This window comes from Leucopleurus acutus, assembly GCF_964270905.1.
Source record: "Leucopleurus acutus genome assembly, chromosome: 6".
Lineage (NCBI taxonomy): Eukaryota > Metazoa > Chordata > Mammalia > Artiodactyla > Delphinidae > Leucopleurus > Leucopleurus acutus.
Genome location: NC_139149.1, coordinates 117,952,222 through 118,088,102, shown reverse-complemented (window position 1 = coordinate 118,088,102; position 135,881 = coordinate 117,952,222). Strand labels below are relative to the sequence as shown.

General features: G+C 61.4%; 5 protein-coding genes across 22 annotated transcripts in view; 1 reads left to right on the top strand and 4 right to left on the bottom strand.

The window, feature by feature from the left end:
* KIF1A (kinesin family member 1A) overlaps positions 1-46,730 on the top strand; it is a gene marked incomplete at both ends in the record, with an annotated part of 65,083 nt that extends 18,353 nt beyond the window's left edge. For 2 of the 18 annotated variants that reach the window (XM_082841434.1, XM_082841431.1), the window contains 35 exons: positions 790-923; positions 1,817-1,896; positions 2,140-2,215; positions 4,403-4,482; positions 4,762-4,868; positions 5,761-5,844; positions 7,581-7,761; positions 7,844-7,916; positions 8,097-8,190; positions 8,925-9,073; positions 9,420-9,598; positions 11,052-11,189; positions 18,539-18,657; positions 20,879-20,964; positions 21,662-21,800; positions 21,992-22,160; positions 22,293-22,383; positions 23,721-23,839; positions 24,795-24,850; positions 26,291-26,399; positions 26,519-26,585; positions 26,678-26,762; positions 29,366-29,471; positions 37,154-37,177; positions 38,517-38,631; positions 39,567-39,700; positions 40,716-40,777; positions 41,098-41,243; positions 42,088-42,282; positions 42,779-42,856; positions 43,673-43,797; positions 44,672-44,824; positions 45,117-45,309; positions 46,208-46,326; positions 46,688-46,730. In XM_082841434.1, coding sequence (XP_082697560.1) covers positions 790-923; positions 1,817-1,896; positions 2,140-2,215; positions 4,403-4,482; positions 4,762-4,868; positions 5,761-5,844; positions 7,581-7,761; positions 7,844-7,916; positions 8,097-8,190; positions 8,925-9,073; positions 9,420-9,598; positions 11,052-11,189; positions 18,539-18,657; positions 20,879-20,964; positions 21,662-21,800; positions 21,992-22,160; positions 22,293-22,383; positions 23,721-23,839; positions 24,795-24,850; positions 26,291-26,399; positions 26,519-26,585; positions 26,678-26,762; positions 29,366-29,471; positions 37,154-37,177; positions 38,517-38,631; positions 39,567-39,700; positions 40,716-40,777; positions 41,098-41,243; positions 42,088-42,282; positions 42,779-42,856; positions 43,673-43,797; positions 44,672-44,824; positions 45,117-45,309; positions 46,208-46,326; positions 46,688-46,730 — 3,908 coding nt within the window. Of the gene's footprint in view, positions 1-711; positions 924-1,816; positions 1,897-2,139; positions 2,216-4,402; positions 4,483-4,761; positions 4,869-5,760; positions 5,845-7,580; positions 7,762-7,843; positions 7,917-8,096; positions 8,191-8,924; positions 9,074-9,419; positions 9,599-11,051; positions 11,190-11,885; positions 12,126-18,538; positions 18,658-20,878; positions 20,965-21,661; positions 21,801-21,991; positions 22,161-22,292; positions 22,384-23,720; positions 23,840-24,794; positions 24,851-26,290; positions 26,400-26,518; positions 26,586-26,677; positions 26,763-29,365; positions 29,472-31,851; positions 31,879-37,153; positions 37,178-38,516; positions 38,632-39,566; positions 39,701-40,715; positions 40,778-41,097; positions 41,244-42,087; positions 42,283-42,778; positions 42,857-43,672; positions 43,798-44,671; positions 44,825-45,116; positions 45,310-46,207; positions 46,327-46,687 lie in introns of all 18 variants that reach the window. The other 16 variants (XM_082841432.1, XM_082841430.1, XM_082841441.1 and 13 more) reach the window with 11 other exon arrangements.
* Positions 46,731-60,984: 14,254 nt separating this feature from the next.
* Positions 60,985-83,568, bottom strand: GPR35 (G protein-coupled receptor 35). Its single transcript, XM_082841693.1, has 2 exons — positions 83,472-83,568; positions 60,985-62,212 (listed from the first exon to the last, which is right to left on the bottom strand). The coding sequence occupies exon 2, from the start codon at positions 62,200-62,202 to the stop codon at positions 61,285-61,287; it is 918 nt and encodes a 305-aa protein (XP_082697819.1). The 5' UTR covers positions 62,203-62,212; positions 83,472-83,568; the 3' UTR covers positions 60,985-61,284.
* Positions 83,569-87,197: 3,629 nt separating this feature from the next.
* Positions 87,198-98,552, bottom strand: CAPN10 (calpain 10; the record flags this gene model as incomplete). The annotated part of the gene is made up of 12 exons (XM_082840968.1): positions 87,198-87,577; positions 87,858-87,903; positions 88,162-88,361; positions 89,930-90,185; positions 90,271-90,473; positions 91,258-91,478; positions 91,736-91,902; positions 92,390-92,531; positions 94,144-94,361; positions 95,152-95,348; positions 95,723-95,854; positions 98,427-98,552. 12 exons carry the CDS (start codon positions 98,550-98,552, stop codon positions 87,548-87,550), a joined length of 1,938 nt encoding a protein of 645 aa, XP_082697094.1. The 3' UTR covers positions 87,198-87,547.
* A 7,271-nt stretch (positions 98,553-105,823) lies between these two features.
* Positions 105,824-115,850, bottom strand: RNPEPL1 (arginyl aminopeptidase like 1). Its single transcript, XM_082840723.1, has 11 exons — positions 115,240-115,850; positions 111,716-111,856; positions 111,038-111,189; positions 110,397-110,513; positions 109,984-110,219; positions 109,646-109,759; positions 109,152-109,264; positions 108,641-108,749; positions 107,471-107,701; positions 107,256-107,398; positions 105,824-106,780 (listed from the first exon to the last, which is right to left on the bottom strand). Exons 1-11 carry the CDS (start codon positions 115,765-115,767, stop codon positions 106,493-106,495), a joined length of 2,172 nt encoding a protein of 723 aa, XP_082696849.1. The 5' UTR covers positions 115,768-115,850; the 3' UTR covers positions 105,824-106,492.
* Positions 115,851-119,864: 4,014 nt separating this feature from the next.
* DUSP28 (dual specificity phosphatase 28) lies at positions 119,865-121,521 on the bottom strand. The gene is made up of 2 exons (XM_082841762.1): positions 121,079-121,521; positions 119,865-120,865 (listed from the first exon to the last, which is right to left on the bottom strand). Exons 1-2 carry the CDS (start codon positions 121,469-121,471, stop codon positions 120,740-120,742), a joined length of 519 nt encoding a protein of 172 aa, XP_082697888.1. The 5' UTR covers positions 121,472-121,521; the 3' UTR covers positions 119,865-120,739.
* Positions 121,522-135,881: the final 14,360 nt, after the last annotated feature.

Below are 135,881 nucleotides of genomic sequence, written 5' to 3'. Positions count from 1 at the left end.
CCCGCCGGCTGTGGGCCCGGCTCCCTGGGCAGGGGCACGTGCTGGGGCCTCCCCACCCCAGGGGCCACAGGGCGCCCTCAGTTTCCGCAGTGCCCGTGCTGTCCTATGTCTGCCGCTGCTCTGCTGTGTGTCTGCTTCTGCCAGGAGGGGCCTGGGCACCTCCCGCCCCAGGGGCTGCGTCAGCCCCAACTCCCGGGCCTTGGGGGGCAGGGAGGCCGGGGCGGCGGGGGGCCCAGAGCAGCTTCTTAGGGTGGAGGAGCGTGGGCTCCCTCGGAGGTCCCACAGTCCACGGCTCGGCCAGGCCGCTCGGTGGGGCGGACGGCACCGCCCGCGCCCGCAGCTCGGGGTGCGTGGCGGGCTGGTGGGTGGCGGGCTCGAGGGGCGGAGAGGATGAGGATGGGAGTCGGGGCCTGGGTGCAGGGGGGCCGCTGGGCAGTGGCAGCAAAGGGCGGTGGGCAGGGCTCAGGAGGGCAGGGACGCCGGTGGCCCGCAGGCTCGGCATGCGCGCGGGGGGGAGCGGAGGCCCTGGCGGGGATGCCGAGGGACCTGGTGGCGCAGCCGCACCGTGGCAGGGGCAGCATTGCATGTGCTCGTGCGGGCGCCCAGCTCCTGGTCCCCGCTTGCTGCCTTCCCTCCACCTGCCTCTTGCTTTTTCCCAACTTCGTCTTTCTTTTCTCTCCTCCCGTCTGTCTTCCCCGCTTCCTCCCGTAGACGTGTCCGACCTTGAGAACAGTAACTGTAACCGTGGCGGGGTGGAGCTGAGTGCAGTCCCTGACAATCTCTCCACAGTGACCAACGCCCTGGTGGGTGTGAGCCCGTCGTCCTCGCTCTCGGCCCTGTCCAGCCGTGCCGCTTCTGTGTCCAGCCTGCACGAGCGCATCTTGTTTGCCCCGGGCAGTGAAGAGGCCATAGAAAGGCTGAAGGTGAGGCAGGGCCGGGCTCGGACCTGGTGGGCACTAGGCCAAGACCCCTCCTCTTGGATGGTCGCAGGCGGAGGGGCTTGGTCAGAGGCGAAGTGAGCCATGCAGGGGGGCGCGGGGTGCGTCTCGGCCCCCGACCCAAGCACCCCGTCCAGGGGGTCGGTGCACCCTGTCCAGGACCGTGGGGCCCGTCTGCTGATTGGGGCGGGGGTCCTAGGGCCTCTGCGCCCTCCCTCCCGGGTTTCCGTGCTTACACCTGCTCTTGCATGGCCTTCACCCTCCCGGCCTGGCCACGGCGGCCTGCATTCAGGGTTAGGGTTACTGGCTTCCTTCAGCGAGTGTGTACAAAGTGCCGGGTGTGAGCGGCGGATGGCGAGCCCAGACGGAGGGGACAGCGGCACAGGCGCCAGACCCGGGCTGATGAGGGGGTGGGCTGTGCGGCCACCCTGGGGCGTAGGGCCCACCAGAGGTGCGGGAGGCGTCCACCCGGGACGGACCTGGGGTACAGAGGCCCACTGGAATGTGGGGGCTGGGAAGGAAACGGGGAGGCGGTGCTGATGTGGGAAGTGTCGTCCGTCTCACCCGTGGTCCAGGGGCACGCGAGCCTCAGAACCGGTGTCAGCGTCTCCCTGCGTGTTTGTTTCTCCCTCTGGGTTTATTCTGCCTTTCTCTCTGTTCTCTGTGTGTGTCCACAGCAAAGACACGCGTCCTTTGCACGTCTTAGCCCTCAGCCCTTCACCTTGACCTTTCAGACTTCGAGCAGTCTGGATGGACCTGGGAATTGGGGTGCTGGGCCCTGCAGGCCCGGCTACTCGTCTCTCCTTTGCCTGGCACGCAGGCCTCTGTCCACTGCCTGCCCCCCGCGCTGACCTCGCTCTGCTCTGTCTGCTCCCCAGGAGACGGAGAAGATCATCGCTGAGCTCAATGAGACCTGGGAGGAGAAGCTGCGGCGGACGGAAGCCATCCGGATGGAGAGGTGGGCGGTGCGGGCTGGGGGCCGGCAGCAGCCCTGTGCTCAGCTCTCGGCTCCTGTACCCAGGGGTGGCCGCGCCCAGTGCAGGACACACCCGTCCCCTCTCATCCAGTGACACGCCCCCGCTGTCACCAATGGCCCCATTGAGCCGATCCCCAGTCAGGGGACCAGTCCCTCAAGTGGACACCTGAACTCACTGACCAGATGAAAGGTTGTGCGGGTGCTGACCCCCGCTCTATCCCCCAGGGAAGCGCTGCTGGCCGAGATGGGCGTGGCCATGAGGGAGGACGGCGGCACCCTGGGGGTGTTCTCTCCCAAAAAGGTAGGAGCCGGCCACTCTCTGGGCTGCCCCGATGTGGACAGGGCGGGGGGACCTGCGGCCCTTGACAGGGTGTCGGCTCCTGGAAGGTCAGCAGGGTCCTCCTGGGAGCAGGGAGAGCGGCTCCAGGCACGCGGCCAGGCTCACCCGCAGCCCTCCCTTCCCTGTGTGGAGCCTAGACCCTGCCTCCTCAAGGTGGGATGTCCCTATGGCCTTAGGACGTCAGAGAGGTCACTTAGCTGCCTGAGGGGTGGACGGGGTCCTGAAACAGGTGGGGCCTGGACCCCCCAGGAGCCTGTACCCCTCATGGGCAGGGCCTGGCTGGACACGAGCTGGGAGCCAGCTGCCCTCTCGGAGATTAGCTCAAGCAGGGTCTGGCTGTCCCAGCAGGGACCCCTCTTCTCCCACCCAGGCCAGCTTGCCCATGGCCCCGGCCCTCAAGTGGAGCAGAGCACCACCCCCTGTTCAGTAGCTCCAATGGGGCGAAGCATGAACATCAGGGGAAAAGTCTCTGCGTGATTCTAGGACCCAGACCCCCACCCCCATGCCCCCACCCCCAAGATTGCCAGACCCTCAGAGCCCTTAGGAGCTTAGCTTCAAGCCCAGAAGCCTGCCTGGAAGGCAGTGGCGTCTGTTCTGACGCCAGCACGGGACTCCGCAGGCCCTGCCCCTGCTGCCTGGCTGACCTTTCACCCCAGCAAAGGGTTCCTTCGTTCGCCAGCCTGCGAAGCTGGCAGCACGTGGAGCCCCACGGAGCCATTGGGGCCCCAAGGGAAAGGAGCACGGGGCGCTGGTAGGATGGGCACATCCGCTAGGGTGGCTGCTCCCTGGGGACAGGACCGGGCTCCTCAGGCTTCTCCTGCACCCACGCACTCCGGCCCAGGGAGCAGCTGAGGCCCAGAAGCAGGGAGGAGGGGTGCCGGGAGGCCCTCGGCAGGGCAGGGAGCAGGTGCGCCCTGGCGGGGTCCCGCCTCAGTGCCTGTCGGATGGGCCTTTGGTTTCCGTTTGGAATGCTTTGCTCTTGAGCTGTTGCGTTGTCCGTGGGTGCAGTGCCCCGGGGCGGGCAGGCAAAGCTGGGGTACAGGTGCCCTCGGGACACTGGCTGTGCAGGCCTTTGGCTTCATTGGTGGCAGAGGGATCTGCTGGTGGCCCCGGGTCTGGACACTGTCCAGGAGTGGGAGGGCAGCCCTCGGGACCACCAGGGACACTTCCTCTGGAGGACAGTGGGGTCCCCACTGGCCCCGTGGAGGGAGCACAGGCCCTTCCTGGCTGGACGCCTTCTGTGCTCAGGGGAAGGGGCCGCTGTGGATGGTCTGATGACCAGGTGTCCACAGCCCTGTGCAGGGGTGTCAGAGGGGTTTGTAGCTCAGGGTGGGGGCAGCTTGGCTCAAGGTGCCAGGTGGGGAACAGACAGGAAGCTCTCCCAGCCTCCGCCATGTTGCAGGATCCTTGCCCGGGACCGGGTGTGAGGTCAGGAAGTGTCGGGGCCCAGAGACCCCGGGTGAGAGCAGTGGAGAAAGTGAAGAGAGGGGGTGCTGGTCCAAGGCGCAGTGGACAGAGCCTGCAGTGGCTGCCCTGGGCACGGGCTGGGGTGGGGAGCCAAGGGCAGCGCTCAGACGGGGCAGCTTGCGGGAAGCGGTCACCTTGGCCTTGGGGCATGCTTTGGTAGAGCCGTGGTCAGGACAGGTGTGGGCGTCTGACCTGCGTGGCTCGGGGGACTTTTTTCACAGCCTCTCTGCTCCCTGGCGTCCAGGGCCTGACCCCTCCCTGCCCAGCGTCCTAATCCCAGGGCCCTCAGCTCCTGGCTGCCCCGGTTGGAATGGGGACCTGCAGCCCCGTTTTAGGATGGAGGACCAGGCCCAGGCCCCATGAGACCCAGCCTTGCCCTGCACATCCAAGGGCCTACCACAGCCTCCAAGCACTCCCTGGGCACTCACGTGCTCAGAGCTGGGGTCCCAGCCCCTCCCGAAGCCCAGCCCCCCACGTGCCGCCTGGCAGCTGTCCTCCCAAGACTCTGGGGTCCCCATCAAAGTCTTCTCCTCTCTGCCAGGCTGGGAGGATACTGTGTCCCCCGAGAGGCCAGGCCTAGGGCGGGTGGCAATCTGGTCCTGGGGAGAGAGAGGGCAGCAGGCAGCCTGGGCCGGGCTCCCCCCTGCCCCCCGAAGAGAGGTGACCCTTCTATCTCCGCAGACGCCGCATCTCGTCAACCTGAATGAGGACCCGCTCATGTCCGAGTGCCTTCTCTACTACATCAAGGATGGGATCACCAGGTGGGGGTCGACGGGGCGAGGGGAGGACTGGGCTCCCCCACTGAGGGGTCACTGAGCCCGGGCATCTGCTGGCAGGGGTGCTGTGGGCCCCTCTGGGCAGTGTGGCTCCCCCAGGCCAGGCCGCTTTGGGGGCTGTCCCCTGGACCCCCGCTTGTGCTCTCCAGGCATTTCCCGTAAGAGCTGGGCATCCTGGGGGCTGCAGGGGGACCAGGCGGGCCAGTGGGTGGCGTCGTGGTGCCCTGGGTCCAGCCGGCGCTGACGACCGCACCACACACACAGAGTGGGCCGGGAAGGCGCAGAGAAGCGGCAGGACATAGTCCTGAGCGGACACTTCATCAAGGAGAAGCACTGCGTCTTCCGGAGCGACTCCCGAGGGGGCGGTGAAGGTATGGCCTCCCCCAGCCCCGCCCCTACCCGGCGCTGCTGGTGTCGGCCCTCCTGGCTCCCCACTCAGTCCCGGGAGCCCCCCTGCCCCACCCCGAAAGGTGCTCTGAAGGCTGGGCTGGGGACACGCAGCTCCGTCCCTGCACAGGGGGCTGGTTGGGGTGCTCACGGGCAGGAGGGCACTGAGCCTGGATCGAAGGGACGGCTATTCTTAGGCCACGCCTTCCCGTGGGCTGGGAGCGGCCATCTGTCCCTCTCCTTGGCCGGCCTGCCCTCGGGCCTCCGTCCCCACTGCCGGCTCTGGGCATGACCCTTCCTTCTCAAGAAGGCACCTGCTGGGCTGTCCCAGTGCCCACGGCCTCCGAGATCAGGGCAGGTGTCTGGACAGCCTCTGGGATGCAGACCAGTGACCAAAGCCCCCTCTGTGACCAGGCCACTTCAGGGTGGCCTTAAACAGTGTTGCGGATGTTGGTTCTCCCAGAATTCCGTCCCCAAAGCTCTCTCTCCCCTCGGTGGGTGGGCACAAAGGCAGGAGGGGCTCTGGGACTCCTGGGGACATGCGAGCCACTGTTTCCCATCCCACCTGGAGACCCTGCGGGGCGGGGCGGTCACCCAGCACGGCCTCCCCGCCTCTGACTTGGGCCCGTGAGCCTCCCAACTGGGCATCACTTTCCTCATCTGTGAGGGGCTGAGAGGCCCCTCTGGCTTCTCGAGGCCCAAGCCAGGTGCCACAGCGGGGAGAGGGGCCTGGCGGGGGCCGCGCCTGGGTGGCAGGTGGCCAGGTGGGTCGAGCCCCCTGCCCCGACCCTGAGCGGGGCTTGCTGGGCTCAGACGGGGACGCGGCCAGGAGGACAGCCCCTCACGGTCCTCTCCGTGCCCCCATCTGTCCTATAGCCGTGGTGACCCTGGAGCCCTGTGAAGGGGCAGACACCTACGTCAATGGCAAGAAAGTCACGGAGCCCAGTGTCCTGCGGTCAGGTACAGTGGAGGCAGGGGTGGCCCCTGTGCCGCCCGCCCTGCACGCGCGCCCCTCCTGCTCGTGCGGCACCCCAATCCGCCCCCCACCAGCCGGGCAGCGCACGGGCTGGGGCGGGTGGGGGGAGAAGGCCGCTCCAGGGGCGCCGAGGTGGGATTCCGGGCGGGGGTGCCTGTCCCAGAGCCCCGGTGGGGCTGGCGCGTGGTGGAGCAGAGGGACAGCCAGCGGGGTGTGCGCTGCACCGGCCTCCGGACGCCGGCCCCCTGGCTTCGTGTCCTCGTGTTCTAAAACACACCTGGAGATATGTACGTCTGTCTATCTATCTGTCTGTTCACCTATCAAGAGATTTATTTAATGGAATTGGCTCAGGACGTGGTGAGGGCTGGACAGGCACGTCTGAAATCCACAGGCGGGACCTTTCTCCTCAGGGCAGCCTCAGTTTAGCTCCTGAGGCCTTTCACCCGGTGGGGGGAGGCCCGCCTGCGCAACGGTGGGTGGGCTCCTTCCCGAGGTCACGTGACTGTAGGTGCGCCGTTGGGCTCCCCAGCCCAGCCAAACTGACACAACACTGACCATCATGTCAACTTTGGCTGGGGTGACTTTTTGCTAAGAATGAGGGGGACCCTCCCCTTCCCCAACTGGGGGTGCAGAGGGGATGCGAGTCCTAGAAGGTGACGCCTGGCAGCCTGACGTGCAGACCTCTCCGGCCACCCTGAAGGGCCTTGTTTTTAGCTTCCAGGACCCAGGGTCCTGCCTTTGGGGTCCCGAGGGATGCTTTGAGGGAGGGACACACCGTGCATCCTGGGTTCATGGGCCTCGCCTGGCCGCCAGTGGCTGGTGTCCTCGCCTGGCCGCCAGCGTGGGGAGATGGGGCAGTTGAGCTGGGCCAGGGCAGGTCCAGAGTTCCCTTCTCCCCCCTGTTGTTTCAGGATGGGGCCCGGTGCTTGCGGGCTCGGGGCAGGGCCCGGGCTGGGAGGGGCGGCCGAGCTCGGGAGCTGGGGGAGGGGCTGAGGGAGGCCTGGGGAGGACCAGCCTGCAGGCCCGGGTTCTCCTGTGGGGAGAGGGGCTGAACCAGCTCTGCAGGCCGCAAGGCAGAGCCGAGGTTCCTGGAGAAAAAGCTGGAGAGAAACTAGGCCATCCAAAGAGACCCCCACCGGCAGGACTGTCCAGAGACAGCAGGCCCTGCCCTCGTGGGACAGGTGCACCCTGGAGGGTCCTGCAGACAGGGTGGACCCTGCCCCGGAAACACACAGACCCCTGCCCTGCTTCCGCCGGTGGGACAGATGGGAAGGGAAGCTCCCTGCAGGAGGGGGCCAAGCCCAGCCCTCGGGTAGGGGAGTGCCAAGGCCCAGGGCACGGGAGCAGGAGGCCAGGCTGGCCCCGGGGGGTGGCACCCGTGGGGCCCTGGAGGGGATGGGGCAGTGGAGGAACCCCAGGCTGTGTTTTGCCACCATCGCTGCTGCTGAAAGGGGAGGTGCCGAGGGGAGGAACCGGGGAGAGTGGGGAGGCCCGCTCGGGTCCTGGTGGGGGAGGTGGCCCCCTGGCGGGGGCAAGGGTGACCCCGGGCACAGGACCCAGGGGACCGACTCCTGGCGGCTGGAGGCCCTCCCAGGGGTGGGTGGCGCTAGGCTGCAGCCCCGGCTGCATTTGTCCTCTCTCCCTCCTCCTCCCCCCTCTCACCCCCGAGACCAGCCGAGGCCAAATGTCCACCAACGCTGGCCTCGCCTCCATCCCCCAGGAAACCGCATCATCATGGGAAAGAGCCACGTGTTCCGGTTCAACCACCCTGAGCAGGCAAGGCAGGAGCGTGAGCGCACGCCCTGCGCGGAGACGCCCGCCGAGCCCGTGGACTGGGCTTTCGCCCAGCGCGAGCTGCTGGAGAAGCAGGGCATCGACATGAAGCAGGAGATGGAGCAGAGGTGAGGCCCCAGGGGCTGCCGCCCGGGCGCCCCCCGCACCCGCCGCCGCCCCGCCCGCCCTCACCCCCGCACGCTCTCGCAGGCTGCAGGAGCTGGAGGACCAGTACCGCCGGGAGCGCGAGGAGGCCACCTACCTCCTGGAGCAGCAGAGGCTGGTGAGGGCGGCGGGCGCTCGAGGCCAAAAGAGGAGGGGCCAAGGGGTGGAACCGGGGAGGGTGGGGAGGCCCGCTGTGCTGGGGCTGCGTCCGGGCGCCCTGGGCCCGGGCCCCGGGCGGGAGGGCTGGGGACGACGGGCGGGTGTCCACGTGGAGCTACCAGCCTCGCTTCTGCGCCAGGACTACGAGAGCAAGCTGGAGGCCTTGCAGAAGCAGATGGGCTCCCGGGGCTACCCGGAGGCGAATGAGGAGGAGGAGGGGCCGGAGGACGAAGGTGAGGGGCCCTGTCCCGCGTGGAGGTGGGCTGCGGAGGGGGCTCAGGAAAGAGGCGGCCCCGGGCTGCCTCCTGCAGGTCAGCTGCTTGGCACCTTTGCCCTGGGGTCCCCGGGCTGCAGGCAGGATGCGGGAGGCTGTGCTGCAGCAGCACACACCCGTGTGTGCACCCACCCGCTGGTTCTGGCGGGGGCGGCCTGGAGCGTGAGGAGGGCGGGGCGGGGTGGGTGCTCCCAGGCGGGTGCCCTGCGTCCACTCACCCCTGTCCTGCCCGAGGGAGGCTGCTGCTCCTCCCGGGACAAGGTCTCTGCTCCACACCTCAGGACCCGCTTTGGGAGCATTTGCTTGGGCGGCCCACTGGCTGACCTCTCGCTGCTGGGGGCCCGAGGGCAGCTCAAGGGCAGGTGTTCACGTCCAGCTCGGCCTCCAGTCAGCTGGTCGGGACCTTTGTGCTGATGTGACCAGGTCTCCCCCGGCTGGACTCGTCCACCCGAGAGGGTGTGTGGGACAAGCCCCGGTCTGCCCCCTGCCCCCGTCCCACTGCTGCCCCCCAGGTCCTTGCTGAGCTCCAGCCTGACTCTCAGGACCCTGGCGCTCACACTGGGGGAGCCGGCGGCCTCTTTGGGGCACGAGGGTCGTCCCCTGCGGCAGAGCTTCCTGCCAGTTAGCGTGCAACTGGGGACCTGCGCACCGAGTGCCCAGCCCCGTGATGACCCCGTGCGCCTCTCCCCGCAGTCCAGTGGACGGAGAGGGAGTGTGAACTGGCGCTGTGGGCCTTCCGGAAGTGGAAGTGGTACCAGTTCACGTCCCTGCGGGACCTGCTGTGGGGCAACGCCATCTTCCTCAAGGAGGCCAACGCCATCAGCGTCGAGCTCAAGAAGAAGGTGGGCCCCTGCCGCTGCGCCTGCCCCTGCTGTCTGTGCCTCGGAGGGCGGGCGTCACCCGTCCTGCTTCCCTCCGGGCCTCGGTGCCAGGCTGCGCCGCCTCCCGGCGGGGGGCAGACCCCCTGACCTGCAGCCCCCGGGAGGAGGGGGGCGGTTGGAGGGGGGGCCCCAGACAGACAGAGCGGGACGCGTAGGCCGGCCGGTGGGCAGGTGGAGCCTCCTCTCCAGGTGGAATCGGCGGGAAGGTTCCGAGGACGGTTGAGGGACAGGCAGCGGGAAGGAGGCCCTTCCAGGGCCGGGCTCCACCCTCCCCGGGGCTGACGGGTGTCCTCCTCACCGGTCACAGGTCCAGTTCCAGTTTGTCCTCCTTACGGACACACTGTACTCCCCACTGCCGCCTGACCTGCTGCCCCCAGAGGCCGCCAAAGACCGAGAGACTCGCCCCTTCCCCCGAACCATCGTGGCCGTGGAGGTCCAGGACCAGAAGAACGGGGCCACCCACTACTGGACGCTGGAGAAGCTCAGGTGCAGTGGGTGGGCCGTGCGGTGGGCAGTGGGGCGGGGCTGCTCCCCGGGCCTGGGCCGAGGCCGCTGAGACAGAGGCGGGCGTGGGATGCAAGGCTCCCTGGGCCTGGGCCGAGGCCGCTGAGACAGAGGCAGGCGTGGGATGCAAGGGGCGCACGCGTCCAGGCAGCGATTTCTCCTGTTTCAATTTCTTTTAAAATCAGAAGAAAAGATGTAAGTAGGATCCAGCCTCATCATAGAATCCATGTTCTCCTCGACCAGAGCAGCGGCACAGTTTGGAGGAAGGGGCGGGTGAGGCGCTGCAGGAAGCTGGGGGCTCCTCCACCTGGGGGGGGTGGAGGAGGGCCGGGTGGGGACCCCAGGGAGGACGGCCAGGTGTCCTGGGAGGTGTCTGCCCTACGGCTCTACCTCAGGTCCCGCACGCTCACCGTGACGTGCGCCTGGCTCTTCCTGGGTGAAGGTGACAGGACGGCTCTTTGCCACTGAAGACAATTTTAATGTTGCTCAAGTCCCCCTAGAAACGAGAGGCGCGTGGGCACAGGGCCGTCCGGGGGCCAAGGAGGGAGAGGAGGGCCTTGCCACGGCTCTGCGAGGTTTTCACGGGCAAAGCAGGGCAGGGTGAACAGTGAGGACTGGCTGGTCAGCATGACGCCTGCGGGCTTCGGGCCCGGGCTGTGCCCGGGTGATCTAGGGCTGGGGAGCCGGCTGGCGTGCAAGTCGGCTAAGGGGCGGGTGGTGGCCTGTGTGGAGGTGGGCTCACCCACAGGCTGTTCACTGTCGGGGCAGGCCCCAGAGATGTGGAAACGTCATGAGATGCAGAGAACGGAAAACGTGGTCACGACGCGCTCACGCACACAGACACGTTTATACACGCTCCATTCCGCTCACACACCCTCACACGCAGACGCTTTCCCTTCTTATGAGGTCCCCGCCCCCGGCACACGCACTGACCCACGCGCATTCACAGACACGTGCCTGCCTCTGCCCCGTCCTCCTGGGCTGCCGTCTGCTCTTAGAGGGCGGATGTCCCCCACCACCCCACGTCCCTCCCGTTGCGCCTGAGCCCCCGAGGGAGACGTCTGCGTCTCTCCCACCACCTGCCGGTTTTCCGGGGGATAGCCTCTAAAATGCCTTGTTTCCTGTGTCTTCTCACAACTTGCCCTTTGCCCCCCGAACTTCCGGGGCTCCGTGCCCCAACTCCCTGTCCTGAGCGGGGCTGGTCCCCGACCCCACCCGGCTGACGTGCCGCGGCCATCACGGGGGCCGAGAGGAACGTGTGGCGAACTGCAAGCCCCTTGGCCACGGTCGGCTGACTCCGAGGACCCCAGAGGGTCCTCCTGTCAAGCCAGCTTGAGCCGTGGGTGACCCTGAGCAGGATGCTGTGGCCTGAGCCGTGCTGGGCCTGAGACCCCAGGATGCTCCGCCGGGGCCCACGCTGACCTCTGCCCTGCAGGCAGCGGCTGGACCTGATGCGGGAGATGTACGACCGGGCGGCCGAGGTGCCCTCCAGCGTCATCGAGGACTGTGACAACGTGGTGACTGGTGGAGACCCCTTCTACGACCGCTTCCCCTGGTTCCGGCTCGTGGGCAGGTAGGCGCCTCCTCCCCCCGGGCTGAGAGATTGAGAGAAGGTGGGGGGCAGCGCGGGGTTGGGCCCTGGCCCTGACACGAGGAGTGGGCCGGCCAGATGCCTTTCTCCATCCCGACTCCCCGGCCCTGGTCCTTCCTGGTCTGAGCCCCCTGGCCAGTCCTCTCCACACATCGGTGGGCCCTGGCCAGGGAGCGGGGTCTCAGCATCGCCACCCACCCCCGCTCCGGGACCATGGCCGTCAGGTGACACCTGTCCGTGTGTGTGAACGTGAGGCTTGGTCAGGCTTTCAGGTGGGGTGTGAGCGGGAGGCGGAGCCGTGTCCTCCCAGAGCTCAGAGTCCACGCCTAATGTCCCCAGCCTCCTGGTCCGGGGGCTGCACCCGGCCCCTGCCCCCCACGGGGCAAGGTTCCTGAGGCCTCAGTGCGGCCAGGCTCCCGAGGCCCTCACCGGCCTCAGCCGCACCTGGTCGGGACCATACCTGCCGGTGCCCTCCGGAACCTTCTGGAGCTCTACACTGACCCCCGTGCGGTGTCTTCCCCGCCTGGGGACCGGGCACTTTGGCTCTCTTGCCTGTCGAGGCAGCATCCTCGACGGTCGTGTGTTTGGTTTGGGTTCTCCTCGGAAGCCCCCGCCCCGCCCCGTCCGCCCGCGAGGAGCTGGCGTTAACTTCTCTCTGTCTTGTCGCACTAACCCCAGTTCAGTCACCTCTGGCTGCAACAGCTACCCTCTTCTCAACACATGCATGAGCGAGCGCATGGCTGCTCTCACCCCCTCCCCCGCCTCCTCGAGCCCCGACTCCGACGCTGCCGAGCCTGCTGAGGAGCAGAGCGTGGGGGAGGAGGAGGACCTGGAGGACGACGTCTTTCCGGAGCGCATGCCGTGCGACGGCCGGGACCCGTTTTACGACCGGCCCCCCCTGTTCAGTGTAGTAGGAAGGTTGGTGAGGTCGAGGACAGCATGCTGGGAAGGAACCAGCTCTTTTGCACAGGAGCACTGCTGCGGGCACGATTTGACCGCCGTCAGGGCGCGGCCCCCGGCGAGCGGGGCCTCCCCAGGACAGGGCGTGAGGGGGCGCGGGGGTTCCTGGCCTTCCTGGAGGGGCCCCAGTGATGGAGGAGGGCAGGGTGCCCCGGGGCACGGGCTCCTCACTGGTGGGCCTGTTTCCGCAGAGAGGCCTCCGGGACTTGGGAAGAGCAACGCCCCTGCCCGTTCAGGGCCCGCGGGGGCATTCGGAAAGGCAGAGCCGTGCATCTTTGCGGCCCCCCCGCCCCGCCCCGGCCAGCGTGGCTTTCCCTCCCTCCACTGTTTTCCAGAAGAGATGGAGGGTCCTGGTCTGCTCCCAGTGCCCCTACCCTCTCTGTGGGGAGAGGGGCAGAAGCTGGAGCCGGCCGTGCCGGGGGGGCAGGGAAGGAAGGGCAGGTGCCCGGGCAGTGGAAGGGCCTCCTTCTGAGGCCCTGGGTCCCGGGCAGCCCGGCCTCTCTCTGAGCCAGTCTCTGTCCCTCCTCACCCCCAGTGCCGGAGACGGTGCCGGTGGCCGCGTGCCCTCATGGGAAAGTGCCCTTTGCAGAGGAGCCCATGATTCAGTTTCCTGGACAGAGGAGAGAGGCCAAGTTCAGGGGGGAGCGGGGGCCCCCCGCCCTGCAGGCAGGTAGGGCGTACCCAGTCCATCCTTATGTCTATGACCATGGAATGGAATGCAAGCAGGAAGGTGAAGGAAAGGCCGAGAAACCTAGCTGCAGTAGTAGGAAATTCAGCTCATGAAAACTGAATTTACGTATACGCAAAGGTGTAAGATAGCTTTAACAGCACTCTTTAGGAGTTTCAGATTGCTTCCTTGGGCGAGATTGATGGAAGTGTTTGGAAGTCTTGACCTTGCAGCACCAGTACTGAAAGCTGAAGGCCGAGGCTGGTCCCCAGATAGCGGGGTTTGCGCTGGGAGCCCTTAGGTGCGGGTGGTGGAGTGAAGGCCCCACTGGTTCCTCCCGGAAGGAAGCAGGTTCTCAGCTGGCGCGTCATGGATTTATTCTGATTACTCTTCCCTGAGTGTGAGATGCTGGCCCACTGGACAAAACCGCGTGGCTCTCTCCGAGACGCCCCGGCTGGGTTCCTGCTCTGCTGAGCCCGAGGAGGAGGTGCGGCCCCAGGGCCAGCTGCACGCGGGCCTCTCAGAACGCCCGGCCGCTAGGGCCAGGGTGGCCGGGTGCCAGGCAGGCGTGGGGTCGGGGCACACGGGGGCGAGGACACCGGGAGAAACGGGGGTGGGCTCTCGCAGTCTCAGCCGGAAAGAGCTGGGTCCTTCCGACATTCCCCCCTCTGTGGATCTGGGATGTGACAAAACCACCAAGCCAAACCAAAGCCACGAGTGAGAGGCCAGCTCCCCACGGCGGCCGTCTGTGAGGGGTTCATCTGGAAACGTCCTGATCTTTTTGGTTGGCGAGAATTGGCTTTTCCCGCGCAGCAGCTGTGCCGGCCCAGGCCCTGAGAAGGGCCCGCCCTTGGTCTCCTTCTCTCCCTCTGGTAGCCGCTGGCTCTCTCTCCAAGGCTTGAGCGAAATGGGGGCGCCCACTCTTGTCTCCCTTGGACAGGCTTCCCGGGCCCCAGCATGCGTCTGCACCTCACCAATCTCGTGGTTAGCGCTGCCCCACACTCAGCCCCGGCTCTGCCACCTCCTCTCTCTCCGGCGGGTCTCAGCCTGCTTCAAGGTGCCCTCACCTCTGTGAACAGGGCCCCCGGCAGGGGCCTCCCCCGTCCTCACCCGGGGCTCCTCACCCAAGTCCAGGGTCAGCCCCCCGGGGGGTCTCCCTCTGGCGGTCTGGGTGCCAGTGAACTGGGAGGTGAGATGGGCCAACCCAGGTGGAGGAAGTGGGCCTGGGGGCTCCGTTTTGCCCCATGATCCTCCCTGCTCAGACCGTGGCTTTCAGAAGGCGGGTGGGCTGCAGAGAGAGGAAGGCGAGGGGGTGACTGTCTGGGATGGAGGGTCCCGGGGAAGGGGGACTGGCGACCGCCCAAGGGACGTGTTCAAGACTGGGTGGGAAAGCACTGACCCGCCGTGTCTGCTCTGCCGTCTGGGCTGGCGAGGCTGGGCCCTGGGCTCCCAGCTGGGTGCGCTCTGTGTGCCGAGCCGCTCAGCCCGAATCGGCCCCCGCGAGGCTCCAAGCCACCCCGCGTGCGGGTAGGTGCGCCGTGGCCGGCAGGGTTCTCTGGACAGGGCTGGGTTGTTCTGGCCCAGGGTGGCGGGTGCTGACATCAGGTTGTTTCCGGCACCTGGTGGGCAGTGAGGGGGAGGCCCAGCCTCTGCACCGTGGCCCCATCCCCTCAAGTTCTGGGGCTGCCGGGCGGGGTGGGCCTGGGGTCTTCCAGCCCCCGCCCCCTGCCCTCGAGGCTGGTTCTGCCAGCAGGGGCCGTGGCTGCTGGGCCCCCCAGAGGTCCCTTGTGGCTGAGTGCACCCGTCACTATCACCAGTCAGACAGGGACCGGGGCAGCAGGAAGGAGAGTATCCAGCGTGGCTTCTTTCTCTGCCTCTGGGAGCGCCGGCCCCAGAGCCGCAGCTGGATCTGCACGCGAACCCACCTGGGCACCCGTGAGCGTGAGAGCAGGCCGTGGATTCCAGGCGTGTTTTTCATTGTAAAACCCTGACCTCCAGCCAAGGGCTCCCTCGAGGCCCCCGGCCCTGCCGTTTTTTCAGTGCCAGAAGTACCTGGGCTTTCTTTCCCCTCTGACGTGAGGAAATCCTGAAAGATCAAGAAAGGCTGGATTTACTTAGTTAATGAGCTGCATTAATTAAGCCGGTGGGGGGTGGAGCGTGGTGTCCGCACGGTTGGGAGCTGACGGGAGCCGGCCTGTGGGGTCTCATGCCAGCTGGGGCTCTGCTGCCAGCAACTTCCTTAATGTCCTTGAGCTCCGTCTTCACCTGTGAAATGGGGCAGGAATGGCGTATTTCACCAGCTCTACACAGCGTCTTAGCTCTCCGGCACCGTATTTGTGCCCCTAAGAAAGAAAGACGCAGCCAGTCCAGCTAAGATGCGCCGTTGGTGAGGGGGCCCTGGTCTCCGTGCTGGGATGTAAACGGAGGAGACGCGGGCGCACCTGCTGCCCGGGGTGCTGGGGGCTCCAGTGCCTCCCCCGTGAGCTCGGAGGGACAGGCACATATGGTTTCTTCACTGGAGTTTTCAGTCTCGTGGGCTGCCAGTGGGATTGTTTGAGCCTCAGGACACGAGGGGCGCAGCCCCCTCTGATGTGTGGGACCCTGGCGTCTGTGCCCACGGGTGGGCCACGTGGTAGAAAGCGCCCCCTGGGAGACCACGGTAGGTTTGTGGAGCGGTGAGGCCCTGGGGGGGGGGAGCCAGGAGGGGGCCCGCCTGCCATGGCCTTCGCCTATGACCTGGGCTGCATCCGGCGCCTGCCTCAGTTTACTTCTCTGTGCAGTGCCTCAGACTCCCTTTGGCCTGGCCTTTGCGGACTCAAAAAGGGGGAGGGGTAGCTCCTGCCCCTCAGGGGCGGTCCTGGGTCGCCTCCAAGGTTCTGTAAGTGGCCTTCTGGGAGCTTGAAGTCCCTGTGGAATTGCCCCCTGGCCCTTTCAGGAAGGCAGCCCTGGGCGGGCCGGGGGCTTTGAGGCGGCCCTGAGCCTGGCTTCCCCTCCTGGCCAGGTGGCCCTGGACAGCCCTTAAACTCTCCCTCGGGCAAGCTGTGCTGATTAGGCACCCCTGTGCCTGGCACCATGCCCTCACCTAGCCCACAACCAGAGGTGTCCCCGCCTTCCCCGAGGGTCCTCCTGTGGGTTCCCTGCAGGCTGCAGGTGGTGGGCAGGCCGCGGCCCCTCCCTCTGGCTGTGCCTGGGGCTCCTGGGAGCCTCCCCACACCCGGCTTTCTGCAGCGGGCAGTGCCCCGGGGAAGGGGTCCTGCCCTGGGGAAGAGGCCTTCCACCTGCTGGAGGGTGGGTGCTGACTTGGCCCTGCAGCTTGGGGCTGTCCTACCCAGTTCCCTAAGCTCTCTCAGGCAGGGTGGGGTGGCCGGGCGGTGCCCCAACCCAGGGGACAGGCCTCCAGGTGCAGGGGCAGAGCAGGGTCTGCACCTCCTCCCACAGCCTGAGTCCTGGGCCCCCTCCGTTTCCCCTTCTGGACCTCATGACTTTGCTCGTTTCATGGTAGCCCCCACTCCCAATGTCAATCAAAGGCCCTTGGCCAGGAGCCCGGGTGTCCGGTGAGGGAAGGCCGCCACTGTCCCGTCCCGAGGTGGGTGCTGGATGAGGCCAGCAGCCCACCCCGGCCGTCCCCTGCCTGCTGGTGCCCTCTGCTGCTGTGGCCTCAATGTCCTCTTGGGACCAGGGCCGGGGCTCACCTTAGTGGGTGGTCGGGGCAATGGAGCCCCAGGCCCCCACCAACCCCGCGATGGGCAGATGCACCCCCACCATCTGTCTACACCGTGCCCCCCGAAGAGTTCGTGGAAGGAAGGGGCACTGTGCTGGGGAAGAGGGGCTTCTTCTAGCCCCAGGAGGGTGGCCCAGGTGGCAGCACACCCTCCCCTGACGGGGGCCTGCCTTGGCCTGTGGGTGTCCAGAAAGCGAAAAGCAGTCAACAGAGATGGGCCACGAGTGAATTCAGACAGACAGGGAGAGCCGCGCAGAAGGCAGCCTGGACGCGGAGATGGGAGCCGCTGGGGGCAGTGGCAGGCGCAGGGAGATGGGCGCCGGGGGCCTGAGCGGGGCGGGTGGGGCTGCCGCAGGGGCTGAGGTGCCTCTTGGATGCAAAGAGCTTGGGGGCCACGGCGGGTGCGGGTCTGCTCGCGCCTCAAGTCCCCTCTGGCGGCTGTGGAGGCCGTGAAGGAAGCGGGTGGGAGGCCAGGCGTGATGGGCTGGGTGGCGGATTTCAGAGAGAGTTTTGAGGTAGAGCTGATGCATCTGAGATAAAAGCCAGGACGGTGCTCAGATTTCCAACCTCCTGCGGGGGGAGGGTGGCGGGAAGACGCGGAGCCCACCTGAGAGGGGACACCAGGGCCTGGAATCAGGGCCCCTGGGGAAGAGCCCCTCCCCGTGCCTCTCACCACAGGGGGTCCAGAGTGGGGACCCTGGAGCTCTCAGTGTGGGGCGACATCAGTGGCTCAGCCTGGGCGAGGGGCAGGGTGCCTGGGATGACACGCCTCTCCCCCTGTCCTCCCAGCTCCGCCCCCCCCCACTGGCCATGCACCAGGTGCCAGCGCCCACCTGGCCAGCAGACTCCCACCTCCCCTCCACTGTCCTCCCTGCTGCTCTCACCTCTGTTCCCACCTTCCCCCATCCCTGGCCGAGGCCCTGGGCCTCCCTCACCCCTCCTTCTGCACTTCCTCCCCAGCGCCTCCCACCCTCTTCTGTCCAAATCCTGCCCAAGCCATGCCCCTCCCCCGGGACCACCACCCCGGACCCCCAGCCCAGCGAGCTCAGGGCTGCCGAGGTCTGCTCCTCGGGGCTGGGGGGGAGGGCAGAGCAGGGTGGGAGGCAAGGGTGACCCCCGAAAGGAGGGTGCCCCGAATGGTGAGGAGTTGTGCTCACAGCAGCCGGCCCACCCGGCGGGGCAGCACAGGCTCTTCCAGGGACCCCCCCTGGCCTCCTGGCTGCCCGTGTGACTCCCACTCGTTGGCCGGCTCAGGGAGAGGGGCACCGCCGGGGTGACGTGGTCTCTGTCCCGCCTGTGCTGGCACTAGCTGGGTGCACAGCTGAGCTGCACAGGAGAGGGTGGCTCTGGGCACCCTGGGAGCTGGTGGGGCTGTGCCAGGCAGTGCCACGGTTTCTGGGGTGTCCCTCAGGGTTCAGCCGGACCCCTGGGCCCCGGTGAGGGGGGGGTGCCCTGGCTTTACTGACATCATGGAGCTCCCACCCGCCGTGTTCCTGGAGGGGCTCAGAGGGAATCGTGAGGCGTATTCCGTCGTGGGGTCCGTGAACAAGCGTCAGGGGCCACTGGGAAACGGGCGGGGAGACAGGGGTGGGGGGGGACATCAGCAGCAGCGTGAGGGTCGTAGGTCAGCGAGGCGGGTCCCAGGTCCTCCTCCTTGAAGCAGGCTGAAACCTCCCTCCTCGGCTGTTCTCTGCTCAGGCCGCGGGCTTCGCCCCGGCCCACCCCCTCACCACAGCCTCTGCTCCCGCCGGCGCCCGTGCCCCCCGTCCCTGCGCCTCCTCCCGTCTCCTCTGCGGCCGAGGACCCCTCCCCTCCCCGCCCAGCGCAGTGCCCCGCCTGCCCGCCCGCCCTGCTGCTTGCCGCCCTGGCTGCCCGCTTCGCTCTGCTTTGCAGTGTTGTGTCGTGAGCCCGGGCCGTGCAGCCGCTGCCGCCTGTCACAGCGCACAGCGGGCTGGTCCTGACCGTGGCCCCTACCTCCCCCAGGGCCTTCGTGTACCTGAGCAACCTGCTGTACCCTGTGCCCCTGGTGCACCGTGTGGCCATCGTCAGCGAGAAGGGCGAGGTGAAGGGCTTTCTCCGCGTGGCCGTCCAGGCCATCTCAGGTGCGTGCGGGGCGGCCTGGGCTGGCTCTGTCCCTTCACCGATGGGGCCCCTGGGTGGGGAGACCTCTGCGGGCCTCGCATGGTGGTCCGCGTGCATCCACCCCACCCAGGCCCCCGGCCTCCTCTGTTTCTCCCTGTGGGAGAAGCCCCCGCTGCCCGGCTCCCGGCTCTAGCTTCCTGGACTCTTCCTGGTCGGCTGGGGCCTCCGGGGCTGTGCAGGCCGAGCCCAGGGCTGTCTGAGCCCACTCCGGCTCGGGCCTGCCACCAGGCAGCCCCAGGTGGACCCACGGAGCCAGCCTGGCGCAGAGGTGCCCCCCGCCACACCCCCTCCACCGCCATCTCTGCCCCAGGGCAGGCGCACAGACTTGCAGCCCTTAGCTCCGGCCCTGCCCACTGCAGCCCCCAAGCCTTTCCTGACTCCCCAGCATTGCCCCCTTTGGACCCCTTGACCTCTCATGTGCTGGCCTGTGTCCTCAGAGGCCATGAACACCCCCTCCACCGTGGGCCTGGCGATACAGCCCCTCTCACTGCAGAGGCAGACACCCTCGCCCTGCCTAGTCACCTTCCCAGCACCCCCTCCTGGCCTGGGCAGCCACACAGGCCTTTGAGCCTGGGTTTGCTGCCTTGAGAATGGCGTCCGCTTTGAAGCTTCCTAGAGGCAGGAGTGCGGAGAGGTCACTGGAGAACACAGACGTGGGCGCGCTCGGCCAGAGGGCCTGGTGCTCGCACCGTAACAGCCGTTCCTCCCTTCTCTGCCCTCGGGCCCCCGGGGCCTCCACAGGACCCTCTTTCCTCTACACGTCTCAGCAGCCCAGGCACCTTGGGGCCAGAACGGGGCAGGACAGACAGAGTGTGTGGCAGCGGAGTGTCTCCAGGCTGAGACAGGGAGGCTCGGAGTGTGAGCAACCTGGGTGGCCTGTGCTCCCACTGGACAGCTCACGCAACCCCACTCTGGATGTCGGGTCCCCCCTCGCCAAATTCTCACTACCCCATCATTCCAGGTGCTCTTTCCACACCTCCCAGTCATGTCACCATGGTGCCAAGGCCCCTGGGGACCCAGCTGAGAAGGGGGAGCCTGGGCTCGGGGGGAGGGTGGCTCTAGGTGACAGGGATGCTGGGAGCACCTAGTGCCACCTCATGCCCCGGGGCACGCTGCCCCCGCAGCCCCCGGGGGCCTGTCCTCCCTGGGCTCTCCCTTGGCCCTTCCTGACCCGCTCAGCCCTGGTGAGTGGGTCCCACCGAGCCGGCTGCTTTATGGGTCGACGCTGTCTGTGCTCGGGTCACACCTGGCGTCCCCTGTCTAGTGGCTGTGGTGGAGGAGAGGGAACGTTACAAAGCCACAGGGTGTTGTTTCACGGTCTCAGAAGCCACACCTGCCCCTGCCCTCGACCATGGCAGGGGTCGACTGATCCAGCCTCCCAGCACGGAGCCCGGCTGTGCACAGGCCCTGGGCCGGCCCTGGGTGATGGTGGGCCAGAGCCACGGCCCCTCGGGCAGCCAGGGTGGAGAGCACGGTGGTGTTAACACCCCGACAAGGCCGCGGAACAGAGGGTTGGAGCCCCCTGGGGTCTGTGAAGTCTGCTGGGGTGGCATCTAGCCAGAGTGGCTGGACTTGGGGGCCAGGGAGTCTGTGGGAAGTCAGATCTGGGGTCCTTTAGGCAGCAGGAGGAGGGTGAGGGTTTTGTCCCAAGCACAGCGGGGAACCCCAAACGCTGTGAAGGACGGGGTGTGAGAGCGTGTGGGGCACTGAGTGTCCAGATGGGTGACGGTGGCGGCAGAGGGACAGGTGCGATTCCCAGAGGAAGCCAGGAGGACCTGGTGGGGCAGGCCCTGCTGAGGGGGAGGTAGGGTCCGGAGGACCCCTGGGTTCTGCTGGAGCATCTGAGTCTGGGCCTGGGCAGGTGGGGGCAGGCGGGCGGGGCCGAGGGGGAGAGGGGCAGGGGTTGAAGATTTTGTTCTGAAAATGTGGAGTTCGCGGGCCCGTCAGAGCAGGCCGTGCTGAGGACGTGGCTGCCTCTGGGCCCCGGGCTAGCACAGGCTGGGGGTCAGTGTGCCCAGGACGGCGCCCTCATTCTTCCAGAGCCAGTTGACGGTGTCGGGGTTCCCCCCAAAGTGGGTCAGAGCCCGTCCTGGTTCCCGTGCCCTCCCCGCACCGGGCAGCTCTGCCACTCCCACCGGCGGGCCAGCTGGGCCCTGACCACCTGCTCCGTTCCCGTTTCAGCCGACGAAGAGGCCCCTGATTACGGCTCCGGCGTCCGCCAGTCGGGAACCGCCAAAATCTCCTTTGACGACCAGCATTTTGAGAAGGTAGCGTGCAGGGGTGGTGCAGCCATGGGCGCCACTGGACAGGCCTCCGGCCCGCCCTCAGCACCCCGGGCCTCACTCGGAGGAAGGGCAGACGGTGTCTCCCTCCCAGGGCTCCCATCTGTGCTCCCAGGCGAGAGGGCGGAGGAGGGGGTCCCGCTCGGTGCCCCCCGGGGCGGGCAGCTCCTCCTCTCTCCTCTAGGCCCCTTCCTAACCTGACGCCACCCAGCCACCCACCGCCCCACCCTGAACCGCAGTGCTTCTGAGGCCTTGGGCCCAGAGCCCCCCAGCGGTCCCTCTCGGAGGGGTCGCCAGTGCTGGGGACGCACAGGAGGGGCAGAGGGCATCAGGCAGAGAGTGCGCGGGCACGGACGAGGCAGCAGAGGCTGTGGGGGGACCTGGCCAGGGCCCTGAAAGCCAATGGGAGAGTCTCACTGCATCCTGCCCACAGTGGGGAGGAGCTGCGGGAGGGGTACTGGCTGGGGAGAGGGGACAGAACTTAAGGCCAGAGACCGTTTCCCACCTTCCTTTCCCACTTGGTAGGCTAATATAGGCCGTGACAGCATGAGAGACAGGCCTGGGGAGGTGGGTGCCCGCCCACAGCAGGGTAGTCCTGGAACGAGGCTCCCAGGGTCCTCGACGCCGCTCTAGTGGCCGCACCCAGGCTGGCTCTGTCTGACTGTGTCCCCTGCCCACACAGTTCCAGTCCGAGTCCTGCCCCGTGGTGGGGATGTCCCGCTCGGGGACCTCCCAGGAGGAGCTGCGGATCGTGGAGGGCCAGGGCCAGGGTGCTGACGCGGGGCCCTCGGCCGATGAGGTCAACAACAACACCTGCTCAGGTGGGTCCCCGCGGCTGCTGGGACAGGCTCTGGGACACGGCCCAACCCCGCGAGGGCCTGGAGCTCCTCCTCGCCCCCCTCGCACCCCCTCCCCGCCTCTTAGCCGGCACAGGCGGTGAGGCCCAGCCCTTGAGCCCGGGCTCTAGCCCCTTCGGGTCCCGCCATGCCCCTCTGCCCTTGGCTCCCAGCAGCAGTGACCCCGGAGGGCCTCCTGGACAGCCCCGAGAAAGCCGCCCTGGACGGGCCCCTGGACGCCGCCCTGGACCACCTCGGCCTGGGCAGCACCTTCACCTTCCGCGTGACCGTCCTGCAGGCGTCTAGCATCTCCGCCGAGTACGCCGACATCTTCTGCCAGTTCAAGTGAGTCTCGTTGGGGCCGGGCTGTGCGGGTGGGTCTCGGTAAGGCGCGGGGGGCACCTGGTGACCCCCGGGAGGCTGTGGGTCCCCGTGTCCAGGCCCCACACCCGCCGAACGTCTCCTCCCCATTCACAGCTTCATCCATCGCCATGACGAGGCCTTCTCTACGGAGCCCCTGAAGAACACGGGGAGGGGGCCCCCACTCGGCTTCTACCACGTCCAGAACGTACGTCCCTAGAGCCCCTTCTCCCCCCCATGGCCGGCCCCTCCTGGGCCCGGGGCCTCGTGCAGCCTCCCCAAGCTTCATTCATTCTCTCTGACACTGCTTCTCCCTCCTCTGAGCACCAGCCCTGTCCTGGGCACCAGGGGCCTTGGTGGGTTTAAGACTGGGGGTGGGGGCAGATCAGAGCCCCCGAGGGCTCCCTGCAGCGAGCCTTGGGCAGATGTGGACGTGCAGTGTCTGGGGTGCCCGGCGAGGCCACCCTGGCCTGGCGCTGGGGCTGAGGCCGGGGCAGGGCACGCGGAGAGCTGCAGGGTGCCCAGGCAGACGCCCGAGAGGCCAGGAGAGCTCCGGGCCGGGGAGTGTCTCCAAGCCAGGCTGTCAGGAGAGCAGGGACTTGCTGCTGTGAGGCAGGAAAATGGGGCCATGACGGAAACTGTCGGGTGGCGAGGCCTCAGGGGCCCGGCCAGGGAATGCGAGTTTGACCCTGGCCGCCCGGCTGTGGGTGTGTAGCCTAAGCAGGCACAGGGGCCTTGCTCAGAAGGGCCTTGCGAGCTATGGCCTGTCCTGACCCTCGGAAGAGGGGCTCCTGTGGTTTCTAAGGCAGGGAAATGGGCCAGGGCTGAAGGTGTGCTTGGTGGACTCCTTTCCTGGCTGCTCCAGCAGAGCCCCACGCCCTGGGGCTTCAACAACAAAGACTTAGCAGCTCTCGGCCCTGGAGGCTGGAAGCCCGAGGCCCAGGTGGGCAGGGCTGTCCCTCTGAGGCTGTGATGGAGGATCCGTCCTTGGCTCCTAGACGGCTGTCTTCTCCCTGTGTCCTCACGTCATCTCCGGCCGTGCCTGTGCCCCAATGTCCCCTTCTTACAAGGACACCAGTCATGTTGGATTGGGGCTCCATTCTAACTTGATCACCTCTGTGAAGACCCTGTCTCTAAACATACGTGCGGGGGGCGGTTAGGACTTCAGCCTATGAATCAGGGGGGACACAGTTCAACCCACAACTCTTGGTGAGTGGGCGAGGGCCCGAGGAGGGTCAGACCGGATCACAGAGGCCCCTCCTCCAGCCCTGTGCTCTGAAGGAGCAGCTGAGCCTAGTGGCCCCCAGCCCCATCTGTCCCGGGGAGCGAGCCCTAGGGCCGCTGCCCGGTGGCCTGTCCACTGGGAGTGTGACAGTAGGAGAGGTGGGCTGGACAGACCTAGGCAAGGAGCACTGCCCCCGTCGTGGGCACAGGTCAGCCCGGCTGGGGGTCTCCAATGTGGGCCTGGAGTGCCGAGTCCTTTGTGGGGGCTGAGCGCTCACCTCTGTGCCTCTCCCTCCCCACCTCGACCACACCTCCCTCCAGATCGCAGTGGAGGTGACCAGGTCCTTCATCGAGTACATCAAGAGCCAGCCCATCGTGTTCGAGGTCTTCGGTCATTACCAGCAGCACCCGTTCCCGCCCCTCTGCAAGGACGTGCTCAGGTCAGCGGCCCCGGGCCGGGGGGTCAGGGCCTCTCCACCCCCTGGCCAGCAGGGTCAGCCCGTGCCCCGGACAAGCCTGGTGTGGCGGCCGCAGAGCCGTGTGCCTCCCACCGCCTATCTCCCGCCTACGGCGGCCAGTTTCCCAGGTCGCAGGACCCAGAGCGGGTCAGAGATGACCCCTGAGGACCGAGGAGGGGTTTCTTAAAGACCGTCGCTGTCAGAACCTCAGCCTAGGCTGGGCATGGACCGCGTACTGGGGCCGAGGGGAGCCGGGTGCTGGGCTGGAGGAGGCCGGGCTGGCCCACGGGGAGACGGCTTCTGTGGCCCCCGAGAACTCCGCCGAAGGGCCCCTGAGTCCTCAGCTCCGCAGCCTGAACGGGGCCCTTCGTCTGCTCCCTCATTGCTGCAACCTGCCGGGGGCTCACTCGATGGGGGGCGAGTGCCCTCTGGGCCACCCCACCCAGAGCGTGGGGGGAACAGCCAACGGGCGTCAGGGGTGGTGGGACCCCCTGTTGCCACCTCCATCTCCCCTCAGCTGACACGAGGGACCCAGAGCAAAGCATCTGGGGTGTCGAGGAAAGAGAGGGCCCAGGGAGGAGCTGCTTTCGGGGCACCTGGCCCCAGGAGCCTTGTCGGTCCTTGGGAGTGCCAAGGGGGCCCTGTCCCGGGAGCCCCTGGCCCTTGCCCCGGTCCTCGGGGCCTCGTGGGGCCTCGCAGGTGGGCTCTAGGGTCCTGAGGGGCCCCCCTCTCGCTCCGAGCTGGTGGAGGGCCTGAGACCGGGCCTTCCCCGGGCCCTGTGGGAGGGAGGGAGGGAGGGAAGGAGGGAGACCCGGGCTTGGCGCCGGCAGCCTGCTAGCCTCCCCGGCCAGCCCCTGCCCTCGGCTGCCCGCTCCACCTTGGGGGCCTGCAGACACCAGCCTCTGGTCACCTCACACGGGTGCTTCTGTCCCCACAGCCCCCTGAGGCCCTCGCGCCGCCATTTCCCACGGGTCATGCCACTGTCCAAGCCAGGTAGGCGGGGCCCTGCTGGGTGCATGCCTGGGCGAGTGGGTGCCCGTGTAGGCGGCCCCTCCAAGGCCGAGCGCAGTCCTGGTGACGGGTCGGTGCTCTTCCGGCCTCCTGGGGCCACCCTGCCCCTGCTGGGCCTCATGGGGGCCCCATGGAGTAAGGGGCTCACACCGGAGCGGGGGGCACAGGGCGAAGGTACAGGGACGTCCTTTACCCCTCGGCACGCACAGGGCAGCAGGGCAATGGTCAGGGGGTGCCTGCCCAGAGTCCCGTGAGGCTGCCCGGAGCCGACAGTGGGGGGCAGGGGCTTCAGCGGGGCAGGGACATCTGAGCTGAACCTCGCAGGATGGACGAGGTTTGGGGTGGAAGGCAGACCCGGAAGCTGGTCCACAGGAGGCTGAGGCTGGTGGTGGCCAGGCCAGTGGGGTCCCTGGGCGGTCCGCACCCTTGCCTGGCGCCCAGAGCCCCTCCCCGGGAGCAGGTGGGCAGAGCAAGAGCTCTTGAGATCGGTTGGGTTTTAGTTAAAAGGGGTTATAGGGCTTTTTCCTGCCCTCACGACAAGAGCTGAAGTCCAGGGACACAGTCTCTAGAAGGCTGGAGCGTCAGCACGGGGGCGGGCGGTGCAGCTGAGGCCCTCACCGTCCAGGAACCCGCCTGGAGGTCGGGGGGCGTTGGCCCCGGCGTGGGTGCCCGAGAGGGGCCGTGCAGGAGGTGCGTCTGCTGCTTCCTGGGCCACGTCCGCGGTGACCCTTGCGTACCCGCCCCCGAGCCCCCGTAAGATGGTGGTCTTCAGACTGAGGGCGCCGCAGGGGGACGCACGCCAGCCCCTCCAGGCCTGCAGACCACTTGTGGACATTATTCTTGGCCTCTCCGTGGGTCTTAGGTTGGCCCCTTGTGTTTCCTGGGCTGTTCAGCCTTCCCTGCAGCCTCCAGGGGGACACCCAGATGCACATTTGTGGTGGAGCGGTGGGGCTCAGGTGGGACTTGATGGGCAAGGGGCTGTGGAGGGCAGTGGGAGCCGAGGGCCGGGGCCCCTTGAGCTGGAGGCAGGTGCTCGGGCTGGTGCGGCGGCTGAGGGTGAGGGTGGTGTAGCAGAGGGTCCTGGGCGGGTTGTGTGGCCTCCGAGCAGGCAGGGCTCCTCCGTCCTGCTGCTTCTGTGTGGCTCAAGTACTGCCCTCTGCAGAGCCCGTGCCAGGTGCGCGTGGCTGAGCACTCCTCCCGCAGGGCACAGAGAGGCCCACGGTCACGTCTGTCCCCAGGCCCATCGGTACCCAGAGCGGGGCGTACCCTGGGCCCTGGGGAGGGGTCTGCTGGCTTTATCTTGGAGGGCAACGACCTCACTGCTCCTGAGGCGTCCCCTCCCCGGCCTCCCCTCTGAGCGCACCCTCGGCACGTGGCTTCTCAGTTTCCCACCAGTGTGTGCTTCTCCCCTGTCGCCCCCAGTGCCCGCCACCAAGCTCAGCACGCTGACGCGGCCCTGCCCCGGGCCCTGCCACTGCAAGTACGACCTGCTGGTCTACTTCGAGATCTGCGAGCTGGAGGCCAACGGCGAGTAAGTCCCAAGGCGGGTGCAGCCCACGCTGGGGACGGGCTGGGGTCCGCTGGGGGCCGGGTGTGTGTGCTGGGGGGGGGGGAGGGGCGCGGCCCTCAGCTCTCACGTCTCTCTCGCAGTTACATCCCTGCAGTGGTGGACCACCGCGGCGGGATGCCGTGCATGGGGACCTTCCTGCTTCACCAGGTGCGAAGCGCTTGCTGCCCCCGCCGGCCTCCAGCGCCCCCCCCCCAGGGACCCCAGGCCATCTGACTGTCTTCTCTCCTGGTGCCTCGCAGGGCATCCAGAGACGGATAACCGTGACCCTGCTGCACGAGACAGGCAGCCACATTCACTGGAAGGAAGTGCGAGAGCTGGTCGTGGGTGAGTGGTGCGGGGGGGGGGGGGGGGGGCCTCGGGGGAAGAGCACAGACCACGCCCTCACCCCAGGCCCTGGCCGGACGCCTGGGTTCTAACCGCAGCTCTGCCCCTGTTGCCGTGTGCCTCAGCCCCTCACCTGAAGAGAAGGGCTTGGCCTCAGGTGACGAGTCCAGATTTCTATTTAATCGCTGTACTAACTTGCTAGGGCTGCCGTAACAAAGTACCAAAAACTAGTGGCTTAAAACCACAGAAATGTATCCTGTCCCCGTTCTGGAGGCACAAGTCCTGTGATACAGGTGTCAGCAGGGGCCGCGCTGCCTCGAAACCTCCGGGGAGAATCCTTTCTCGCCTCTTCCAGCTTCTGGTGGTTGGTAGGGAATCCTCGGCTTGTAGACACATCACCCCCGCCCTCCGTCTTCACAGGGCCTAGATACTTAGATGACGGCCCACCTGACTCCAGTGTGATAGCATCTCGACTGATCACGTCTGCCAAGGTCCTATTTCCAAATAAGGTTCTGGGGGTCAGGGCTGCAACACGTCTTTTTGGGGGGACACAGTTCAACTTACAGAGATCACCCAGGAGCTTAGACGCTTTCCTTCTGTAACTTCAAGTCCTGAACTCTTTCATCTACTGGAAACATTTCCTTTGCTGATTCTTCGTAAAGAATTTGTCTTCCCAGTTTCCGTTCAAGGATAGGGACCACGGTCCATTCCAGCGTGTCATCAGCATGAAGCTGCCCACCCCACCCTGGCCTGGAGCTGAGGCCCCGTGGGGGGCCCACCCTGGGGCATTGCTGTGGCCGGTGGGCAACAGCTCCAGGGCAGTGTCCCTGGGGCTTGTAGGGGGGGTTCTGAGGGTGTAGTAACAGGACTGTGACAAGGGACCCATCGTCCTGCACCCGAAGTGCAGGATTGTGGGCAGGGAGGTTCTGGGGGCCCCAGGACAAACGCTTTTATTTTAGACGTTTCGTATCTATTTTCACACAAATCAGAAAAACAGTAGAACAAGCACACACACCCCCATTTCAGATGTTGTTTAGGGTGAGTCTAAAAACTCTGCATCAATTTAAAGAGAAGGTGAAGCAGACACCCAACTCGCTCGCGGACGTACTGCACGTGGGTGGGAAATGATGCCGCCGTCACCCCGAGCCTGTTCTGCCCAGAGGGAAGGGTCTACACCACCTACTGACCCGGCTCTGGTCCTGGTGGAACCTCTCCCTGACGCCCCACCCCATCACCCTCATCCCTAGGACTGTGTCTGCACAGAGGCTGCACCCTCGCTGGCCTTGGGGAGCCAGGCCCTGGTCCCGGGATCCCACCTTTCTCTCTGCTCTCCGGGCCACATTCCATTTGAAAATGCAGACAGGGGTGTTCGCCTATGTGTGTGGTGAGGGGATAAGGGTGCTATTGAAGGGGATTCGGGGAGATGCTGGCAGGAACACCAAGGCCCCCACTCTTGGGCTAAGGGGGTTGGGCTTTGCCGCTCTGGGCTGCATCAACCTCGCAGACCTGTGAGTGGACGTCTCGGCCTGACCGGGGCTCCGAGGGCATCAGTTTTGCAGGTGAAGCCCTGGGCAGACTCTGAGCCGACAGAGTCCCTCCGAAGAGCCTCCGCTGAAGCCCGCGCCCGGGGGGTGAGGAGGGGTGAGGCTGGCACACGGGCCAGGTCTCTTCCTGCAGCTGAGCTGCCCCAGCAGGGGCCGTGTGGCCCTCCCCTGCCTTAGCCTCCAGCCATGGGGGACACACCCTTCGGGGACACGTGGCTGGAGGCCCACACCTGCCTTCTCCCAGAGCTCAAATGTTGCTAGAGGCTTCCAGGAAGTGGAGCCCCAGCGTGTGGGCTCAGAATTCTGTCCTGGTGCTGGGTCTTATTTCAACTCTGCATGGGGGGCGGGGAGGAGGGGAGAGGCCAGGGATTCCTTTCTGGCTTAACAAAGAAAAGTCAGTATTTGTTTCCTCCTCGAGGAAGCAGAGCAGTGAATTTAAGGATCTCCACAAGGCACGAAATTATTACTGAAACCACCAGGAGGGAGTTCTGACTCAGCGGTTCTGGTGCCGTTTACAGAGTCACTCCCGCCCCCCACCCAAGTGCGGGCGCCTTACAGGGCGCTGTTGGAGATGCTTCTTACAGGGAGAGATTTTTGACGCAGATAGTGTTTCTTTTCTTTCTTTTTTCCTTTTTTTAAGTGTAAAGAGAAAAGGGAACATTTTCTCCTTCTCATCTTGCTAAGATTTCCTTTTCCAGCAGGTAGGAGGGCCTGTGAGTTCTAGGCTGAGGGACTGGCATCTATCAGTTGGGGTGGGGGAGATACTGCGAGAGTTATCGATGCTGAAAGACTAAGAAACTCAGAACTTAGGCTGCAGGGAAAGATGGCAGGACGCCCACTGACAGGCGGCACCCGTGCAGGTGCAGACCCCGTGTGGGCCTCCCTGTCCCCCACGCCCCCGGTGTTGCCTTTTGTCAGGTGCTCTTGTGGCCACGTGGGGAGCCACGTGATGTGGCCTCACAGGTGGAGGCTCCGGCCCAGGCAGAGGCGGAGAGCAGGGACCCAGCCCCCCACCTGCCCTCCTGGGCAGTGACACGCGGCCTGTCCCCTTTCCTGTAGGTCGCATCCGAAACACCCCGGAAACCGACGAGTCCTTGATCGACCCCAACATCTTGTCCCTCAACATCCTCTCGTCTGGATACATCTACCCGGCCCAGGACGACCGGTGAGTCCCCTGGGGGCGGCGGCAGGGCTGCTCCCGACTCCCTGGAGGAGGGTCCGCGTCAGAACCCAGGGTGCGTTCTCAGCTCGTCCACTTGGCCCCCCTGGCCACAAAGGGCCCAAAGCTTTCCAAGCCCTCCTTTCTGAGCCCTCCGGGAAGGGGTGCAGGGAGGGGTGCCTGTGGCCGCGACTTCCCCCGGCAGGATTGTCTGCGCACCGTCCTGTCTCTGGCTCACTCGGTCACCCGACGGAGGGGCCGCGTGGGAGTTGCCGGCGGATGAGCTGGGTCCTGTCCTCGGGAGTGTCGTGGGTGGGTGGGCGGGATGGGGCAGTGGGAGGCATGGGGCGGACAAACAGGTTGGATTTCCCAACCACACCGCTGCGGGCAAGTCTGTACCCTCTGGCAGGGGTGCTGGGGCCGAGGGTCCTGGAGGAGTTCAGGGTCGAGCTGGGTCGGCAGTCTGGCGTCCCGGGGTGGAGGTCTGCCCAGCGGCACAGCTTAGCCCACGCTCCTCGTCACTGGGCTGTTCCTTTCCAAGCTCCCAGGTGATGGCCGAGATCTCTGCCACCTGGGCAGTCTGAGCTTGACCGCATCAGGGTGGGTGGATGTGGCCCCCCGGCAGCCCCTGACAAAGCAGGCCTGTCGAGGTTTGCCAGGCCGGGCGGGGATGTGAGGCGGAAGCCTGTGGGGGCCCGGCCGGGGCAGGCAGCTCATGACTGAGAGCCGCCCTCCCGGGGGAAGGTCGGAGGGCTTGGCTGTGTCTGAGGTGCTGCTTTCTGGGGCTTCGGGGACACGGGGAGGGCGCTCCCGAGTCCCGAGGGCTCGACCAGGCCCAGGAGGAGGAAGCCGAGAGCTGACCCTGCGCTCGAGCCATGGGCGTCTCCGCGGGCTTCTGCGGCTGTGTTTGCAGGAAAGATGTCTTGAGGGCTGGGTGTGCTCAGAGCGGAGTGCGGGCACCCCGCACGTGCAGGGAGAACTGGATCCATAAGGATAAAGGGTCCTGGGACCAGACGGAGCTCGGTTTCTTTACAGACTCCCTGGAGAGTGGGCTGTAGGGAACCATCCCTTGGTGTGGGCAGCTTGGGGGGTGGGGGCAGAGACCCCAACAGGGGCAGGTGTGGCTCTGGTTCCAGCCCTGCCCCAGAACCTTCCAGAAGAAACTCACCCTGCACTCATGTCCAGAGCGGGAGGGATTGGGTGAAGAATGCTGGGGGGGTGTTCTCACAGGGGCGGGGGACACCATGACAGGCAGGCGGGGCTTACCTCGGGGCAGGGGCCAGTGAGGCACAGTGCGGGGGGGCCTGTCGCCATGAGAACACACCCTGGGGACATGGCAGAGAGGGCCTGGCGCCCACCTGCACGGGCTGCCCGCAGGGACACGGGCCGCTGTGCCCAGACCGTCAGGGGTGGGGACCCCGGGGGAGGTGGGGCCCGGGAGGGCTCTGTCTGCCATGCTGAGTGCCGCTTTGGACCTGGAGAAGGACCTCAGCATTCCCCTGACCTCTGACCCTTCCTTTGCCTCGGCAATTCCTAGATTCTTGGGGCAAGAAAGGGGGGGGAGAGAAGGGGGCGGGGGTGCCTCTGGGCCTCCCGCCCTACACGGTCTCCCTGCTCTGAGGAGGGAGACTGCGTTTCTGGGTTCCCGTCCTCCGGCCAGCACGGCTGCTGCAGGGCACAGGGGGACCTCGTCCTGGGCTCAGTCCCCAGGCAGCGGAGGGGACAGCTGCTCCTGGCTGGACCTCGGGTCAGTGGGGCTTTGGCTAAAGAGGTTCTCCCTGTTCCTGGAGGCCAGAGGACCCATCGCTGACGGGCTCTGTCCTGTTCCCTGGGGGCTGTGGGCAGTGAGGCCGGCCAGCTCTGGGCTGGTCCGGGCCCTCACGGCTCAGGGACGTCCTTGGGCTGGGGCTGGGGCTGTAGTCCTTGCCCGTAGCTGCTTTGCCCCCTGCTTGGCTTCTGCCCCTGCCGTACGGCCCCAGGACTGCCCCGACCCCAGCCCGGCCTGGAAAATCTCAGGGACGCTCCTCGGGGGGTGGCCCCCGGCAGGAGACATTCTGAGGCTTAGCTGGCCAGGCCGGCAGCTCCTCCCGAGGGCCCTCGTCTTCCCTGGACGGTGGCTGACGTCCTCGGAGCCGCGATGGGCCCGGCTGCTCTGCGGGGGACCCGGCAGGCCCTTCTGCCCCCAGAGACGCTGAGGCTCAGAGACCCAGGTCTGCTTGGGCCTCGGAGCCTCAGCTGCCCACCGCTTTGCGCGGCCTCAGCCTCCTCCCCGCTCAAAGGCGCCGCGCTTTGCAGCCTCCCCGGCTCAGAGTGGGCCTGGGGCCGCGGACGGCGTCTCCCCGCGCCGCCCCGCCCTCACTAACCTGTGGTTGTTTGTGTTTTGCAGGCAGTTTCTTGATTCGGACATGCCTAGGTACCATTTGCGCCCCGGTCTCCTTCCGCCGCGGCCCCGCCCCCGCAGCCCTGAGTCTCATTCCCGCTGTTTGGATCCCTTCCACACTCGCTCGCCTCCCCCTGCCGTCGCTCCCGTCTTCTCCTTTCATTTTATTTCCTTTGGACTTCTCTCTTCCTACTGCTTCCTTCCCCGTCACCCTCCCCTGGCTGCGTCCCTTCTGCCCCCACTCTTGATCTTGGCCGCTCTGGTAGTTTCCTGCCCTCGGGAGACACTGGCTGACTTCCTGCTCCCCCCCCCCCCCCCCCCCCCCCGAGCCTTGCCCGTCCCTGCACCCCAGCGGGAGCACCCGCATGCAGGCTGGCCGGCCAGGCCCACTCCCCGCAAAGTGAAAGAGAAAAGGGGGGGGAGGGGCCGTAGACAGGAGCAGCCCGGCTGAGATCCCCTGGCTCTGCGCTTCCCAGGCCTGGGTGCGAGCCCCTTGACTGGCCAGGCGGGTGGCTCCAACCGCACACCCTTTTTGGAAGTAGGTGGGTGGGCCCAGGCCCCAGGTCCAACCCCCCGAGGCACGGGCCCCTGGGCCGGGGACAGCGGGTCCCTCCCAACTCGAGTGAGGCCCTGGCGCGCGGTGACTGGGTGCAGGGTCCTTGAGACCCTGGGGGCGGACAGCCTCACGGTCCCTAATTCAGACTTTGTCCGTGAGACTCTAGTCTGTTCTGAGCGGAGGGTCAAGGCCGTAACTGTCTTGCCAGGCTGGGCGGCAAGGGAGGGAGAGGCTTCTGGGGGCCAAGCCGGGGCGGGCAGCTCATGGGTCCCTGTGGATTGTGGCCAGAGCTTGGTGGCCCTGGGGGTCACTGTTTTGAAGGATGAAAGGAGCGGCAGGAAGGCTTCCAGTGCCGATGTTTGAGGCTTTAAGCTGCGGGGAGGGGAACGGGTGGCACCTGCCCCTTTGTGAGGGGGGAGCCCAAGGACCAGGTTGGGGGCACAGCAGGACCTTCGGAGGCCGTGTCCTTGTCAGGTCATGGGTGTGGTGTGTCAGGACAGATGGTCACTGTGAACGTGCCCCGGGCAGTTGTAGCTGAGGCCCCCTGGGGCAGTGAGCAGACTGTGGTTCCTGTCGGGGTGTGCCCGAGGACGTATGCACCCACTCCAGGAGCAGATCCTTGCCCTCCCTGGGGACACGCAGTTGGGTGCGGCCGAGACCTGGTCAAGGAGAAAACGGCAGTGGACTCTGTACCAGGGGAGGGTGACAGCCCTGCAGAGCCCAGAGCAGGGACCTGCCTCTCGGGCAGCCCGGAGGGCCTGCTGGAGGTGGCAGCTTACCAGCTGGTCCTGGAGGTGGAAGTCTGCTGGGTCTCAGAAGGTGCTGGGGCGGGATCCCATCGGCTCGGGTTCATCCCTGCAGGGGGCCCGACGTAGGGGCTGTTTCCCTGATGAGTGGAAACTTCCAGGCCCATCAGTACGATTGCATGGGGGTGTGTGGGCATTCTGTTCAAGTTTGCGTTTCCACAAGCAGCCCAGCATGATAGAGGGTGTTCAGGCTGGTCCTGGACACCCCCCTACAAATACCTCATGCCGCCAGGAGGGTTCTGGGTAAAATGGGAACATACCCTCGGGCCAGGAGGAGACCTGGCACCAGGAAAGGAAGGGGGAGCCCCTCCTTCCCGGCAGGGCCTCCTTCGCCAGCCCCTAGACTTCAGGAGGACCTCACCCCTGCACCTGAGCAGGGGGCCCCAGCCCCCAGTTTCAGAGGTGGGCTCATCGGCCCCCAGTGGACTTGGCCCGAAGAGGAGGCTTAGGGCGCTCAGAGGGGTGAGGGGTCAGCACCCCAAGACTCGGGCTAGTGCCTCCTTCATGGGACTGTGTTTTGCAGGGCAGGAAACCACTGTGGTGGGTGGTACTGGGGACTAGCAGAGTCCCCAGTACTGGGGACACTGGCAGTGCACAGTGACCCCCACCCATCCCATCTGGAGTGGGGTGGGGACTGGGGGCTGTACCGACTGGGCTGGGGCAGCCTGGCTGTGAATGTGGACAAGTGGCGGAATCTTCTGGAACCTTGGTTTCCTTCCGCCTCAGGATGGGGATCTTATTAGGGCCTACGGTTGTGATGTTCAATGAGATGAACGTGGAAAGCTCTTAGCAGGGGTCTTGCGTGTGGAACTTCATTAATGTAAGTTGTGTGCTTATTTTCACTACTACCTTGTTAGTATTTAATGTAAAATACTCGTACTTAATTTAAAACACCTCCTGAGCAAAAGCCTGTTCTCTAACCACTCCAATTTTGCCGAAGGAGCCCCACTTAAGTGCCAGGGACTCGCGCCCACCTTGCGGAGCCCCCGAGACACGCAGGAGGGGTTGTGACACAGCCTGTGGCCCATGAAGAGCTGGGTCAGACCTTCCACGCTGTCCACACATCTTAGCCCAGCTCACGCTCCTGCCCAGGGCTCGGGTTTCCACCCGCCTGGAGCAGAAAGGGTCCTCATGACCCTTTAAAGCACACAGGTGTTGAGGAGAAGGCGGGGGGACACTGGCAGTGCACGGTGACCCCCACCATCCCACCAGGCGCGGGATCTGATTTCCCCAAACAGGTGGCCCAGGTGCCCCAAGGGCTCCTCCAGCCTCCCCGGAAGGGCCCAGATGTGGGATCTTGTTGAGTTTCCCCTTCTGTCCTGCCATGCCGCGCCATTTACGGGGCCATGACCCTCCCTCACTCATTCATCCATCTGTCACATGTGAGCCACGTTCTTTGGGGTGTTAGAAAGGGGGATTAAAGACTAAGGACAGTCTGTCCCCGGGACGCTCAAAGCCTGGCCCGGGAGTTCGCTTGTCCCCTCATCCCCTCGATCCTCCATCCCCTGTGTCCCTCTGGTCTCAGAGCTCGCTCTGTGAGGTGGGTGATGCCACTTGGCCGAGCATGTGTGGCACCCAGACACAGCAGAATTCCTGAGGTTCGAGGCCGTTCCCCTGCTCTTAGCCGCGTGGGCACGTCTTGGGATCACGGTCCCCACCGGACAGGAGGGCTGCCCTGGTTGCAGTCCGGGGGCTCAGTCCTGGAAACCTGCCCATCAGATCACCACCCCCAAGAACCTGGGCCACTCCTGCAAGTGTGACACTCTTTCGAGAAACATAGTTCCCAGAGCATCACGAGTTTCAGGTTGAAACCTCGAGCGTGGGGTTTAATTTTCAGATTCTCGGCAGACCCATTCGCCTTAGGATGCCCGCCACGCCGGCCTGTTGCTGCACGATGGCTGTGACGCACGTCAGAAGTTTACACGAGCTCTGATGGGCCGTCGGCAGCAGGCGTGGTAGAGTCTCATACAGAATGATCGGGTGCTCGTGTCGAGAGCCCTGAGATTCCATCACCTCCCACCCGGGCAGCCCAGGGCCTCCCGCGGACCCACACGTGCTCACAGGCAGGGTTCCTGCTCCACCAACCCCGGGGAAGACGAAACAGCTGCAGCCTACTTGTGGCAGGACAGAAAAGATGTTTACAGCATGTGGCATTTTCTTCGTCAACAAAACTTTCTGAGTTTTCAAGTTTTCCCCGTGTGGGTCCTCGCTTGTTTGAGCATCACGCTCTCGTCCCAGAGCTAATTTGGGGTGGTTCTGTTTCCGGGGCCTGCTGCCTGACCCCTTTGGCTGGAGGAGAGCCGCCAAACAGGCCTCCTCGTCCAGGAACCCCTCCCTCCCAGGCTTGGAAGGCTCGCTTGGAGTCAGGATGTCAGCCGGAGGCTCCTGGAAGTGGACCGGAGGGTCTGAGTGGGGGACTTCTCCATGCTGGGTCCCCACTCTGCTGCAGAGGGACTGTGTTGATGGGCATTTTCCGTCTGGCTGGGGGCCCTGCAGGAACCCCCTGGGGCTCTGCTGTGGGTGCAGGCTGGCCTGCCTGCGGCCCCTTTCTTTAAAACGGGGTCCCAGGGCACGGCACGCAGAGGGAAGGGCGAAGGACCAGGATCCATGGTGGAGCCCGGCACGGCCTCGCTGGAGGGAGGGACTGGCCACTTTCCCCAGAATGGGCTGGAAGCAGAGGGTCCACAGTATGACGGTGCTGAGCCGGTGGTGAAGCTCTGATGCTCTGCCCTTAAGGTGGCCCCACCCCAGCGTTTCTGCTTCTGTGAGTGCGGGGTCCCCGGAATCTGCATTTCTGATCAGTTCCCGGTGGTGCAGATGCTGCGGGTCCAGGGACCCCAAGTCTCGGCCACACGTTCCCCTTGAAAGTGTACCTGGGGGGCCGACTGAACTTCGCTCAGGTAGAGTGAGCAACGCCGCAGGGGAGGGGCGCCTTCCGGGTGACCTGACCCTAGAGGGTCCGCTGGGGCTGCTCATGCGTCGGTCCTGGCGTGGTCTCCCCGCAGGCCAGGCACCTCCGGGAGGCACCGCGGCTCCCTCCCAGCCCACTGGGTCTTAGTTTCCTGCCATGTGACACCCTGCCCAGGGGGGCTGCTTGGGTCCCACGTCGGTGGGCTGCCGCCCTCCCGCCCTGCTGGGCTGGGCTGGGTCCTCACGCCCCGAGCACTTGCGGCGGGAAGGAAGCCGGCAGCGTCCTGTAGCGACATTTTAGGCAGGTGGACAGAGGTGGCAGCGCTGAGCCAGGCGCGGGGCCAGCGGGAGGCTTTGGGGCTGGCCAGCCTGCCAGGGCCAGGGCCTCAGGCTGGGCCGTGCCCAGGGTGCGGCTGGGCCTCCTGGGGAGAGGACTTGTAATAACAGTAATGCCTCCCAGGCCTGTCCTCAGCTCCTCCCCGGCTTACTTAACCCGCAGGACATCTCAATGAGGCGGGGCCATTGGTCCAGGAAGCAGGGCACAGAGATGTCTGCTGTCAGCCCGAGGTCACGTGCTGTGACGTGGCATTTGGAGCTGGGCTGTCGGGGTCGGGGGGCGGGGGGGCATTTGTTCTGAGCTGCGCTGCAGCGGGCCTCTGGCTCTGTCCGCAGACCTGGGGCATTTGCGGACCCCTGGGACAGAGGGCATCCCTCTGGGTCTGGGTGGCAGCTCCAGGTGCGCCCGGCTGGTCCTGCTGGAGATGGACCCAAGGCTCTCCCTGTGGACACAGGGAAAGGGGTGTCTGCAGGTCCCCGGGCTGGGGCTTAGAGTGGGCCCCACCCACAGGGAGCCCCCCACCCCGTGGGCCGCGTCTGGGCCCCACGAGACGGCAGTCAGCAGCTCCACGGCTGGTGTGGCCCAGCCCCACCTGCTCCGTATCAGTTAGCTGGTACCTGGCCGGGTGACGGTGCTCGTTCTGACATGTGAATTTCTTCTGTGTGTGTACGTGTGTGTCCTGGCTGCCACCGCCTTTAGCGTTTCGTTCGGAAATGACACTAGGTACAGCTCACTTTTCTCTTCCGCGCTCGCTCGGTCTGTCCTCTTCTGACTTTCAATTTCCTTTCTCCCCCGGTGTCTCCCCGCTCTCTCTGCCCATTCTCTGGTTACCCCATTGTCCTCACGTCCTGCCTCTGGAACGTTCTCCTCAGTGGCGTGTCCGGCAGTGGCCCTGCCCTGTCCCGCTGCTTCTCCCGCGCCCCTGGACTGCGCCATGGAGAGAGGGGGTGGCCGTGGCACTGTCCCTGGCCCTCCGCGGCTTCCCTCCTCTTCCCTCTGCATTGCCGGGTGGGCCCGGCTCCTCCGCAGGGGCCGGGCCGTGTCAGGGCTGCTTGTGGTGATGCGTTCCTCAACTGTGTCTGCGTGAGGATGCTTGGACGGAAACCGGGTGAGGCTGGGGGCTGCCAGGGCCCACAGAGCGGCCACACTGTGCCTTGAGGCAAAGCCCCAGCTCAGATACGAGGGTCCTCAAAACAGCACCCGGCCTGAGGCAAGAGTTTAGGAGCTCTGCCATCAGATGCTTGAAAACGGAAGCTGTCGCATAACAGGAAACCCTGCCCTGGAGGCCACCAAATTGTCTGGGCCCTGGGCCTGCCCTGAGCTGCCCTCAGAGGGGTTTCCTGGCCCCTGGCTCATGCACTGGTCGTTACTTTCCGGGTTAGAGACTGGGGACAGGAAGAAACCACCACTGCCCGCTCTGTGCTACGTGGGGCCCTGCCTTTCCACGGGGCCTGGCTGAGGTGGGCGGAGGCCATGCCGTCTGGGAGAGGGGCCACCCCGGTTTTCACCCCCAGCATCCTCCCCCAAGGGCGAGTCGGTTGGTGGAGGAGATGGCCATGGAGAGTGTCGGCAAAGCCGGGCGGGCTCCCTTTGAGGCCAGGGAGAGGCCAGGGTGCCTCCTTACTCAGGCCGAGACTGGGTGGAGTTGGGCACCCCTTCCCATGGTCTCCCCACCACCACCGTCGCCTCTGCCCCCTTCCCCCCTCCTCTCACCCTCCCTCCCCTTTGTCACAGCCCCCTCCCCTTTCCTCTCCTCCCCTCTCCATCCTCTCACTCCTGCCTCAGCTCCAGGGGACCCCTCTCCCCCTCCCCCAGGGTGGAGCTGAGAGGGCTCCGCACTCACCCTGGGGGGCGCCTGAGTCCCCCACCTGGCATGGTCCTGAGTAAGGAGGGCTCCATCCTCCCTGGACACCAACACCTGGGCCTCTGACCTGTGGCCCCAGCGGCTCTCCCTGCGGGTGGCCCACACGTCTGTCTGTCTGTGTCTGTCCGTCTGCATGTCCCCACCCCCACCAAGAGCAAGCCACATCCGACCTTCTACCTTGTCTCTGCTTCCGTCCAGGACCTTTTACCAGTTTGAGGCTGCGTGGGACAGCTCCATGCACAACTCCCTCCTGCTGAACCGGGTCACCCCTTACCGAGAGAAGATCTACATGACCCTCTCTGCTTACGTTGAGGCAAGAAACCTGCCCCCAGGGCACTCCACCAAAATCACCCGTCCCCCAAGCCTGAGCTGCTTGCCAAGGGGCAGTGAGGGTGCTTGTTAGCCCTGGACAAACCCAGTCAACCCTATTCTCTTCTCAGAAGCCTTCTTAAGTCCTTGAATTAAATCTATGTACTTTTAATGGCTGTGCTCGCAGTTAACTAACGCTGCTACCTTTAGTGTATGGGTTTGTCCTTGGGGTTGCAAGATGGCTGCAGCACCGCCAGACATTGCATCTATCTTCCAGGCAGCACAAAAGCAGAAGCGTCCCATTCCCCATCCCCAGGGTCTCAGGCCGTGACCTCCCTTTGAAGCACAGGAGGAGGCTGGGGGCGTGGGCGTTTCTTGCTGTGCACAGTACTGAGGAATGGGGCGGGGGTTTGGGGTCGGCAGCCAGCGGGATGGTAGAGACGAAGGCATCCACCCCCCGAGAGCCTAACTACTCCAGCTGTAATATGGGGACCTACCTGTGTGACTGCCCCACGGGATGAGGTTTGCTCAGGCTGAGAAAACACTTGCAGGGCTTTGCCCAGACAAGACACCAGCTTTGTCAGCAGTTATCCCGGAGCTTCGGGAAAACCAAAGAACCGGCTGTTTAAGACAGCACCTCGCTCGCTGTGCAGTCATTTCCTATGGCGTTTGAGAGTTAAACTGTGGGTGCACAGACAGGGTCCGGTCAGATCCTCACAAACGTTTTGGGGAGTGTGTCACCCCGATTTAATGGTGAGGCAGCTGAGGCCCGTGTCCGGGACACTTGGGGCCCCCGGCAGTGGGTGCCCCACTGTCTCTCCCTCGTGGCTGTGGTTCGGTGCGGAGGCTCTTGTGCCCCGAGGGGGAGATGGCTAGGTGCGGCTGGAGCCGAGCCCCCTGGGGTGTCCTTGGGTACGAGCCCCTCCCTGCCCTCCGCAGATGGAGAACTGCACACAGCCGGCCGTCATCACCAAGGACTTCTGCATGGTCTTCTACTCCCGCGATGCCAAGCTGCCGGCCTCCCGCTCCATCCGCAACCTGTTCGGCAGCGGGAGCCTGCGGGCCTCGGAGAGGTGAGCCTGCAGTGGCGCCCTGGGCGCCGCGAGTACCAGACTGGGCTCTGCGCGGAGCAGTATGTCACGTGGTGCACTCCGGGCCGGCTGGCCCATGAGATGGAGGACCCGCCCCGGTCCCGTCGGGCCTCCGGCTCTGGGGTCCATCTCACTCGGACCGTCAGTGGACGCCGCCGGGCACTTGTGGGGGCCCCGATGTCATGTTGGGGGGTGTGAGAGAGCCAGGCTCTCCCCACAGGGCACAGTGGGAAGGCCTGAGGTGTCCACTCTGGGGCCTCCCTGGGAGGTGCCGGTGACCTTCCTCCCAGGGGCCATGCGGATCTGTGCTATTGGGACTGCCCCCCCACTCTGTGGGAGAAACTGGGTAAACCTGGGGCTGGGCGGGAAGGGGGACCCTGGACAGCACTTCCTGAGGACTTGTGCGGAGCCAGTGCTCTTGGAGGCTGGGGGCACGTGGGGGAGTCGGACACCAGGACCCGCGTCCCTTCTTGCGCTCTGACCTGCATTCTTGGGGGCAGGGCAGGAATGGCCGAGAACGTCAAGGCAGTGAGAAGGGCCCCTGCGCCAGCAACAGGGACACCCAGGGTGCAGGGTCACCACTGGCAGCCTTCAGTGAGGCCCCCCACGCACTGTCTCGTGGCCCCTGTGTCCCCGCTGCCCTGGCACAGCCGGGAGGAAGGGGGGGTGGGGGTCCTGGGCTGGCCATGGTCCTGTCGTCCAGGAGGTCACCCCGTGAGCGTGAGCCCCTCTCCATGAGCGGGTTAGCGCGGTGCCCTTGGCAGAATCAGTGGTCCCAAGAGAAAGGGGGGCCCAGCAGGAGTCTGGGATGGGGACCATGTACAGGGACTGCATCGCGGGGAACCGAGCACCTCAGCCACCTCGTGCAAGGCCGCTTGGCCTGGGCGGCTGCAGGACTCGTGCCCAGTGTGCGTTTGGTGGTGGCGAGAGTCGGTGCCTGGCCGACGCGGGGCCAGGTGGCGATGTTCCTCCTCCCATCCCCCACCACTCCTGGCAGCAATCGCGTGACGGGCGTGTACGAGCTCAGCCTGTGCCACGTGGCCGACACGGGCAGCCCAGGTAAGCGTCTGCCCTGGGCTCTCTGGTCGGGGGTGGGGTGGGGCACCGTTGGAGGTCAGGGAGCCCCGTCCCCTGGGACCACCTGGGTGACTTCAGCCACGCTGCCATTTGGGGGCCCCTCACCTGGAGACTCGAGTGCTCACCTCGTGCCCCCCGGAGTTGCTGGGGGGCTGGAGGACAGTGAGGGGAGAGAGGAAGGGAGAGGAGGGGCAGCCGAGACCCCGCGGGACACCTGGCTCTGGGGGCCTGGGGGGGGGGTCCCGCCTCCCTCGGGGGATAAGCCTGCAGCTAGGGACACATCTGACGGGCGTCCGCTCCAGGGATGCAGCGGCGGCGCCGGCGGGTGCTGGACACGTCCGTGGCCTACGTCCGGGGCGAGGAGAACCTGGCAGGCTGGAGGCCGCGGAGCGACAGCCTCATCCTGGACCACCAGTGGGAGCTGGAGAAGCTGAGCCTCCTGCAGGAGGTGAGAGGGCCGAGCCCACCAGGTCCCCACCCCACCCAGGATGGAGCGCGTCACAGGGCTTAGGGCCGCATGACGCCACCGGCTAGGACGGGAGGTTCATTCTTTTTTTTTTTTTTTTTAATTTATTTACTTATTTATTTATGGCTGTGTTGGGTCTTCGTTTCTGTGCGAGGGCTTTCTTTAGTTGCGGCAAGCGGGGGCCACTCTTCATCGCGGTACGCGGGCCTCTCACTGTCGCGGCCTCTCTTGTTGCGGAGCACGAGCTCCAGACGCGCGGGCTCAGTAGTTGTGGCTCACGGGCCTAGTTGCTCTGCGGCATGTGGGACCCTCCCAGACCAGGGCTCGAACCCGTGTCCCCTGCATTGGCAGGCAGATTCTCAACCACTGCACCACCAGGGAAGCCCGGGAGGTTCATTCTTGACCCAAGCGCAGACTGTCGGGCACGTAGATGAGACAAGAAAGGAACCGGGAGGGAAGCTAGTGGGCGGGGCGAGGCCCTTCTGTCGCTCGGGCCAGGACGGCCAGTGTCCAGCAGCGGCACTGACTGCTGACCCGGGGCGCGGGTGGGAAGCGGGCATCGGGGGCCATGTCCACCCTCTGGGCCCTTCCCGAGTCCGCGGCTGCAGCGCGCACGGCCCCCCGGAACGCGGCTGCGGGAACACAGTGTCCGTCCCGTCGGCTCACGGCGGCGCACGGGCAGGTCTGTTGGCGTCGTCACATGCCACAGCCTGGCAGGGCGGCCGGCTCTCCCGGGCCTGAGCAGGCCTGGGGCTCAGACCAGCCGCCCGCCCTTCCCGCCCTGGCGGGAGCAGAGGCAAAGCCACACTCGTGCTCCTCTGTGCAGGTGGAGAAGACCCGGCACTACCTGCTGCTGCGGGAGAAGCTGGAGACGGCCCAGCGGCCTGGTCCCGAGGCCCTGTCCCCCATCTCCAGTGAGGACTCCGAGGCCCACAGCTCGTCCAGCTCCCCGCTCGCGGCTGCGGGCCGGCCGTCGTCCCTGGAGGCTCCCAACGAGAGGCAGCGGGAGCTGGCGGTCAAGGTGGGTGGCAGGCGGGTGGCGGCCATGCTCCTGGCCCTTTCCTGGTGCCAGTGACTTGTCACGGCCACCAGGACCTGGGAGAATGAGTCCGTAGGGTCACCTTGACCCCACCCCCACCCCACCCTACCCACATTGGAACCCGGGGACCTCTTATAGCCTCTACTCCCCCAGGCAGTGACCTGCTCTCTCTTGCATACCTATGCTGATGGGGAGCTCGCCACCTACACCAGAGCTGGCCCTTTCAGCTGCTGGGTGGGCCACGGGGAAGGCCTCCCGCACTAGAGGGGGTGCTGGCCCCACCCCCACCCCCGCCCAGGCCCCAGGCCTGCCCCGGGGGGCTTCCTCAGACCGCCGCATCACCTGGGAGAGGTGAGGGTGCTTCCCACCTTGACCTGGGGTGCCTGACCCCTCGGCCAGTCTCCCGTGTCCTGGGCCTGTGTCCGTGGCAGAGCCGGGTCCCAGGAGGTCCCTGACCAGGCGTTTGCTCTCCCGGCAGTGCTTACGGCTCCTCACCCACTCCTTCAACAGAGAGTACACCCACAGCCACGTCTGCGTCAGCGCCAGCGAGAGCAAGGTGGGCGTGGAGGGGCCGCCCACGGGGGGGCGGGGGGGGCTGCTGTGGCCGAGAGAGGGAGATAAGGGTTTTCTTAGGAACATTCCTCTCCCAGCCTAAAGGGATGCCTCAGAGCTAAGGGGCTGGCTTCCCGGGGCCTGAGGCTGGGGCCCGCCGGGCCCAGGGGTGTCCACTCGGTGTCGTCCCTGGCTCCCACTCTCCCCGGTCCCCGGCCCTGTCCAGGGCGGCCCTCACCCAGCTGCCTGTGTCCTGGGCTGGCCAAGCCCCCTCTCCTCGGCTTCCTTCCCTCACCTGGGGGCCCACCCTGGTCTTGCAGCCTTATACCCACGCCCAAGGCTGGGGCGGCTCTTGTGCTGGAGGCTGGCCCTGGCCCGTGTCAGGCTCCAGGCTTCCCTTCCAGCGCTCGGGCCCATCACCCGGCCCCCCTCAGCCTGGTAGACAGCCCTGCCCGGCTTTTGTGCTCCGCACCGGCCTCTCCCTCTGCCCAAACCTCCTCTTGCCGCGGCTGCCAGGCTGCGCACCCTGAAGTCGGGGCTCAGAGGCTACTCCTTCCCCGACCCCCACCCAGCGGTCCTCGCTCCGTCTTTGGGGCTCCACAGCCTCGAGGACCTCCTTCGGCAAAAGGCAGAGGCTGAAGCCCTGGGCGGGGTGGGCCGGGGGACGGTGGGGGCTGGGCTGGGAGGAGAGCCCAGCCCGCAGCTGGAGTGGGGTTGCCCTAAACAGAGGGTAAAATGCAGGCAAAGGTGCCGCGGCAGGAATGTCCCCACCCGCAGAGGGCCCTGAGGCTGTCCCTGAAGAGCCGTCTCTCCTCCGCAGCTCTCCGAGATGTCTGTCACCCTGCTGCGGGACCCGTCCATGTCCCCTCTGGGGGCGGCCACGCTCACCCCCTCCTCCACCTGCCCCTCCCTGGTCGAGGGCCGGTACGGGGCTGCTGAACTGAGGTGAGTGAGCTCCAGGCTCCCGGCAAAGCTTCCACCTGCACAAGCTGACCGACAAAACGGCTGTGACTGGGGCACAGGGCAAGAAGCCAGGGCTCGAGGGGCTGCGTGTCTGGGGACAGCTGCCCACTAGGGCAGGGCCGGGGGAGGGGGTCTGCCCTGCCCAGCTGATGCGGCCCCGTGCAAGGTCATTTTCTGCTAAAGCGTAGATATAGAATACAGTTGTGAATAAAACCAGGAACGGGTCAAAACACTGAACAAAAAGCCCTTTTCAGTGGCAGCTCTCACAAAATACTCAGTGGGAAAAGTGGTGACAGAGCGGAGCCTAGAGGACACCTGAGCCCACCTGACACCTGCCGAGCGGTGTTGGGAGCGGGGCGCACGTTGCTGACAGCGCTCGCGTCTGACCCATCAGGTCTTATAACACCTCAGGCTTTCCAGATTTTCTTCTTGAAAGAAAAAGGCATCAAGCCCTCTGGGCGCCATCCTGAATCAGGCCTCCTTGGCCACCGGGTCCGTCGCTTGGGCCTGGTGGCTCCAGTGGACTATAGCAGCTCCCTGCACGCACACGGTCCCTGAGGAAGTCGGGTCAGCTTCAGTTTAACTTTGGAGACAAGAGCTGCGGAAGCTGCTTTCACAGGGGGTGGAGGTGGGGAGCCAGAACATGCCACGGGAGAAGGCGCTGCGTCGGCGTGGACCCTGCCCGCCACACAGCGCGGCGCAGTGGCGGGCCGGCCGGAGGCCTGAGCCAGCGTGGGGGGGCAGGCCCAGGCAGGCGCCCCCGGCGGTTCTGAGTGGGTAACGCTGGCCGTCGGGGAAGCCGGGCCGGAGAGGCACCTTCTGGCAGGAGTGCAGGGGCTTCACTGTGCTTTCCCAGGACCCCACAGCCCTGCTCCCGGCCGGCCAGCCCAGAACCTGAGCCCCTGCCGGAGGTGGATTCCAAGAAGTCCCCTTCCCCTGCCCGGGCAACGGAGGCCGACAAGGAGCCCCGGCGCCTGTTGGTGCCCGACATCCAGGAGATCCGGGTCAGGTGCGTGAGGGCCCTTCTAAAGCACCGGCCAGCCCGTTCTGCTCCTGCAAGGACAGCTGGGCCGCCCCTGACCTGGAACGGAGACAGCTGTATGCCGGGGGCCCCCTGACCTAGGACGGGGGACAGCTCTGTGCCGGGGGTCGGGCAGGGCCCCCTGACCTAGGACAGGGGTGGAGAATAAGCAGACATAAAGGGCAGGAGGGTGGACCAGAGCCAGAGCCAGTGCCGGGCGGGGGCTGGGCACCTGGTGGGCAGCTGCAGAAAGATGGTGTTGGGGCGTCCCCATCCCCAGCCCGATCGTCTCCAAGAAGGGGTACCTGCACTTCCTGGAGCCGCACACGGCTGGCTGGGCCAAGCGCTTCGTGGTGGTGCGGCGGCCCTACGCCTACATGTACAACAGCGACAAGGACGCCGTGGAGAGGTTTGTGCTCAACCTGTCCACAGCCCAGGTTGAGTACAGCGAGGACCAGCAGGCGATGCTCAAGGTGCGACGCGGCCGCGGGCGGGGGGGGCGGGAGCCGGGACGGGTCCTCCTCTGCGGGCCCTGCGTCTGCCCACTGCCCGACTGAAGCCGGCCCGTCTGTCACGGGCAGGGCCGTCGGGGTCAGCCTCACTGTCTCTCTGCCTCTCGTGTCCCGGGGCCACTCTGCCCACCCACGGGGCTTGTAGTCCTGGTGACAACGGCGGTGACGGGTGCGGCAGGCGTTAATCCTCTCCCATTTGATGGCTAACGACAGTCCCCTCTTCCTGGGGACGCCCACAGTGGGTGTCACGGAGCCCTGTAGGGCCAGCGGGGCAGTGGGCCCAGGAGCCCAGCGCCCTGTGCCTGGCTTTGCCCCTGCTCCTCTCTGAGCAAGTGGTGGCCCTGGACGTGAGTAGCCCTGACTCCCGGCTGGTGGCCACAGGGCCCACTGGGCACTGATTCCCTGTGGTGGGGGAGGGGGAGGTGTGAGCTCAGCCTGCCACCCACACCCACCACGTCGAGGGCTCGGGCCTGAGAGAAGACGCCAGGATTAACGGGCCCCAGAGGATACATCTGGGCGAGCAGTTGAGCCAGGGTCCCCGGGGAAGGGACCTTGGCCTGCGAGGGGTTGACTCATCCCACGGGGACACAGAGCAGTGACAAGGTAGCCTCGGGCATGGCCACGGGGATGACCAGAAGATACCGGCTTCCGGAGGGGAGCCACCGCCTGCAGGGTCAGGACGGGCTGTGCGTGCAGCAGCGCTGCCCCCTCCTCGGGGTCTTCTTTTCTGCTTCCTCATCCTTGACGCTCCCCCTGGGGTGGAGGGTCCTTCCCCCCCACCTGGGCCCCGGGGGAGCGGCGACCGCCCCTAGCTGACCGCGGGAGGCCTGGCGCCCCTCACGGCAGCGCCCCTCCACAGACCCCCAACACGTTCGCCGTGTGCACGGAGCACCGGGGCATCCTGCTGCAGGCCAGCAGCGACAAGGACATGCACGACTGGCTGTACGCGTTCAACCCCCTCCTGGCGGGGACCATACGGTACGTCCTGCCTGCAGAGGGAGGGGCGCGGTCTTGAGGACGTGGATTCTCGTTTGCGGGCCGCCGCTCCTCACCGAGTGTGTAAATCCCCGACTTTCAGAACCGCCACTCAACCAGGGCGGGCCTCCACGTCGGGGACATGCTGCACCAGGCTTGGGGACAGCCAGGCCCCCGGTGGACGGAGCCCCGCCCCTAGTCAGTGACTCACAAAGGAAGCTGGGGCGGGGGGGGGGGCGGGCCGCTCCCCGCGAATCACAGGAACAGGAGACAGAGGTTACAGCTCTCGGGCGACGGGGGAACCAGAGACGCTAATGCCGGCAGCCTGGCGCCCTGACCGCCACGTCTCTCCCGCCCCCGGCAGGTCCAAGCTCTCCAGGAGGAGGTCTGCCCAGATGAGGGTCTGAGCCGAGCCCTCCTGGACAGCCAGCAGGCCCGGCCCCGCTGTCCCACCCTCGTCACCATCTGTCGTGTCATCCGCCGCCCAGCCCTGCTCCCAGCAGACAGCCAACGCGCCCCCTCCTCCTGGGGATGCCCGCGCTGGGCCCCAAAAGACCACCTCTGGCCGGGGACCTGCCACACGACCTGTCGTGCTCCCAGCAGAGGCCGCGTTTGTTGTCCTTTCTTCATTCAGAACGCACCCTGGGTGGGAAGAGCTGGGAGACGCCAGGAAGGCCAGAGGACAGGAGCCACGGGGGCATCGCTGCCGTTCTAATATTTTTTTAAGCATAGACAGACTCTAATTAATATACATAAGTTAGTGACACTGAAACAGCCCACTCGGAAGTTAACTGTAAGACTGTGTTTTATTTATAAGTGTGCATCTCTAATGCCCTCACCTAGACCCGCAGCGCTCAGGTGGACCCACCCACTTGCTCCCAAACGCACCTCCCAAGCTTCTTGGGGACACACAAGGCGGGGCAGCCGCCTGGGAAGACCACAGCGAGGTGGCGTCTGGACAGGCCGGGCACCTCCTGGTTGGCACCACGGGGCACCTGCCCGGCCTGACCTGAGGCCTCTGCCCAGCGGCACGTGGGGCAGGCCCTGGTCCCAGGGCGTGTGTGTGTGTGCGTGTGTGTGCGTGTGCGTGTGTGTGTCTGGGGGGTCTGATGCCTGAGGTCTGAGCAGCGCAGAGGGTGGGTGCATCCTCCTCGCAGGAGGGAGGACCCACGTCTCACCTGGACAGCAGCCACCTGAGGTGTGACTGTCTCGGTGACACCAGCAGCCCGTCCCTGGCGGCATGTGGGGCAGCCCGTCCCTGGCGGCATGTGGGGCAGCCTGTCCCTGGCAGGATGTGGGGCAGCCCGTCCCTGGCAGCATGTGGGGCAGCCCGTCCCTGGCAGGATGTGGGGCAGCCCGTCCCTGGCGGCATGTGGGAGGTGAGGCAGCAGGCGCCTGGCTGGCAGCTGTCCTGGTGGGAACCAAATGGGAGAGTGGTCAGGGTCCCACCGGGAGTGTCACGTGTCCAGGCCGGCTGGGTGCGGGGAGCTGTGTTTAGAGGTGGTCCAGGCAGCGAGGGGCTTCTGGTGCGGCGTCTGCAGCCACTGTGAGACCCGGGGTGAGCTCCAGGGAAGGAATCGTGACTTCCCCTCTTTGCCCCAAGAGCGGAGTTTCTGAGTCCTGGTGAGAAAACTCCATGGGGTCAGGTGAGGGCAGCCAGTGCTGGGGTCATCCGTCATCAAGGGGGCTTCCTCCTGTATCCGAGGGTGTCACCCTTGTCTTGTTCTGCCCTCTCGTGACAATATCCATTTCGTCCCCTTTGCAGACCCCATGCCTGAGGGTTGCCCGGGACCGGGCGGGAGCCAGCCCCGGGCTGAGAGTCTGGTCGTGTGTCATGCCCAGGCCATAAGCCCTTCAGAGAAACCACGGGGTCTTCAGTGACCTGTTCCTACACTCAGAGGCACATTCAGCCACCGCAGCACAAGACCCGCCCCTACCACGTCCCCCAAGAGGGGGTGACGGAGGGTTCACATTCCAGACTGAAGTCAAACACTGTCCAGAAACCAGCAGGCCTGTGCCCCCGCACAGGGCTTCCCTGGAGGCAGAGGCCAAGGCGCAGAGGCAGAGGGGGCAGCACACTGGAGCAAGTGCTGACGCGGGCCACCACGATGGCCTTGAGGGCAGGGAGGACAGACAGGTGGGGTGAGTTCTAAGATGGGCCAGTTCCGAGAGCCCCTCCTTCCCGCGGGGAGATTGGAGGTGCAGGGCCAGGCCACGGCCACTCAGGTCAGCCAGCCTGAGGCGGAGGCCTCCAGAGAGTCTGAGGCCCTCTCACCCCGGGCACAGGTGTCTGGGGCCAGCCAACCTGCAGAGCACCCGCTGAGTGGGGCAGGGGGCCCCCGGGAGGGTTTCTGGGAACCGCCCCCAATTCAGGGGCCTCCACGGCCATGGAGGCCTCCAGGGCTGCTTCGTCTGGGCCTTGCGCCGTCTTGGCAGTGACTCGGAACCAGGTGCGGCCCACCTGGTGGCCCCTACCCGCCACCACTTCCTCCTCTCAGGCCAGCTCCACGCGAGGGCCTGGGTCCGAGAATTCCGTGTATAGTCAGGAAAGCTGCTCTCTCGTGCCCGGTGTCACGTAAGCCAGAGACGAGTGGTTTGGGACTCAGTTGCCACATCTGTGACATGGGAGGCTGGTCTGGAGGCCCGTGAGGGTCCTCAGGTTGTGGGGTGCAGACAGGAAAGTCAGGTCTGGCTGTGGCTGCTGTGTCCTGCAAGTGGGGAAGGAGAGAAAGATCCAGAAAGCCGTCTCCCTTGGACGGGTTTCGGTTCAGTGCTTGCTGCCGCCCAGGCTGCAGCCTCATTGTGCTTGAGGCCGTGCTCGCCTGGAGAGGGCTCTCCGTCCCCCAGGGAGGGGTGGGCTCCTTCCGCTGTGGGCCTAGTAGGAGCCCCCGGGAGGGAGATGCTGGGCTCCCGGCTCCAAAGCGATCCGGCTGGTGCCCAGGGCCGGCTACTGAGACGCTCGTAAGTTTCAAGGCCTCTCTGTTATGAGTAATCATTGTCTCACTCACCGACAATGCGCGCGCACACACACGCGCACACACACACACACACACACACACACACACACACACACACACACGCACCAGGGCGGCTGCAGTGACGTGGTCTCCCGGCAATCCTCGTCCCCCCTCGACACCTCTGGGGCGGATGTCGCAAGGCACTCGGGGAGGGTCCCCAAACGTCGCCCATGCTGCAGGCACGGGCAGGGTGGCCACACTGGTCCTCCGTCAGCTCTCCTCAGTGTGGGGACCCCGCAGGCACCCTCCTGTATCCCTGGGGCTGGGCCACGTGTTCCCCCGGGAGAGACGACAGGCTGTGGCTTCTTCCCAGGTCCGTGCGTCCTGCGGCCAGCTGTCCCCTGAGTTCCCCTGTGGCTTGTACATACGTGGTTGTGTGGCACACCCCAGCCCCTGCACTGTAACTGCCATCCTGATGTAATGACTCTAGTTCCCTGATGTCCGAAACCCAAGTGTTAGGCTCTAGGCTCCTGTGCGATGTGTGTGCACTTAAGGCTCTGTCCAGTTAAGAAATAAACATGGCTCTTCATGCAACACCAGACCCGCGGGTCTCCGCCTGGCTTTACTGATGCGTTAGGTCTGTTTGCTGGGGCCTTAAATAGCCACAGGGCCAGGTGTCCAGCGCTGTCTGGAGACAGCACGCATCTCCCAGTGGCGAGGTGGGGAGGGGAGACAGCCTTGAGGGGTGGGAGGTACAAGGTGGTGTTTATCGCGGTCGCATCCAGCTGCTTCCCTCAGTACCTGGCTGCACCTGTCTGAACAGCTCCAGGTGCCCTTGGGTATGCCACCCCTGTACTGCCAGCCTCATGCCCAGGCAACCCCATCATTTTATATGGTCAGCGTTACCTGACGGGTGCTGGTTAAGCCCCTACGCTGTCCCCGTGCTGGCCACTTAAGGAACGAGCACCGCTTACCTGCTCCAAGGACCTTTCCTTGGTCCCCTGGCTGCGCCCTCACAGCCCCTGTGCCGGGGGGCGGGGGAGAGGCTGACTGACCGCGTGGTGCCCAGCCCAGCCCAGGGCCCTCCAGGGAGGAGGCGCAACAGGAAAGGGGTCAGTGGGAGGCCAGAGAGTCCGCCGCGCAGCCGGAGGAGGCCTTGGGGCTGCCCTGCTTCTCCGCGGGGAGCGCCCCAGGCGTGGGCTGCTCCGCACCTGCTGCGGTACACGTAGGGATCAGGGCAGCCCGCTGTGGGCAGCGGGCGTTAACCGTAGCCTGGCTACAGGGCGAGAGGGGCTGCCCTCTGCTGAGGCCTCCAGGCACAGCCCTGGAGCTTTCTCTGCACCCCTACTCCTCCTAGACCCTCCAGCCCCTGATGGTCTAAACTGCCCATTTTGAAGGCAGGAAGTGATCAGGGTAGCGGTGGGAGGGGCGCTGGGGGGTGCACTCCAGGGGCTGGTCTCGTGGGCCTGCAGGGAGGGCCGGGCTGCCCTGCAACACCTCTGGCTTCCTGGGCTCCAGACACCAGGCCTGACGTCCAGGTTGGCTCCAGCAAGAGCTCCCCCATCTCCGGCCCGCTGCCCCTCCCTCCCCCCAGCACACTCCCACCCATGCTGGCTGCGTGGGGTGTGGGAGCCCGGCTGCGGCGAGGGAGGGGTCTTTTGGAGAGGAGTCCGGTGCCTGCAGAGAGGGCCCAAAAGCACCCCTCCAGCTCCCAGAGCTTGATTTCTAAACCCATCCTCCGATCAAAGGAACCAGCACCTCCTGGAGAAATGGCTGCTTCTAGGGCTGGGGCTGGAAGTACACAAGGTGAGCCTGCAGCATCTTGTAGCGCCAGGAAGGTAGGAAAACCCCCCAGACACCCACACTGGTGGGAGTATGTCAGAGGGACAAGGACCCAGCTGAAAAGGGTCCCCAGTGGCCGAGACTGGAACAGTCTGGGCAGCAACAACAACAAAAATCTACTCACAGACTTGTGGTCACCAAAGGGGAAGGTGGGGGAGGGTAAATTAGGAGTTTGGGATTAACAGGTACACACTCCTATATATAAAACAGATAATCCAGAAGGACCTGCTGTGTATCACAGGGAGCTCTACTCAATATCCTGTAATAGCCTGAATGGGAAAAGTATCTGAAAAAGAATAGATACGTGTATATGTATAACTGAATCACTTTGCTGTACACCTGAAACTAACACAACATTGTAAATCAACTAGACTCAACATAAAATAAAAATTTAACAAACAACAACAAAGGGCTTCCCTGGTGGCGCAGTGGTTGGGAGTCCGCCTGCCGATGCAGGGGACGCGGGTTCGTGCCCCGGTCCGGGAAGATCCCACATGCCGCGGAGCGGCTGGGCCCGTGAGCCATGGCCGCTGAGCCTGCGCGTCCGGAGCCTGTGCTCCGCAACGGGAGAGGCCACAGCAGTGAGGGGCCCGCGTACCGCACAAAAAAAAAAAAAAAAAACCTGAGTCAATAACCCACTTTATAAAATAAATATCCACGAATCCACACTGATAAAAATAACTTATCGCATAAATAAATGAATGAGGTAGAAGAAACCCCTGTGTGGAAGAATTCCAATTGTCGCAGATACTCTGCTCTCAAGGAGGGGAGCCTATCCCATACTCCTTATAGGTGTGGACCACTCTTAGTGACTTCCTTCCAAAGATGACATGATGGAAAGAGGGGGAAAAGGGCAACTTTCCAGTGGAGACACCTGACATGCACTACCTGAGGCAGGTGACCGCGGTCAACACCCACGGTGATCTATCATGCTGCTAGTACGTATACCGATATGACGAGAAGAAAATAGCACGTTACCTCTGTGTCTTCCTCCCCCAGCCCACGATCCCAGTCTAATAGTGAAAAAAGGCCAGATAAATTCTAACAGGGGGACATCCTACAAAACATGTGCCCAGGTCATCAACAACGAGGAAGTCTAAGAAACCGTCACAGCCAAGGAGAGCCCAGGAGTCGGGACAGTTAGATGTGACGTGACATCCTGGATGGGATGCTGGGACGTGTAAAACTACACTATAGGAATGAACTATGGACAGGAGTCAATAACAACAATCGATATTGGTTCGTTGATCGCACCACATGCACCACACAGATGTAAGATGCTAATAATGGGGACGCGAGTACAGGGCACGTGGGAATTATCTGTACGATCTTCTCAACCTGTCTACAAACCTAAAACTATTCTAAAAATAAATTCTACAGAAGAAAGACAGAAACAGAAGGAACGAACAGTAAATAAAATGGCAGAACAAAGCCCTATCATGTCAACATCCACTGAGATGTAAATGGATCAAATACGCCAGTTGAAAGAGCCTGGCTGGATGGACATGAAAACACTAGTCCATGCCGCCTTTCACAAGCCGACTTCAACCCTCATCAGACAAGGAGGCTGAAAGTAAGAGGATGGAGAAAGATACGCCGTGCAAACATGAACTAGAGTCAGAGTGGCTATGTTCATATCAGATATAGACTGCGGAGCAAAGAGATTACCAGGGACAGAGAGAGACGTTACATATTGATAAGAGGGGTTAAATGCACTAAGAAGACAAGGCAATCCTTAATATATGTGCACCAAACCGCACAGTCGCACTAGAATCCTTCCCCGTTTCTACAAGTCTTCCTAGACTTGTATAGCTGGACGAGCTTCTCCCTCACCCCCTTTCCCTGGACCCCCCAGAAAAACACAGGAAGCTCTCTGGGAGGAGCTGCCCGTGGCCCCTAGCACACACCGGCCCTTTGTGCCACATCTCCCCACCGCTCAGACAGCCAGTGTTTCAATCGCCTGTTCCAATTCTCTGTCAGACCATTACTCTGAAGATGAAAGTGTCTTCTCTGGCCTGAAGAAACGGAACTTGACCATACAAACTGGTGCAATCCCTGCTGGCACTCTGAGCGCTTGCATCTACCACTGGGCCCGCAAAGCCCAGGGCAGGGTCAGCATCTGCTCCTAGTGGGAGCCATTTGTGGCCACCTGGGGCCATGGGGCATCAATCTGACTTGTCAGCCCTGTGGGAGCCACCGCCAGCTGGGAACCTACCCCCAGCCGTCCGCAGTCTCAGTCTCTCTCGTTGATGGACACACAGCCTTTGTTGGCACTCTGTGCCTCAGCGGGTGCAGGAGGACCCTGTAGAGATTCAGCCCATCTCTGCGTGGCTGCAGTGCCCACATGTCCCCTCATTTCATGGGCCCCTGTGGCCACCTTAGGCAAAAGCACCGGGATAGCCATTTGCCAATTCCGATCACCTCTGATCCTGGAAGGGGGTTCTTCTGATGGGTATCGAAATGTCCTAGTTTAATGCACCCCTTAAATTTCCATAGTGATTTGCGTGGGACTGTCTCCTGAACAGGTCAGTTTTCTGTTGATCATCTACCTGATCGTATGGCCAGGCCATTGGCCACCACCCGCGAGTCAGTAAAAACTCAAACGCAGAGGCAAACCGCATGCAATTCAGCCCGCTGAGCTGATTCGTTTTTACCTTCTTTGATCACATGGTGACCATGCAAGCAGGATGCTGCCCATCCCCCTGGAACTGCCGTCCATAAACCAGGCAGCCCTCTGTTGGTCTGCTGAGAGCTGTGTATAGGGCACCGTCCATGCGGTAGTGGCGTCTGGCGGCTCCTCAGGGGTTCCAAAGTCAGTGCAAGGGGGAAACAGGCTCCCTGATCATGGATATTCCTCTGGGAGCAGGCACCTGTATAAATAAGTAAATAAAATTTCCATCTTATTGGGGAGCTCTTCCGGTCACGGACCTCCCCACTGGCGGTTTCTTTGGCATCACGTAGGATGTTTCAGAATTACTTTATGTCCCAGGGTAAGAGGAGTGATCTCAATCAAAGCCCAACAGCTGACCAATCATCTCAGACGGAAATGTTCCGGTCCAGCATCCCAGTGGTCCCCGCTGGGTGGCGCTCACTGACTTTTACCCTAAGGCCCAGTCTGTGCTCCACGTGGGGCAGTAGCTCTTTTGCCTTATAGTTCAATTTGTCCTTACTGCGCTCCAGCTTCTACCGGACATAATGAAGACGGTCATCCCCTTTCGTCCATCAGGCGTCCTATACTATTTCATATTAATAAGCTCTGTGGGCTGGACAATCTCATTGACCCCACTTAGAACTCCCGATCGATGCTGGCTGAAGCGTGGGTTTACACGCCTCCTGTTTTACGGGATTAGGTAGGGGATGCCGTCCCCAGTCAGACACAGTACATATCCCCAGAATACGTTCTGCTACAGCAGATGCACCTCCCCTGCAGTCTGTTCAAGCATTCCAATTTTCATCCAAAGTTTCACTTCAATCTCATCAACTCTTGCGTTCCTTTCTCCTCCTAAGATCTAATGTTCGCTTCTATTGGGACTTCGCCCACGGGTTTTGGAAACACAGGGCATGGGCTCTAGGTCAAGGGGTCCCAGAAATGAGTCACCTCCGAGTGCCCCCACCTTCCCACGAGCTTCTGAAGATCTAGAGCCAAGAGAGATGCTTTTGCCCACTGAAACCATTTTTATTTTCCCTTAGAAGGTGAGGGCTTCCAAGTTATTCCATTTGCGGGAAGTGTAATTACAGTATCTTGTTGTCGCAAACAGGGTAATAAAATAATCCAGCCCCACAGCAAGAATTTTGTTTTGTCTTCTAGAATAATTCTGATGTTTTTCTCTTTCAGTGTTAATGCTATCGCCTAAGTGATCAAACAACATCTCAAATGGGGACCTGATAGAACTATAATTCTTGGGATAGAGTTTTATAAATGTACCTGCTATAAATGTGAATCTTAATAGTCCCCCGCTGCAGTGAGTAATAAAACAGATGCTGGGGGCTTCTCTGGTGGCGCAGTGGTTGAGAGTCCGCCTGCCAATGCAGGGGATGCGGGTTCGTGCCCCGGTCCGGGAAGATCCCACATGCCGCGGAGTGGCTGGGCCCGTGAGCCATGGCCGCTGAGCCTGCACGTCCGGAGCCTGTGCTCCGCAACAGGAGAGGCCACAGCAGTGAGGGGCCCGCGTACCGCAAAAAAAAAACAACACAACAGGTGCTGGCTGCTGACGGAGGCTTCCTGGTGATCTTTGGCTCTGACCTTGATGCAGGTGACCGTTTTATCAAAGGTATCGCCGCCAAATCTCATGGGTGGCCATTTATCCTGACTCTCTAACGCCTTCCCCATTTCCAGGCCTCAAAGCCAACACCCGAAACTCAAGCTTTGCCTGGGGTTCTCCAGGCCCACAACCTTCCCCGAGTCTGATGCAGAGCTGCCTCGGCATCTTGACAGGAAGATAGTGACCATTCGTGGCAATATTACGTACAAACAGAGGGACGAAGGCCTGCGGTGCCTGGACCCCCAGGGGCCTTGCAGCACGTCCAGGGGATGGGATGGGAGGAGCATTGAAAACCGCTTCTCAGAGCTGCTCAGAGGGACAGTGCAGGCGGGACATGCCCTTCCCTGTCCTCTGCTCAGGTGGTGGTTTGGGAGAGTCCTCGGGATCCCAAGTCTGAAAAGGGGTGCCTGAGGGAGGCCACCCTGACCCCCATCATTCCCAGCCAGGGAATCACTCCCAGGAGTCCTGGGAGACCCTGAAGTTGGGGATATGCCTCAGGTTCCCGGGGAGCCCTGCCAGGGACGGGGCAGCTCCTCAGCCCTGGGCCCCCTGTGGTCTCCAGGCCTGGGGACCTGGGCTGGGAGCTAAGGCCAGACTCCGAGGGTTCGGGTGTAAGTTCAATACTTGGACGTGCCTGGGTCTCACCTGTACTCATGTCCTTGGCCCTACAAATGTTAGAGGCGACCCTGGATCCAAGGATCCCAGGATACAGGCGAGAACACTGCGGCTGGTAAGGAAGCCACGCGAACCTGCATGCAGGCAGCCAGGCTGCGGGACCACGCCCTGGACTGCGGGACCTCAGGCTATCCTAAGGGCAGGTCAGAGCCTGCCGGCCCTGGCACACTGGGCTCCCAGCTGAGGCCAACAGGGCAAAGGCGGGAGAGTTCCAGAGGCTGTGGCAGGCTGAGGACAGGGCAGCTGGGGTGTAAACTTTGGAGGTGGTAGGAAAGGCGAGGGGAGATGGGCCTTCTTGCGTGTGTGCTGGCCGGGACGCAGGGAGGGGAGGGCAGGGGCCCAGGGCTCAGCTTTGTTTCTCTTGGGTAGCACTTCTCACTAACAAAGTGGTTCTCATCTAGGGGGGCTTGGAAGTTCCTAACAGACACCAGCACCTTGTGATACTGACTATGTCCCAGGCAAGCTCTAGGTGATGACCGAAGTCAAATCACTTGCCCCTTGCTATGGTCACAATGTCGGTGTGTCCCCACAATTCCTATGTTGGAATCCTAAGGCCGGGTGGGATGGTACTGGGCGGGACCTTCGGGAGTTGATTAGGTCACGACAGTGGAGCCCTCGGACAGGATTAGAGCCCTTATGAAAGAGATGCCGGGGAGCTCCCGCATCCCTTCCACCATGTGAGGACCCAGCAGAAGACGGTGGTCTGGGAACCAGGAGCCTGCCCCACCAGAACCCGGCCACGCCGGCACCCGGACCAAGTGGGCACTGATGTCGGGGCTCCGCTTACAGACCACCCAGCCTGTGGTGTTCCGCTGCAGCGCCCCACCGCCCGGCAGACTGGGACAGTCCTACAGGAAGGAGTTAGGGCCGAGGGACAGTGGCAGGCAGGACAGACCCATGACCCGAGGGGCCTGTGTGCCCCGCTGGGTCTCTGTTGAGCATGCTATCCTCACCCTGTCGGTCTCCGTCGCAGTGCAGAATTCACATTCCCTTCGTAAATTAACTTAAAACCTTAAGCAGAGCTGGACACAGCTGCGTAGTGAGAGGCAGGTGAGGGGGAAGGCAAAGCCCCGGCCCTCCTCCCCCTCCCCACCAGCGCCGGGAGCCGCCCCCAGCTCTTTTCCTGGAGCCTGAACAGTCTTTGAGGACGGAAGAGGGGCTGCGCCAAAGGGCCCCAGCCCCACGGGGCGCGGAACCTCCTAGAAAAGGTGGGGAGGTGGCGGGGCGGGGCGCTAAGGGGCGGGGCCCTGGGCATGGGCCGGGCCTGGCGCCGAGGGGCGGAACCTGGAGCGGCGGGGACGTGGGCGGCTCCGGTGGCCTGGCCCCGCCCCCATCGCCGAAGCTCCGCCCCCGCCCGCCAGAGCTGTCCTGTCCAGCCTGTCCCTGCCCCGTGCGGGGCGCAGGGCTGGGACCAGCAAGTTGAGCATCGTCAAGGACAGCGATTCTGGCCTCCAGTCCAGTGTGTGAGGCGCAAAGACTACAGAACCGGTGGGGGTTCTGCAGGGGTGGGGGTGGGGTCCGGGGTGTCCTTGAGAAGAGACAGAACTTAGCGTGACCCTTGGGCAACCCCGCCTCGCTGTTCTCCAGAGAGCACCCTCCTGGTTACGGAGGGTCACTCCGCTGCCTCCGCCTGCTGCCTGCTTCCTCCGGCCCTCACACCCCTCCGCACTGGAACCAGGACACCGCGACTCCTGGGGGCACCCTTTCTTCCTCCTTAGCCACGCCCCTCTAGCGTGTCCCACTGAGTCCCGTGTTGCCCCTCATCACGGTCGGAGCCCTCATCCTGGCCAACCTCTGCCCTTGCCACCCTGGCCCTGGCCAGCCCTCCCTTGGACGCCCCAGCGCAGCACGAGGAGAGGCCCGCGCGAAGAGCGCCTCGGCTCCTCTGACACAAACCCTCCCCCACCTTCAGAGCACCCGTGGAGCCCGCATCCCCCTGCAAGGCCCCATGATCCTATCTGGCGCACTTCCCAGCTTCTCTCCTCCCCGCTCCCTCCATGCGAGGCCTCAGAACGCAGCCCTTGAGGCTCCGGGGTGCACGTTTTGGGGTCCAGTGCCTGTCACGGGGCTGGTTTTATCTCCACTTGCTGATGAATAAGTCAACTCGGGTCTGGCCCTCCGGGGGTCACTCGCAGCTCAGGGTTGTCTTCCAAGACGCTGCCTCTTCACGATGACATGGCGGTGCCCCCTTCAGGAACCCCCTCCCCACCCACCGGTGGTCAGGATTGGACCCCGTGGGGCGGACTTCATTCCCTGCAGTTTCCAGAGGGGGCGATGCCGGGCCAGGGCCACACCTCCTTCTGCCAGCCAGCTGCCACTCTGGCCAGCAGGCAGCCCCGAGAGGAGACGGGGGCAGGGGCTGTGGCCGTGCTCTTGGCACCCCGAGAAGCTCTGCACTTGATCCAAGGACAGGACGGCTGCTCTTGACGTCCTCGGCACTGGAGCAGCGGCCAAGGGCACTGATGCCGCCACCAGCCTTGGCTACATAAACGGCCTCTCTGAGGAGCCTGCTGACGGGCCATCTGAAGCGTCCCTGGGCCTGGGCCCAGAGCAGTGCGCCCAGGGCCCAGAGGTACTCACCACCTCACCAGAGCAAGTGCGGGAGGGGGCAGGTGAACTGCTGCTGGCGGGCAGCGTGACCGGGGCCTCCAGGTGAGCCTGGACCTCCTGGCAGCGGAAGACCCCGGGGCCAGGCCATGGGTGGGGCACCTGCATGGGCAGACGGGGGTTTACCAGCAGGCCACGCTGACCACCCTGCAGGTGCAGGGCCTTGCTGCTTTGTTTCAGTGCCAAGAAGTCTGTCTCCCTCAGGCTGAGGCTGGTGGCCAGGCAGGAAAGCAGCTCTGGCCTGGGACTGCCCTGCCTGCGGCCTGTCCGCCCTCATTCTGCATGAACGAATCTCCCTGTGTGGCTGGGGAGGCCAACGAGGGGCCTGGGCCTCCCGATCCTTCTTCCAGTCACCTGGCCACCTGAGGTTCAGGGGAACCCACCGCTACTGCCCGGCCCCGGTTTGGGGGTTCCGGGCTCTAGCACGAGTCCTCAGGACGGTCGCCCTCCTGGGCTTCTTAGTGCAGGTGTTTGTGCTGATCCAGTCATTTGGTTCCACGCCAGGCCCTCTGGCCCCAGTGGAGTGGACACATCCTGAGATCCATGACGATCTGGGCATTGCAGGGTCCCCCGGAGCTTCCCCTCAGGCCGCGCTGAAATGACGCACCTGCTCCTGTACGTGTTGACCTAGGAGACACTGCAGGACCTCGCACGGGCGGCCTCCCGGCCCTGGGGGCAGGATCCGTCCAGCTCAGCAGCAGCGGGCGGTCACCACCACCTGGTTGACCAGGTGATGCAGGTCTCTGTCAACCTACGCCGACAGTGGCAGAACACACAGTGTGCCGGGCCGCTGAGGGCAGACCCAGCGCCGTGAGGAGGCAGATGGAGACACTGGTCACCACCTGGACAGGACACTCCTGCCCGTACTGCAGCCATTGGAGTCGTTCCCGGGGGCAGCGGCCACAGGCGCCGAGGCCAACGGCCTGGAGCGGGCGGGGGAGATGGAGGGAGCTTCAGCGGGTCAGGGGCCGGCACTGCCCCGGCTGGGTTGGGCTTCGCCTGGGCCAGGGAGGGAGATGCCGCCGCCTTTCTCTTCCCCCTCCCCCAGCCCCTCCATCTTTCTCTCCCTCTCTCCCGCCGACTTCCAGTGCCAGCCCCAGGGCTCCCGAACAAGCTGGGTCAGGGTGCCGCTTCCCTAACCTCAGGGGGTTCCACCAAGGCCCCCTCCAGCCTGTGGACCCGCCACCTCCCCTACCCTGCCCCGTGGGACGAGGGGCCCCAGCCCCTGGCCTTGTGCCTGGGCATGGACTGTGGCATCCTTCCAGGCAGGGGGCTCTGTGGGGGGTCCTTTCTGGGCCTCTCCACCCAAGGCTTCTGCTCAGCCCAGCACCTTTGCCGGTCCGCACCTCCGCCCAGTTACCCTGTCCGCCCAGGCCACGTGGCCCCTTGTAAGTTCCATCCTCCTGCGGCCCTAGGCGTGGGGTCCCCAGACTCCTGTGGCAGGCAGAGCTGGCCCCTGGCCCTTCTTCAAGAATCCAGGACCCCCACCCGCTCTCGGGGACCCTCTGAGGGACCAGAAGGGCTCCCAGGCCAGCCGTTGGGGCTCCCGGTCTGCAGGAGGGCGTGAGGGCCTGGCGCCTCGGGGAGACCAGGCTGACCGGTCGTCTGTCTGTTGGTTCCTCGTCTCCGGCTCTGCCCTCGTGCTCCCTCCTCACCTTCCTCAGATGCCCCTTCTCGCTCTGCTCAACGTCTTCCTCACTCTCGTCTCTGGCCGGGCCTTCTCTCCTGCTCTCCCTATCACTCTCCCCCCGTTGCTTTCTGTCCCCCTGCTTCTTTCCTCCACACTTCCCACCCCCATTGCCTCTTGCCTTCTCCTCGTCTGTCTCTCATTCTCTCCCATCTCTCACTTTTTCTCTATTCCAGAGACTGTCTCTGTCTCCAGGGCCTCCTCACGCCCCGGACTGAGGCACGTGGGGCTCCTCCCACCTCTGGCCCTTACAGATGCTCGCTCGTGTCACCTGCCAGACACAGACGTCAACCGCCCCCTCCGCCCCTCCTTACACTTGGCCTGGGAGCTCAGGACCAGCTGCCTACACTCGGCACGGCCCGGGCCTGGGCCTGGCAAGGCAGATGAGAGCCAGCCCTCCAGGGCAGCCAGCGTGGCCCCTCCAGGAACTGCCAGACGGATGTGGAGTGTGGGCAGGGGTGGGAAGCAGGTGGCAGGGCCCGAGGAGAGCCCCCACGGGGAAAGCTCTAGAAAGTTACCTGGGAAGATGCCCCCAGGCCCCCACCTCCCGCCATGTGAGTGTGGGTGGCACACACAGAGCCTTGGTCGAGAGCTTTATTCCGGCCCCTGTGGGGCAGCAGCAGAAAGCTAGCCATCAGAGCTTCACAGCACCCAGGAGGCCCCACCCCCCGGCACCCCAGAGGTACCAGGCTCCGGGTGCAGCCCCACCCAGGGCTTCTGGTGTTGGCCTCGCTCAGGCCTCATCCTCCTGCCGTCTTCCCTGCCCCTCTTCGGCCCCAGGGCTAGGGGTGTCTCCTCCCCACGCTCCGTGCCTGGGCTGTTCTGCCCACCTTGGCCTCGTGAGAGCGCCCCCAGCCCGACCCCGGAGCTCCTCGTCGCTGCTCACGAGTCCCCGCCTCGGCAGCACCGCCCAGGAGCCCGTGGCCACCTCCTAGGCCAAGGTCACACACAGAGAGTCCTGGCTTTTGTGGGCCTTGGCTCTGGTGCGGAGGGCGGTCAGCGCAGATGCTTCCTGGAACTCCTTGGCCATGAAGTAGTAGCAGATGGCGTCCAGACAGCAGTTGGCGTCCGAGAGTCTGCTAGTGATCTCGAGGGCAAGACGGATGGCACAGGTACGCAGGCCCATGGCCGTGCGCAGAGTCAGCACCACGTGGAAGGGCAGGAAGCAGACCACGAACACGGCCAGGTTTGCCAGGACCATGCGGGAGGCCTTCCGGGTGGCTTCCGCCTGGACTGCGTCGGCGGCTGGCCTCTGGGCCAGGGCGGTCACCACCTGCAGAGAGCAGAAGACCAGCACGGCCAGCTGCAGGTAGAAGCCCAGCAGCGAGAAGACCACGGTGTAGGATTTCTGCCTGGAGCGGCTGGAGAAGCAGAAGCCAACGTCCTGCATATCCAGGAACCAGCGAAGCACCAGGGAGCCCAGTACCAGCACCCAGAGCACGGCGCACACGGCCACGGCCTGGCGTGGGGAGCGGAGCCCACGGGCTCGCAGTGGGTGCCGCACGGCCACGTAGTGGTCCACGGCGATGGCCATGACCAGGCTGATGCTCATGTACCTGTTGGCCAGGTAGATGCCCTGGGACAGCTGGCAGAGTGGCGAGTCTGTGCTGCTCTTCAGGAAGTGCAGAAAGAAGGGCAGGGCGCAGAGCAGGCAGAGGTCAGCCACGGCCAGGTTGGCCATGTAGACGCGGGTCTCCGTCCAGCGCAGCAGGCGGCAGCACAGCACCCACAGTGCCAGGCCGTTGAGCAGCAGACCCAGCACCAGGAGCCCGCCCGTGTAGATGAATAAGATGTACCTGACCGCCTGGGGCCCGGGGAGCTCCCTGGAGCCGCAGGTACTGTTGTTCATGGTCCTGGGGCTGCAGGAGGGGAGCAGGGTGTGAGGCACGCAGGCCGCAGGCCGGGAGGGGAGCCCGGCCCCGCCCACCTCCGGCCAGGGATGCAGGCAGTGAGCGCCCACCCCGCAGTCAGGAGCCCCCAGTTCACCTTCCCAAAGAAGAAATCAAAAGGAGCTCTGAGGCACCCTCCAGGCCGCCCCCCACCTGCTGGATGGGTGGGGAAACCAAGGCCTTCAGAGGCCCGCGGGCCCAAGGTGCACGGTGAGCAGACCCAGGGCTGGACCCAGCTCCCCTCCCCTCTCCCGAGCCCCGTCTGCAGGGACCTGCCTGCCGCTGGGCAGAGAGGAAATCGGGAGCCCACCGTCCACCTCCAGTCCCAGCCACCCCAACTCTGCCAGCTCTGGGTCCCAGGGACCCTCACTCTGCCAGCTCTTGGGATGGGGGATCGGGGGGCCAGCCTCGCCCCAGACCCAGTACCATTCTCACAGGGTGGGGGGACGCTCAGAGGCGACTCCAAGACAGGCCGAGGACAAAGCCCAGGGTCGCCTATTGACTCCTCCACCCGCTCGGCAAACCCAGCTGCAGGTGGTGCCCGCGTCTGTTCCACACCTGCACCTCGGTGGGCCGGCACCTGCCCCGCCTGGCCTTTCCTCGCTGCCGAGGTTCAGGACAGCAGGGTCTGTGGCTCAGTCAACCAGCTCTCCAGAAAACTCCAGAACTCCGTCTCCCTCCTCCCTCCTCCCTCCTCCCTCCCTCCTCCTTCCTCCCTCCCTCCCTCCCTCCTACCAGTGCTTTATCCTCTTCCTGAGGGCACAGTGGCTGGGGCCACCCCAGGCGCCAGCCTCCCTCCCTCCCTCCCTCCGAGACCCTCCCCAGCTCTCTGCCCTGAGGTCCCACTTAGATTGGCCTGAGGCCACCCTGGGGTCAGGAGTCCCCTTGAGCTCCCTACAGCCAGGGCCATGAGGGCAGCCCTGCTCCTCCGGGTGCAGACCCATGGCTCAGAGCCGGCCTTAGGGTGGCCCTGGGCGTCGTACACCCTGTCATCAGAAGCACGCACGCACGTGGCCTCACCCTCCGTGCCTTTCACTCCCCTGGACATGCTCCGTGACACAGCCCGGGGCTGCTGGGATCAGCTCACCAGGGTGGAGGTGGGCGGGGTCAGCGCTCTGACATTCGGGGCCGGGGCAGATGGTGCAAAGGTCAGGCTCTGGCTTCACCCCGAGCCGGGCAGCACCCGGGGGTGCTGGTGTCAAACGTGCGGGACCACGGAGCACGCATGCGTGAGTGGCGCACGCCCACCAGACCCCCTCCCATCCCCCCACCTTTGTTTCTCTGGCTGGAAGGGCCTGGAGGGGTGGGGCGGGAGTGGCCTTCCTTCCCCCATGGGCACAGGCCCTGTTGGGGGCTCGCTGACCTTTAGGTGAGGTAGGGAAGGGGGTTCAGTCCACTCAGGGGAGGGCCCGCAGCCAGGTTGGTGTGTTCTGCTCCGCCGGCCCCCTCCCCACACAGGAAGGGAAGAGTCCTGGAGCCCGCGGCTGCAGTGTCAGGTTCACTGGTGTCCGGCATGCGGGCGCCCACTTCCTCAGCCACGGCCCCCTGGGAGCCTCCAGGCCACAGGCCACTAGGGAGGCAGGAGCTCAGACTGTAGCCAGAGCAGAAGTCTTCCACCAGTTACCCCCATTCCACCTCTGCTGAATTATCAACGGCACATTTGCCAGAAATTACATTTTCATGGGCCCTTTCACTGTGTATGAAATCTCTACAGCCCCTAAGGAGCCTCTCTCCTTGTTTTTGCAAGGTTCTGCTTGTTCTCTCCCTGTTCTGAGCGACACTCTGCACGGGTTCTGTGACCCCCAGACCCACGCAGGCAGTCTCCTCAGACCCCGGAACCCACTGGAACAACTGCTGGGATCCTCCCTTCCCGTCCGCCTGCCCTGCTGGCCGCAGCCAGGCCAGCTGTGTGTGGCACCCCCAGCCCAGAGCCCTCGGAGCCTACTGGGAATGTCCCCTGATTCTGCAGGCCCAGCTGCCACAGGGGGTCCTCCGTGCCCTCTCCCCACCCGAGCTGGGTCCAGGGCCTGCCCCTCACTACTCGGGCCAGTGGTGCTGCACCAGTGGGTGGCTGCTGTCTCTTCTGGATCACCCGCAGCCCAGGGCACTGCCTGGGCGGGAGAAGAGGAGGCAGGCCTGTCCCCTCCCTTGATGCCCTCCACGCAGACGGCTGCCTAGGGTCTGGGCCCCGGTCCACACACCCCGGGGCGTATAACTTTCAGTGTAGCCTCAGTGTGGCCCAATATTTTGTGCAGGAAAGTTAAAAAATCTAACTGCAGTCTTTCAATTTTCCCTTTTATAATAAAACAAACTGTCAGGGAGAAGGACACCAACTTTGCAAGCGTCTCAAGGTGCACACAAGACTCTGAGGAAATGCCTTGCTCGTGGCGCCTCATCTCTGTCCTTTAGGGTGAAAAAAGTTTGGGGAGTCAAGTCTCAAGGTCCAGCTCAAACAGCATGGGGTCCCCAGAAGGCATGGCAACCAGTTGAGGTCCCTGCCTGTGCCAGGCGAGGGTGTGGGGCCCTCTGTGGAGAACAGGGGCCCCAGCTGGCCTCCTGCTTGGATGTACAGACCTGTCACCTCCAACAGACACTGTGCACCATTGCCCTGTGGCGGCTACGGCCCCTTGCAGCATGGCCGGTGCTCAGGGTGCTTGGCTGTCAGGGGCCCTCTGCCCGTTCCTGCTGGGGGAGGCTGGCCCGAGGGGTAGGAGGACCTCAGAGGTGTCGCTTCCTGCTCCAGGCGTGACAGTGAGATCAGTTGGCCTCCCCTGAAAGACGTAGGAAGGCACCCTCTGATTATGCACTGAAATACCTTTGCTGTCACCTGGAGATAAGTCTGGTCATGTTTGGGAGGTCCGAGCACAGCGCAGCCTCCCGCCAGCCCTCCCTGCTGGCCCCCCAAGGAACCCCGCAGACTCCCTGAATGGGATCTGGGGCAGAGAGTGGGCGCAGACCCCCGTTGCCTGGGCACCATAGCGACCTCTGGAGCTGGGACCCCACTTTAGAAATAGCCCAGGATCCAGGACAAGTTTCACAAAGCAGTGCTCACTGTGCTAGGAAAACCCCACTCAGATGCCTCCTCCTCCAGCTTCAGATGCTTGTCTCAACCCACGGATACATTTCAGAGACTTGAATGAGGTGGGAGTCCAGGCCCTGGGAGACACCCTAAGTTCCTCTGCACTGCTTTCCACGCTCTGCCCCCTTTCTAGACCATCACCTCCCGCAGATCTCCTCCATCAGGACACTCTGCTGAGGTTCAAAACCCTATCCCAGCTCCCACCTGCTGAGACCCCATTCCAGCCCTCACCTGCTGAGACCCTATCCCAGCCCTCATTCCGCTCTGAGACCCCTGGCCCCAGGGGTGCTGGCCTGCTGGCACTGAGCTGCCAAAGCCTATGCAGGTGCTACCTGATGGGGGTGGTGGGGAAGCAGGGCTGAGGTGAGCCGGTCCCCCTGACTGTACGCCTCCTTCAAGCCGGCAGGCGGTGGGCAGGCTGATGACAGCAGAGTCGGGGTGACATGGCTCCCCACCACCTGCACCAGCCCCACCCCAGGGCTGCCTGGGGGAGTTTCTGGGAGAGGAAGTGGGGTGCCAGAGGCCGCCTGTGTCAACATCTCCAGAGGAGCGGTGTGCTTGCTAAGACAGCACTCGCTCTGGAGACGGCCCGAGCTAGCGAGTCCAGACCACCAGGCGGCGCGGAGGCACCCTCTCTCCCATCGTCTCTGGCCTCTCTGGATGGCGCTGAGCCTTTCCCAGGGCTGAGCCCCGTGGCTGCGGTCGGTGCCCGCACGCCACCCCAGCACGCTGGCAGGAAGGCCCTGCACCTTCGCACGCACTACACCCACGCTGACGCTGACGGGGTGACCGCGGACACACGGGGGCTTCCTGCAGCTCTGCTCCAGCCGCAGGCTCGTCCCTCCCCTCCACCAGCTGCACCTCGTCACACCCACCTTCTCAGGGGCCTTCTTTCCAGACCATCCCTTCCCCTGGTCTAGAGTGTTCTCCTCCCCGGCTCCGCCAGGCCCTCCCGGGGCGTTCTCTTCTCCCCACTCTGAGCTCAGGGCTGAGACACCCTGCTCAAAGGGCTACTCCCGCCCCCTGCAGAGCCCACCTCCGGGCTACACAGCCCTCCGCTTGGGTCCTGCAGCACCTGGCCTCAGCACCTCTCTCTGCACAGACTGCCAGGGGCTGGGAGAGCTCCGACCCCAGCCCTGCCCATCTCCACAGGCAGAAACTGAGGCCCAGGAAGGGGAGTGGCTGGCCCAGGCCTCCTAAGCCTGCAGAGACCCTGCCCAGAGGCCCCTGAGGAGGGCCCGGGCTCCACCCTCCAGACCCAGGCCTGAGGGTCCCGCCGTGGGCTCCTCCCCTGCCTTGCCTGCTCTCTGCCCGTCCCCCGACCCCCAGCCTCCCCAGCCTCCTCCCCCGGCCCCTCCCTAGCCCCCCACCCTGCCTGGCGTCCTCCACAGGGCTTCCCCTGAATGTCTACTGTGTCCTTGTTCTGGGACCCCACCCACTCTTGCGCATAGTAGGGCCTCAACAAATCCCGTTCACCAGTCAGCAGGGGCCCCAACCGGAGAATCCAACCGGGTGGCCAGCGCCAAGGAACAAGCAGATTCTTGGCCCATAGCGGGCGCTGCAAACGGGAGTAGCCGCAGGCTCAGAACCCTGTCGGCCTGGAGTGGGATGGAGCGTCTCTCCGCACCTCCCTGCCCCACGGCCCTTCCATCCACTGGCCCTTCGGCCAGCTCCCTCCCAGTGGAGGGAGCTGGGGCTGCTCAGGGGAGGGCCGGGTCCTTTCCTCAAGTCCCACTGGATCCCCGGGGCTCCGAGAGGCCTGGCCCATTCTCACTGCCGGCTGGTCTCAAAACCATAAAGGACCCTCCTCAGAGAAGGACCGGGAAGGACCCCACTGCTGGCACCCACCGTGGAGCCCCCCGCGCCTCGTCCCAGCACCCTCCTCTCCGGCTTTGCACCTGCTAGGGAGCCCACGTGGCAGGCCTGTGGGTGGTGGTGGTCCAGGCGCACGTCTGAAGGAGGGTCTCTCCTGCCCCTTCCTCCCGGCCCCCCACCCCTCCGAACGTTTGGGGTTTGAGAGAAAAAGGCTGCTGGCAACAGCTGCAGCTGGGAGATAGGCATCACTACCCACCCTATCTAGGTGAGCCTCCCTTCGAGGGACGTGCCCCCCGGAGGCGGAGTCACTCCAGCGTAGGCTCTGGACGTGGCCCAGGGCCCCTACTGCACCGCCACCCGGGAACCTCACTGCTTCCCGGGCCCCAGCTTCCTCACCTCGGGTGGCAGCGAGGCCCCTGCCGTCAGGGTCAAGGAGGGGACAAAGCCCTGAGAGTGGGGGATTCAGGACCCTGGCCGAGAAAGAGGATGAAGGACCCTGAGGACACCCAGGTGGGGTGTCCTGAGCTGGGCAGTGTGGCCCCTGGCCAAGGGCCTTGACCCACACAGGCTGTCCTCCCCAGGCTACATACACTCTGTGTCCACTCCGACCTCACTCTACACTACGGTCTGCCCCTCTTCTGTGCCCACCCTCGCCGCCCCACGCGTGGGCAAACGTGCTGGACATGGCTGGCGGGGGGCGGGGGCGGGGGCGATGGCCAGGTGGGCGTACCCAGCACGGGGCAGCGCGCAGTCATATCGCGAGGCTTCACAGAGGGCAGGTCAGGACCTGGAGGCTTCTTGAAGGAGGAGGCCCTGGAGCTGGACCTGGGAGGTGGGAGGAGTGGAGAGGGGGAGGGGCTTCCTGGAAGATGGAAGCACGACGCCTGCCTGGGCTCTGGGACAGAAGGCTGGAGATGAGCCACAGCCTCTCTTGCACGATCCCCAGCACAGCTGGGCGGACGGGGCAGCTGGACTGCCCGCAGGGGGATGTGGCCGTTGGCGCAGGCGGAGGGGGACCCCGCGCAGCAGGCACCTCCAGAGCCTGGCGGCCGCGGAGGCTGGTGAGCCTGGCGGGCCGCGGAGGCTGGTCTTCCGTCGCGCCTCTCGGCCTGAGGCAAAGGAATGCCGGGCCCACCACCTGCCTTTAATCTAGTATGCGCTGACTCTCTGTTCTCGTGGATTTGCATTATCTTTGGTGTATTGAAATATTGCACCGAAGGAGCCTTATCTTGATTACTGACTTCTGTGGGGCCTCGTAGATGTGCCGGGCCGAGGCCTCACCCGCCTCACCCTGGCCCAGGCGCCTGGCCGGGATGGCGTGGGCCCGTGGGCCCGTGGGCCCTGGGCTCAGCCTTGGGCCTGGCATCCCTGCGAGGCTGAGAGAGGAGGCGTGGGCTTCTGTCACGGCAGGTACTTTCTGTTCCCCTCTTCTCAGAAACCAGGCCTGGGAAACATCCCTCCCGCCTCCCGCTGGTTTGGCCAAAAGCCAGCCTGGGGGCCCTGTCATCTGCCCCTGCTCTCACCGTAGTGGGGCAAGGGGGGGGTGACTGCAGGACGCCACGCGGGGAGTGGAGGAGGATGGGAGCACACCCCTCAGGAAACTGCGGGTGATGGGGACAAGGCTCGGGGGAGGAAGAGGATCCCCCTCGCCCTCCTCCCGCTGGCCGGCAGCCCTGCCCTGGGCCGCCCGCTCTTCCTCCCAGTCCCTTCAGCCTTGTCCCGGGTCCTCACGCCAGCCACTCGAGCTCCCACTCAACACTGCCCCCGCACCCTGAACCGCTGCCGGCCCTGTTCGCACTGGGCGGGCTGCTTCTCCCCTGCAGGCCCTGGGCCCTGGGTCCCCCCTGAGCCATCAGACCAGCCTCAGCTCCCCAGAGGAAGGCCGGGAGAGGCAGGGGACAGACCCTTCCGGTCCGGGCTGCCCCCTCGCCCCCTCCTCTCCGGCACCGTCCCTCTGTCCCCTCACCCAGCAGCCGCTGGCCTCTAGGAGCCCTTCTCTGCTGGGTCTGCCCCCCACCCCCCCGGCCTGGCTCTTCCCAGCCTCACTCCCTTTGTCTCCCTGCAGGTTGGTCGGTCTCTCTCTCTCTCTCTCTCTCTCTCTCTCTCTCAGGGGCAATGGATGAGCCCAGGTCCCCGGCTCTGCCCACAGCCTCACAGCCCCTCAGGGGACCCGGCGGTGGGATCCACAGACCAGAGGCACGGCCAGATGGGGCCTCGCAGGCCCAACTGCCCGCCACCTGGGGAGAGCCACCTGCGGAAGGCACCTTCTGTGACTGGACATTGGGAATCGGCCAGCAAGGGGACGAGGCCAGGAATCAGCCCTCTGTCCTCGGGCGCCTTCCTGGCACCTTGGCTGGCCTCCTGTCTGCTGGAAGCGCACTCAAGTGTCACTGGCTGGGGTGACACAGTGGCTGGAATTGGACAGGAGCCGGGGAGTTGATCCTCATGGGGCAGGAGACCTGGGGTTCTCTGTACTAGACTCCCTACCTTGATATACAGCTGAGCTTCCCGTAATAAAAAGTTTATAAAAATAGAGACACAGGTGCGTGGCTGGGGAAGGGTCTGCGTTAGGTGGGCAGATGAGGTGGCCGGTCAGCAAGGGCACGTGGAACGGGAGGGGCTGCCTGCCCGAGTCCAGCTCTTCGGCCCGAGGTGTCCTCAACCCAAGACTTGCCCTGTGCCAAGCCTGGCGCTCACCCGGCCGCCAGCGCAGGGCCTCGGGCACGACCCACGACTTATCTCCGTGCACTGCCCGCTGGCCGGGGGCACGCGCGGCAGCCGGCAGCTCTGCCACCCACCTCCCTCCTAGACCCCACCTCCTGCCCGCCAGCCCCGCCTGGCTCAGCGGCAGATGCTACCACGGCCAGCAGGAGCCCTCCCGCGGAAGGCCTCCAGCCCCTGCCCCTGCAGCTGCTACCTCTGTCCTTCCACAAAGCCACTACGTGGCCTCTGAGGCCCGCCCTGCTCACCCTGCCCCCCGTTCGCTCATTCGTTCACCCACTCAGCAAATGTGGCTGAGCGGGGAAGGGTGTGGGCAGGAGGGCAGGGGGTGCCAGAGCCCTGGCAGCCGCCCTCAGGGCCTGGCTGTGCCGCAGACAGGGGACAGGGAGGTCAGCTCCCACGGGCCACCTTTGGACGCCCACTGTGTCACCCGCACGGGCTCGTGTTTCCCCCTCAAACGGTGGAGTCAGTGGGACGCAGCCAGAGAGGGAGAGCACCGGGCTTGGAAACACCAGGGAGGACGTGGCGGCCACGCCGCATGCCTGCCCTCGGCCTCTGGCCTCCACTGCCACCCGGTCCCCACCCGGCCAGGGAGCCCACGGGGGGCCGGCTCTGAGCGGCCCAAGGATGGCTGCCCTGTTTCCAGGAACGAGCAGGCGCATCCGGGGCGGGGAGCCTGTGGTCCTCTGGTCAGACAGCCAGCGCGGCAGATGCTCTCCAGGCTCTGGAATGTCCCTCCGTCTGTGACCACCACACAGGCCAGGGGCCCGGCGGACAGAGGCCATGGGTCCAGGGCACGCACTCCGGTGCCCTGGGACGGGCATCCCTGGCGTCTGGCCATCCCGGCGCCACTACTCTCTCACTGCAAGCTCCCCCACCCAGTCCCCCTCGTAAACCCCTGGTGCCCCCAGACAGACCCCGCTTCCGCCCTCCTATGCTCTGCAGCCCCTTCCTACCCCCGTGCTCCCTTCGCCCTGGGACCCCTTGGCGCCCAACAGAGGCCAAGCCAGGGATGTCCAGTCCTCTCCCAGCTGGCTGAGGGCAGGGGCACCTGACGGCCCATCGGGCCTCCTCTGGGGCGGCTCCCAGGCCGCCCGCTCCGTCACCTGCCCTGAACCCCGGGACCCCTCCCGCAGGGGCGGTTGGTGGGCCATGGTGCTGCTCCAACCGCAGGTTCCTGCCTGCTCCAGGGTCTCCTTCCCCTTTCTCTGCCCAGGGTTTCTCTGCCTGGAAGGCAGCTGCTGGCCCCATGACAGCCCCCCCTGGGACTCCACATCCCCGGGCGGCCCTCCAGCCCCAGCATCCCACCTGGTCTTGGGCTTCCCTTCCCAGCAGAGATGGCCATCCCGGCCCGCGCCGCCCCACCCGGGCATCCCCTGCCCACTCTCCGCCCTCCTTCCTCACCAGGTGGCCAGTCCCCTGCAGGGGCCCCCACTGCCCAACAGCAGCTCCCAGGCCCTGCTCCCGGCGAGGACCTCGGGCTGGGGAGTCCAATGGGCAGAGAGCAACCCAAGTGTGTGCCCAGCACACATCATCCTTGCCTTAAAGTCAGCAGCTGGATTCAGAGCAGGAGGGGGCGCGTCTCCCTTGAAAGGCTCCTGTCTCTCCACGAGGGGTTTCCCCCTTCCCCCCTTCCCTAAGAGCAGCCGGCCTTTAGCTCAGGCTGGTTTCAGCCAGTCTGTCTGGGGCGAGCCCAACTTAACAAGCACCCCACCCACCTATGCACATGTATGTATACACACATGCATGTACATACACGTGCACGCACACACACATGCACACGTACAGAGACACACACACGTACAGAGACACACAGACGCAATCACAGACACAGATACATGCATACACATATATGTATACATGCATACACGTATATGTACAGCAGTTCAGGGCAGATTCATGGGCCCTACCCTCGCACCTGCTCACCCTCACCTGGGCCACCAAGCTCTGCTCTTACCTCCCCCACCTGCCCGTTCTGGGCCCCTTGCAGCAGGCCTGCCACCCCATCCACCAGCTGTTCGTTTCCCCCCACTATCTGCTGAGGGCCCTCTGGCAGCCCCTGAGCCAAGCAGCTGGTCTCCTGCTTGAGGTCAGGGTCAGTCTGCACAGCCCCATGTGGTGGGGCTGCACGTCCAGGAAGTCAGTACTGGGGCAGACTGGTCAGACTGCAGGGCTGTGGAAAGCTGCTGGGGCTCTTCCTGCTTAGATAAGCGGCCAGGAGAGGGGTGGGGCGTGCGGAACGTGCCCCGGCAGGGGGGGTGGGGTGGGGGGGGGGGCTGGCTGCAAGAGCAGCTTCCGGAGCAGGACAGAGCACGACACAACTCGTGAGACCCGTCCCCAGGGAAGTGCTGCCGGCCGAGAGGATGGGCCCCTTTTCGGCCATGGTGCTGCGATGCTCCCCCCGCTGCACTTCCCCCTCTGGAGAAGCCTGGCCTGGGTCTGGCTGACTGCTTGCCTCCCCTGGGGGCCCAGCCCTCTGCAGAGCCTGGCTAGAGGACAGTAAGTGCCTCAGGCCCATACGTTCTCCCAAAAGACAAAAGACGTCTGCACGCACAGTGTCTGCTTCTCCCAACCCCTCCTTGCTCCGCCACTGGGATTTGGGACCCACCATGGTCAGCACATAGAGGCATCCTCCCTGAGGGCCCTCTGGCTGCCATGTCGTAGACCCAGCAGGCCCTGGCAGACCACCTTGTTCCATCTCCCAGCAGCACTGTGCAGAGGTGAACTATCCCTAGTTCTTTACTTTTAAAATGTTTTAATGAAACGTTAACTAGGTCTAATGCACACCAGGTACCTGTGCACAGGTAAGGGGGAGGCCCTCAGATGGCCTCTGAGGCCCCCTTGCATGCTGTCTGGATCTGGCCGCAGGACCCAGGGCACAGGCTAACTGCTGGGCCACTGCCCTTCTGGCTCTGAGACGGTGGTGCACTCGCCTTATTTTGCTCTTTCCTCTCTGGCTTCTCCTCTCACATCCCTGTTGTTCTCCATCTGGGTCCCTAACTTGGGGTTTGCTGGGGTTTGGTCCTGGGCCCTTTCTCGCCCCATCACACACTCTCCATACAGATTCACCCAGTCCTGTTGATTCAAGAATCACCCCTATCCCCTGACCCCTCTGCCAGCTCCAGCCCAGACCTCTGGACCACACATGGACTGTCCACAAGGCATCTTCTCTTGGACATATAACAAGCACTTTAAGCGCAACTTGACCAGAACTGACCACATCATCAAGCCCCTTCATCATACCCCCATGCTGTAATCTTCCTTCAGAGTTCCCCATCTCAGAGAATGATCCCTCTTGTGGCCCAGGCCAGATATTTGAGTGTCATTCTTAACACACAAATTTCCACTCCCTCCTACATCTAATCAGTCATTGATAAGTTAAATATGCAGATTGTAAGCACAATAGCAATCATTGAAAAGATAAAACAGGGAGGCATAATAAATAAACCAATGGAGGACATAAATGGAATATGAAACAAAGTACTCAATCCAAAAGTGGGAGGAAAAGAGACAAAGAATAGATGAGATAAATAGAAAACAATAGCAAGATGGTAGATCTAGCCCAACCATATCAATAATCACATTAAATATAACTGGTCTAAACACTCCAATTAAAAGGCAAAGATTATCAAACTGATTAAAAATGCAAGAAGTGACAATATACTCTCTAAATGATATACACTTTAAACAAATAGATAGATTAAAAGCAAAAAATGAAAACAAAGTGAAAGAATGGAAGAAGATGTAAAATGAAAACACTAATCATAAGAAATTTGGGATGGCTGTATTGATATCTAAGTAGACTTCAATACAGGGACTCTTACTGGAGATAAAAAGATGACACTTCATATTGATAAAAGGATCAACTCAGAAGAATAAATAGACAAATCCACACTTATGATAGGTTATTTTGACACTCCTCTCTCAGTAACTGAGAAAAAAATTATTAAGGATACAGTAGACTTGAACAACATCAATCGACTTGCCCACACTGATGTCCACAGAGCAGCATACCCAACAAGAGCAGAATACCCATTCTTTTCAAGTACACATGAATAGTCTCCAAAATAGGCTATATACTGGGCCAGAAAGCAAGTCTCAAAACAATTAAGAGCATTTAAATCATATAGAATATGTTCTTCAAACACAACACAACTAAATGAGAAATCAGTAGCAAAAGGTATAAGCTATCTAAAGAATGCCCAGATATTTGGAAATTAAGCAACATAAGTATAACAGACTCAAGGTTAACTAGGTAATCAAAGGGAAATCAGAAAATATTTTGAACTAATTGATATGAAAACACAACTTATCAATATTTGTGAGATAAAGCTAATGCAGTGTTTAGAGAAAAACTTGTAGCTTTAAGTGCTGATACTGGGAAAGAGAAAAGGCCTAAAGTCATTCATCTAAGATTTCACTTTGGGAAGCTATAAAACAACAACAACAACAAACTAAACCCAAGCAAGTAGAAGAAAGGAAATAAGAAAAGGTAAAAGTAATATAATAGAAAAATTACAACAGAGAAATATCAATAAAATGGAAGTTGGTTCTTTGAAAAGATCAGTGAAGCTGGTAAACCTCTGGCTAAACTGATCAAGAAAAAAAAATCCAGACAAAGGATCATTCACTCCTTGATCAGCTGGAGGCAATGGAACTCAGACTGGATACAAACAGACTGACTTTAAATCCCAGCGCTTGCTACTTACTAGCTGTGGCCAGATGATCTCTGTGTTCCTCTTTATCCTCATTTTGTAAAACACACATAATACAAGATTATGTATTGGAGCCTGAATCAAGATGGCAGAGTAGAAGGACGTGCTCTTACTCTCTCTTGCAAAAAAACCAGAATCACAACTAACTGCTGAACAGTCATTGACAGGAAGACACTGGAACTCACCAAAAAAGATACCCCACATCCAAAGACAAAGGAGAAGCCACAATGAGAAGGTAGGAGGGGTGCAATCCAATAAAATCAAATCCTATAACTGCTGGTTGGTTGGCTCACAAACTGGAGAACACTTATACCACAGAAGTCCACCCACTAGAGTGAAGGTTCTGAGCCCCACGTCAGGCTTCCCAACCTAGGGCTAGGGCAATGGGAGGAGGAATTCCTAGAGAATCAGACTTTGAAATCTAGCGGGATTTGATTGCAGGACTCTGACAGGACTGGGGGAAACAGAGACTCCACTCTTGGAGGGCGCACACAAAGTAGTGTGCACATTGGGACCCAGGGGAGGGACCCAGGGGAAGGGCCCGGGGAAGTGACCCCACGGGAGACTGAACCAGACCTACCTTCTAGTGTTGGAGGGTCTCCTGCAGAGGCAGTGGGTGGCTGTGGGTCACCGTGAGGACAAGGACACTGGCAGCAGAAGTTCTGGGAAGTACTCCCTGGCGTGAGCCCTTCCAGAGTCCACCACTAGCCCCACCAAAGAGCCTGAAGGCTCCAGTGTTGGGTTTCCTCAGGCCAAACAACCAACAGGGAGGGAACCCAGCCCTACCCATCAGCAGTCAAGTGAATTAAAGTTTTACTGGGCTCTGCCCACCAGAGCAACACCCAGCTCTACCCACCACCAGTCCCTCCCAGCAGGAAACTTGCACAAACCTCTTAGATTGCCTCATTCACCAGAAGGCAGACAGCAGAAGCAAGAAGAACTACAATCCTGCAGCCTGTGGAACAAAAACCACATTCACAGAAAGATAAACAAGATGAAAAGGCAGAGGACTTTGTACCAGATGAAGGAACAAGATAAAACCCCAGAAAAACAACTAAATGAAGTGGAGATAGGCAACCTTCCAGAAAAAGAATTCAGAATAATGATAGTGAAGATGATCCAGGACCTTGGAAAAAGGATGGAGACAAAGATCAAGAAGATGTAAGAAATGTTTAACAAAGACCTAGAAAAATTAAAGAACAAACAAACAGATGAATAATACAATAACTGAAATGAAAACTACACTAGAAGGAATCAATAGCAGAATATCTGAGGCAGAAGAACGGATAAGTGACCTGGAAGACAGAATGGTGGAATTCACTACCGCAGAACAGAATAAAGCAAAAAGAATGAAAAGAAATGAAGACAGCCTAAGAGATCTCTGGGACAACATTAAACGCAACAACATTCACATTATAGGGGTCCCAGAAGGAGAAGAGAGAGAGAAAGGACCCGAAAAAATATCTGAAGAGATTACAGTTGAAAACTTCCCTAACATGGGAAAGGAAATAGTCACCCAAGTCCAGGAAGCCCAGAGAGTCCCATACAGGATAAACCCAAGGAGAAACACGCCGAGACACATAATAATCAAATTGGCAAAAATTAAAGACAAAGAAAAATTATTGAAAGCAGCAAGGGAAAAACAACAAATAACATACAAGGGAACTCCCATAAGGTTAACAGCTGATTTCTCAGCAGAAACTCTACAAGCCGGAAGGCAGTGACATGATATACTTAAAGTGATGGAAGCGAAGAACCTACAACCAAGATTACTCTACCCAGCAAGGATCTCATTCAGATTCGATGGAGAAATCAAAAGCTTTACAGACAAGCAAAAGCTAAGACAATTCAGCACCACCAAACCAGCTCTACAACAAATGCTAAAGGAACTTCTCTAAGTGGGAAACACAAGAGAAGAAAAGGACCTACAAAAACAAACCCAAAACAATTAAGAAAATGGTCATAGGAACAGACATATGGATAATTACCTTAAACGTGAATGGATTAAAAGCTCCAACCAAAAGACACAGGCTTGCTGAATAGATACAAAAACAAGACCAATATATATGCTGTCTACAGGAGACCCACTTCAGACCTAGGGACACATACAGACTGAAAGTGAGGGGATGGAAAAAGATATTCCAGGCAAATGGAAATCAAAAGAAAGCTGGAGTAGCAGTACTCATATCAGATAAAATAGACTTTAAAATAAAGAATGTTACAAGAGACAAGGAAGGACACTACATAATGATCAAGGGATCAATCCAAGAAGATATAACAATTATAAATATATATGCACTCAACACAGGAGCACCTCAATGCATAAGGCAACTGCTAACAGCTATAAAAGAGGAAATCAACAGTAACACAATAATAGCGGGGGACTTTAACACCTCACTTACACCAATGGACAGATCATCCAAAATGAAAATAAACAAGGAAACAGAAGCTTTAAGTGACAAAATAGACCAGATAGATTTAATTAATATTTATAGGACATTCCATCCAAAAACGGCAGATTACACTTTGTTCTCAAGTGTGCACGGAACATTCTCCAGGATAGATCACATCTTGGTCAAGCCTCAGTAAATTTAAGAAAATTGAAATCACATCAAGCATCTTTTCTGACCACAACGCTATGAGATTAGAAATCAATTACAGGGAAGAAAATGTAAAAAACACAAACACATGGAGGCTAAACAATACGTTACTAAATAACCAAGAGATCACTGAAGAAATCAAAAAATACCTAGAGACAAATGACAATGAAAACACGATGATCCAAAATCTATGGGATGCAGCAAAAGCAGTTCTAAGAGGGAAGTTTATAGCTATACAAGCCTACCTCAAGAAACAAGAAAAATCTCAAATAAACAATCTAACCTTACACCGAAAGGAACTAGAGAAAGAAGAACAAACAAAACCCAAAGTTAGCAGAAGGAAAGAAATCATAAAGATCAGAGCAGAAATAAATGAAATAGTAGCAAAGAAAACAATAGCAAAGATCAATAAAACTAAAAGCTGGTTCTTTGAGAAGATAAACAAAATTGATAAACCATTAGCCAGACTCATCAAGAAAAAGAGGGAGAGGATTCAAATCAATAAAATTAGAAATGAAAAAGGAGAGGTTACAACAGAGACCGTAGAAATACAAAGCATCCTAAGAGACTACTACAAGCAACTCTATGCCAATAAAATGGACAACCTGGAAGAAATGGACAAATTCTTAGAAAGGTATAACCTTCCAAGACTGAACCAGGAAGGAATAGAAAATATGAACAGACCAATCACAAGTAATGGAATTGAAACTGTGAGTAAAAATCTTCCAACAAACAAAAGCCCAGGACCACATGGCTTCACAGGTGAATTCTATCAAACATTTAGAGAAGAGCTAACACCCACCCTTCTCAAACTCTTCCAAAAAATTGCGGAGGAAGGAACTCTCCCAAACTCATTCTATGAGGCCACCATCACCCTGATACCAAAACTAAAGATACTACATAAAAAGAAAACTACAGACCAATATCACTGATGAATATAGATGCAAAAATCCTCAACAAAATACTAGCAAACAGAATCCAAAAACACATTAAAAGGATCATACACCATGATCAAGTGGGGTTTATCCCAGGGATGCAAGGATTCTTCAATATATGCAAATCAATCAATGTGATACACCATATTAACAAATTGAAGGAGAAAAACCATATGATCATCTCAATAGATGCAGAAAAATCTTTTGACAAAATTCAACACCTATTTATGATAAAAACTCTCCAGAAAGTGGGCATAGAGGGAACTTACCTCAACATAATAAAGGCCATATATGGCAAACCCACAGCAAACATTATTCTCAATGGTGAAAATCTGAAAGCATTTCCTCTAAGGTCAGGAACAAGACAAGGATGTCCACTCTCGCCACTATTATTCAACATAGTTTTGGAAGTCCTGGCCACAGCAGTCAAAGAAGAAAAAGAAATAAAAGGAATACAAATTGGAAAAGAAGAAGTAAAACTGTCACTGTTTGCAGATGACATGATACTATACTTAGAGATTCCTAAAGATGCCACCAGAAAACTACTAGAGCTAATCAATGAATTTGGTAAAGTTGCAGGATACGAAATTAATGCACAGAAATCTCTTGCTTTCCTATATACTAATGATGAAAAATCTGAAAGAGAAATTAAGGAAACACTCCCATTTACCATTGCAACAAAAAGAATAAAATACCTAGGAATAAACCTACCTAAGGAGACAAAAGACCTGCATGCAGAAAACTATAAGACACTGATGAAAGAAATTAAAGATGATACAAATAGATGGAGAGATATACCATGTTCTTGGATTGGAAGAATCAACATTGTGAAAATGACTATACTACCCAAAGCAATCTACAGATTCAATACAATCCCTATCAAATTATCAATGGCATTTTTTATGGAACTAGAACAAATCATCTTAAAATTTGTATGGAGACACCAAAGACCCTGAATAGCCAAAACAGTCTTGAGGGAAAAAACCGGAGCTGGAGGAATCAGACTCCCTGACTTCAGACTATACTACAAAGCTACAGTATAATCGAGACAATATGGTACTGGCACAAAAACAGAAACATAGATCAATGGAACAAGATAGAAAGCCCAGAGATAAACCCACGCACCTATGGTTAACTAATCTATGACAAAGGAGGCAAGGATATACAATGGAGAAAAGACAGTCTCTTCAATAAGTGATGCTGGGAAAACTGGACAGCTACATGTAAAAGAATGAAATTAGAACACTCCCTAACACCATACACAAACATAAACTCAAAATGGATTAGAGACCTAAATGTAAGGCCGGACACTATAAAATTCTTAGAGGAAAACATAGGAAGAACACTCTTTGACATAAATCACAGCAAGATATGTTTTGCTCCACCTCCTAGAGTAATGGAAATAAAAACAAAAATAAACAAATGGGACCTAATGAAACTTCAAAGCTTTTGCACAGCAAAGGAAACCATAAACAAGACAAAAAGACAACCCTCAGAGTGGGAGAAGATATTTGCAAACGAATCAACGGACAAAGGATTAATCTCCAAAATGTATAAACAGCTCATGCAGCTCAATATTAAAAAAACAAACAACCCAATACAAAAATGGGCAGAAGGGCTTCCCTGGTGGCGCAGTGGTTGAGAGTCCGCCTGCCGATGCAGGGGACATGGGTTCGTGCCCCGGTCCGGGAAGATCCCACATGCCGCGGAGCAGCTAGGCCCGTGAGCCACGGCCACTGAGCCTGCGCGTCCGGAGCCTGTGCTCCGCAACGGGAAAGACCACAACAGTGAGAGGCCCACGTACAGCAAAAAAAAAAAAAAAAAAAAAAAAAAATCGGCAGAAGACCTAAATAGACATTTCTCCAACGAAGACATACTGATGGCCAAGAAGCACATGAAAAACTGCTCAACATCACTAATAATTAGAGAAATGCAAATCAAAACTACAATGAGAACGGGCTTCCCTGGTGGCGCAGTGGTTGAGAGTCCGCCTGCCGATGTAGGGGACGTGGGTTCGTGCCCCGGTCCAGGAGGATCCCACATGCCGCGGAGTGGCTGCGCCCGTGAGCCATGGCCGCTGAGCCTGCGTGTCCGGAGCCTGTGCTCCGCAACGGGAGAGGCCACGACAGTGAGAGGCCTGCGTACCACAAAAGAAAGAAAGAAAAAAAAAACCTACAATGAGGTATCACCTCATACCAGTTAGAATGGAAATCATCAGAAAATCTACAAGCAACAAATGCTGGAGAGGGCGTGGAGAAAAGGGAACCCTCTTGCACTGTTGGTGGGAATGTAAATTGATACAGGCACTATGGAGAACAGTATGGAGTTCCTTAAAAAACTAAAAATAGAATTACCATATGACCCAGCACTCCCACTACTGGGCATATTCCCAGAGAAAACCATAATTCAAAAAGACACATGCACCCCAATGTTCATTGCAGCACTATTTACAACAGCCAGGTCATGGAGCAACCTAAATGCCCATCGACAGACGAATGGATAAAGAAGATGTGGTCCATATATACAATGGAATATTACTCAGCCATAAAAAGGAACGAAATTGGGTCATTTGTTGAGACGTGGATGGATCTAGACACTGTCATACAGAGTGAAGTAAGTCAGAAAGAGAAAAGCAAATATCGTATATCAACGTATATATGTGGAACCTAGAAAAATGGTACAGATGAACCGGTTTGCAGGGCAGAAATTGAGACACAGGTGTAGAGAACAAACGTATGGACACCAAGGGGGGAAAGTGGAAGGGGGGTGGTGGTGGGATGAATTGGGAGATTGGGATTGACATGTATACACTGATGGGTATAAAATGGATGACTAATAAGAATCTGCTGTATAAAAAAGTAAATAAAATAAAATTTAAAAATTCAAAAAAAAAGGAAAGAAAAGAAAAAAAATCCATAAATTACTAATATCAAGAATGAAGGAGGATACATCATTTAGATCCTACAGACATTAGAATAATAATAAAGGAACATTATTAATAACTTTATGCAGAGACATTTGACAACTCAGTTGAAATTCACAAATTCCTTGAAAGTCACAACTTGCCAAAATTTGTAGAAGAAATATAAAATTTGAATAGCCTGCATCTATTAAAGTTGTTGAATTTATAATTAAAAACCTTTCCATAAAGAAAACTCCTGACCCAGATGATGTCACTGGTGAATTCTATCAAACATTTAAGGATGAAATAATGCTAATCTTAAACACTTTCTGAAAATAAATAAGGAGGAACACTTCCCAACACATTTTCAAAGACAAGCTTTACCCTCATAGCAAAACTAGACAAAGATGGTATTACAAGAAAACTACAGATTAACATTATGTATGAACATAGACACAAAAATCCTTAATAAAATACTTTTAGCTGATTGAATCCAGCAATATAGAAAACAAATAAGCCACCATGCACAAGTATCCCAGGATTGTAAGGTTTATTTTAACATTAGAATATCCATCAATATAATTTGCTATACTAATAAAATAAAGGAGAATATAATCCTCTTAATAGGTGCAAAACAATCATTTTACAAAATTCAATACCATTTATGACAGAAACTCTCAGCAAACTAGGAACGGAAAACAGGTACGCTCAAAACCACAAAATATCGCTGAGAGAAATTAAACTGTCAAAAATGGATAGCTACACCATGCTCGTGGGTCGGAAGGTCCCACCCAGTTCTCCTCATGTCCATCTGCACAACCAAACCTATTAAGGAAGCACGAAGCATCTCGTTCTGCGGGCTTTGCTTTCCAAGCAGACCACAGCACTGCCCTCTCCCCTCAGCGCCCCCCGCCCGGTCCCCGCGCACCGGGACACCCTCCTGTCTCGCTTGCAAGAAGGCAGCAGCCTTCTGGTTGGTTGCCTCCCCCCAGTCGTTCCTGAGACTCCAGCCAGAGACAGATGTCAAGCAGGCACACATGGGGCCCTGCTTGAAACTGCCATGGCTCCCACTGCCCAAGACGTGAGACCCCAGCTCCTGGAACGGCCTCGGGACCCTCACACGCTTCTCCAGCCTCAGCTCTTGCCTCGTTCCCCAAGCCCACTCCCCGCACTGCAGGCACAGAGAGCTTCTTTCCATTCTCTGAGGGTGCCCGGCTCTTCTGCCAGCCCCTGCCCTGCACCTGGCTGACCCCAGGCTGGTCGAAGACCACCCAGCCCCACCGCCACCCCCATGCGTCACCTATCACCTCATTGTCATAACTCTCTGGGTGACCCGTGTGCAGACAGTCCAACCTGGAGCTGCACGTGCTCACAGAGGGGCTTCAGAATGAAGGGACTAGGGGAGCAAGATGGTGGACAGGGAGCGCAGATGCCGGTGGTCCCGTCCATGGGGCTTGGGGGATGAGGGCTGAGCCCACAGACATGCACACGTATGCCCCGGCACCCCGGCATCACATCTGCCCAGGCCCCGGAACCTGCAGGGCACCTGGCCTGGCCCCGGACGGCGCAGCCCCAGCCCAGCCCGAGCCAGTGCTGGCTCCTCAGCCTGCAGCCTCACTTCCTGGGTGATTTGTGAAGGGACCAGGTGTCCCAGGCAGCTGAGGACAGGCCCCGGCCCTGTGTGTCGGGGTGGGGGTGGGGGGAAGGGGCGGGGCAGCGGGGTGGGAGGCGGGAGGCTTAGGAAATCGCGCACAGGCGTGCCCCTGACTGAGCCTCCACAGCCACTGGTCCCAGGGACCCCGAGTGAGCAGGCTCCCAGGCCGGACTCGGGGCTGTGCGGTCTGGGCAGATGCAGCCTGTACTCGCCAGGGATCAGAGAGGAATGGCCTGAAGGTCGCTGCACAGACTGGACACCCCCGGGCTGCGGCCAGAACCCTGGAGACGGAGAGGGCCCCAGAGCCGCAGAGCCGAGTGCTCCTGGGACGGGCGGGCCCAGCCTGCCCCAAAGCTTGTCCTCTCAACTAGAAAGGACTCTTCCTCTGACGGAGCAGCCATGTCCTGGGCCACGTGTTGTCATAAAAACTCAAGTGTCCCCAGGAAGAAAGTGCCTTTTCCCTTCACTTCAAACGGCAGCAAAAGCTCCGTTAAATCTGTTACACGTCAGGGAAGAAAAGAAATTCAGCAACGGTACAAGAGCCATAAACGGGACACTGAACGAGGCTTGCTTAGGAACGGAGAGGGGCAGACAGAGACAGAGACGTAGAGACAGAGAGGAAGGGCTCGCTTAGGAACGGAGAGGGGCAGACAGAGACAGAGACGTAGAGACAGAGAGGAAGGGCCTGGAGCGTCTGAGCGCCAGGCCCGCACACTCCGGCCCCATCCTGCCTGCTGCTCGGGAACCCTGCCCCGCCGGGCGCCCTCCCTGACAATCGCTCTCAGAGCACCAGGATCCCGACACTCACCCCGGAAGCTCTGCCGCCCCCAAGCTGACCAGGCCTAGGGAGGGAGGGAGGATGGTGAGAGAGAAGGTCCAGGCTCAGGGCTGAGCAGGACTCGGGTCCCACCGAGGAGGCGCTGCCGGCTGTGCCTGGAGCAGGAAGTGAGTTTACCACAAGACTCAAGCAGACGGCTCAGGGCGAAGTCTTCTGGGAAAGCCCGGGAAAGGAGGCGTCCTCACCTGCACACCCCCTGGCCCGCCCCTCTGGGCCATCCAGGGCCACGGCACATGGGAGGGAGGCCCCCAGTGGCATGTCCACAGAACAGGGACCCCAGGCAGGGCCTGGCCCTAGACACAGCCCTGGGCTCAGCACAGGGCACTCAGCTTGGTGTGGGTTCCGTGAAGCCCAGGTGGGCCCAGAGTAGGGTCCCAGTCTGTGTCAGTCAGTATAGTGGAGGCTTGAGGCAGCAGTGGGCGCCCCCGGGGCCCCAGGCCGTCCCAGAGCCTGCAGGGGCCCGGCCTTCTGCGGTCCCCCTCAACCCGGGGGATCCTGCACTGGGCCTGGGGGCCAGCATCAGACATGATATTAGACAAGGCCCGAGGTTTCTAACGCATCAGGAGTCCCACCACAGGCGGGAGGGGGCACGGCCACCGCAGCTGGACGGGCTCAGACCCCGGAAGACCCCCGGGAGCAGGCCCCTTCCTTCACTCCCCTCATCGGCAGACCTGGGCTGCGCCGGACCCACCCGAGCAGACGCATCCAGACCCGGGAGTCCAGGGCAAACCAGAGGGCCAGCGCGCGGACACGGGACGCCATGTCGGTGTGGCCAGAGCCCGGACGGCGAGGACACTGGAGCCCAGAGGACAGAAGCTGCGCTGGCAGTGGCTCAGCTACGAGGCGACCGTGTGCAGTGGAACTGCGCCTGCCTGGCTCCTGAGGCTGGCCTGGCGCAGGCCCCCTTCAGTCGGCCGGTGGCTGGCCACTGTGAAGGGATGATGTAACGGCTGGCGCAAGCCTGGGGCTGACGGCAGGAGGCGGCCTGGTGCTTGGGGCACGGAGGCCACCCCCGACGGCGCCCTGCCTCTCAGTGCCCAGACTCTGCTTCCTCTGGCTCAATAAACAAGGCCGGCGCCCGCTGCGCCAGCTGTGGCCTAGAAGCCCAGGTGGTGGGCGCCTTCCCATCTGCAGCGGCCGCGGTCCTGGCCTTCAAACGACCCCGCCGTGGGACCCAGACGGGGCCCTCACCCAGCGAGGGACCAGGACTCTCCCCAGACGGGCACAGCGAGGGTGTCTGGCCGAGGGGAACCGTGAGTCACCCCACGGGCTCCTGCGGAGAAGCCGGCAGCGTCCACCCTCTGCCCCGGGAAGGCCCACCCCCGCCTTCTGGGGTTCTGGGAGTCCTGGTGCCTTGCCCGGGGCGGGAGGCCAGTGGTGTTGGGGCAGCTGACAGCATTTTACTTTTCAGGCCCCTTTGGAAGGGGGGCGCTCCGCGCAGCCCCTGTCTGAACCCTCACGGGGTGAGACAGTGCACTGGCTTTCTCTGTTTTCACGTAAATGAAGTGCCGTAAATGAAGTGCCTCGAAGCGAAGCAAGTGGGGAAGCGAAGGGGATCAGTGTTTCACAAGAGTTCAGACGCGGTGGCCCAGCTCAAGTGCACCCCCCGGAGGCCTCCCCAGACCGCCCCGGTGGAGCAGGGAGCCCCAGGCTGGCCCGAGGGAGAGGTGTCCAGCACACAGCTGGTCGTCCAGGCAGGGCCATCGGGTGAGCTGGCCGACTGCAGAAGGGCTTTGAGGCTGGGCAGGGACGTGTGGGTCTGGAGGTACCCCTCCACGCCCCAGCCGATCTCGGGACCGAGCTCTTCAAGGCAGTGGCGGCTGCAGAGAGCACACGCACCCTGTGGAGGCTTAGAGAGAAAGTCCACTCCAGGGAAGGCTGCGGCCACGGCTCAAGAATCAGGAGCAGCCTGTCTCGGTCGTGCCGGGACAAAACACCGCAGGCTCGGAGGCTTAACCACAGACATTGATTTCTCCCAATTCTCGAAGCTGGAAGTCCAAGGTCAAGGCACTGGCCAATTTGGTTCCTGGCGGAGCCCCCGTCCTGGCTCGCAGAAGGCCGCCTTCTGTGTCCTCACGCGAAGCTCTGCTACCTCTTCTAAGGACACCCACGGGGTAACCTGCCGGGGAGACCTAGCCAGGCGGGGTGTAAACACCCTGCATTTAAGCCCCATGTGGGACTCCGGATGCACGTGTCAGACCTCCCCTCCTACCCTTATAAACATCCTGCACCCCAAACTTGTTTTCGTGTGGCCTCCGAGGTCCAAGAAGAGTTGATACCATGGGGTTTGGAGCTGGATCACCCACTGCGCCTGGTGACAGGGGCCTGTCTCTGGGCACAGGTGGTGGTCTCGTCCCGTCCGAGGGTTTGAGATACACGGACAGCAGGGTGACAGGGCAGGTGGCTGGGGGCCAGGTGTGAGGCCGCCTCTGGTCACTCATGAAGGAGCTCCAGCTGCAGGGCAGAGAGAGCCAGGCCTGGGCCCACTGACTGCAGAGGTGGCCGGGCTCCAAGAGGAAGGACCCTCCCCCGACAGCAGGTGTGCACAACAGACTCCCCCAGATGCCCCCGCCCACCTGGCCCTTAGGCCCTCTACTCCTTGGCTGCGCTCAGGGAGAGGGAGGGGACGTCCAGACGTTTGCGAACCACTGGGCATTCAGGTCCTGAGCTGACACTGACCTCTGGCATGGCCTCATGGGCCCTGCCAGGTTGGGACACAGGAGGCTGTTGACAGTGGAATCTTGCCAGGACCGGCTCCCAGCGGGCAATGGCGTCACTTCCTGGTCTCCAAGCATGTAACTGGGATTCACATGTGCAAATGACCAACACCCTCTCTGGGGGGGGTCAGAGATGCCAGTCAGGAAGGCCAAGGGCGAGGCTGAAACCGTCACCCACCCCAGACAACAAATCGCAAACGGTACCTCGGGGGAGGGTGGAGACTGGGACACCCCCCCCACCTTGAGCCTCCGAAGACCCCGGGGTGGTCCCGTCAGGAGTGGCGGCCCCAGCCCAGCTCCACGCGACTCAGAACTCGGGGTTCCCAGGACAACTCCTGCCCCCCGAGGGCAGCATCAGGCCCGGCAGCGCTCCGTCACGGTGCAGGTCAGGAGAGACGAGGACCAGCCCGCGCTTTCGCGCAATGGAACGGCCACTGGCAGTTTTTTCCAGACTGTGTTGTAATACAGGACAAAGAGACCCAACTGGCTCGACGCCCCAGTCATGGTGATGACACGGCGTTGAAGTCAGAGGAGGAAGATGGGGCAGGAGACAAACCAGGCCATGATCGGGGCACCAGAAATGGTTAGGGGTTGAGGGGTCCAGGGGTCAGAGGCCTGCAGGCTATCCCCTCCCAAGTCAAGAGCAGAGGACCTCATCCCGCACCTCCTAGAAGGAAGCAGGAGACTGCTGGGCGCCGGCGGCAGCATTCGCACCAGAGCCCGTCGGCTGGTAGACCAGATGACTAGAAGGCAGCCAGGTGGGGGGCCCAGCATGGACGGGGAGTTGATGGCAGCGTGCTGCTTCAGCCACTCGCAGACTGCCGTGTGCCGCCCCTCCAATTTTCTCACTACCCACCTCCTCCTTCCCTACACCAGCCCTGCACCCCTCGGGCCACCTGGTCACCCCCCGTGTCTCAGCAGCCGGGCGGGAGCCCCACACCTGCTCCCCCAGTGACAGCCAATGAAGCCGCTGGCTACCTAAACCAGGAGCCAGCCGGAAGCTGCTCAGTACTGATGTTTATTTATAAAGTTACATCCTAAAAACGTTTCTAATAAATAGTTTTAGACAAGATCTGTCCCGACGCGCCGTAAGGCCTCTCTCCGGGGCCAGAGAGACAGGGCGTGGAAGATTTCAGGGAGGCTCTGTCGGCTCAGCGGCATGGAACGAAGGTGCCCACCCTGAGTTTTTCTTGCCCTTCCTGCAGCACCTGCAGGGACGGGGGCTCTTTGCCAGGACCCGCTCAGGCCGGCCGCCGTGGCCCTGGCGTGTGGGCCACTGGGAACCCCTCAGACCCCTGGTCACCAGAGCCGACACGCAGGATCACCCGGTTAGGCTTTCATCACTGCCACGAAGGAGGCCTGCGGGAGGAGGTGGTGAGGGCTGGCGGCACTGCCCTGGTTTGAGGGGTGAAGGCCCGCCCTCATGTCCTCCAGGGGCTGTCACGGCAGCCCCAGCTTCTGGGCCCCAAGAAGCTCTGCCTGGGGTTCGCAGGGGAAGAGACCAGGGTACCTCGTGTCCCAGGGAACAGCCCAGCCTTCAGGGTGGCCGCTGGGAGGAGCTAGGCAGGGGAATTAAGACGCAGGGCACCAGGAGGCCCCAAAGCAGAGTGAGCTGGGCCCTCCCAGGCCCCATACGTACCTCCTTGAGGAGCTGCCCCAGCATCTCCTGGCTGTGAATGGAGCGCCTGTGGGAGAAGACACCGCTCTCACCCCTCTGGGTCCCTCCCCGCGCACCTGGAGAGGCAGCCACGCTCCAGGCCCGTCTGCTCTCTAGACGGTGCACTCTCCTCCCACAGGCCTCTGGGCTCTGCCAGGACAGTGAGAGCTGGGGTGTGTGCGACAGGTGGGAGAGAACCAGGGGCGCTAAGATGCTGAGGACCACGGCCCCCCGACCGACACACACACACACACACACACACCCACACACGGCCCCGGCGCCCCACCTGTCTATTCTGGTCTCTACGGTCACGGTGAAGGCCCCCTCTGTGTCTGGCAGGTAGGTGGAGGGCACGATCCAATAGGTCCCCTCGGACAGGTGGCAGAGCCGGCTGACCTCCTGGGCGTAGCAGTGCGGCACACAGCTTAGCAGAGGCTCCTGGAGCAGCAAGGAGGGCGCATCCTGGCCCCCGCCGTCCGCTGGGACCTGGGGGAGGCCCGGGCTCAGACCGGGCGGCCTGCCCGTGGGCGGACCGAATCGGCTGTGTCCGCCAGGACGGCGAAGGCAAGTCCCCTGTCTCAGCCTTGGCCTTGCTCCCTTCCCAGGCAGCACTGCCCTGGGTCGGGAGCAGCCTGGTGCAGTCTGCTTGGACCCCGTCACACATGCCAGGCCCCCGAAGCTGGACTCGCCACTCACCGGGGCCCCACCACCCGAGGGCCGCAGCCTGGGAACCAGCAGAAGGCCCGCCCTCACATCTTCCAGCGACTGTCACTGCAGCCCCAGCTTCTGGGCCCCGAGAAGCTCTGCCTGGGGCTCTCAGGGGAAGAGACCAGGCACCTCGTGTCCCAGGGCACAGCCCAGCCTTCAGGGTGGCCGCTGGGAGGAGCTGGGTGGGGGAATTAAGACCCAGGGCACCAGGAGGCCCCCACTGCGCAAGCCCCTGCCCCAGGACTCATCTCTTTGGCCCCGGCACCGGCACTTTTTTCGAAGCGCCGGGGGGGTACCCCAGGGGTGGCCTGCGGTGGAGCGAGGCACCAGAGTACGTCCTCAGCCGTTGGGATCCTGAGGGCACAGAACCTTCTCAGAGAAGAGCCGACCCTCCGCTCCCCCACGTCGTCTGCAGCGCAGGCTAAGCGTGCCCAGCCCCATGACGGGCCCCTGACGGCACAGCTCCGGGCCATCCTCCAGCCCATGCCCTCCTCGGGCACCTGCCACTGTCCAAGCCCATCTTGAAGCGGGGTCCCCAGAAGGAGCAGGGGAGCCACGCCTCACCATGGGATCTGGGTTTGTGACCTCTGACCTCTAGCACTTCACCTCCCCGCCTTCTCCAGCTACACGTGCGCTAGGTGCATCCTGTTCTCGCGCTGGGAGAAGAGCTGACTGAGGCCGGGGAAGGCGCTCGGGGCGGCGTTTGTGACTCCCTGGCCCTCGCCTGGCCTCCACGGTCTCCTGCCACCCGTGCCCACGTGAGCCCGGGAGGCAGCCTCTCCTCTGCGGGGGCAACCGGCACACTTCCCCGAGCTCCCGAAGGCCGCCCCACCCTTCTGCTGCCTGGGATGCGGCCCCGCACCTCGGCCTCGCTCTCAGCTCCTACCCCCGGCTCTGTCTTCTCTTTCTGATCAGAAGACCCTCACTCGGTGGCGCGACCATCCATCACGTCTCAGCGGGTGTGGGCCTCCCCTCCGTCCCTCTCCTGCTGGTCCCCAGAGCCCAGGCCCTCGCTGGTTCCAGACTCAGCCACGGGGTTTGGGGCGGGGAGGATTCACGCGGCTTCAGGGCGGCTCCTGCTGGACAACGGCACCCTCTGCGCCCTGTCGGGCCTCCCGGCTGCAGGTGCAGTGCTGGGGGCAGCTCAGGACACAAGTGTCCAGTGGTTCTGAGCCCGGGCGAGTGGACGAGGGGCTGCCTGAGCTGAGCCGTGACCCCCAGTGAGCTATGGACTTTAGGAATAGAAATGAGTCTTGTGTGTGACTGGATGACGCGGACAGACCCCGGGGGCCTCTCTGCCCGACCCGGCTCACCCCACCCGGACGCCCGGGAGCAGGGGCGCCTGCCTGGAAGATGTGGAAGCCGATGGCGAGGCCCTCGTGGTCACGGCAGTGCTGGCGCAGGGTGATGCGGACGCAGCGGGGGCCCGCGCCCTCCGGCACCGAGAGGGGGAAGCGGGGGTTGGTGGGGTAGGAGGCAAAGTTCCGGCTGCCCCCCGCCGTCCGGCCGACTCTCCAGGAGCCCCGCAGCCTCACGGTCTCCCACTCGCCCACGGGCAGGACCTCCCGGGGGGCAGCGCTCTGGGCTGCCGGCTGGATGGCGCTGCCGGGGAGAGAAGCACAGGAGGCGGCCGTGGCGCACACTCATGCGGCCCTGCCCCAGTCCCCGGCCTGCCCACCACCCTCACCTGAGGCAGACTCTCCCGCTAGAGAAGACCCGGAGCAGGAACCGCCCTGGCACGTCCTTCAGGAAGGTGCTGGGCACGGCCAGGTAGTAGCCCGGGGCGAGCTCACAGCGCAGGTGGACCTCGCGGTCGTACGCGTGGCATGCGGTGCCCGCCACGGGGGGCGCAGACAGGGCCTTGGGGAGGCTGACCCGCCGCTTCTCCACCTGCAGGGGAGGCCCGTGTGCACCCGTCACAGAAGGGCCCCCCTCGAAGCACCCAGGCCTACGGGTCCCCCGCACCCCGGTGAGCCCGGGCCTTCCCCTCAGCCCTGGGGTCAGCGGCTCCGTCCCACACGGGAGCCTGCAAGTCCTCCTCTGCTCTGGGAGGAGACAGACAAATCCAGACAGGGCCGCGCCTGCAAAGGCAGGAGGCTGATGCAACCTGGGGACTGCCAGGCAAACGCCTGCTAGCAGCTTCTGCACGAGGAAAGCAACACCAGGCAGGCCGTGGCCGCACAGAGACGGGGAACAGTGTGATGTGAGCTGTCAGACCCCGTCAGGACACACAGGGTGAAAAACCAAGCAACTGGGCAAGCCAACGGGCAGCGCGGTCCTCTGTGGGCCACCCTCCTGTCCCCTCGGAGAGCAGGACAGGGGTCTCCATCGGGAGCCACAGACCTACCCTCGGACAACCCACGAGAGCACAACAACCCCATCCCCGTTTTGTAGGGAGGGGACTGAGGGATGTCCGGGGCTGCCCCCAGCAGCCCTCCTAACACCTCAACTAGCTCTGCTAACGGCTGCTTCTGTGTGCTTGCCTTTGGCCAAAGGGCACACCCTGGGCTAGGCGGAGGGAGGTGAGTCCTGTGGACTCAGATCTGAGCGGGGTCTGTGGGAAGACAGCCGGGGGTGGGGGGGCGAGGGGCACGTCGGGTGCTCCTGGGGCTCAGGCCTCCTCGCCCCTGTGCCTGCATCCCACAGAGCGGGGTGCCAGGCCCGGGTGGGTTACCTTCCAGATGTGCAGGCCCACGGCCTGGTAGTCCCTGCCTGGGTGGCCCGCCGTGCGCAGCCGTGGTCTCTGCAGGACGGCCATGTATACCTCGCTGGGCTCGCAGACCCGCAGCCAGAACTTGGGGTTGCTGGGGAAGCCGCTGTAGTTCCGGCAGCCTCCCGCCGACTGGCCCTTGACCCAGGCCCCGGGCAGCTCCTGAGTGTGGCACAGCGCCCTTCCTGGGTGGCGACCCCCACGTCAGCTGCAGGGACAGGGTCCCCCTCCTGCTCCCTGCACGAGCAGGGGCCCCCCACCCCGCCACCTGGCCCCCCAGGGCAGGTGGGGGTGCAGCCGCCGCTCCGCCCTGAAGAGAAGCCAAGGGGCAACCAGGACCCCGCGGGGCGACGCGGTGCTTGCTTAGCCCCGGGCTTCAGAGGCCAGTCGTCCGGGCCACTGCGAGCCCACGAGGCCTCCCCCAGGGCGCAGGCCCCCTTACCTGAGCAGAGGCTCTGCAGGTGGCCAGCCTCCGAGATGGGGAAGCCGATGGTGACCTCGTCAAACTCCCGCAGAAACTCATCCTCCTCCACCCAGAACTCCCCCTCCTGGAGCTGTGACAGCAGCTCAGACTGGGCCGCGGACTCCACCCGGTTCCACCCTTCACCCCTGGAAGGAACCTCCCTTCAGCCGAGGCCTCCCGCCTGCTGAGCGGATGACGGGTGGCAGGGCGGGGTGGGGGTGGGGATGCTGGTCCCGCCCTGCGACCCTGGGCCGGCGAAGGGGAGCGGCCCTGCGCCAGGTCTGGACGCTGAGCTGACGACTGGGTGCAGGCGTTCCGTGGGTCTGTCACCCGCAGCCCGGCAAGGCATCCACCAGTCCGTGGGTGCCCCTGACTCAGGACAGGCCCCGGCCGCCCCGGGCGCCTGGGTCGCAGGGCCCAGCACTAAGGCTGCCTCAACAGGCCATCTGGGGCCGAGCACAGAGCACGGTGGCCCACGAGCAGGAGCGCAACCAAACCCTGTCCTGACCACGGCCCGGCCTCGGACACCAGGCGCGCACGCGGTCAAGGCGGCTCCGGGCTGCCCCTTGGGCCCCGCCCCCCGCCCCCAGCAAGACCAGCGCAATGACCCAGAGTGCACCTCGCCGCACTCACCCCTTTCTCCAGGGCCCCTGCCAACACCGCCGGCCCCAGGGGTTCTGAATCCGCAGCAGCAGGATGCTCTGACCAGCCTGACCCCGGAGCTCTCGCAGGTCCGAGACAATGAAAGCATGAAACTCCCCCAGCGCCCTGGTACCTGGGTGAGGGACAGCCAGGAAGTCCTCAAACCGAGCAGATGCACAGGTCCGCCTCCTTCCCTGGGACGCCCCAGCCCACTCAACCGCAGCTGCACAGGCACCCGGGTCCCCGCGGGCCACCAGGGGCTCCTTTCCTGACCGCTGCCGACAAGTCAGCTCCGGAGTGGCCTTATGCAGCGTGAGTGACGCTGAAGGCCTGGGTTTAGACTGGCTCGGCTGCCGCCAGGCCTGACAAGTCACTCCCTTCTCTGGGCCTCGGTCCTCGTTGAGGATGATGAGGGAGGTTCTCAAAAGGGCTGCTCCCAGCACTGTCACGGGCGGGTCTGTGACGCCAGAAACCAGAGAAACCTCTTCTCGGCGAGGCCTGCTAAGGTGTCAGGGGCGCCAGGTAGTGTCTGAGCAGAAACCGGTGGGGAGGGCTGGAGGCCCGCGGGAGACCCTCCACCTGGCCAGAGGCCTTGGGACAGACAGGCGCAGAAGTGAAGGGGCCAAGCAGAGACTGGTGGGCGCGTGGCGGTCCAGACAGGAGAAGAAACTCCTGGAATGTCTTTAAGTGCTTTGCTTAGAAAGGCACTGGAGCCGCCACTCTGGGTGTCCCGCCCACGTCCCCAGCCCCCTGCCACTTCGGTGGGTTCCAGCTGCTCTCCATCTTTGCCTGTGGGTTCCCCCAAAGCCTGAAGTGCCCAGAATTAGCCCTACCCCACCCTGGGGGCAGCTGATGCTACACAGGCCACCCTCTGAGGCAGCGTCTCGCACAGCGTCCCAGCACAGCATTCTGTGGGCTCCCCTCACCCCCGAAGTGTGCTTCCCCAACCCCACCCTGAGGCCTGCAGGTGGGCAAACCAGCCCGGGGCTGCGCTAACGCTCGCGCGCTGCCGGACGGCCAACACGTGGCAGTTTATTTTGATGTTCTTATGCTTCGGACAAAAAGCCCGTTAGGAAAATAACCGTAAATATGAAAACAATTGGGCATAAAGATGTTCACTGCAGTGCTATTTATAATAGCATAAAATGGAAAGACCTTGAATACCCAACATCAAGGGAAGAGTTAAGAAGAGCGCAGCAGATACACTGATAACGTAAGACGCTGACAAAGTTTACACAGCAACACAGAGAATGGCATACGATATAGAATATAAAACATATACATCTTTTTGAAAAAAAACTGAGAAAGGGGACTAAAAAGTCAAAAGTAGTCAAGTCTGAGTGATTTTTTTTCAACGGATTTCTTTCAAGGAGCAGGTATATTACTAAAGTGAAAACCGTGGGAGTGATTTTTTTTTCAACGGATTTCTTTCAAGGAGCAGGTATGTTACTAAAGTGAAAACCTGACTGTCGCTTTTGCCAGGTTACCAGCTGGGCCAGAGATGGTGCCGCCACCTGGTTCCCAGCGACCCCGCCTCCCCATAACAGCAAGCCCTGGTCAAGGGAGAAGGGGACACTTCCCTCCAGAGGAGGACGGTCAGTAGGGAAGGTCACACACTCAGACACCAGTTCCGAAGGTCCTCCTTTCCGCTTAGCCCATCTAGGACCACAGTAAAAAGCTGTGTACAGGAGGCCGAGAGGGCTCAGGTGTGCAGGCCTGCCATGCCGCCGCCCGCTCCCGCCTACCTGTTCTGGGGCTGAGCACTGAGCAGCTCAGCAGACCGCGGTCCTTCAGGCTGAGCAGCTGCCGACAAGTCCTGCGTTCCGCGCCCCTGGGCCTGTCCTGCTGGCCGCTGGCTCCTGCCATGTCCCTCAGGTTCCACCTTTCGGCCAGGCCACCAGTGAGGTCCACCAGGGCGTCAGCCACCTGTCCCGCCCACAGGTGCTCATAGGACCCGTAGACCCTGGGGAGACAGCCAGGAGGGCGTGAGGCTCCGGTACCAGGCGCCCTGCCCCTCTCCTGTCCCCTGTGGTCTGCCTTCTACCCACCTCAATCGCCTCTCTTTCCTCGCCTCTTTCCCTCCCACCCTGTCCTCACCAAGTCCAGACACAAGCTCGCCTCCAAGGCCATACGGGACAGCACCCCGCAGTGCCCTGCGGCCTCTGCCCCTGTGGGGCACCAGCGGGAGGCAGGCACAGAGGCTGTGAGCTCCCACTCCTGCGTCTCTCATGATCAAGGCCTTCGGCCCCGCCAGCGGCAGCAGTGGAGGGCTCACTCCCACCGCGGAGGCCTGCCTACCGGCCCAGCGCCTTTCAGCACGGCCATCAGCACACTCGGGGAGGAAGTCCTTGGTCTCAGGACTACGATAAACGAGCATGGTACCTAGGTGGCCTCATTCCTTCCCAGCAACCTGCACAGAGGCCGCCTGTCCCCAGTGGTGACACAGATAGACGGAGACATTTCTCTCGCTTGGGTTTGAGGAAAGAGAGAGGAAAACACACACACACCCTCTTTCTGGAGGCGAGGCCTTCATGCCCGACTTTGAAATGAGGGCAGGGAAAGAGGGAGTGGGCAGAGGGGACAGCAAACCACAGGCCAAGTCTCAGAGTCTCTGTCTCTGGACGGGTCGCCCCACCCAGGACTGGCCACCAGACCCTAGCTGCTGACAAGGATGCTGCAGCCCAGGGCGAGCAGATGTGCTTCCCAGGCCCCCAGCCCGCCTGGCCCGGCCCCTCCACCCCCAGCGTGCGTACTTGGCGTAGACCTTCTCCAGTAAGGGAAGCCAGAACACATCCTCCCTCTGGCACCGGGAGAAGCAGAGTCTCCCTGCAAGACAAGGCAGACGGTCATCTATGGTCACCTCCACCCAGCGTCCAAACTGCCAAACTCGACAGGTGAAGGAGCCGCGGTACGTCTGGTCGAGCCAGCTTGGCTGTCCCGGAGGAAAGACCTGCCGCGCGTGGGGAGAGGCAAAAGGAGACGGTGAGAGAAGCCACCACGCGGCGCGCTCCCAGCATCCCGAGCAGAGCGTGACCGTGCGGAACGGTACCCTCCCGTCGCGCAAAGGATTCCACCTCCCCCGACGCCTGGCTGGCACGTTTGTCTTTTTATTCCAAATGCCTGCCTGACCCAGGGCTCGGGAGATGGCAGAGCAGGGCAGAAAGCAGCCCTGCTGGCCCCTGCGGGAGGGGGTCACTGCATCTGCGCCTCGGAGCCCCCGAGGGCCGAGTCCCGCAGGGCAAGAGCTTGGCTGCCTCCTGCTTCCTTCCAACGCGGGCAGACAGGAAGCAAGGGCCGGAGGGGAAGCCGCGCTGTGGCAGACACCTGGTCCAGAAGGTGCTGGCTCTTCTGCAGGGCGGCGCAGGCGCACAGGAACCAGCAGTCCCCTAGCAGCCCTTGCTTCACCTGTCCTTCCTGAGCGCGATCTGCAAACAGCTGGGGTGTGGCGCAGATTTCCTGAAATAAAGAAAATCGTCCAGAATTACTTCATGCCTGTGGCTAGCTATAAAACTAAGAACACAGGATCTATGTGACAGGGGCTGGGGAGGAGCTTTTCTGGTCATCCACATTGCCTAAGAGGGGACGGGAAGCAGCTGGCTTCTTGCAGCCAGTATCCGTCAGCCCCTCCTGGCTTCAGATCATCGCATCCAACTTAAGATTCCAGGGTCCCTGTCTCTGTCCACCTTCCTTAATTGGCAAAACTCCCAACTCTGGATGAATTCTACCCCGCCTTTCATAAAACGGTTGGTCTAGAAAACGGTTTCACTTTAAATTCATACAGGCAAGTATGAATTTGTGGGTCCTCTATACTGTTTCTCTAAAAGGCTCAGTTTTCCACACCCCTGACTAGTTTACCCCTTCTCCTTCCTCCTTCTCTTCTCAAAGCACCCTCGCCCCTCTGAGCGGATGGCCACACCTGATGCTCCATCAGAAGCCCCCTGACCTGACCCCATTCCTGCCCTCAGTATCTGGTCCCTCCCACGATCCCCGCTTCCTTCCTTGTCTGCAGGGAGGATCCCACCAGCATAAGGCATGGGAGAGGATGTCTCCTCTTCTCTAAGATGCTGTCCCTGGGCACTATTTCCCCTCTAGGCCCGTCACTGACCGACTTCTCGAAAGAGCTGCTGCCCCTACTTCCTCCCTCCGGCTCCTTGCCACACCTCGTTGCTTCTGAGCCAGCCATGCCCCCAAACTGCTTTTATCAATGTCACCTCCGTGTCGTCACCTCCAACGGGCATCCTCTGTTCTTGTCTTTCCCAACACTCGGCAGCATCAGAGCAGTGGCTGCCCCCGACCCCAGCAGTCCCCTCCTGGCTTCCATGATTCCAAGGGCTTCTGGCTGTCCTTTCCCCTCACTGCCTGCCACTTCTCAAGTCTACCTGTCAAGGCACCAGCGGTTCCTCAAGGCTCGGTTCCAAGCCGCCTCTTCTTCTCTGCCCATACTTTCTCCTGAGATACCCTTCCAGACCCTGGACAGTAAGCCATCTGTTACAGTCCCAGCTCCCAGTGGAGCATCTAGGCCAGGTCTTCCTGAGCTCCCGACTCTCATATCCACTTGCCTACTGTCAGCTCCACTTGAACCTGTGAGAGCAAAACCCAAGCCTCCATTTCCACCCCTAGCTCTCCCCCGCCTCCCAGTTTCCCCAGCACAGCAACCGGGACCATCATCCCCCCAGGTGCTCAGGCTAGAAATCTAGAAGTCATTCTTGGTCCCTCTTTCATCCTCACCACCTACTTCCAATCGGTCACTAAGACAAACGGGTCTCAGGCCTACCTCTGCCACTTCTTAGTCCTGAGACCTTGGGCAACGTTTTGACTTAACGTTGGTATCCTTGTCTGTAAAATGGAGATACAAGTACCAACCTTACAGAATTATTAGGTGGACTAAATAAGATCAAGGGCATAAATTCTGTGCACATAGAATACCTATAGCCTTTACCGGCATATTATGAGTGTTATGTAAATATAAGTTTCTCTTCCCATTTCCTGACCACCATGAACCCAGCTCTAGTTTCCAATCAGTCACTAAGACCTATAAATCCCCCCTCCAAATATCTCTCAAATCCATCCACTCCAAAGCCCCATCCCAACGGCTGTCACACTAATCTGAGCTCCGTCATCTTTCTCCAGGACCACTGCAATGGCCACCTTCATTCTTGCCCCAACAATCCATTTCACACCTGGCAGTAAGAGTGAGTTTCTTAAAATGTAAATCAAATCGAATCACTCCTCTACTAAAAACATTCTAATGGCCTCCCATTGTCCCTAAAATCCACCCCCCACACTTTTTTTTTTAACCCAAATTCCACCGGCATGGCCGGTCAGGCTCTTTGGCCCTTGGCACCTCCATGCCAAACAGGCCCTCTCAGTGTTGCCCACGGAAAGCACCTCAACAGGCAGAGCCAGGTCTGGCCTTCTTCCAGGGCTGGCGCAGACAGATGTCCCCACTAAGACTGCATACAGTCAGGGAGAGACTGTTCCTTGGACAGTCTTATTCAGCTGATACACCATTTCTAAAGATACCAGCATAGCACTAGGCTGGAGCATCCCTCTAAACTGCCACCTTGAAATAATTACATCTGAAACTGCAAGTGCACGAGGTCCAAGACAGGAACGCGCAGAGCAAAACGGCTTTGCTTTGTAGGCTCAGCCTGGCCCTTCCTGAACATAATGAGAAACAGAACGAGACCGCTTGTGGCCAGAAGAGCCATGCAGACTGGAAGCTCTTCAAAGCAGACGCAAGTGGGGCTGAGTTTGCGTCTGTTAAAACGCCCCTCTCGCTGTGGCTTGAATCTCCTATTGAACGGAGCTCTCGCAAGTAGGGGCCGTAAACTCGCGTCCAGCACACCCCGAGTGGGCTGGGGAGGGGCCCTGGCAGCCCACTCAGGAGGACAGCGGCGGCAGACCCTGCCGACCGTCGTGCAGCCAGCCCCGGCTAACCCCGGCCGCCGCGCTCGCACCCCTGCAGGAAGGAGCGCCTGGAGGCCTGGCGCGAGACCCGTGAGACCCGCGCGCCCCCCTGCCCCACCTGGGGCCGCCTCCACGTGATTTCCTCCCGGAACTGGGCCAGCGGCGTGGAGAAGCTGGAGAAGAGCGAGGAGTCCGAGGCCGGGAAGGCAGCGTCCCGGAAGAGCTCCCTGGCCGGCGCCCGCATCTTGGGCACCCCGAGCTCCCATCTACTGCCCGCGCCCCGGTGCCGAGCGCAGCCGAGAGGGCGCGCAGCCCCGGAGGGAGCGCGAACTGGCCGCGGCCCCGCCTGCCTCGCGCCTCCCCCGTCCGGCCCGGCCCCCCCGCCCCGCTGGACCCACAGTACCACCCGGCCCCGGTGCCCGCCCGCTCCGTCGCCCCGGTAACCGTAGATCTAGGCTGCAGCCAACCAGGCGCGTAGCCCCTGATCACATGACAGAACGGCCCAATCCCACTCGAGCGTTGGGAAGTCCGCGCCAGATTCCCAGCCCCCCAGGGGGCGTGGCTCTCGATCTAGGCTCCAGCGAAGCCGGTTAGTCGCCTTGGCTGCACTTCTCTTTCCAGGGCCGGGGGGCTCGAAGGTGTCTCAGCGGAGACTCACACCTGGGAAGCCGGCAGCGTCTTGTCCTCGGGCCGGTGTGGTTCGGGTCGGGGCGTCAGGACTGCCTCCTGAGGCTGAAGGGACCAGAGAGGCAGTCTCGGCCGAGGTCGGGCCACGAACTACAGGTCCCAGCATGCCGTGCTGCCTCCAGAATGCACTTCTTCCGGCGGGGGCGGTGGGTCCGGCCACCTGGTGTCGGGAGAGCCAATGAGAGACTCGGGAAGGGGAGCTGTGGGCCGTCAGGGACCGTGTGGTGTCCGCCACTGTTGTGGTTGTGTGCTGGGGTCCTGGGGAATGTTACGGCCCCGGGAGGGCCTACCCAGGCCTGGGAGGCTGTCGCAGGGCAGGCTGGGATCAGACGCGCTAGATCCTGAGCCGGGCAGGCGATGAGGCTGGAGCATCCTCCGGGTCCCCAGATGGCCGGGCATCTGGTGCTGGTGGGCTGGACAGTGACCCGCTGGAGTTGCGGTTATAGCCCATGGCCGCTCAGTGCTGCGGGTTGGTGAGGGCAGTGACTTAAGGATCTGCTCAAGGATTCACCTTTGCTGCAGGAGCCTGCCCTTCCCCGTCCCCATTCCTAGGAAGGAAGGCAGGCAGCCAGCCAGCCAGAGGCTTATTCTCTGACTGCCTCTCCAAGCCTGCTTCACTGTGGCTGGAGCCTTCACAGAGGGCCGCACAGGGGAGGAGATGGGGTGGGGTGGGGCACAATCCTTCTAGGACAGCTCTCTGATATCTACTAGAGCTTCTCAGATTTTGTATCCGCAGGCCGCTTTTGCCCAGCCTCCCAGATAGGAAGGGTGGTCAGATCGAAGCCCTTCTGCAGTCTGATCCATGCTGATGAGAAACGGAGCCTGGTCCAGGAGCCCCTGCCCCGGCCTTCTTGCTCCAGAGCCCCCGGTTGCTGTGACAGCTGCGGCTTCTCCCTCTGAGAGGCCCAGCAAGGCCTGCATGAGGAGCAGCTGTTGGTGGTGGCATGATACGGGGGGGGTTGGAGGCCTAGGGTCCTCATCTCTGCTGAGGTTCTAGAGAAGGGAGTAACCGCATCGTCTGACATCTCTCTCTGGGATGCTCACCTCATGACCCTTGCCCCCGTGGTGCTGACTCTCCCAGAAGATGTTTATGGCAGGCTGGAGGCTGCACCGTAGCTGGATGGAGTCAGGAATGGCCTGGCCCTGCTTCATGTGGGTGTCCTGAAGGACTAAGAGAAACTTCCCTGACCTGGGGCGCTGGGCGACTGGTCTGCTCCAGGTAACACGCTGGGGTGAGCAGCGGGCTGGGGCCAGCCCGGGATCTGGACTCTAACTGGGGGCCTCTGCCGCGCCGCTTACCCAGGCTTGCAAGCTCTGGAGAGCAGGCAGTGTCCTGCGGGCATGTCGTGTCCAGAGCTGGGCCCATGCCCAGAGAAGGGGCAGCAGACAGTTGGTGCTGGGTAGGCAGCAGCCCAGGCCTGCGGTGTTGGTTTGTGACCAACACCGAGCCGGCATGAAGGCATCTCTCCTGTCGGCCTGCGGGCACAGCGCCTCCTGGGCCACACTTACCCCCACAAGCCCTGTGGTGCCCTTCCCCACCTCTGGGTGCAGAGATGACCCCTTGGCCAATTAGCAGGAGTCCCCTCTCCCTCCTGGGCCCACCCCCCAGCCCTGTGGCTTGTGGGTATCAGGAGGCGATGGAGGCAGCCTGGGGTGGGAAAATGAGGAGATGTTCTGGGGGCCGCTGGTGCACAACCCGTCTCCACAACCGCAGGTCCCGGGATGGGCAGTTATTTAAAGTCTGACCTCAGGGCCGTCGCTGTAAGGCGGGAACACCAGCTCCATGTCATAGCGCTGTTTGACGGTTACAAGTGAGACATCGGGAGGCCCCGCGGAGCTGCAAGAAGGATTGGCCTCGGGCCCCTCAGGTTAGGAAGCCCTTGAGACACGTTCTCAGTTACATTGATGCGTCTGAATTGCAAAGCAGTTTCAGGCCCACAGAACGGTGAAGGCCACGTGCCCGACCCCAGGCAGCCCGAGGCTGACTCGTGTCCCGGGCCTGCGGGCGGTGGGGCGGCTGTCCCTCTGGGCAAGCCCTTCTCTCCGGGGCTCTCCTCCTGAGGGGCGGGACAGGTGGGAGGTCCCCTACCTTAGCAGGGCCCTGGGCGCGCAGCACCAGCCTCCACCGCGCACATCCCAGAGCTGACTCTGGCCTCTGAGCACCGAGAGACGGTGGGAGCACGGGTGCCCGCCCCCGGGGCCGGGGGCGCGCAGAGCAGTAGTCCAGGGCCCCCGAGCCGGGAGCACCCTGAGGTCGCCTGAGCAAAATCACCGGGAGCCTGGCCCTGCCGGGCGGCTGTCCCGCTGCTCTCGGGCCCCGCCTCCAGCTGCGACCCCACGGTGCAGGGACCCTGGGGCGGGCTGCGGATTACGTGAGAACCAAGGCTGGGTCTGGGCTGAGGGGCGTCAGCGAGGGCCACGAGTGTGGACTGTTTCCCCGTGGGACGGTCTTCGCCGGGGCGGAGCGGGAGTGCGTCCTGGAGGCGTGGGTCTCTCCCCTGCCCCTGTCTGGAGGTTCCAGCTGAAGGAATCTCCCCAGGCAGGGCTGGAACAAAGCCATCTGTGTCTTTCCTGCCACCCGCAGTCAGTTCAACAGAAGTGAGGAAGGTCCCGCCCCTAGGGGCTTGAAGGGTCAAATGCACTTGACGACGCTGAGACGCGGAGTTTGTACGATCCCCACGCATCTCAGAGGTAGGTGTCACCGTCCCATTTTACGACAAAGAACCTTAACTTCAAAGGGAGGAGGGGGCAGCCCAGGACCCCACAGCTATACGTGGGACGGAGCCAGCGTTCCGAAACCAGGCAGGCCTAGGTCGCTTTGCGTGCTGCCAGAGGAATGGATTCTTTTGCGGTGATGTTTTAGATTGTTTGGGTTTTTTTTTTTTTTACCTCTTTGTTAAAAATAATGCATGCTCCTGATAGGACTTTCCCCCTTAACTACTGCTCCAAAGTGGTCACGTGTTCTTAAGTTTTATTTTGAATACAATACAGGCAATTTCTTCTTGACTTCACTGCTCTGAGGTGGCCGGATTTCCAGGTGGGATATTTTCTGCACTGCGGCGTCGCGTCCTCTATTCCCCTCTGCTTGCTCGTGCGTTTTTGAACAAGGAAGGATTATCTGGGCCTGGGCGGGTGGGCGGTGGCGCTCTCCACCCTGCCCTGTGCTGAGAGCCCCTGCCAGATGCTGGGCTAGCCCTGTGGGAGCCTCGGCACAGCCCGCGTTCAGGGCGCACCCTGCGCTTGGCCTTCGCCCTCCCCGCATCTGGTGATTATTTAGAGAGAAAGTGAAGAAAAAAACGAAACAAAACAAAACCCGTAACAGCTGCCGTCAGAATCCTCTTGATGAAAGGACAGCCTGTGTCAGGGGATGTGGGTTAGGGGGGCTGCCTGGGGCGAGGCGCCCTTAGGTGGCCCAGCCTGGCCGGGGAGGTCTGATGGTGGGTAGAGGGGGGCAATGGCAAGGAGAGGAGGCTGGAGTCCCGGATGTGTTGAGAGCGAGGATGCCTTGATCAGTCTGAGCTTCTTCGTGCGGCCCAGTCTTTCCACGACCCCGGGTCTTGGGCGAATCCTACCGCTTCGCGCTTCCTCTGTTCTTTCCCTTCGTCAGGCCTTTGCTGACGCGAGGAGGGCTCTTTGATGCTCCAGTCCATGAGTCCCGTCTTCACTGTGACCATTCTTCTCGGGTTGCATTTTTTTTTTATTTAAAAAGTTGTCTCTTTAAGAAACTTCCAAGGTCTCTGACTGGTTCTTTTCTTGACTCCTGGTCATCTCACAGGTGCCTATTCCTGTCTTAGGGTTTATTTCAAACCCCCCCCCCACCCCGCCATCGTGTGGCTGAGACGTTAGTTGTGTCTGGTTACTTTGTCAGCCCTGCTTCCCTGGGGGTCCGCTTGGGCCGGGGAGTGTTGGCCACTGTGCACGTGGTTGGTGCTCTCCTGGGTGGGTGCTTGACTCGCCTTATGTTTACATCTGAAGTTCTACCCAAGGCACCTGGCCTGAGAGAGGGGGGCTTACCCCCAGTAAGTCCCAGTAAGAGTGGGGGAGGGAAGAGAAGCGCTCCCAAGGCAAGTCTGGACCACACAGGACACGGCTTGAGGGACTCGAGACGCCCATACCTGGACTCCAGAGAGGCTCCAGGCAGCGCGGGGCTCTATGCACAAACCCTCACGGGTCAGCTCTCCACACACCATCTCTCCTCGCTGCCCCGCCTTCCTTGGCCCCAGCAGATCCGATGCTCACGGCCACTCCCATCCCCATCCTGGACATCACCCTCCTCGGCCCAATTCTCCTGCCTGACTGCTCCCCTCTCTGTCCCGAAAGTTCTGTCTCCCAGCACTGCCCTCAGCCCCTATGGTGGTCAGTACTGCCACTGGCCGAAACCCCCCACCTCCATGCACGTGGCAGGAGCGGACAGATGTGGCGCATGGCCCCAGCACGTCTGACTGCTGGTGTGAGCCCCTTCACAGCCCCATCTCTGACGAGGTGCTTTCGTCCATCAGCATGGGTCCTTGAGGAACGAGAGACAGGAAGCCCACACCCCCGCCTGGCCTGAAGTGGACACAAGGCACGAGTGAGAGATAAAACTTCGTTATTTAAAACATTGGTATTTTAGGGACTTCCCTGGCGGTGCAGTGGTTAAGAATCCACCTGCCAACACAGGGGACGTGGGTTCGAGCCCTGGTCCGGGAAGATCCCACATGCCACGGAGCAAGTAAGCCCCTGCGCCACAACTACTGAGCCTGTGCTCTAGGGCCCACAAGCCACAGCTACTGAAGCCTGCGCACCTAGAGCCCGTGCTCCGCAACAAGAGATGCCACCGCAATGAGAAGCCCGTGCACCGCAACGAAGAGTAACCCCCGCTTGTTGCAACTAGAGAAAGCCTGCGCGCAGCAACGAAGACCCAACACAGCCAAAAATAAATTTAAAAAATAAATAAAATAAAATAAAACGTTGGTATTTTAGAGCTGTTTGTTGCCAGAGCACAGACATCGGCCCCAGAATAGGTGTGAGGCTGTATCAGGGCATACGATGCAGGCCGGGGGCTGGCATGGGCCCACCCCTGGAAGCCGTGGTATGCAGCCACAAAACATTTGGTAAAACTCAACCGTGACGACCCATGAGGCAAACGATGTCCAAAATAACTCACAGGTCTGGTGGAAGAGGTTGGGAAACCCTGGCAGCCTGTGTTGGTCACAGGCTGCGTTTGGCAAGATACCACGAGGGACAGATAGCCTGAAAAAACATGCCCGGTTTGCAAGCTGGGAGGAAAAGGAATCGAGAAAGGCAGGAACGCAGGGACTCGTGGGGGTGAGAGGCCACCTGCTCATCCCAGAGGGCAGATCAGTCAGGACCATGTGGCAGGACGGCACCGAGGTGCGGGTGTCGCTCCGGTGAGACTGTGGGGCTTGCTTCTGAGCCTCGCAAAGCCGGGCGAGGCCGGGGGGCGGGAGCGAAGCAGGCGCCTCGGGCGTGGCTGCACGCCCACAGAGGCCACGGCAGGACCTTGGGGGACCACAGCGCTTTTGAGAGTTGCACTGCCGAAGAAACCAGGAGGCTGGCACTAAAAAGTTTGTGACTAGAGACTTGAAAATGGCCTTGGTGGAGAAGAGGCCGAGGAAGCAGTTCAGCCCCCAAAGAGGGCTTGGCCAATGCCATGATCAGGCGTGACCAGTTAGACAGGAGAAGGGCGGATCCTTCCCAGGGCAGAGCCAAAGGCCACAGAGAACCCAGGACTGGGCAGCCTGGCTCAGGATAGGGCCCCTGGCAGGCCTCTAACACTGCTGTGGGGCGGGGGCTGCTGGCCCCCCGTGGTTCTCCCTCTGCAGGGGTGTTGTTGCTGCCGCCCTCTCCCTGTTCCCCGCGGGCGGGTGACTGGCTTTCCAGCTCACGAGTGGCTGGGCCGAGTGGAGCCCCACTGGGCCCTGGTGCTGGGACAGCCCCCCGAGAGCCTGGACTGTAACTGGATGGGGCCCGAGTCACCTCCTGGCCGGGGCAAGGGGGTGAGGTGGAGGGGCTGCATCTTGAGTGCAGGAAGGAGAATCCGTGGGACATCTGGTGACCTGGGGGCCAGATGTGGCAGGGCCAGGGCTGCTGGCCCACCATTTGCGGTCCTCCCTCGCCCTGGCCCCTTGGGTGGGGGTGGGGGGGCTCTGTGACTGGGTCCGGCCGGTTGGTCAGGTGACGTGTCACTGCAGGGCCAGAGCGCGTAATGCTGGTGGGAGACCCACACCAGAGGCGTGCCACCCCGTGAGCCCAACCCCGCGGGCAACCAGGAGGACCAGGGCCCGACCGCTGCCCTTGTCGCAGTGGCTGCATCAATCCCGGCGTCCACAGCTTGGCCATCCTTCGTGGCGACGCCCCAAGTGGAGTCCCCGACCTCACTCCGTCTTCCAGCCCCACCAGTACCTGCAGCCTCGACCGCACCTGTGCTTGCAGACACCCTTCCTTCTCCATCCCCCAAAGTCACACTCACCTCTTCCTTTACTCCAGTTTGGGATGGGGGACCACTGCTGAGAAAGGCCCGCAGCAAGGGTGGTGACAAGTGGCCTCCTTGCTTTGGTGTTTGGGGGTCCGGGGTAGGGGGGAGGGTGGAAGGTGCCGCTGGCGCTCAGACCCCCAGGGCTGCCGGGCAGGATCGGGGGCTTCCGAGGGCAGAGCCGGGATGGTCAGGAGGGGCTGGGGGGCAGAGAGGAGCCTCAGCACTACCCCGCCCCCCCGGCCTCTGGCCTGCGTGTCTGGCGGTGACCAGCTCAGGACCCCGCCCCCCGGCAGCTGGGCAGGTGTGAAGGAGCTGGACGAACAGGCCGGGAGGTAGTTTGCAGAGTGGAGGTTTAATGGGACAGTCACGGCAACCCTGCACAGTGGTCCCCCGGGGGGCCCGGCTCTAGGCACCGGGCTCCCCAGGCCTCTTCCGGCAGGGTGGGCCTAGAAGGAGCACCAGCGCCGCCTGCCCCTCCCTGTGTGTTATTGCTGCACTGGCCCCAGGCAGCCTCAAGACAGACTGTCCTGTCCCACTCCCCCTGGGGTCTGGGATCCCGTGTTCCCTGAGGAGCTAAGGCTTTCCGGGGGGCCCCTCCCCAGGGACATCCACCCTTTACTCGGTGTCCCTTGCCCCCCACGCGGAGGGCATGTCTACGTCCTCTGCCGGAGGCCAACCGAGGCTGCCATCCCCGGGGGTGGGGTGCGGGGTCCGCGGGCAGGAAGCACGCTGGGGGGACAGCATGGCCCGGGCCCCCGGCAGATGTAAGGCACGGTGTGGCGGTCGCCATCGACCCAGGGGCAGCGCCTGGCAGTCAGTGTTGAGACAGGAGGGTGTGGCGTGTGCTGGCCGCTCCAGGCCTGCAGTGCAAGAGGGCTGCGGGGACCAGGTCCCCGGGCCTTGGCCAGCCCCGGGGGTGCCCCCAGAGAGCCTGCAGGAGGGGTGCACGGGCCAGGCTGGGGCACGGTCACGGTGGGCCGAGGCCCGGAAGGCACAATCGTGGTGTCGAGCAGTCAGGGCTAGGCAGACACGTTGACATCCCTGAGAGAGATGGCGCTGCCGGGGGCCTCGTCCCCGAGCAGCAGGGCTGGTGCGTCTGTGTCCGCCTCCGAGTCCGCTCCGGCCCCGCCTTGCTCCACGCTGGGCTCTGTGCCGGGGCCCAGGCCCTGGGACAGGATCTGCTGGATGGTCCGGCGCAAGTTGGGGTGCAGCCGGCCCTGCGTCTGGTAGAAGACCTCCAGGGCGAAGGACTTGAGGGCGCCGGTGCAGAGGTCCTCGTACAGCGGGATGGTGTACATGCGGGACATCTGCGGGCGGCCGCTTGTCACACTGGCTGCTCCCCGGCCCCTCCCGCCCGCGGGCCCCAGGGCTGCACTCACACTGCCGCAGCGGGGGCCCCACTGTCCTTGCCTCCACCACTGCAGGCCTCTGTAGAGGCCCCGTCTCCAGGGAGCTCGGGCTAGGGGGGCACTGCCAGGGGACAGGTCTGGGGAGTGGGGAGGCCGGGCCCCGGCAGGCCTGGGGTCCTAGGGCCTCTGAGGAGCTCAGATGCGCCGGCTGTCCATGCCCAGGGCCCAGTGGGCCCAGACCCCCACCCCGGACTCTGCTCCCAGCCTGGCCCTCGGGCACTGCCGCCCCAAGTCCCGGTGGGGTCTGTGCTCTTCCCCCCACTGCCAGCCCCAACGCCACATCTTCCCCACCCCATTCTCTGGGATGCCCAGTCTGAGTGGGTGGGGATGGGTGGGGGGGAGGGGTGGGGCGGGCCCGCGCTGGTGGCTGCACCTGGCTCTCGAGGAAGCGCCGGACCCTGTGGAGGTCGGGGTAGTAGTCGTTTCGGACAACGATCTGCAGCCAGCGGATGCGGATCTCGGCGTTCATCGAGTCCAGCAGGGAGGAGTAGCACTTGGACAGGCTCATCACCACCTCTGCCGGCCACGGGCAGGTCAGGCCAGCCGGCCCCTCCCCTCCCCCCCCACCCCGGTGGCTGCAGGACTCACCCTGGGGCAGTGGGGACCCGTCCAGGAGCCGGTCCAGGAAGAGCGCTGTCTGGAAGGTCCTCCACTTGGAGATGTCGATGGTGCTGGCAGACGCGGCCGCCTGGTCCAGGGGCTCCGCGGTCCACAGCTGGAAGAGGGCCTCCACGGGCCGGGTCAGGCTGGATCCCTGAGACAGGTCTGGCTCGGCCAGCGGGGGGCCTGTGGCATTCAGCCAGCGCTCAAACTCCAGCCCTGCAGGGAAGACACCACCCTGGGGTCCCGAGCAGGCCTGCCCGGGAGACACCAGACCCCGAGGGTGTGCCTGGGTGTGACTGTTCCGGGCCTGGGAGCCCCGAGGGCGGGGGCCGTCTGGGGACGGCCGGGGTCACCTCTAGCCCCTGCCACTCCAAACCACTGGGGTGGCTTCGGCGAAGGGGCACACAGAGGCTCGAGCTGGTGATTGAGGGACCCCCGGCCCCTCCACGCCTCTCCTGGGTAGGAAGGAGACAACGAGGCACTGTAAACCCTTGGAAGGGAGGTGGCGGGATAGGCTCTGCCCCACAAGGGGGTAGGGGACACCACCCTGGGAAAAGGACGTTCCTGCTTTAAAACCCAGGAGCTGGGCAGCCGTGGGGGCAGGTTCTGCCCATCGCCCGCTCTCAAAAGCCCTTGGAGCACCTACCAAACCTTCCCAAACACAGGGTCCCCCTGCCCACACCTCCCAGCCACACCTCACTGCCCTATAGCAAGCCCTGGCTTCTCCCAGACGTCAGACCCTCCAGTCTCTTCTTTGGCCCCCAAGCCCTTGGACCAGGGACAGCCCCACGAGCCTCACAAGCAGGCCAGCTGCCTTCAGCTAGCTCTCAGGCAAACCTCTCTCCGTGTCGCAGATCCTGCCCCAGGCCCTTTGCACAGTTTCCGGGGACCTTTTTCTGGGACTGCTTAATCAGGTCTGCCTGGCCTAAGTACCGCCTCCACGCTGGGAAGCACACCCTCCTCTCTGCTCCTACGGTGTCCAGCCCGAGGCCCACACTGTCCAGCGAGGGTGGCTGCAGGAAGGATGCATGAACCCGAGGGAATTTCTTCCAGGCAGAGGGGTCATCTTGTGCGGTGGAGCCCACACACCCGCCGCCTCCCTGGCAGGCCGAGGGGCTAGCCGGTTGCGGACCCGCGGCAGGCGGTGGGCCTCACCTGCCCGGCAGTCCACACTCTGCTCCTTCAGCTCCGGGAAGAAGGTCAGGAAGGAGTCCAGCAGGTCCTGGGCTACCACGCTGGTGAACTTGTACTTCTCCACGTAGGCCTGCTGGGGAAGGGGCAGGGCTCGGCAGGCCTGGGGGCTGGGCACACCATCCCCATCCCACCACCTGTGCCACAGCTGGGGCCTGCACAGCCGGAAAGGGCCACCGCCCCGAGGCATCTGTACAGAGCGGTGTGCAGGGCCCAGGGCGGCGCGGAGGCACCCACTGCTGCCACATGGGCCCTGCCAAGCGGTCAAAACCGGGAGGGAGGGAGGGAGGGAGGGAGGGAGGGAGGGACGGAGAGGAGGAAGCACCCCAGGCACTGCCCGGAGAGAAGGCCACGTCCCAGCTCTGCCCACAGGCCCCCGCCACTCCATCCTCACCACCAGGAGAGAAGGGCAGCCCCGGGAGTCGGGGCAAGAAGCGGGGCGTTCGGGGCCTGTCTCGGGGAGGCGGCTGCTCACTCGGAGAAAGCTGTCAAAGCGCTGGGGGTCCCCGCACAGCTGGGACAGGTAGTACACGAAGCAGTAGCCCTTCTCGTAAGTGAACAGGTTCATCAGGTGGCTCGGATTCACCCCTGCAAGGGGAGCACCGTGGCTCTGGGCGGTGCCCTGACCCTCCCACGTCCCGAGGGACGGGGGCAGGATGGCGGTCAGGGGCTGTGTGGAACGGGAAGCGCTGAGGGCCGCCGTCCCTCACATCTAGATGTCCTAGGAGTGTGGAGACGGGGCCCGCCTGACCCGGGGGGCCTCGGTGGAGACCTCGGTCCACACACCACGGTGACGGGTGCTCAGAGCCCGTGAGAGGCAGTGGCAGGCTGAGGGGCCCCTGACCTGGCCTCTGCGGGGATGCCACAGTGGGGACAGGGACGCCCGGCCAGAGTTAGCCTGGGCTGGGCAAGGAGGCCCTGCAGGATGACGTGTCCAGGGCCCGGGGCAGGGCCGGTGGGAGTGGGTACCTGGCTCCAGCTTGACCTGCAGCTTGCTAACTGGGCTGTCCTCGCCGAGGAGCTTCATCTGCCTGTGCAGAGCATCCAGGCGGAAGGCTGTCTCCAGACAGGTGAAGGCAGCACCTGGACGGGGCAGGTGCGAAGCTGCTGCCCTTGCGGCTCCCTGCCCTGAGCCTTGTGAGATGACCCCTGGCCACCCGGCTGGACACATGCACGGCAGGGGGACCGCACCCCGGGGGCCAGGCTGGGCTCCCAGCCCCTCACACAGTGCCCGGATGGCCCCGGTAGCCCAGCCTGCACAAGGCCCCGGCGGTGACCCCGCCGCCCCGCCCCAGCCCGGGTGGTACCGTAGGTCTCGGTGGTGATGCGGCGCTGCGCGTAGGTGGCCAGGCCCTCGCTCAGCCACATCTCCTCCCATGTGGCGTTGGTGACGGCGTTGCCAAACCAGCTGTGGGCCACCTCGTGGATGACGTCGATGATCAGGAACTCGTCACTCTCCAGGATGGAGGAGATGATGAAGGTGAGGCAGGGGTTCTCCATGGCCACGATGGGGAAGGAGGGGGGCAGGAAGACGATGTCATACCTGCAAAGGGTGGGGGGTGACCGTGAGAGGGCCGGGGCCCGGGCAGTGAGCATTACTTCCTTCCCAGGGGGCAGAAAGGCCCCCCACCATGGGCCCCCGTTGCTTCCCGGTAGGGTGGGGACTTGCCCTCTGAGCCCTCCTACAGTCAGCCAGGCTCCCAGGGGCCCCAGGACGTACCTGCCCCACAGGTAGGGCCCGTAGAGGCGCTCGGCCGCGCTCAGCCACTGCTCCACCGCGCCGGACAGCTTGCTGGTGGCCGTGGGCAGGAGGCATGGCTCAGCCCACACGCGGCTCCTGTCACAGGGGCGAGGGTAGGTGGGGGCCGGCCAGTCCCCATCCCTCTCACCCCACTAGGCCTTCCCTCTGCTTCTGGGCTCGAACACCACCTGCACCTAGTCTGGCCTGGTCCACCGCCCAGCTGCTGCCCGCCGCCCTGCCTCACTCACTGCCACCACGCAGGCCCTTCCCGCAGTGGGGGCCGGGCCACACGCGAGGGGCCGCTGGCTCCTCCTGTCTCTGAGTCGAGGGAGCCCGCACAGGTGTGAGGCTACGTCCAGCGGCGGCCCGGCCCGGCAGGAGGACCAGCTTGCGCAGGGCGCTGGGGAGGCCGGAAGCCCAGCCTCCGGGTCTGGGGGTGCACGGGAGTGAGCGAGCTCCTCTCTCACTGACAGGGGCGGCCCCGGGGAGTGGCGACATGGCACGTGGGGTCTTCCGGCGGGTGGCTGCAGACGCGGGCCGCACACCCAGCCCACAGTAGGATCTCCCCGAGGCCTGGACTCCGGGCAGCAGCAGCTGCAGGAAGCAAGAGGCGGCCCTACCTGGGCCCGATGTCTGCCGGCTGGAGGTCCCCGGCCACGAGGGCCACGAGGTAGGCGGGCACGGGGTGCTCCATGTGGAAGCGGTAGACGCCCTCCTCCTCCACGTAGGTGCTCTGTGTGGCACTCATCAGCACCTGCACCCCCGACGGGGCCTGTGTTCGAGGAGGCCCCACCCATCAGGGCACCCCGTGTCCTCGATGGGGAGCCCCACGCCCCGTCAGGGCACCCCGTGTCCCCAGTGGGAACTCCATAGCCCGGTCAGAAGCCCCACATCCATGGTAGGGAACGCCACGTCCCCGACGGGAAGCCCTGCCACCTGGATCAGGTAGCCACGTCACTGTCGGGGACCCTCTCAGCCCCATCAGGGGTCCCCCCACACTATTCAGGGAACCCCATGCTCCTGGTCTGCACACCTCTTGCCCCAGTCGGGAGTCGGGTGGGCGTAGGGGTGCTGCCACGCTCAGGCCAGGAGCCCTGGGACCCAGCGACTCCATCTGTGCCCTCCCCTTGTCAGGGTCCTATTGGCTCATCCTGGGTCCAGGACCCCGACCCTATCAGGCTGCCCCCTCCTGCACAGTGAGGAGGGTGGGCTCCTCCTAGAGCAGTGGTCCCGGTGGCAGCCGGGGCCAGGCTTGGGCAAGTAAGAGTGCGGAGCGGGGCCTGCTGGTGGGCGCTGACCTTGACGACGGCCGAGTAGGTGCACTTGACGGCGGGCGTGTCGAAGCACGGGAAGAAGGAACGGTTGCAGACGGAGTGGCCCTGGGTGAAGACGAAGGGCTTGGCACTGCCGTAGGTCAGCTCTGGGTCCAGCCACCAGATCTGCAGTGGGCGGTGGGCAGGGTATCAGCCGACGGCCCCTGGGCTCTGGCCCTTGACGCCCTCCCCACCACGTGGGCTGAGGCCTCCTGGAGACCAGGGCTGCTGGCTGACGGCCCTCACTGTACAGTGAGGCGGGGGCACCTGAGGCACACAGGAAATGGGGGGAGCCCGGGGGCCCTGCCCCACAGAGAGCAGCACGTGGGGACGCCAGAACACCCCTCCCTGCCAGCCCAGCCTTGATTCCTGAAAGCTAGGCAGAGTTTCTGGAGAGGACAAGGTCTTGGGAAGTGGGCCCCAACCCCCCTGTCCTGCTCAGGCTTCCAGGCCCAGGGCTGCTGGGGCAGCGGCTGGAGAGTGAGGGAATGAGGAAGGGCCCAGGAGGGGACGGCCCGACTGGGCTCGTCCAGGGCCAACAGCAGCTCCTGGGCACCATCGCTTGCCCACCCTGGGCAGGCAGGGCGGCTGATACAGAGTGTGGCCTGTGCTTCGCCACCAGGGCCAGGCCTCTCTCCAGGTGGGAGGCCAGGCACTCAGGGAGTCCCCCAGCCTGTGCCCCTCACACCAGCTGCCAGAGGGAAACTGAGACGGTCAGAGCACGAGTCCAATTCTCACAGGCAGGCGCGAACCCGGTCTCAGCAGGGAAGGGGAGCCGGGAATGTGGACGTGTGGGGAGAGCAGTGCTTCCTGGTGACCCCCACGTGCGCCTGAGCCCAGGGCCACCCCTGGAAATGGGGCAGCCTCACAGGGAGGGATCCCCCACGGGGAGAAGGGCTCCCGGCCAGGGCCCATGGGCAGGGAGCTCAGGCTGGGCTCTGAGAGAGGACGCGCGGGACAGGAGCAGCCCGGGGGGAGGGCTGCTGGGGCCACGGCCGGAGCACTGTGGACAGACCCCGCAGCGGCCACCAGCGCCCAGCCACCCACCTCCCGGGCGGGGCGGCACTGGTGGGTGCCTCGCTCATCTGCAGGATGGACGGGGACCTCCGCACAGGACCTGACACCACACACGGTGTCCTCGGGAAGGGCAGCCGTCGGGGGTGGGCGTGGGCTCAGGGCAGGAGTGGGGAGGATGCCCTTCAGGGCTTCTGCGCAAGGAAACGGCCCCTGCCTGGAAGATGCCTCCACCGCACAGTGCCGGTGGCCCAGGGAGGCCACGGGGGGCCGAGGATGGGGATGCTCTTCGGTGCCGTGCCGCCTACCTGCTTCCACGCCTGCCGGACACCGTCGCCCTCTCAGCCAACCTCCCCCTAGATGCCAAGGCCAGGCCCCACCCCCACTAGGGAGCCCTCCCTTGCACCCTCGTGCCCACCACTGCCCCCAGCCTCCCTAGGGCCATTTCAAGACACCCGCTCTCAACTCCGGCCAAACATTCCAGGGTCTCCAGGAAGGTCAGCACGGAGCCTGGGGGAGCTCCCCCAACCCAACCGCAATCATTCTGTGGGGCCCCAAATCTGTTCTCACGCCCCCTCTGCCAGGACGACACGATCATTGAAGCCAACTGGACTGTTCCGTGTCCCCACTTCAGTGACCAAGCGCACGCAGGTTCTCCCAGGGCCATTATGAAAGGACCCTAGTCCCCTGCAAGTGACAGGTCTGAGCAAACCACAGCTGATGGTATCCACAGTTGCTTGCCACTGGGAGTTGTCCATGCTGAGACCACGGAGGTGGAGGACCCCAGACCCAGTGGGGCTCCCTACCCCACAAACCCCAGACCCCAGACCCAGGAGGGGGCTGCCTCTCCTGCAGACCCCAGATCTTAGCAGATGCCCGGGCTCGGCAGGGCTGCCTATCCAGTTCCTGCAGACCCAGCCAGACCCCTGTCAACGTTCACGGACGTCTTCAAAACTTCCTTTAGGCCGCTATGTCTCTGTTCTCTCATGGTGAGGAGTGTGCAGGGGTATCTTCCTTCTCTGCTGACCCCTAGGGCTGCCCCAGATGTTTAGAAGGCCTGTCTGGGGAGCCTGTTCAAAAATGCGGACTCCTGGGCCCTGCCACAGAGCTTCCTGGGGCTGGGACCCAGGAATCTGCATTTAATGAGACACCCCCGCAGTGCTTCTGCAGGTAGCCCTTGGCTCATGCTGGAGACAGGCCCCCATGGTCAGGCTGCTGGGGATACGGTCAGGCCAGCAAGGGTGGCCTGTTATGGGCCCTAGTCCCACCACTCTGCCAGTCTTGGGTGGACCAGACACATGAGCTCCAAGTTCACAGATCAAGGTCCGGGAGGATCATACCCCTTTGTTCTCGCGGCTGTGGTGGGGGCATACATGCCGCTGTCTGAGATCCAGGCTACCCCAGCAGGTGCCAACCCAGCAGGCCAGGGGCCAGGCCAGCACACCCACGGAAGCTCACAAAGGAGGTGAGGTGGCAGCTGAGGGCTCCTGGGAATCATGCAGGAAGCCCATAGGTGTGTGTCTGCTCTAGGCTCTTCCTGTCCAGATGTCACCTTGATGGCTCCTGACCTGGTGCCTCTGTGCCACCTGTGCATCACCGTATCCATTTACATGCCGTGGGCGCTGACACATGGAAACTTCCGGGGCCTCCCAGAGCTACGTGTATGCTGTGTGTGTGTGTTTGGAGGGAGGGCAGTGTCACAAGTGTGCTGTCCACACGGAGACCCAGGAACCCCCATGCTTCCAGAACGGAAGGCCCTGCTCCATCCTGAAAGCCCTCCTATGGTGGAAGGGTGCTGCAGCCCCAGCACCCAGCCTGGGCCACGCAGCCTTCCTGCTGAGCCCCTGGGGCGGCAGATGCTCCACGTCCAAAGCCCTGCAGAGCCTACGTGTGTCTGTGCTGGGGACACAGGGCAACCCTGCCGCCGAACCCGCCAGTCCCCACGGGGCCTGAAGCATTAGAGCCAACCCGGGCCTCTCCGCCTCCCACTCCGGCAGGTCCGTCCCTCTTGCCACTTCCAGGGAACAGTCCTATGAAGGCCAGGTCACACGGAGGCCCTTCCACATCTGACACTGCCTGGCCTGCTTCTCAGTGCCAGGCTCCCTCAGATGTATGGCTTGGCGTGTGCTCACCAGAAGCTGTCCCTGTCCCCAGGCAGGGACAGCCCCTGCACACCTGAAAGGAGAGGCTTCCTGTGGTGGCATGCTGTCCCCTGTCCCCACGGTCCAGGGCCAGCACCCAGGCTCTCGCTCGGTCCAAGGTTCCTAAGGGCTCCCCGGGCACCAGCTGGGAAGCACTGCAGGCACCTGGCCAGGACTCCGGAGCCAGGTGGGGAAGTGCCAGGCCGGCCCCATCTCTCCGCAGGTGCCTCAGGCGCAGAGCCCACATTAACGCCCCCCTAGCCTGGCGGCAGCGCGGGGAGACACCGCCTGGAAACGACCCGGCGACCAGCCCACCGCCCCAGCGCCCACCCGGCGGGGGGGGGGGGGACTCACGGCGGGGGCGTCGGTCGAGGTGTAGCGCAGGATGACCTGGAAGGGCTGGTGCGCCTGCAGTTCAGGCGGCAGCGTGACGGTGAGCGAGGAGCCGTAGTCCGTGAAAGGGTCCACCCTGAAGGCCAGCGGGCAGCATGCGGGCTCCGCGCCGGGCGCCTCGGGGAAGGCGGGCAGCGGGGGCGGCGGCGCGGGACTCGGCCCGGGTGCAGCGAAGGCGAAGGCGCAGGGTGGCTCGCCGGCGGCGGCGGGAGCGCGGCGGAAGGCGGCCGAATGCAGGCGCAGGGCCGGGTGCGCGTCGAGCACGAGCGCGCGGGGCGCGGGGCGCCGCGCGCACAGCTCGAGCACCAGGCAGCCGGCCAGCTCGCGCGCCTCGGGCCGCAGCTCCAGGCCCAGCTGCAGGTGGCGGAGGCGGAAGAGCTGCGCGCTGGAGGCCGAGGCCACGTCCAGGGCGGGCGGCGGCTCGGGCGGCGGACGCGCGGGCGCGGCCTCGGCGCCGGGCGCTTTGCGGCAGCAGCACTGCGCCGCCATGGCCGCCGCGCTAGGTGAAATCCATGGGCGGCGGCCGCGCCGGGCCGCGGGGAGCGGGTGAGGGGCGGCGGCGGCGGCGGCGGCGGCGGCGGCAGCGGCGGCGACGGCGGCGGCGGCGGGGCGAGGGCACAACAGGAAGTCGCGCCGGGAGCCGCCCGGCCCGGCCCCGCGCCGTGCGCCGCCCCGCTCGGGCTCCGCTCGGCCGCCGCCGGGGGCGCTGTGCGCGGGGAGACCGGGGAGCCGGGGGCGCAGTGAGCGGGGGCGCTGTGAACCGGGAGACCGAGTAGCCGAGAGCGGGGCTAGGACCGCGAGCCCGGGGCGCTGTGCGGGGCGGGGGGACAGCGGAGCCGGGGGCGCTGTGTTGGGGCCGGGGACGCTGTGCCAGGGCTGAGGCCGAGAGCCGGGTGCGGTGCATGAGGCTGCGGCTGCCGTGTGCAGGTGGCCGGGGCACTGTGCTGGGGGGTGGGGAAAGCGGGAGCCGGGGGTGAGGGGCGGGACGCTGTGTGCTCGGGGTCCGGGGCGCGCCGGGCGGAGGAGTGGCCCAGCGGTCTCCCCACCCCTTTGCGCTTCCTACCCAGCTCGCGTCTGGGAGACCCCGGGAGGCAGGATGCCCGATCCCTCAGCGATGCTGCGAGCCAGGTTCCTGGGGCAGCGACTGCTGGGACACCTGGGTCAGGGAAGCTGGGAAGTGTGGCGTCTGGAACTCAGTGTTATTCGTCCATTCGGGAACCTCTGGTCCCGGGGAATGATGGAATGATGGAATGACTTCCATACACCCGACCCACTCCCCTGTGAGACCAGTGGTCTATGTTACGTGCCATATGGTACATGGCGGTGCTCAAGAATCTTAAGGCTGTGCTGTCAGATAATTGTAGCTATTTAGATTTAAATTAAAATAGAAGTTCAGTGTCTCAGTTCCACTAGCCGTATTTCAAGGTCTCCGTGTGTGTTTGGAGGATAGTGTCTGGCTAGTGGTAGCCATCCTCGACAGAGCAGATATCCCATCATTGTAGAAAGTTGTGCTGGACAGTGCTGCCTTAAGGCCTGTTGGGGTCCTGGAGGAAGATTGTATAGGTGAGTGCTGGGCAGTAACAGGACCTGGCCTGCCTGTCCCCATTCCACCTCTCCCAGGCCTGTCCAGAGACTTAGGCCCAGAGGGGATGCCTGCAGACCAGCGAGGGTGCTCAAAGAGCTAGCATCAGGGGAATCTCGAAGCCATGGAACCAGAGGGGCCACCAAGATGTTGCTGTCATCATCGCGTAAGAAGTCAGACCCTTAGGGAGAAGGGGCTTTTTGGCCTGGAATCCCACCCACCTCTCTCCCCTGATCAGTCTCCCTGTGGCAGAGTTGGGGCCTGACTCACAATGCACTTGACCTCGATGGCGTCCCCGAGTAGCAGTTGATCCTTCTGGACTCAGTATCCCAATCTGTCACCCATGTGATCCTGCCTGCCCTCCTCCCCTGGTGGGGGGCTGGGTGGGAAGGACGGCTGAGTGGGAGGACACATGTTCACTGATTCAGAGCACCTGCACTGAGGCATCTCTTCAGTCTTTCCTATGTGCCATCTTAGCTGGGGGGACACAATCTCCTTGTCGGGGCCCCACCCCAAACTCGCCAGTCACCTGGAGGAGGGGTTTCAGTCCTGCGTCCGAGACTCAAGAGGGAAGAGAACTGGGGTCTGATCAGTCCTCGAGGCCTTCGGGTGGCCCAGCGCCTGCCCAGGTGCCAAGGGCAGAGTGCTTTAGATGGTACTCCCAGTTTGACCAGCCTTTTGGAGCCACCCACCCCCCACCAGGCCGGTGGGGCTGGAGTCAGAAGACCTTCAAGAGGACCGTGTGTGGGCACCCACACTAGCCTGCCCTAGGGACCCGCAGGCAGGTCTACCAGCCACCTGCACACTCAGGGTAAGTTAACATCAGGGGGCTTCTCGCCCTCCTGGTCCCCTGGACTTGGGTGAGCAGGGATTGGGTCTCATCCCTTCTCTCCTGGGCACCTCCCAGCGGCCAGTTCTGCACACGGAAGCGGTGGAATGGGGCAGTCCTGCAGGTCCAGAGGAGCTATTACCACTTCTGCCCACCCACCCCCAGCGGGGGCGGTGCCTTCCACCCCACATTTTTTTTTTTTTTTTTGGCACGCGGGCCCCTCACCACTGTGGCCTCTCCCGCTGTGGAGCACAGGCTCCGCATGAGCAGGCCCAGCGGCCATGGCTCACAGGCCCAGCCGCTCTGCGGCATGTGGGATCCTCCCGGACCGGGGCACGAACCCACGTCCCCTGCATCGGCAGGCGGACTCCCAACCACTGCGCCACCAGGGAAGCCCCACCCCACATTTTTGTAAGGAACCAACACAAGCCAGTCTTACGGGAGCAAACAGACCTGTTCTATGGTATTAAAGGCAGCCCACTAAGGCACTGTGCGGGCCACAGGGGTCGTCTCCACTCTCCACCCTGTCCCTGTCCTGCAGAGGACAGCGCCTTCAGTGCTGGGGGACGGGGGCACTGCCTGCTGACAAAGGTCCAGGGTGGCTGCAGCGTAGTCCTCCTGTCACCCCACCCCAAACCACTTAGGGGAGAGGAACCTGAAAGCCGGGACTGCTAGAGGCTGGGGCTTCTCCCATAGGAATTTTCATACACCAGCCTTTTGATGATCAAATGCTGGCTGGCTTGGGTGGGCTAATGCAGCTGACACTCCGCCTGCACCCCAGCTCTCCCCTGATGCACGTGGACTAGGTACCCCTATTCAAGTGCGCCGGCACTGGGAGGGGAGTGGGTCCCTGGCCTCACTTGCCAGCAGGTGGACACGGAGGCAGGAGGGCTTCCAGGAAGCCTGTGGTGTTCAGCTGGGGGCTGTGTTGTCCCTGGGTCAGAGGTCCTAGGGATACCTGGGCCTCTGGTGGCAGCCGAAGCTGGATGGTTCTCAGAATGGAGCTGGTGGGACAAAAGGCTGATGGGACCCACAGATGTCCTTCAGCCTGGCCCGGGCTCTGACATCCTGGCAGCCCTGTCACCCAGGGCCAGGTCAGCAGGTGAGGGGGTGTACCAGCAAGGATGTCATGAGCACACGGGGTAGAAACGTGGGCTCAGGTCCTGGCTCCTGACCTCCTAGCTGGCAAACCGCTCAGCTCACCTGAGGTTACAGACAGAGCCACCGGAGCCTCACCTGCCACGTGGAGGCAACAGCAGGAGCTTGTTTATGGGGCTGATGAAAAGTGACACGAGCTATGAGGGGCTTGTGGCGAGTAAGTGGCAGCTGGCAAGCTTCCAAAGCTGTGTGAGAGTCGGGTGAGCCACGAAGAGCTGCATTTGCGTTATGACGAGGGCTGTGGCTCTTGGACGTGGGGGCTGCTGACTGGTGACATCGCACCGGGCTGGGTGCTGACCTGCAGGGTGTGGTGTGTGCTCTGAGCCAGGGACCGTCACAGCTGGAAGCCCAGATGTGCAAGAGGGTTGGGAGGAGGAAGACCCTCTCCCAACCGCCCCAGTGCATCACTCGCAGAGTGTGAGCGTCCCATCCCCACAGCTTTGGGCTCTGCTGGGTCAGAGGTCTTCATCTGCAGGTAGGATGCTTCCATGTGGGGACACAGCTGGACGGGAGGCTGAGACACCACTTCACCATCTGGGCTCCACAAGCCTCAAGTCGGGAGTTGCTCTGCTGGGTGAGGTGACTGATCGCACCATGCAGCTTGCAGGATCTTAGTTCCCTGACCAGGGATTGAACCTGGGTCCCAGGAGTGAAGGCACCGACTCCTAACCACTGGACCGCCAGGGAATTCCCTGATCCTGACTTTCAAGGGGCAGCAGGGCTTTGCTGCTGCTCAGGAGAGCCAGGAGGAGTATGCTGGAACTCAGGGCATTCTCCTGATGCCCCCCAGTACTCCTTGGTTGTATTGCAGAGGTCACAGAGGCCAGCGCGCCAGTGCAGGCAGGACCACTCAGGGCTCATCAGACACCCGACTAGGAAAGACCAGGACCTGAGGCATTGGCTGAGGGTCAAGGAAAATGATAAACATCAACTACAGTATTTTATTCATAACCTTGTTATGTATATATTTGTATATTAACCAGGGATTATGTTATCTGTAACTCATACGTGTTACCCAATTTTTCCTTTACTCTTTCCCCACTATCTTATTTAAGGAGTGTTGGTGGTGATTAGTTTTCTAGTATAGTCTTTAGGCTGTAGTGTGTCCAGGCGGGGTGCCTCTGAACCAGAAGAGGAACCAACAGGCTCAGAGACATGGGTGGTCATTGCATTGTTGACATGACCTTGGCTGCAGGATGTTAGGCTGGGACTCATTGCTGTTGCTGAAACTGGGAGGCCAGTAAGGTAGGAGGTGGGTACGGACACTGAGACCCCCAAGGGTGCCCACATTGGGTGGTCTGTCACACAGCCTCGAGCCCTCACTACGTGTCACAGCAGCTACAAGTCTGGAAACTGGGCCCGCACCACCTGAATCGCATGTTGCGTTTTGTGATGGGGCCAGTGTGAGGTTTGGGAAAGCCTCTGTGGCTTGAGCAGGTGGCAGGCATGAGGTTCTGCCAGCAGCCCCCCAGAAGCCACCCACATCAGAGTGGCAGGCAGCCAGGAACCGGGTGGCGGGTCTCCATGACTCCTGTACTTCCCCATCTCCTGACCTTGGCTCCCTGGCCTCCATCTCTCTGTAGTAAATGTGTTTCTGGCTAAAATTCCTCAAGTGGTTTTGACGTTCCTGACCAAGCTCTGTCTAATAAACCTGCTGACGACGGGAGGTACGGTTCTCAGTTCTCTCCTCGGCGGACACACCCCAGCCCTACCGTCAAGGCGGGACAGAGACCTTCAGGAGGTTGCAGAAAATAAAAAATCCGTGGGGACGTGAGGCAGGAGAGGACAGACCACCCCCCAGTCAGTGCATGAACTACCTCTTCCCACCCCGAGGCTGCAGGAAACTCCAAGCGCCCCGCTTTGGGGTTGGGCCGTCCGCAAGGGCTGACCCATTAGGGCTCAGTCGGGCCCGAGGGCTCCCCGGGCAGGCGGGACGACTGCAGGGCCTCCTCGTACTTCTGGAGCTGGGACCAGAAGCCCGGGTTGGGCTCGGCCACCGGGCGGGCGCTCTTCACAGTCTGCAAACGAGAGGCTTTGGCTAGACACCGCGCAGCGCCGGCTGCAAGCTCCGCTGCCATTCCCAACGCCCGGAGGCCCCGCCCCAACGAGCGGGCCCTCCTCGAAGCCCCGCCCCCACGGGCGGGCCCCCGCCCCTGCCTAGGGCCTCGCCCCTCCCAGAAGGCCCCGCCTCTTCCCGCCGGAAGCCCCGCCACGAGAAAGTCCCGCCCTACCTGGAAGGCCCGCTCCCGCGTGAGGCCGCGATGACGCATGAGGTAGGCGGTGCAGACGGCGGCCGAGCGGCTGCGGCCGTTCTTGCAGTAGACGAGGCAGGCACCGCCGGCGCGTACCGCGGCCTCCATGGCGGCACAGGTAGGCTCCAGGTGCACCAGCAGGTCCTCAGCCGGGTCGTCGAATACGGGCACGCGCAGCTCGGTCACGCCGGGCGCGCGGGGGCCGGGCTGCTGGCGCGAAACGTTGACGCATAGGGTGACGCCCGCGCGCTCCAGCAGGTCCGGGGCGGCCGCGGCCTTCGCGCTCCCGAGGAAGAGCGAGGGGGCGACGCGCACGAACGGCGGCGGGGCGGCATTGGTGGTCCCGCGGCGTCCGGCTTGCTCCGCGTCCATGACCGGCTCTCGGGCCCCCAGCACGGGTGTCTATTTTGGGCCGTCGGGAGGCCAGCCGGGCGCCCCCGGGTCCTAGAGGCCCCCGGGGTGGGCCCTGTAGTGGTTGTGCACGAGCGGGCACGCCCGCAAAGCCCTGGCCGCCTCCTCATTGGTCAGGTCTAAACGGGAGCGGCCTCCTCTGATTGGCTGAGGCTGGGGGTTGCGGCCGTTGGCTGGCCTGGTGGCCATCGGAAGAGTCTGATTGGCCGCAGTGAGGTGGGCGGGTTCGGGTTGCGGGGAGGAATGGGCTTCCCCTCGCTGGATACCAGAGCCCCGCAGGTTGCAAGCCGGGAGATCTGAGAGTAGCTGGTGCCTGTCCCTGCGAACGTGGAGGTTTCCAGCTGGGCGGGGCTCGGGGAGGTGCGCTTCTCAAGCTGTGGCTGGTGTGCAGAGGAGCAGGCGACCCTGTCACAGATTCTCATCTGGGCACTGACCAGTATCCGCCACGTCGTTTTGTAGGTAGGCCCCTTAATAACTGATTCTCTTATAACCGCATCGCCAGGTGAGGTGCCCTTTAGTATAGCTTTATGTACATTCCTTTTTGTTATTTGTTTCCTAATAAATCACTCTGTGTAATTTCTGCATTTTATTTTCCCTTTTATTGTAAAACATGGTTCATATAAAATAAAGCTACTTATTGTTAGCTTTTCATCATTTTTTCACAGACCAATATTTTTGTTTTTATTTTTCTCAATTATTATTTTTTTTGCATTACTACTGTAACTTTAAATAATTAATACCATTTAATTACACAGTTGCCATGTAAGAAGCCCTCTTCACTAGATTTTTCTGAGGTCCAGTGTCTTTCAGGGGCTGGTTTCAGTGAAAAGTTAACTGTCTTCCAGTCCTGCATGCATCTAGTTATTGCCATTTCAATTGTATTCTAATAATATGAAAACATTTTTTCTGCTTCACCTGCATCATTTACTTAAGATTTGCAATCCATTCTATCAGAAATTATTCTCCAGTACACCCATGCCCCCCCTCCCACACACACACAGAGTACTCAATAAACCTGACAAAATGAACCTATACAGTCTCTCTGGGTGACCTTGATTCTCTCCATTCTAGCCAAAGCCACCAAGCATTGGTAACTGTCAGATCTTTTTTGCTACCTGGGGTTCTCCCTTGAGCTAAAGATTCAAACGTTGGTGTGTAACCAGGTCTTCACTGGTCTTCACAGGTCCAGACATCACCTACATAGAGGCCTTCTCAGCATCCGTTTCCTTCTTCTGTGGCCTAAGGAAGGATTCTGACTTTCCTGGGATGGGATTCCCATTTTTCCCAGAGTTCACGGGAGCCATCCAAGTAGGTGGAGATTCCCTGTCCCCCAGCTCCAGAATCGGGCTTCTGATTATGTCCAGTCAATGACGCCTATACCCCCATGACTGCTTCGGGAAAGGGCTTGGGCTGCCATGTGAACTAGAGAGGAGAGAGGGGCTTGGAAACCTCTGTCCTCTTCTTATGAGCACAAAGGGAAGCCAGCCTTGGTTGAAAGCACAGCTGAAGAAACGGTCCTCGAAGATATTGCTGGGCCACTGAATCAAACCAAACCTGAAGAGCCTCCAGCTTCTGGACTGTTCGGTTTCCTGAGCCACCCAATCACCCTTTGCTGTTGGATATTTGAGGTGGATTTTCTGTTCCAAGGCCTCTTAACTGATAACCTCACACTCCTTCACCCCACTGAGTTAACAAATCGGTAACGAGTCATCCTGAGTATCTCAGATCCATTCTGTCCACCTTGATGCTGTGTTGGCTTTGGGCCACCCTCTTCTGGGCTTGGCACCAGCCTCCTGAGGGGAGCCTCCCAGCCTTCCTCACTGGAGCCGGAATCCGCTTTTGAAAGCAGTGCTTTTCTGAATGTCGGTCCTGACTCAGCAAGTTGTGATCTGTTAGTGGGTTGTGAAATCAGTTTTGTGGGTTATGACCTATATTTTATTTTTAGTAAAATGGTATAGAAAAGAACAGACTACATGAAAATATTAGAGTGCGTGCATGGAGTTTTTCCTCATAATTTTTTGAGTTAGTTTGTACTGGCTCATGATATGAAATGGGGGTATTACAATGGGTCCCAGGCAAAAAGTCTTGAAACCTCTCAGAGCACACATCTGACTGCACCGCCCTCCTGTTTAAAAATGTCTTGCTGCTTCTGTTTTTAACCTGGCGTTCAGGGCTCCTCCTGCTTTGTCCTGTCCATCATCCTTTCTCTCTATTCCCTTGTCACCTACAAATTGGCACTGACCATCTGCCTCTACAAGGATTAAATTATGAGCCAATGCAGCTGCTGATCTTCAACACCTCCTGACAGGAATTCAGGGCAGAGATCAGGGATGTGGCACTCCGTACTCTAGGAAAAACTGGCAGAACAGTTCTTCAGATGGTTAGATATTTTCAGGAGAAGATTTTATGAGCCCACTTCTTGATTCTCCTCTTATGTAGAAAGGCACTAAAATCCCTCATGGTGATGTCTGCTCCTCGTGACGAGCAGAAACCTGCAAAAAATATGTGCTTGATTGCATGTCCTCCCCCTTCACCAGAGTCACGTCTGTACTGACCTCCCCGCTACCTGTTCAGAGCAGTTTCTCCGAGCTATCTGACATGCTGCCTCCTCGGGTATTGTCCTCATTTTGCCCCCCAAGAAACTTAACTCGTAATTCTCAGGTTGTGCTTTTTCTTTTTTCAGTCGACACCACCTGCCCACCACACCATGGCCCAGTGGTTTTCAAAGCGTGGTGGGAACTTGGTAGCAATGCACATTCTCAGGAGTCCACCTACTCAGGACCTGCTGAAGCGGAAACCCTGGGAGTGAGACACAGGAAGCTGTGTGTTACCATGCCCTCCGTGTGATTCTGATAAAAGATAAAAACCTAACCATCATTTAGTTGATCTAAAAAGTAAGCAAGGTTTTTACCCACTTCCTTAAACATTGTATTTTGACCTACTACCTGTCATGTATATCCACTTACTTTCCTCTGATGAGTCATGATCACACATATACATCTGCTCACTTTTTCCTGTGGGTCAGCTGAGGCGATACTCAGTGGCCCTCGGTGCCGGGCCATGACTTCCAGTTTCCCTTGCTTTCCTTCATGTGAACTTAAAAGCACTTGAGAAGCAGTCAGCCAGTAGAGTCCTTTTGGAATTTTTTAAAATATTCTTTTACTCACAAATCTTTTACAGTGTCTCACATGTATCTAATTTGATCGCAGTTTTTTGGGGTTTTTTTTTTGCGGTACGCGGGCCTCTCACTGTTGCGGCCTCTCCCATTGCAGAGCACAGGCTCCGGACGCTCAGGCCCAGCGGCCATGGCTCACGGGCCCAGCCACTCCGCAGCACACGGGATCCTCCTGGACCGGGGCACGATCCCGCGTCCCCTGCATCGGCAGGTGGACTCTCAACCATTGCACCACCAGGGAAGCCCTGATTACAATTGTTAAGTGGCTTTTGTTGACTTTTCAAAGCCTTCAACTGAATTTTAATAGAAATGCCACTCTTCTTCCCCATGCACAAGTCAGCAGCCATATTTCACTAAATTTCATAACTATAATCGCAGGTTCAGATTTGCTAACACCATCACCGGTCATTTGAACAGCTAACTTGCTGAAAGCCAGTCATCCTAAAGGTCAGTTTGCTGAACTACTAATTTGCTGATTTTTACCAAGTTTATTCACCAAAAACTTTAAAAACTAATAGTCTTGAATATTGTCGATGAATATTAGTATATTTTTCCTATGAAAACATTCTCTTGGAATATATTGTTCAGCATCATTGTAGGACTTGTATCAATTTGTGGAAATAGGGCTTTTTAATCTTTGTATGCCTGGTTTTTAAAAATACCAGTGCATATATTCTTATGAACATAAGCAGAATTTCAGCATTTCATATTGCATTTTTTTCCAGTTTATAGAATTTTCCAGAACACCTTTTTTGGGCCACATGTTAGTATTTAGAATTGTTTTGCCAGCCTCAGGAAGTTGTCAGATTTGCTGAAACAAATAGTTTTAGCTGCTGTTAAGTCAGTCTTTTATTCTGGGTGATGTGTGAGTTTCCTAGAGTCAACATAACAAAGCATTACAACAAACCCATAGGCTGAAAACAATGGAAGTGTATTCTGCCCTCTGCGTGTGTGTCTCCAAATCTCCCTCTCCCTCTAGGACACTAGTTATTTGGTTTGGGGCACACCCGAATCCAGTCTGACCTCTTCACTTGATCGCATCTGTAAAGACACTTTCTGTATAAGGTCATTCCCAGGGGTTAGGACTTCAACTTATCTTTTTTTGGGGGGGGCGGGGGGGCACTGCTCAACTCAGCAGGTGGGATGGTTTAACAGGCAGTTTTAGTTGACTGCTTTTCTTTCTCTTCACAAACAAATTTTAAAGACAGCACGGTTTGTCTCTGCTTAGCTTCGCAAGCTGTAGTTGGAGCAAAGCAAAGATGGGACCTGAGGGGAAAGGATAAGAGGTAGAGAGCGGACCTAGGAACCAAGGTGGTACTGGGGGGCTGAGAGGGGAGCAAGGGAGAAGAAAGAGGTGAATTGGGAGACAGATCGCAGGGTGGAGGAAGTGCTCCTGGAACCCTGGGATCCTGGCACAGCTGCCGCCTTCCCACCACTCCAGCTCGTGGGGGAGGGCCTGGTCATCAGGTGTTCTTATCCCTTTCCCCTGTTCCAAGGGGCAGTCTGTGTCGAGAACCCCAACCCCTGTGCCTCCAGAGAGCCCCTCCTCGCTCTCTCTCCAGGAAGCTACAACTGCTTCGGTGGCAGAAAGGCCTCATGCTCTTTCCCACCCTTGCGTTTTTGCACGTACTAGTCCAGTTCCCTGAAATGCGCTCTCTTCTGTTGAGAGAGCTCCTACTCATCCTCTGAAACCCCACTTAGGACTCTTCTCCCATAAAGGTTTCCCCAGTGACCTCTTGGTCCAGGCAGCTAACCCTTCTCTCCCAGTGACCCTCGGCACCTCCCTCGTCTTTTTCCCCAACCAAGCCATGAGCTCCTGCTCTGTGCCTTCCACAAACACTAACTGAACGGAAGCGACCGGCTTTGGAGTCAGGCAGGGCTTGATCAAGTATTGGCCCTACCGCGTGCTAGCACGTGACTGTGGACAAGTTAATTTACTCCCTTGTGCCTCAGTGTCCTCAGGTCTCATGTGGGGCCTCTGCGCTCTTCCTGGGGGGCGTTGGGAGCTTTTAGCGCTATCTCCCCCGGGGGGGCTGACCTGCCGTCCTCTGCTTGACCACGAGATGGGTGTCCGAGGTGGAGACCGCCGGCCCAGGCTCAGCAAGCCGGTGTGAGCGTCTCCGCGGGGCACCGGGCGCCCCGGTGGGATAGCTATGCAATCAGCTTCGGGGGTTGCTGGTTGAGATAAGATGGTGTGTGGATCTCGGTACCCAGTGGCCCTAAGACCTTCAGCCAGCGTTGGTCTCCCCTCCCCTTGCTCTTCATCTTCCTAGATTCATCCCGGAGGCCCCAGAGGGGGAAGAGGAGGAGCCCGAGGGTCCCCTTAGGGAGCAGGACCTGAAGGAGGCCTGCATCGAGCTCACCCAGGGTGTGCAGGAGTGGCAGGACGGCTGCGTCTACCGAGGAGAGTTCAGCAGGACATGAAGCTGGGATGCGGAGCATTCTCTCGGCCCACGGGCGAGGCAAGTCGTTCCTGGTGCTCTCCCCTCTCCGGCCCCGGTTCAGCCAGCCACGGCCTGTCCCTCTCCTTCGGAGAGGCACGTGCTGTGAGCTCATAGATCCACTGATGGGAAGGATGCTAGGCAAGTGTCCTTCCTATTTGAGAAACACCCAGAGAGACTTCTGAGATCACGTCCGAGGTTCACCTGGGTGTCCACAGGCTGCAGCTCGGGAAACTGACTTCAGAAGATAAATTCTTATTCTAGGCAAATATTTTAAAATTGCGAATTACTGTCGTGAGTTGTATATTTGTATTGATGAAATTGCCTTGTATTTAAGCTCAAACAGAAAAAGTGGATCTTCCTAAAAGTGAAAGTGCACTTTTGCGCCCCTGCAGCAGGCGGTGTCAGGACCTCAGTGGGGACTCTGAGGGGCCCGTGGCAGGAGCTGTTGGCGCCACCTGGCGTCCCCGCGAGGGTGGAGCAGCCGTGCGTCTGGCGAACCTGGGGGTATGCTGTGGCCTGGGGGCTTAGTGCGCCTCCCCCAGGGGGAAGCTGGCTTCTGAAGGCTTCCCAACAATGTGCTGCAGGTGCGCTGGTGGAGGATTCTGCCCTGCTTGCAGGGTTGTGTGACTCAGTGGAGACTTAAGTGCATCTTTTGCTTGCAGATAATAAACACCATCTGGAGGCACTGTAGGGGTGTGTGCAGTTGGGGGGCTTGGAAAAGCATCAGAGGGCAGGACACCTGGCACTGAAGCTCTTCTGGGAAGCAGGCGCTGGCTGGCACAACCTCCTAGGGGCTGTGTAGGGTTCCGGCTCTGCCCCTCTCTCTTCCAGGCTTGGTTCTGCCTGTGGGGCCCCGGTTCACCTGGTTTTGGCGCCCAAGGCTGGGGGACCTCACCCAGCCCCTCACCTCCGCACTTAGTCTCCCGAGTCCAGGGGCGAGCGGGGCAGGGAGGCGAGCGGGGGTCTTGAGATGGAGCCTGGGGAGCGGTGGGGGCAGGGAGGGGACAGCAGGAGCAGCGGCAGGCAGAGGCGGAGCTTCTGGGCCCCCAGCCCAGTCCCACCTAGAGTGCGCCCCCAGCTCGGAGGAGCCCCCAGACCTCACGTGAGGACAGAGGCCGCGACCTGAGCCCGTGCTGAGCTTCTGCCAAAGAATGCACGGCATCGTGACCCCGATGACCAAGCGCTGATTTTTGTTCAGCATCTGTTTCTTTGGTCCTTGGCTACTTCCTCTTTTACCCAACACTGTGGTGTCCGGTGGTCAGACAGCCTGTGTTCCCAGCCGTGGTAGGTTGGGGCCCACTGACCGGTCCTCCTGGCCCCGGGTCCTCGCCGTGCAGGGGGACCACAGCAGGTGGAGCCTCGGCTTTGTCACTGCCTGGGGGGACGTCTGGGTCCACTGAGCAGGTGCTCCTGCAGCCATGGCGGCTCCTGAACCAGAGAGGCCAGGAGGACGAGAGGGCGTGCAGGCCGAGAGCAGCGGCTTTAAACGTGTCAGCTGTCTTGGAGGAACGGGCCCAAGTGCATCAGTCCGGCTGGTCAGATGAGGCTCCGGCACCGTGTGGAGGAAGGATGGAGAGGTTCCTCCAAAGCTGCGCCCTCCTGGGAGTGGACAGAAACCCTCTCTCCTGCAGGCGAAGCTGAGGAGCCCCCGGGGGGCTGGATTCTCCTCACAGTTCTACACAAATGGTCTGCAACGTGGGACTTCTTTTCAGTTGGATAGACTCTGATAGGCCCCCCCAAATCATACAAATGGAATGAAGGTGGGCAGCAGATGGGCTGTCCCCCGCCCGGCGCCTCACTGCTCATTGTGTCCCTGCACTGGCCAGGAGTAGTAACTGGCAGGACCAGGTCCCCCCACATGGGACTGGAAAGGACCCTTGTAGGCTGCTGTAACTGCAAAGTCCACCTTCAGGGCTCATGCAGCCTCAGGCTTGGCTGGGTCCAGGGGTTCCAGCGACTCTATCAGGCCCTCTCTCTCCCATCTCCATGTGGGCAGCCAAGTTTGACCTTCTGCCGTGAGGCAGAAGGGGGTGGTGTCGGTGTCACACCTTCCTGCAAGAGAGAAAGGGCCCTAGTGGACACTGGTGAGACTCGGGGATGCGTTCCGTGGCCAAACGCAAATCAAGGCTGGAGGCGGGGTTGGGAGCCCTTCGCTTGGCCAGGCCTGGTCACGTGTGCCAGGGGCTGGGGTCAGTCCTCCGTCAACCTGTGGGGACTCGTCTCCGTCACCAGAGGAAGAGAAGGGGCGCTAAGCAGGCCGCAGTCACCGTCCCTCAGGCGCAGGGTGGCCTGTGAGCATGGCCGCCGGCCGCCTGAGAGCCCAGCCCGCCTGCTTCTGGTGGGGAGGGCGGCTGTCTGACTCGCATGAGAGTCAAGTCTAGTGACTAAAAAGTGCTCGGAATGGACATGGCGCTCTGATTTCCTCCTGGGGCCCCAGTAGAGGGGCACCTGCACCACACTCCCCCCCCCGCCTGGGGCTCGGGACCCGAGCACAGACGGCCCACGTCCATGGCCTCAGGAGCGAGCAGTCTTAAGTTAGGGCCACGCCAGTGACCCCGGGGCTAGCGGCCCCCCACTCTCTGGGCCAGCCTGCTAACGTGGACCTGAGCGGGGGCGACGGGGTGAGAGCGGAGCCCGGCGTTGGGCTCCCGAGTGGAGACAGCTCCCGCCCAAACCCAGGTAGTGCCGACACCTCCCCAGACTCCCCCGCCTGAGCCGGGCAGGAGGGAGCGTGGCCATCGGGGGGCCGAGCGCCTGGCACCCGCTATGCGTGATTCGGGTGACCCCTGGCACTTGAGGGGGGCCTGGTGGCCCGGCCCCCTGTGAGCCCAGTGCAGCCCCGCAGTCCCTGTTCACTGTGGCCCAGGCCTGGAGGCTCAGCTGGGAGGGCATTCTGGAAGGTTCTGGGGTGGTGCAGGGCGGCTCCTCCAACAGAGCCGCTACGGAGCTCTCTGTTCACAGTCCTACCACGGGCGGTTCTGCCGGGACCACTGCCACGGCCTGGGCACATACGTGTGGCCGGATGGCTCCAGCTTCACGGGCACGCTTTACCTCAGCGCCTGGGAGGGCTACGGCACCACGTACCTGAAGGAGAGGCTCTTCCAGGTGAGGGGATGGCCCTGGTGTTCAGGCCACCGGACAGCAGCACAGGTGCTCCTGGGGAAGATTTTTGTTTGACGAGAAGTAGCTTTCTTGGTCTTAGTGAGTATAATAGTGTCGTCATAAGGCACAGTTGTAAGATGCGTGAAAAGAAAATGAAAACAACAGGAGAAAAAAATGAAAGCTGGTCGCTGTTCTGCTCCCCGGAGCAGGGACGGGCTAGCAGCACGTTGTGTACCCTTAGATTAAACAGTAGACTCACCGAAGATATTCACCTCTTTACACATAAACTGGCTCAGTCTACACTTACTGTTTTGAGACTTGCCCTTTTTCCTGGGGAAGATTCCTGGTTTTGCAAATAGAGATACCTCCCCGCCCCCATCTTATTCATTCCAGGAAAAGCCCCGCTTCAGCATACAGAGCTGGAAGCTCTGACACGCATAGAGCTGTGTGACGACCACCACAGTCAAGGTGCAGAACAGTCCCAGCAGCCCCGGAACGTCACCCGTGTGCCCTTGGAGCAGGTCTGTCCTCCCACCCCCAGCACCCAGCCGTTGCGTTTCTGCCTATAATTTTGCCAGGTCATAAGACTGTCATGTGTCTTCTTCTGCGTTTATGGTTTTAGCTTTTATTTGTAGGTCTGTGTTTGAGTTAATTTTTGTGTTTCGTGTGAAGTAAGGCTCCCTCCTCCTCCTCCACGTGTGGACGTCCAAGTGTTCCAACTCCATCTGCTGAAAAGACTCACTTCTCCACCGCCTAGCCTTTGCGTCTTTGTGAAAAATCACATCTGGAAACTATAAAGCGTCAGTGAATGTAAGGGATGATTATTGTTCGTGGTTGGCTTTTTTTTTCTTTTTTTTTCTTTTTGAGTTGTAAGAAAACTTAGCAATTGCCCGCTCCTTGGATTTTGAACCTGGGAACCTTGGATTGGAGGTGTATATTCCCAAACTCCCTGAAATTGTGTGCAGAAATTAGTGGGAATGGGCATTTTAGGGGAGTGAGGATCCATCGCCAGCAGGTTTTCAGAGGGGGCTGTGACCCAGAAGAGTTAAGAACCACAATCCATTTGCCACGAGGAGGAAACTGAGACCTAGATGTCATTTGGGACCCGTCACAGCCAATTTGAAATCTCTGTTGAATCCCTGGGATATGTGAGCTGTTCTCTGCATATTCAGGGTAACGACACTCCACTGTTTGGCTTCTATTCTGAGTGTTTTCACCATGCGTCGCCTGAGGGGTGGTTGACGCATATGGTACGGTGGCCCCCAATATAAAGGAGCTGAAAGAAGGAGTGGATGTGTTCTAGGATCACGAAGCCTGTTTAATCTTTGGGCCAACAGCTTATTTTCTGGTGCCTGACTACCTTCCTGACTGTCTCGCTGACCATTTTCCACGACCACGGTTGCCATCGTTCCTCCTGTTTTGTATTCTTAGTTTGCGTGGTTGGCAGTGAGCAGGCTTAGTTGTAAATGGCGCTGCCAAGTCCAGCTAATTAATGGTGCAGGTGGGTTTTTAGCAAGCTGGCTGACTGGGCAAACTGAGCCAGGCATGGAATTCCTGAAGACGTTTGGGGGTTCGTCTTTATTAATTGAAGGGTAACATTCTCTGACAACTTTTGTTAGAACTTCTGCTGAACCTCAAGATCAGTAGGTTGCAAGTGTTTCAAACCCTCACTTTTTCCCGGCCTGCTTTGTGTGTGCGCTTTGCTTGCACGTGTGTTTACTCAGGTGGCCAAAAGGCCCGTCTGTGCTTCTGTGTTCATTGTCAGCTGCTCTTATCAAATCCCAGGCCATCATCCAGCAAACACTAGAGAAATTTGAACAGTTGGATTTCAAACATTTTTTTCGGTTTGTGGAGTGGTGCTTACCAGTGGTACCGTTCTAAGCAAGCAGGCACAAAGCCACGTAAGTGTTTTGTCTGTTTAGGTATTAGCCGGTCCTGCTATTTCATACAAACATCTGGAGAAAATCCATTGACTGTTCTCTTTACCTAGAGGGCAGAGACAAAGGATCTCGGTTCCAGAGAAGTGACTGTTTTGGAGAAAGATGTGTTGGTCTTTTAGCTCTTTTGCAATTAAATCTGGATGTACCTCAGAAGAATCTTAAGACTGTGGTGATAAGATGCTTTCCTCAGGAGAAAGGAGGAAAAAAGCAACTGGAACTCAAAGCTTGAAGTTCTGTGACAAAACATGAGCTGTCCAGGATAGGAGGTTGACAGGGTTTCACTACAGCGCTCTGCTCTTGCTGGAACAGATGTCCTTCAGTGTAGTCACGGCGTGGACTCCAGATTTCCAGATTTTCAAGAACTGGATCAGGGACCTGGAAGAGATTATCAAAGTGTGACAGGAACTTGGGAGCTGGATTTTTTTGTATTTGAATTTGGGGACTGTTGTCCTTGCTCTGAGAAAAGAGACAATGACAGCAAGCACTGCCACCAGCGCTATTACTGGGAATTCGGAGACCTGAGTTTTCGCCAGACGCTCAGTGCAGACTCTGGCGATGCTCCACCCAAAGTGAACTCCGCCTGCAGATGTGGCCCCTGGACTTTCGCCCATGGTGATTCCACCACCTTACTACTGAAGAAGGCGTCATTCCAGTGGACCACGTGACCCAGGAGGCATCCAGCGAAGCATCAGGATGTGGCCTTCACCTCCACTCCCGTGCTGTTCTACCCGGATTCAGCACAGCCCTTTGCAGGGAAGTCAACTCCTCAAGCCAAATAGCTGAAGCTATTTTATCAACAAAGGCTCCATTTCTTCCATGAGTGTGCGTTTTGTTTCTTCAGTTAAAGCCTTCAGAGACACATAATATATTTGGACCAGGGGATATTTAGTTGTCAGCACTGTCTGAAGAATGGCAACGTCTTTTTGAGAACCACATCGGACCATGCCCCACTATCTTAAAAGACTGAAATTCAGGAAATATCTAACCTGCACCCCATTCTTTTTCCGTGTCAGATCTGTAGTAGCCTGCTGAATGAGTAAGCAGATGTTCTGACCCACTGGGATTAAAACAAGGGCACAGTGAACTCCCAGCATCTTCTTTGCGATTACTCAGGAACCAGAACTTTTCACACAAATCGAAGAAATTCTACCAAGGAATCCGTTCACCTAACAGCATCTCACAAAGCTCCAATCAGATTCCAGAAAACGCCTCTTGATACATCCAGCACTTTGTGAACAACTTATTTTTGTTGTTAAACCAATTAGATCATGGGTTTTCCAAAGTCTTTGTGGCCATGAAGCCCTTCGAGTGAAAACTTTATGGAAGCCCAGAGTAAAAGTGAAGCTGCTCTGGAGGAAGCAGAAGTGGGGGCCTGCAACCTGCCACAAGCATCTTACTTTACCACCATGGTGACATCTAAGGAGACTTCTTTACAGCAACTAGAATTCTTCAGAACACAGTTTGAAAACCACTGCCCTAGACAACAGTATGTTCGACCTGAATGGCATTCTGTCCTGTACCTGTACCCAGCACCGTCCATGTTCAGTTGATGCTGAACATTCTTAGGAATAGTTACCGTGGGCAAACTCAGAAAAGTGCAAGAAGATGGGCATATCTTTGCCCCCCAGAGTAGTCATATGGGCTGAAGAGGTGGTATCAAATGGACCTAGAGTAATAGCCCTCTACCCACAGATGGACTGCCAGTGATTCCTGGATTTGATATAGCCAGAGTGCAATTCATCCATACTCTACACTGACAGACCCCCTTACCCAGCTTCTTTCACAAACACCAGAGGCTCTAGTGGTGCTTGAAACACATGACCTTGAAGTCTTGATCCTTCTTGGATACGTGAATCACCAGGTATTGGAGCTGACGTTGATGTTGATGTCTCACTGAAGCCATATTAGACCAACTGTACATTGGACCTCCCGTCCTCAGCCATGGTACTCTACTTCGTGTGCAAGGGTTAACCATAAACTATGAAAGCAGAATTCAAAGACTGGCAACATTACCTAAAAGGGTACCAGGTCATTATTCATCTTCTCAAACTATGTCCCTATCACTCCACCAGTGGCAGTTACACTTCTTGGTTTTTATTCAGTTTAACTGCTGTTTCCAGGGTGAATGAGCTAATAACTGTTGAAAAATCGCTAAAACAATTCCTCCGTCACTGGCATATCTGCCTATTCTCCAAAATTATGAATACTCAGCTCTACCTACATGTAATACCTGAGCCACAAGAGACAGTCTCTGAACATCCTTTCTCGTGTGTGTGATTTAAAATGTGGCCATTTCGAACATTTTCTTCCAGCCAATGAGAGATTTTAAGATGGATCTTTTGATGTCTGGTACCATTAACTGTTGGTGTTAATGATGTTTGGAGGTAGGCCTTTTGACCAGGCCGTGATAGCTTACTTGGTGGGCATCTCACATTGCGTATCATCTGCCTTTTTGCTGGAAATGTAGACTGACTTGAAATCTACTAAGCCTGCAGCTAAACATTTTATCAGTAGACTCACGAGCTTCCTGCTGGTGCTTCCTAATGTCACAAGACCGCAGTCCCCTGTCCTTGTGGATGTTTTCATGGAATTTCATCTGTCTCAGTGCTGTGAATCAGAGTGGCTGACTCCATTCCTTGTCATGAAATACTCTCAGGCATGAAGACAACTTACCTGTTCAGAAGGGATTTGACTCACGAACTCCCAGACCAGATCACGTAGACTTCGATTTGTGCCATGAGAAAAGCCACGTTGCTTTACTTCAGAGTCGACTTAAGGACCAGCTGTCCTCAGCTGCTTTAATGAATGCGCTGGTTAAATGTTGGAAATGCTTCTTTACATCTTTGTCTCTTATCTTCTAGACTAATTGTGATTATATGACTGTATAAATCAGTCTATAAATCACCAAACAAGGCCTAAGTCTGTTTACTCTGTACCGCTCACCCTCAACAAATAAACTCTGATGACCAGCCTGCTTGTATATACAACTGTTATTTGTACTGGAGTTGTCTACAAGCTCAGTTCTTCTACTGCCTTCAAAATGTCAGCTCGATTTTCTTTTTCTCCTATACTTGACCGAAAGAGACCTTGATCTACACTGGCAGTCATTCCCTGTAATCCTGTCAAAATGAGGGACGAAAGGTAAAGACGATCGTCTGTTCAAGAGTGTGAAGAACAGTGTGTATAGGAATTGATGGTGGAAAAAGCGTAAACCTCCAACCTAGTATCTTACTATCTCCACGCCTCAGATCTCATCTTTCGGCAGTACCATTCAACCAGTCTGAGGCCTTCACTTGTTGATGAGATGATTCTCAGAGTTGGGCTGAGTTACAGAAGATGGAGACTTGATTACCAAAGAAAGTAGGGCCAACCTTTCTCTCCCAACCCTATCGCTCCCAGATATAGAATGGGCTTCTAAACAGAGACGCAAGTCTGGATTAAGGAGATAGCCTTCTCCTGCGCTGAAGGTTCTTGGGCAGATGAGCAGGAAAATGAAAGTTGCTGTACCTGACTGGCCCTTTAAGATCCAGTTAATCCATAAACCCTGTGGACTAACCCTGGAGTACTCAGGGTTGAAACTAATGCACAGAGCTCTGATATTAAACTGCCTGTTCTAGCTCATGGGCTGCCTATTGACATGGCTGGCCCTGCTGAAAGTACCTTACCTACTTGCCTGTTTACCTGACTCAGCCCTTGCCTGCTTTTTTGAC

Excerpts from the sequence above, each read along its gene's own strand:
- GPR35 (XM_082841693.1), bottom strand. The coding sequence starts at position 62,202 with ATGAACAACAGTACCTGCGGCTCCAGGGAGCTCCCCGGGCCCCAGGCG.
- DUSP28 (XM_082841762.1), bottom strand. The coding sequence starts at position 121,471 with ATGGACGCGGAGCAAGCCGGACGCCGCGGGACCACCAATGCCGCCCCG. Across the intron at positions 120,866-121,078 it reads CGCGGGAGCGGGCCTTCCAG|ACTGTGAAGAGCGCCCGCCC; the intron begins GTAGGGCGGGAC and ends TCTCGTTTGCAG.
- RNPEPL1 (XM_082840723.1), bottom strand. The coding sequence starts at position 115,767 with ATGGCGGCGCAGTGCTGCTGCCGCAAAGCGCCCGGCGCCGAGGCCGCG. Across the intron at positions 109,265-109,645 it reads GCAGGTCAAGCTGGAGCCAG|GGGTGAATCCGAGCCACCTG; the intron begins GTACCCACTCCC and ends CTCCCCTTGCAG. Across the intron at positions 107,399-107,470 it reads CGGGTCCCCACTGCCCCAGG|AGGTGGTGATGAGCCTGTCC; the intron begins GTGAGTCCTGCA and ends CGTGGCCGGCAG.